Source organism: Arvicanthis niloticus, chromosome 8 (genome assembly GCF_011762505.2).
Source record: "Arvicanthis niloticus isolate mArvNil1 chromosome 8, mArvNil1.pat.X, whole genome shotgun sequence".
Lineage (NCBI taxonomy): Eukaryota > Metazoa > Chordata > Mammalia > Rodentia > Muridae > Arvicanthis > Arvicanthis niloticus.
This window is the reverse complement of record NC_047665.1, coordinates 87,915,523-88,059,701: the sequence shown is the minus strand read 5'-3', so window position 1 is coordinate 88,059,701 and position 144,179 is coordinate 87,915,523. Positions and strand designations below refer to the sequence as shown.

Genomic DNA, 144,179 nt, shown 5'->3' with positions numbered 1-144,179 from the left:
TATGTTAAAAACTGCTAATTTTGATAGGTTCTTCTATTGGTTTGTTCCTTTAATGATAGTATCAGGCCTAGCTAAACAGTAACAATTTTTACATAGTGTAAATTAAATTGTTTATATTATGTTTGAATTAGAGTTAGAGTAATGAGAATACAGTTCATATATACTACAAAATACTATTCATGGTAAAAAAAAAATCACAAACTTTGCAACACAGTATGGAATACTACTAAGTAGTAAAGAAAAAAAAATGAAATCCTGAGCTTGGCAGATATATTGATAAAAGTAGTAACCCAAACCCTAAAAGAAACAGTTGAATGTTCTCTCTTATAGGAAGTTCCTTGCTTTAAATCTTTATATGTCACTACATAGCCTATATATAGTAACTACTGACACCAGGAAAGTAAAACAAGACCACTGTCAGGATAGGGCAAAGTAATACTGCCCAGGCAAGAGAACACTAATTTGTTGCCCAGTGCCCAATTAATCAGTCCTGAAAATATTCATGCAACTAACATTATATGAACTCAAAGGTTATATTTAGAAATATATGCATACATACAAATATATACACACAAGAATTAACAATTGCAAAAAAGGAGACCATAAATTTGAAGAAGAGTATATGTAGTAGGGTTTGGAGAGAAAAAAAAAGGGAGAGAATTTTAAATGAAATACAACATACAATGTTTTTAGAACAAAAACAGAATGATAGTGATACAATTAAAAAGAAACATACTACACTTAAGAATTAATGTTAACAAATATGAATAAATAAATGGTAACTCACGATTCAGACATGCCCTAAAGACTAGTTGAACAAACAAACGTTACTTCGCCTAGGGAAATAACAGAAAAAAACAAGGTAGGTTGGAAATAAATGAGAGTATGGAGAATGTTGTCATGGAGTAGATGGAGTAGGGAGTTCAAAATGCATTGTATAAAATTTCAAATAATTAATAAAAGTAAATTACAGGAGGTAGAGGGAAGGAGGGACCTGAGAGGGAAAGAGGAGGAGGGGGGAAAAGGATGGGGAAGGATCAAGTTTTAGAAGGGACAAGAGAGAAGTACAGAGGGTCAGGAAATCAAATAGAAATATGTAGCAGTGGGGATGAGAAACTGCGGGTATCCACTAGTAAGTCCCAGACACTAGGGAAGTGAGAGGTTCTCAGGACCAATGTGGATAACATTCATGTACATATGTAACAAAGGGGAGATAGAGCCTGTAGAAACCACCTCCAGTAGATAGGCACAGCCCCAGTTGAGAGATGGGGCCACCTACCCATCTCAAAATTGTTAGCCCAGAAATGTTCCTATCCAAAGAAAAGACAGGGACAAAAATGGAACAGAGACTGAAGAAAAGTCCATCCACAAACTGGTCCATCTAGGGATCCATCCTATCTGCAGACTCCAAACCCAGAAATTATTTCTGATGCCAAGAAGTGCTTGTTGACAGGAACCTGGCATTGCTGTTCTCTGAGATGTTTTACCAACACCTGACCAGTACAGAGCAGTTACTCACAACCAACTATTGGACTGAGCCTAGGGACCCCAATGGAAGAGCTAGGGGAAGGACTGAAGGAGCTGAAGGGGATTGCAACCTCATAGGAAGAACAATATCAACTAACTGGCCCACCTGAAGCTCTTAAAGACTAAACCACCAACCAAAGAGTATACATAGAGAGATTCATAGCTCTCTCTATATATATATATATATGTAGCAGAGGATGGCCTTATCTGACATCAGTAGGAAGAGAGGCCCTTGGTTCTGTGGAGGCTTAATGCCCTAGTGTAGGCAGGAATGGGTGTGTGTGTGAATGAACACCCTCATAGAAGTAAAGGAGAGTGGGGAGAGGCAGGGTGGGATGGGGGTTTTCCCAGGGGTAACCAGGAAAGGGGATATTATTTGAAATGTAAGCAAATAAAGTGATTAATTAAAAAGATATAAAAAGATGGCATATGCTGCTTGATAGCAGACCCATCTTTCCTGTGAATCTAGAAAAGTGACTGGTTATGGATTTTCATGAAGGTACCAACCTAGTGTCCATAAAAACTGCTGAACTTCTCACACACAGGTATTATGTCCAAATTTAAAAAGATTGATTAAAGATATGATTTTTAGATATATCACTTGTATTCAGATAAACTCTAAATGGGGAAAGAAAACCCCAAAAGGGATATGTGTTTGAGGAAATGGGTCCAGGGAATACTGGGAGTTGGACCTAGCTGAATCAGATCCACTGTTTTTGATGTAAATACTTTCTAGTAATTGAAGATACCTCAGGATAGGTGGAAGAGTACCAAACAAAGTACCTGTACCATTAGATATTAAGATACATCTTCAAGAAATAAGTTCTTGGATTAGACTGCCCCTAGTTTGGAGTCCAAACTATTCTGACCTCATCATCATAATTTCTCAATTCTGAGAAATGTATTAAATATTAACTAGAAATTGTATTGTTGCCAGGCGGTGGTGGTGCACACCTTTAATCCCAGCACTTGGGAGGCAGAGGCAGGCAGGTTTCTGAGTTCGAGGCCAGCCTGGTCTACAGAGTGAGTTCCAGGACAGCCAGGGCTACACAGAGAAACCCTGTCTTGAAAAACCAAAAAAAAAGAAATTGTATTGTTCATATAAGCCTTAAAGATTAGGTCATGCAGAAAGAACGAATAGTATTCTTAAGGAGACTTTGACTAAATTGGACCTGAAAAGTAGCAAAACTTCAGCCAACTTTATCCCCTTTGTCCTTCTCAGAGTCCAATATACACCTTTGTGGGAGGGGCTTAATTCTTTTGAAATTATGTTTAGAAGACTACCTCACATCTTCCCCAAACTCTGAGATGTTCCCCAAGGAGAAATGTCTAATCATTCCACTATCTGCAGGCTTTGCAGAAAGCTCAACAGGACACTGAATAGATTGGCCTGTTCTAAATGGAGTCCTGACATTTTCCACCTCTGAATCTACCCACAAATTTCAGCCAGTAGACTTGGTTTGAATAAAGAGCATCTCTGTCCAGACCCTTGAACCTGTCTGGAAGGGACCCTACATTTCTATCCTCACCACCCCATCTACTACCAAGGTAGCTGGTGTCAGTCACCCCTTGAAAAATAGAACAGTGAGGATGATGACATAATGTCACTTATACTTCAGACAACTTAAGAGATTAAGGATAACCAGAGTTTACTAGCCCAGGATACAAAATTCCTCTCAGCCCTAAACCTGAGCATGGGAATTTAGAAAAAATAGTGACAGAAATCTTTTGGGTATATCTCTGCTCTCTTATATTCCCTTCTAGGGGTGAAATAATATTAGTCTAAGGAAGGAGCAGAAATCAATAAATTAGGTTGCGGAGAAGACTGGCTAGGAAAAAAAAACACCCTCAGGAATTACAATTTTATTAATACCCTGCTAATGGTGAGTTGCCAAGAACAAGATTTCTAGATTATGTTCTCAAATTACTTAGCTTGCTTATACCAATGGTTTGCACAAATTTGCCTCCTCCGACTAACTAGAAAATCACACGCCAACTCTGTTATTCCCCAGGTATATGCTCATAATGGAGAAGAGGGAAGAACTCATATTAGCCTTGACTTAATATTAATAAGGGTCAAACAGACCCAATTCTGGCCACTATCCTAGGAAAGGCAGTAATAGTGTTATAACTGACATAGGCACATCAATCTAGATTGTTGAGAGCCAATTTTTTTTTACCAGTAATGACTTTATCTATATATGTTATTTACAACTGTGTACTTTAGAAGTGTAACCCAGTAATTACAAAGTCAACATGGTCATAGTATAGTTCAATCAATTACACTTATATGACAAGCATTGGACTTTGGGAGAGCCAATATTTTAAGAATCTCAAATAGACATAAACCTAGACCATTTGAAAATTCTATTTCCAGGATGGAGAGCCATTTGATCCCTTGTAAAAGTAGACCTACAAAACTGGAGGATGCTGGATCCTCTTTTTATGAAACAGGGAGGACTTTGCATGCCGTTAGGAGAAGCTTCAGACTTCCACACCAACCAATTAGTAGTAATTAGGGCAAAACATGCCATGGTCAGATAAAACTTCAAATAAATGGAACTAAGAAGACATAGATCAGATAGTTGGTATCAGTCTCATTTTTACTTGGCTTCCTTACTGTCCTTTACTGTCAGCATTAGTTGTTGCTGGCTCCAGCATGGCTGCATAGGGGACAGTGTGAAACAGTTCCTACCCGTGGAGCATTGCCAGGCAATAGATCCCTGTGTGTGCTGATGACTGCTGTTGCTCTGAAGCTGACCTGCTGTCTCTTCTATTTGATTTACTTTCAATTTCTCTTTCTGGGGAATAAACCTCCCCCATTACTCAGAGCTAATCATTCCATAATAAATGAAACAGGTCTGGTTCTCAGGAATGGAGGTGGTCATAAGGCTGTAGGGGATGAGGAACACGCCTTCTGCTTGGCCCTTGGAGCCATGTGAAAGGATCTAGACAACATAACAACAGAGGCCATAAAAACATAGATGGCCCTCAGTAGAAACTGCTCATTATGTGACTTGGTCTTAAACTTGGAATTATATAAGATACATGTATCCACCAGTTCAATGACTGCTCCATTAATTGGCCAGGGTGAGCTTGAGAACATCAAGGATGAAAAGTTAAAATGGCCTCAAGAAGAAAAGACATAGATAAGAAAAGGAGAGATCTATTTTTAAAAAAAACAAGCAAGTGATAAGTTTAATTTATAGGAAGAAGGTTTGTCTATGATCTAGAAATAAATAGCATTAAAAGGAGAGGTGGTTTAATGGGAAAAGATGGTGGACTAGGGAATAATGTTCATGGAGTGATTGTCAATCTTGGACATGAAGCCATGGAATTACAAAAATAAGAAAACAAATATTAGAGAATTAAAAGACGATGTACAAGCATATGATTGGAGGCAACAATTCCTAGAAAGATATTAGAGAGAACTAGCTGCTTTACTTGCATAAAATGTAAAACTTGGTACAAAATTATTTTAAGCTCAGTAGTCTATCACTTTTCTGTTCTCATATGAAAATAGCTACTGTAATGACTGCTGTCTTCTGTACCAGGAAGTCGCAAGAGCTATGCCCAGATGCCCATGAAGAGCAATAAGGAAATGTACTTTTGCTTTGTGTTTAGTTTTTGTTTCAAAGAATTGGAGGTTGGAGGTAATGATCCAAGACTTTTAGAATTTATGTAACCATGGATTTTTTAGAAAATGATTACCAATTGTCTGATGAATGTAACTTTAGTAAACAAAAGACTGCGTTCAATCTCTCTGACCAGATCGAACAATGAGAACACATGAACTGACAGCTGGCATCCACTACTGACTCTGGATTGTTACTGAATCAGTGTCATTCCCACTCACCCCTTTCTCAGGCCCCTCCTCATGCTAAGGCTGGACCTTGGTAAGTTGTCCTAATTTTTATTGAATTTTTCACTCTGGTCAGGCTAATGATGAGACCTTGAGTCCTCAACTGCATGGCCCACTACATCAAACAGGGAATAAATTCATTTAAGTTACCAGTCTTTGAGACCAAACAAGTACCCTTAGAACAGAATAAGTCAACAATCTGACTCATACCCTTAGAGCCAGTGGAAAATGTGGTGGAGGAGAGATAATGCAGATAACAACTTGAAACATTTAAAACAATTTTAAACAATTATCTGCTGAGCTACGGTTTCTCTCTCTCTCTGTGCATTTGTTTCCTACATTTGAGCTCAAAGGCCTGGTTTTCTTTTTTCTTCCATATATGCTTAAAAGTAGTTAAACAATTACCACTATTTCTCCCTTCTGTCCTTAAAACAATGCAAGGTGTGTGCAGCCATTGATCTGGTGCTGCAATGAGGTGGTTGTCGCCAGTGTTGTGTGTGTGAGAGTGTGTGTGAGTGAGTGAGAGAGTGAGTGAGTGAGTGAGTGAGTGAGTGAGTGCCTGGGGGCTTGTTGCTGTCAGTGACTTCTCCCTTCTCTCCACCCCTCCCCTCCCTGGAGTGGCTGCTCCCTGGGCCTTAGGAAATGAGCAATAATTATAACATCAAGGTGGAGAGCAATGCTGACAAACGGGTTCACCATAATGCACTGGAACAAAACCGTAGGGCATTGCAGCCCAAGCTGCTCCACACTTGGAGGCCAAAAATGTTGGAGACCGCTCTATCAATGTTGGGACCCACACTGCCAAAAGCCTTGGGAGCTAAATTGTTAAAGCCCACACTGCCCCAAGCTTCTCCAGTCCGTGGGTAGGGGTTCAGCAAGAGAGAGAGTGAGGACTGACATGAGGAATGGAGACCAGACAGAGTATGATTCAATCCTGTTTATTCTTCAGTCTCTCTTCCTAGTCTAAGTCCCAAGTCTTGAGTTCCTAGTCCCTAGTTCCTAGTCCCTAGTGCCTCCAAGTTCCAAGTTACTTCTTCCAAGTGCTAAGTGCCTAATGTCTAATTCCAAGTTCTTCCTCCAAGTGCCAAGTGCCTAATACCTAATGCCTAATAACTCCAAGTTGCACTGAATTCTTTTGTCTGCCTCTCGCCTTTTATATGTCTCACTTCTAAGCCACGCCTCTAAGTCACGCCTTTAAGTCATGCCCTTAGGCCTTGTCTCTAGATCTGATCTCTAAGTCACACCCTTAAGTCACACACCTTTAAGTCTCACACACCCAAGGAAAAATCCTGGATATCTAAAACAAGATGTTATCAGAGTGTGCTCAGCTATTGTAGGCTGATGTAATCAAGTCTGTTGTCAGGGTATAGAGGCTCAAGATGGCTGCAAGGATGATAGCCGCCTTCTGTCAGATCCCTACAGTAGGGACTACATCAAAGACAGCTTTCACAATTTGCAGAACTCAATCCCATCACTCCAAGAAGAGAAGGCATCCTGGGCCCAAATCCTAGACAAAGCAACAGAGTATATCCAGTATATGTGAAGGAAAAACCATATGCACCAGCAACACATTGATGACCTCAAACAGCAGAATGCTCTTCAGGAGCAACAAGTCCAGGCACTGGAGAAGGCAAGATCAAGTGCCCAACTGCAGACCAACTATCCCTCCTCAGACAACAACCTCTACACCAAAGCCAAGGGCGGCACCATCTCTGCCTTCAATGGAGGCTCAGATTTCAGCTCACAGTTCGAGTCTGAAGAGCCCCAGAGCAGGAAGAAACTCCAGATGGAGGCCAGCTAAGCCATATGGGACAGGCCAGCAATAAAACTGTCAACTTTTCCATCGCATCCTCCTTCAGTTCATTATTAGAACCCTCAGAACCATTGAGAAGACTCTTTATTTTCCTTTCTCTGTATTAATTGTTATTTTTGCATAGAAACTCTTGGACAACAGCTCTCATCCCCTTCCCTCTGTCCACTATTTTTAAATGTATTCCCTTCAGGGGTTCCTGTCCCCATCAGAAATTTAAAACCAAAACACCCTAACTTGTCAGCTCTTTTTGTGGAGGACAGACAGACGGCCAGACCTCTGAATACATGGTGTCCTGCCCACCCTACTCAGCCCTCAGAGCATGTGCTTGGAGGAAACCTGATCTGCTAGGCTTTCCTCCCAGTCCTCCCTCACCTCAGTTTGGTGGACTTTGTGAATCTCTGAACTGCTTTGCTTTTATTGGGTACTAAGATATCAGGAATATAATGGACACACCTAAATATGATAAAGGTAATATATACAGCAAGTCTATAGTCAACATCAAATTGAATGGAGAGAAACTCAAAACAAATCCATTAAAACCATGAACAAGACAAGGCTGTCCACTCTTTCCAAATCTATTAAATAGAGTACTTGAAGTTATAATTAGAGCAATAACTAAAAGAGATCAAAGGGATACAAATTGGAAAGAAAGAAATCAAAGCATCACTATTGGCAGATGAGATGACAGTATACATAAGCAATCTCAAAAATCCTACTAAGGAACTTCTACAGGTGATAAACTCCTTCAGCTATGTGGATGGATACAAGATTAACTTAAAATGTCAGTAGCCATTTTATATATAAATTGCAAATGGGCTGAGAAAGAAACCAGGAAATGACACCCTTCTCAATAGCCACAAATAATTTAAAATATCTTGATGTAACTCTAACCAAGCAAGTGAAAGACTTGTATGACAAAATTCAAGTCTATAAAGAAAGAAATCGAGGAAGATTTCAGAAGATTGAAAGATTGTCAATGCTCATGGATCAGTAGGATTAACATAGAAAAAGCATCCATGCTACCAAAAACCATCTTCAGATTTAATCCATTCCCTATCAAGATTCCAACACAATTATTTACAGACCTTGAAAGAGCAATAGTCAACTTCACATGGACAAACAAAAATATAGAATAGCTACCAGTTCTTTATTTCCTCACTCTGGGCAAGGCTTCAGCATTATTTGGTTTTTTCTCTGAATAAATGACCCATACCTTTCATTCTGAAGGTTCTTAGCTTTTTTTTTAATCTGCCTGCATCAGATTTTTTGTAGTTTTCCACTATCCTCAATCCCAAGATCTAATAATACCAATAGACATGCCAAAGAATATCCTGCATCTAGTCTTCCTTACCTCCTTTGCAGTAAGGCAATCTGCTACTTAACATCTGCATCAATAGCCATTCATAACACTATTATTCCTTTAGTAGCCTGTTGATATAAAAGTACTGGACACCCAAATTAGCCAGGATGAAGCCTGAGTGAGTTTCCAGTTCAATAGAATGTTTATTGTATCTCCAGGGAGGACCACTCATTTGCTGAAATCAAATGTCTAGACCAGTAGAAGGAAAACAATCATTAGAACAAGAAGCAATGTTTTTCCTGGGTCACTTATAGTCTTAGTGAGTAGAGTCACTCCCATTTCCATTGTTGGATTCCTGGGCCAGTAAATCATGACTATATGAGAAACAGTACCATATACTGAATACCAATTCAAAGTGTATACTGTCTTCTGAACAATCCTTCCCTGGCCTTCCAGAATAAGTCTATGTAATTGGCACCATAACTCTGTCTTCAAAAAATCACTCCACCATTATATCTTTCTAGCTACTTCAAAGTGGTGGAGTACCTGTCAATACTAGTGGATTCTGTGAGCATGTTGCACCTCTATGCCCGTGAAATGAGTTTTTTGATCAGAAACAATGCTGTGTAGAGTACCATAACAGTGAGTCAGACTTTAAAACAATGGATGGTAGTCTTGACTTATGAATTTTGTTCAGGATAGGAAATCCCTAAGCAGAATAGTTATCTATTCCAGTAAGAAGAATGAATTGTCTTTTCAATAAAAGAAGTTGTTCAATGTAGTTAGCTTGCCACTAGGTCACTGGCTGATTGCCTCAAGAAATAGAGTCATGTTGCAGCTCAGGGTTGTTGTCCATTGTTGATATATATACAAATTTGGGGTTGAAGGTTTTCTGGGTAGATTTATGTCCCCCTTCCTTCTCTGAAGTCCTGCCTGGCTATAAGATTTGGCCACTTCAGTCTCTATATCCTCCTCTAGTAGGAATAAAAGCTATGGTTACCCCCATAGTCTCCCTGTTTCTTCCCCCATCCCAGGGTTCTAACTAGTCACCAGAGATGGCCCCCTGTCCAGTTCATCTGGACAATCAAGTGGGACCCTTAGACTCTGTGGAGAGAACTGAGATGCGTGAGAAAATAAGGAGACACAGCAAGTTAAGAAGTGTGATCAAGCTGGCAAAGATTTTATTGTTCACACAGGTTATATACTCTGAAAACAGGATATGGGGAGGGGCAGTAAGGGAAAGGGGGATTTGCAGGTGGAGGAAGCTGGCTGCAGCTGTGGGGTCTAACTAGGTTATGCCTGTTGTTCTCACAAAGCCTTGCCATTACCAGGGGTTCTAAAAACATCTATCTAGCAGAATGTTGGCTAAATCTAAAGGTCAGGAGAAAGGGTTTCTAGGGTGGGTTGCTATGAGGCCTTGTTTGAAGTTCTGAGAACTTAAAAGATAGCAAGTGAATCATGGAAGGTAAGCAGAAAGAAGAATAGTAGGTAGGACTGCCAAGGGTGAGTGTTTGCCAAGAGTAAGGCCTTGCCATGGCTTCCCACACCCCACCTTCATACTATGAACTTTCCTTTTAGCACCATTGCCCTTATTTAGTGCACCATGTCCCATAAGTTTGTGTATGCTGTACATTTATTTTCCTTGAATTCTAAAGCATCTTAAATTTATTTGTTTATTTCTGCTTTGGCCCAGTAGTCATTCAGAAAAAAAAATATTTTGTTTTCATGAGACTTCAGGCTTTCTTTTATTGTTGTTGAAATCCAGCTTTAATCTGTGGTATTCTTATTGGATACAGGGTCTATTTCAATTTTCTTGTATCTATTGAGACTTGCTTTATGACCACTATGTGATTAATTTTGGAGAATGTTTTATGGGATACTGAGAAGTATATTCTTTTGTGTTTGAGTTAAATGTACTATAGATAACTGTGGTGAATTCTGACTATGACGGTTATATATTATAAAATTTAAAATTTCTTTTTCAGGGAATTTCTTTGTAGTGTTCAGTGTGTTCTTGAGGCAGAACCTTATCTATTTAGCTACCATCCTTGAAACTTTGACTGTATTATAGCCTATGTCACACTCAAAATCACATTCATCCTGACTTTATACCAAAATGTAAGGTCATATAGGTGTGATTGACTATATTCAGCTGTCTTTGTACTTATAACAAGTATTTATAAATGCTGTATTTACCATTGATGTGTATATACTTACAATAATACTCTTACTGTGAAAAACTTCTTTTGTACATAGATTTGTTCACTCAAATAAATAAAATTATAATTCTAAGAACTGAAGAGGCATGTAATTAAATTTCACATTAAATTGCTGTCTGATTATTTCAGAAAAATACTCATTATTTACACACACAATTTTGAAAAAAATTCAAAGGAGCTTAAAAAGTACTCAAATATACTTCAGTCATACTTTCCTGCTTTTGCATGCCCAACCCCAACTTGAGAGGACTTTCACTGCCCAGGAGGAGGCCATGTTAGCCCAAAAAAAAAAAAACAGTTGACTAACCCATCTGCCTCTGGAACTCCCTGACTCTTTAGATTTTGGATTCTGTTTCCAAAGATCCATTGCATAGCCCTGCTTCCCATCCAATCCTAGCACACTTTCTTCCCACTGCTTTCCCCCAGCCCCAAATTGAAGAAACTTCTGCTTCCCAGGTTTAGATCATGCTAGTCAGAAGAACAGGTGAGTGACCCACCTGCCTAAGGAAATGCCTCATTCTCAGGATTTGGTTCCCAAAGACCTACTCCCTTCTCCCCCATTCTGCTCCATTGCTGCCCCTCTAGCTATTGTTTGCTGGTTCCCAACTCAGCAGACTTCTGTTGCCCAGGAGTAGGCCATGCCAATCAGAAGAAGAGATACAATATATGCCAGTCAGAAGAACTTGTATAGGCCATGGCAGTTTGATGAACACTGCAGGCCAAGCAAGCCAGAAAGATAAATAGGTGAAATCAGGCAGAGACTCTCTGCTGGACCAGATACTACATCTGCTGCCAGAACCACAGATAGAAGGCCCAACAGTGGATCTCCTTTATTCATTCAGTCTCAAAAATCCAAGAAAAGCCAAACAACCAATGAAAGCAAGCAACCAACCAACCAAATAACAAACCAACCAAATAAACAAACCAACCAAATTAACAAAATAAGTGAAGGAAACTATTTTAGACCTGAAAATGAAAATTGAAGCAATAAAGAAAACACAATCCCCACTCTCCTCCTCATCACATTATCCCACCCCAACTCATTCAGTGACTGTCTGCTGCAGCAAAGGTCAACCTAGCCTCCAGAAGTATAGCCCCAACTTGGACAGAAACTACCTACTTTATCAGAGGTCATGCTATATATAAGAAATTCAGGCCACAAGGACCAGAATACCAAAATGGAAACAAAAAAAAAACAAGAAATAAAATATTTATCCAACAAAGATAAACTCAGAAATCAGCACTTAGATCTATAATCATACCAAATCTAGACAACTAAATATCAGTGTAAGAATAAAATTAACAAAAGTCAAAGAGATATGGCACCTCTAGAGGCCAGCTATTCTACAACAGCAAGACCTGAATAGTCCAACACAGCTGAAGCTGACCTTAAAATGACCTTAAAATCAACTTTATCAAGAAAATGACCTTAAAATCAACTTTATGAAGGTGATAAAAGTCCTTAAGGAGAAAATGATTAAAATAATTCTTGAAGGAATAGAAGATAAGCAAAAAATATAAGAAATCAATAAATCTCTTAAATAATGTCAGAAATCTAGGAAAAGCAGCCAACCAAGCAAACAAGCTAGAAGAAGAAAACTGTTCAAGACCTGAAAACAGAATTAGAAGCAATAAAGCACAAACTGAGGGAACTCTGGAAATGTAAAATCCAGGTAAGTGACCATAGTCTGCAGACATGAAAACAATACAAGAGATCAAAGAATGAATCTTAGGCATTGAAGACATGATAGAAGAAATTGATTCATTGGTCAAAAAAAATGTTGAATCTAAAAAATCCTTAACCCAAAACATCCATAAAATCTAGGACACTATGAAAAAGAATATTAGGAATAGAGAAAGATTCCAAGCTCAGAAAATCAGTAAAAATATATAATGAAAACATAGAAGATAATTTTCCTAAAAAGAACATATCTGTAAGGATACAAGAAGCTTACAGACTATCAAATAAATTGGATCAGAAAAGAAAGTTCCTGTGACACATAATAATCAAAACAATAAATATATAGAACAAAGAAGAATATTTAAAGTTTCAAGGAAAAAGGCTAAGTAACATATGAAGGTAGACCTATTAGAATTTCACTTGACTTCTCAATGGCAACACTAAAAACCAGAAGGGTCTGGGCAAATGTCTTACAGTTTCTAAGAGATCACAGATGCCAGTCCAAAATACTATATGCAGCAAAATTTTCAATAATCATAGGAGAAAAAAAAAACAAAGTATTTCATGACAAAGTCAAATTGAAACAATATCCATTCACAAATTTAACCCTACAGAAGGTACTAGATGGAAATTCCAACTCAATAAAGTTAGCTACACCCATGAAAGCATAGACAATAAACAATCTCATATCAGCAAAACCAAATGTAGGGAAATACACACACACCACAACCAGCAGCACCACCACCACCACTACCATCACTACTACCACCAACAACAAGAACAAAATACCAGGAAATAACAATCATTAGTCATTAATATCTTTCAGTATCAATGGACCCAATTCCCTAATAAAAAGAAACAGGCTAACAGAATAAAAAAAAAAGCAGGATCCATCCTTCTACTGCATAGATGAAAGACAACAAAGATAGACATTACCTCAGAATAAATGGTTGGAAAAGATTTTCCAAGCAAATAAACACAAGAAGCAAACTGATGTAGATATTCTAATATTTAACAAAATAGACTTAAAATAAGAATTAATTAGAAGAGATACAGAATTTCAGGGAATCATGTAACTGGCCTGGTTTAGCTGCTCTGAGAAGCATGTGCCGTAGGGATTTCAAATTAGAGTCTATGGTTCCTGGGGCACATGTGCTTTCCAGCTCCTAAGAGATTGGTGGCATTCTTTCAGGCACTGAAGCAATCAGGCCTCTTTATGCTTCTTTGAATGCTCCCTTGGAAGTTCAGGAAACATGGAAACTTTGGAAAATGAAAACATGGAACAATTGGTCTTAGACATTAATCTCATATGCCCTGTATAGCTTGAAATTTTAATTGTGTTCTGGCAACTACAATTGTATTGATCCTAAGAACTGTTATTATATTCACTTTCTGATAAAGGTATAAAAATTCTGATTACTCTCAACAAAATTGTCATAGCACCAGTTGTGCTGTGGCTTTCTCTAAGGAGCGAGAAGATTCTATACTGATCAAAGGAAAAATTCACCAAGAGAAGGTTCAATTTTTTCTTTTAAAGATTTTATGTCCAAGCCAGAGACCTGCACTCCTTCTGGTTTGGATCTGTGCTGGGAGCAGAACCTCTGCTCTGGATCCCAACAAACTCAGCCCATACCCCCAGTTGCAGCTTTACTCCCCAGGTGTTCTGACACATCTAGGATCACAGCTGAGACCCTAAATTTTGCCCCAATACTTGGTGGAACAGAGACCCTTGAACCCCAGGATGCAGATACACCACCCAGCCAGAAACTCGTGCTCTTTCCTGCTTGGACCTGTACCTGGATCAGAGTCTCTGCTCTGGATCTCAAACCACTCAGCCTAAACCCCAGTAGCAGCTCAAACCCCAGGGGTTCTAATACATTCAGAATCACAGGTTTACAGGCTAACAGGAGGGACAGGTTCCAGTCAGAAACAGCAAGGCCACTTAACATCAGAGATAATCAGATAGCAAGAGGCAAGTGCAAGAAAATAAGCAACAGAAACCAATAATATTTGGCAACATCAGAACCCAGTTCTCCTACCACAGAAATCCCTGGATACTTCATTGCTCCAGTATCACCCTATGCTGGGATATTAAACCTCAACATGACCAAGGACCTCCCCTCCCATTGATGTCAGACAAGGGCATCCTCTGCTACCTATGTCTCTAGAGCCATGGATCCCTCCCTGTACACTCCTAGTCTGCTTGGAAGCCCATAAAATTTAGAACTATAACACAGAGGTCCACTCTCCTAGACAAATAAGCATATAAACTGTATTAGTTTATAAATAAAATTTGATTCAGTAGTTATGTGTTGGCTATAGGAAGGCTCAGTAAAAAATCTGTTCCATTATTATCATGAAATCATGTATTTTTGCAAACCAATTCAACAATAATTAACATAATCCTAGCTATGAGGGTGGTGAGTTTATAAATGACAGTCTGAATATCTTTACCTATGGCTTGAGAAAATAATTGTCAAAAGGGTCCTGAGTAGACTCTCTGCTAGCACAGTGTCACCTCAAAACATGAAACATCATTTTCAATATAATTTGAATAAATATGGATGGAGCATAAGTGTAGGCTAATAAGTCCTACCTTTTAACACATTAGATTTATAACTTGAATTTTTTCATAATAACTTCAAATATGTAACAGCAATATGAAAATTACTTTGTTAATATTTCTTTCTGTGTGGAGAAAATAAAAAGTTTCAGATGTACCATGTTGATTCTTTCACAATAATGCGAATTAATTTGATATTATCAAAGTGTATACATATGTTTATAATAATAAGCACTTTAAAGTATTTTGTCTTCCAAATTACTGTCCAGAAAAGGACACACTTGCAGACTAGTCGACTGATTATATCTGCCTAGACAGAGTAATCAGCCCTTAATAATTCTGCAGCACTAAGGTCTGTCAGATGATCCTGGGACAGAAGGCAGAAGAACAGATGCTCCAACGTTTTGAAGTAGAGCAAGTGTCCAGGTGTTCAGAGGTCTCTATAAACTGGCTAAGTTTTAGAAGCTATGCTTTGTGCTTCCCACAATTATAGTTAACTCAGTCATTCTGGATTTCTGACGGGGTTGAAAACTTATAGCTATTTACCTTAAGAGAAAAGATTTGAGTGGATGGTCATCAGCTGACATTCATCCTAAAGCCAGGTTCAGAACTAAATGTTTTAGTTAGGATAGATGACAGAGGAGCTGGTTAGGCAACAAAAGGATGGACTGGGTATTAGGACTATCTTGTACCTCACTGGTACAAATTGGCATAATTATGCTCTAATTGTATTTTGAGAGAAAAGTTTCATTTTAACAGGAAGGGTGATGTGTAGGAGGAGCTAAGGTGGGAGGACTACTGAGAGGAAGAAAAGGAATAAGAAGAGGAGAAGAAGGAGAGGAGAAGCTAGGTGATGAAAGAGAGAAAGAGGGGGGAGACAGGGAGGCAGATATTCATGTATCTCCACCAGTCAAAGATAGTTGTTATATCTATGTCGGTCAGTGGGTTACACCTCTGATTGAACAATTCCAAACTCATAAAGCCTATGATTAACATTTTTTAAAAAAATGTATAAATGCAAAAAGGAAAAGGGGGCATGGGATAGGGGTTTCCTAAGGGGGGTGGGGGGGAATGGGGATAGAGGATGCCATCTGAAGTGTAAATAAAATATCTAATAAAAAATCATATTAAAAAAAAGGTCTGTCAGATGATCCTGGGCCAGAAGGCAGAAGAACAGATGCTCCAACGTTTTGAAGTAGAGCGAGTGTCCAGGTGTTCAGAGGTCTCTATAAATTGGCTAAGTTTTAGAAGCTATGCTTTGTGCTTCCCACAATTATAGTTAACTCAGTCATTCTGGATTTCTGACGGGGTTGAAAACTTATAGCTATTTACCTTGAGAGAAAAGATTTGAGTGGATGGTCGGCAGCTGACATTCATCCTAAAGCCAGGTTCAGAACTAAATGCTTTAGTTAGGATAGATGACAGAGGAGCTGGTTAGTCAACAAAAGGATGGACTGGGTATTAGGACTATCTTGTACCTCACTGGTACAAATTGGCATAATTATGCTCTAATTGTATTTTGAGAGAAAAGTTTCATTTTAACAGGAAGGGTGATATGTAGGAGGAACTAAGGTGGGAGGAGTACTGAGAGGAAGAAAAGGAATAAGGAGAGGAGAAGAAGAAGGAGAGGAGAAGCTAGGTGATGAAAGAGAGAAAGAGGGGGGAGACAGGGAGGCAGATGTTCATGTATCTCCACCAGTCAAAGATAGTTGTTATATCTAGGTTGGGTAGTGGGTTACACCTCTGATTGAACAATACCAAACTTATAAAGCCTATGATTAACATTTTTTTAAAAAATGTATAAATGCAAAAAGGAAAAGGGGGCATGGGATAGGGGTCTTCTAAGGGGGGCGGGGAATGGAGAAAGGGGATGGCATCTGAAGTGTAAATAAAAGATCTAATAAATAAATAAATAAAAAGAAGATAAGAAAAAATTCTGTAAATGCTTAATACATTTATACACACACACACACACACACACACACACATATATATATATATATTAGACTCAAGACTTCATAACAGAAGTAAATAAAATTCAAATCACCAAATAAAAAAAGGTATTTTGTCTTCATACATAAATGCCACTTGATTGGAAATAACTGTTCTACCTAGTCTGGCCTAGAATTAGGAAATCTTTTTCTTTGTAATATAAATTGCTAAATCACAGATTTGTACCAAAGTCCTGACCATTAATAAAATAAAAGTAGTTAGAATTTTAATGTACATGGAAACACAAAAAGGAGTTTATGCACAGTAGTTTAACCTATATGCAGAGAGTCCACAGTCATGCTGTGGATATTCACTTTCTCTTGTTCTTCTACAATTAATATGAATTCTGTGGGGACTAGTACAATCTCATCCCATTTGTGTAATTATGAGCTCCTGCACTGAACTTCCAAGGCCACTGAATGATCAATAACCAATCTGTACAAGCTTCTGACTATTTATATCTATCCTGGGGACAGAAAATAGCCTTCATCTGATAGTAGAAATGATAGTGTTTGAATCTGCAGTGTCTCTTCATGACACAGAAGGAAAGTAGCTTGACTGAGAAAGTGCTGAGAGATGATAGATATGAAAAGGATTATTACACAAGCTTTCAAACCTGACAATTTGGGTAGGTAGTAGGGAATAATCTGATAGAACCTATTTTATTATAAGATCCATGTCACTTTAAGTGAGGTATCAGACATCTTATTCAATTTAGTTTCCACCAACTCTGGCTCTATGTTACATGGGTATATCAAAATTAGTAGCCTATAAAGGAATGTCCAGATTTTAAATTCTTGTATTTATACTTGATCATAGTGAAAAATAGTCTTTCATATTTTCTGACATTTAGAAAATGTTCCATAAACACTGTTTATTGTTAGTACCAGTAATTATAGCACATCATATTGACATAAATATTCAAACTCACAGTAATATGTGCACCTGAACTAACACATTTTGAAGGCCTAAAATATGACTTCTGAAATTTGAATCAATAGTATCAGTATTCTGGATATGTGGATGTGCAAAAAAAAAATCCAGCTAAATATATTTATTAATGAGACTGAGTACTACCTGTAATTTTCCTAAAATATATTAAAAACATGTTATATATATATATATATATATATATATATATTGCAAATTAGGAAATAATAATGTGTTTCTTGCACATAAGGAAACTGACAATATTTGTAAGTACTTTAAATTACCTTTTGTTTATCTTTTGCACATGTTCTTTCATGAGAGTTAAATTAGTTCACGTATTTTACATTGTTTACTTTTTCACATTCACACACTATAACTTGACAAAATAATCAGCTCTGTTTTCTTTAATGCAGATGAAGAGGAAGGTAGGCAATCCTCTACATATCAGTTAAGGTGTGCATGAAATATATTAGTTAGAAATAAGAAGGTTTGAACTTTCGTTTGGTGGCTTTCCTTTATTCTAAGGATTTTAAATATTGATCACAGGTCTTAGAGTCAGAAAAATATGACAATGCTAACACATAACATGGGATTGAGTTTTTTTTAAAATGAGTGGTATATTATCTTTTTTGTTGCAAATAAACCTATATAAGTTTTTTTTAATTTCCAAAGGTATTTCATATAATATACATTTTTAATTAACCAAGAATGGTGAATATCAATGCAACATTTGTTGTCACAGATATCATATGATTACCTTCAACTATTAAACCACTTTGATGAAAAATTGAAAATTATCAAAGTCAAAGCTATAAGTTATATATTAAATAATTTTAAAATCATCCACCTAAGAGGTAAGTTAAAATAATGCTTAATTCCTGGGGGTAGCTGGCACATTACATGTTTAAAAATATAAATTATAAACTTAATTTTTTAGAAAAAATCACATTCTATATAGCCATACTGTCTCAAACTGTTTCTGTTATTCTGATAAATAGATATCAATTTTGAATTTTATTATAGTATATTTGTTGCCCACTATATTGGATTTAATAATTATGATTTAAGCATAGCATGAACTTTGACAATCTTCATCCCTTAACATATTTCTCTGCTTATCTCCCCTCTCAATATGTTCTCCTTCATTTCTAAAATAATAGGCCTTCTAGATTTTCCTCTGCCTCAATCTCCTAGGCATGGATTTTACAAGCATAAACTGATGATATGACTGTATCAAATAATTTAGTGTTCATATAATGCTTCCAACTCTTGAGATATATACGGGAATATATATATATATATATATATATATTCTTCTAACCAGGCTCCTTATTTGTGTACCTAAGGAAGTGAATAACACACAAAACAGTAATGAAATACTTCAAAAATTGCCTTTGTGGAAACCACAGATACTTCTGTATTTATGAAAAACCTTAAATGAGAGTATTTGCATTCAAATTGTTCAGAATTCAGAGTGATTTTATATTTAACTTATTTATTTTGCAATTATTTTTTTCTTCTAAAAGGACAATAATGAAAAAATGAAAAACATAACACATGTTTCACAATTTTATCTTCTGAGAGTGTCTGATGATCCAGAACTTCAGCCCATTCTATGTGGGTTGTTCCTATCCATGTACCTGATATCAGTCCTTGGGAACCTGCTCATCATCCTGACTGTCAGCTCATTCTCTCACCTCCACACTCCTATGTACTTCTTCCTCTCCATTCTGTCCTTGGCTGACATTGGCTTCATTTCTACAACAGTTCCAAACATGGTTGCAGAGCTTCAAATCCACAGTCCAGCCATATCCTATGTGGGCTGCCTGACTCAGATGTCTTTTTTTATCATTTTTGCATGTATGGATAGTATGCTTCTAGCTGTAATGGCATATGACCGATTTGTGGCTATCTGTCACCCACTGCACTATGCAATAATTATGAATCCTTCTCGCTGTGGCATCTTAGTTTTAATATCATTTTTAGCTAGCCTTTTTGAATCCCTGGTTCACAATTTGGTTGCCTTACAACTTAAGTGTTTCAAAGATGTGGCAATTGCTAATTTCTTCTGTCACCCTTCTCAACTTCTAAATTTAGGCTGCAACAACACATTCAATAATAACATACTCATGTATGTTATTGGTGTCATACTTGGTGTTTTCCCCTTATCAGGAATCCTTATCTCATACTTTAAAATCATTTCTTCTATTCTGAGAATCTCCTCTTCAAGTGGGAGGTATAAAGCTTTCTCTACCTGCGGCTCTCACCTGGCAGTGGTATGCTTATTTTATGGAACAGGGCTTGGAGAATATTTTGGCTCACTTCTGTCTCATTCTTCTGGAAACAATGTGGTGCCCTCATTAATGTACACTGTGGTTACCCCCATGCTAAATCCTTTCATCTACAGTCTGAGGAATAAGGACATTAGTGATTCCCTTAAAAGACTCCACTTTTGTGCTGTTTAATCACAGGTCCCATAGAATCAACTTTATATGTTGGAAGAAAGTTTCAAAAATTAATTACCTAGAATTATGTGTACTGCCTCAGTGGTTCCATGATTTTTCTAAAACTTGATAAATTCAATTTATTTTTATTTATCCACAACAAAATGGTGTTTTACTAGAGTGACAATAGAATAACTTATTTGTTTGTTTGTTTGTTTGTTTGTCTACTTAATTTTTGAGGCAAGATTTCTCTATATATAAGACAGGCTGAACTGGAACTTCTGTATCTGCCTCTGGCTCGTGAGTACTACAATTAAGGTGTGTGCCACACACCCAATTGAATTTATTTGTTTTTAAATTTCCAAAAAAAAATCCAGTTTCAAAGGTCAACTAAATTTATGGGTTAAGTGATAGTGAAGGTTGCTGAAAATTATGAATGTGACCAAAGTCTGGAAATTGTCACAGCCATTTGTTTTTCCTATGAACACCTTACATTATAAAAACAGTTGAAACTGAAGAGAAATGAAAAGAAATTAACATATTTTGTATAATTATAGTATTAAGTTTACTTCTGAGTAGAGGAAGGATCCCACCACTTTTGTGGACATTTGTTTATTCATTTTAACTTCTCCTATTTCTTATGGTCCTCCTTCACATTTTTTTCTGTCTCCTCTCCTCAATCAACTACAATATATAAACTCAGTTGACTATTTCTAAGCACTATACATTGAACTTTAAATATTATGCAGAGTAATCATCCAGTGTCTCCAACACCAAAATTGAACTCCTCTAATTATACCGGGCTCCATTCCAGGATCTGTCTCCTCCTTTTTCCTTTTTTTAATGCCCCTATCTTCTCATGTCAATCATATAAAAGGATTCTTGAGAGTTTGGTCAGCATATTTCAGTACATGTGCTCTTGAACTGTATTCCTTGATTTTTCACCATGAGAGACACAATAAAAATCAATCAGTATCCAGGGAGGTGAGGATGTAAAATTTCAGAGGCAATGTTTCTTCATCATCAAGACTAACACTAAGCACTGAATAGAAGGATAGGCTTATCATATGTGAAATTTAAGTTATAGGACTTGTTAAGTTTTAAGTAGTGGTTGATGTGGACATCTTAGGAATCTTATTCAAAGCATACTTTAACCTATTGTTGACTACATGTCTATAAACATCCCATATAGGGAAACAAAATATCTCTCAATAAGTTCATCCTTAAAAAGGATATAATAATTTTAGTGTGATTATGAAAATGGGGATGATGATAAAGCATTATCTACAACATTAACAACTATGAAGTATGCTGCTGATTTCCAAGCCCTGAGCTCAAGAACTCTGCTCTATAGATCAGTATCTATCTATCTATCTATCTATCTATCTATCTATCTATCTATCATCTATCATCAAGTTTTCTACTTGTCTTCCCTATTTTATATATGGCAAATTAGGTTTATTTTATGTAAAAGAACAGAAATTGTCTGTAAATTCTTATAGTTCTTAGGTTAAGAAGTCTGGGATCATGTTTGCATTTGTGGCATCTCTTTACAGATCATAGACTGTGCATTAGAGATTGAAGTATTTTTTCCTATTGAGATCAATCTGTATGCATTTTATTTCCTTGTCACTCTAGTATAAGAATCTTCCTTCATTTGTGCTCTTTCGTGTCAGTTTGTTTTGCTTTGTTCTGTTTTGGTTTTATCACATGGAATATCATTGGCATAAATTTGCTTCTTGGGTAATAGAGAAACTAAGATCATTGTGATACAAAAGGGGGCATAACAAAAAGGGTGCAATGAGGAAATCAAAGAAGTTAAAAAATATGTTCAAGATACTACTGGCATATGCCTTCTCCTATTTTGCTAACTTATTTATACAAAGTAATAAAGTCAAATGTTAAATGCTGTGTCCCTAACTTGTAAATTTTTTAAAAATTTTTAAAGTAAAAAAACTATGTAATTCATTCAGAAAGCCACTGTTTTAAATGGAATCAAATATAAAAACATGAAAAATACTCTTTTCTATATAATTCATAAAACTGTATGGATTTGATACATATACATAATCACTTCAAACACTTGAAATATACATATTATAATCACTGATGTGGATTTTGTAATAATGGCACATTTGTGGACCTAGAGGAAATATTAATGTGTCAACTGGCTAGTTATAAGTCAACTTGACACAAGCTAGAGTTATCTGAGAAAATGGAACCTCAATTTGAAAAAAAAATGTATTCCTAAGATCTGGCTGTAGGGCATTTTAATAATTAGTAATTGATGCAAGTGACTCCAGACCTGGGCTGGCAGTCCTGAGCTCTATAATAATGCAGGCAGAGCCATCTGTGAGGAAAAAACTAGTAAGCAGCATAACTTTCGGTCCTCAGCATCAGCTTTTAACCCCAGGTTCCTACCCTATTTGAGTTCCTATCCAACTTCCTTTGATGATGAACACTGCTGTAGAAGTATAAGCCAAATAATCCCTCCACTTGCTTTTAGTCATGGTGTCTCATCAGAACAGTAATAACACTATAAGAAAATGTGTTTTTTAAAAACAGTTATTAAAATTTGAAGTTTACAAAACAAATTTAGAGGAGCTACATAATAATTTTAACAAAATGATACTCAATTACTATCTTTAAGAAATGTTTTCATATTTCTAAACTAGCTAGCTATTCTTTTAGTTTATTTTTCATAAACTAAACTAGCTATTCTTATCTCCTTCAAGTATCCAAAGATATTATGTGTGAATTAATTTAATATTAAAATGTAACTTCATAATTATAAAGAGTAAATACTCTTTACCCTAGACAAGATAATAAAATAATTGTAAGCTTTCTAGATATTTGAATTTATTGACACATGAAAAGGAACAAACATACTTCTGTACCCCAACAATATGCAGTACTGAAAGCACTTTTGCCTCCACTGTAAAATTTTGTTGCATCTCTAGCACTAGAACAGACAGGTAAAATATCCACAGACCTCTTGGTTTCAATATTTCTTGAATCCATTTCTATTAAGAAACTGGACAGAGTTTAAATATAAATACTACAACTATCTGTGGCCATGTGCTTAAGAGTCCCTGCTTAAAACGCAAGCAAGTTTCCATTTTTGACATTCATTTACAGAAAGTGGTACATTGGATTAGACTTCATCTCTGTTCAAATGAAAATTAATACACAAAACATCAGAACCTACAGTTGAATGCATTTCAGAGGGGTAAGTTTAAACTTACAACTCAAAACATTGGTATTACAAATCTAAGCTATAACAAACTAATAACTTAATAATTTACTGAAGCCTGAGGGGGAAAAAACCAACCCAAACTAATGAACAAAAACCAATAAATAAGGTCAGGGAAGAAATCAATGAAATAGAAACAAAAAAATTAAAATAGTTAAAATGAATAGATGATTCTTGACAAAAAGAATATTGATAACTTACCCAAATTAAGCAAAAGAAATAAAATAGAAAGATGAATCAAATTATATATGTGAAAAGAGCCATTACAACATATGCCAGTAAAATCCAGACCATCATAAGGTCATACTTTAAAAACTTATTCCAACAAACTAGGAGTCCTAAAACAAATGTATAAATTTCTAAGTGCATATGAACTACCAGTGTTCAAGCAAGGAAAGGTAAAACAGACTCATCACAATGAGATTGGAGCAGGGAAAAAACCTGGCTTAAAACAAAATTACCTGCCAGGTATCTGTACATCCTTGTGTGTTGTTTGTCAGAGTAGCCTCAGATGACTCCTAACCAATGTTTTTTCCTTTCTCTTGGTTGCCAACAAGAATTATATGATAAGAATTAAATGATAAGACCATATTTCTGCCACATTAAAGGAGTTAAACTGGAGTTAAGCTTAAAGCTTCCTTCTACTGGCTAGATTTCACAATGTTGAAATGCTATGTAGGCTTCAAGGGGAGCTTGAACAAAATGGCATCTGCATGGTAAAAATACCTGTAAGGAAGGAATGAGTGATAAGAGAAGTAGATATGGGATAATGAGGGGTGTGGAGTGAGAATTAACAGGATACAATGTGTGTGTACAAACACTAAATTGTCAAACAATATACACAATCAGAAAAAAACAAGAATTAAAATAAGGCATGCATTGTTAAATTTACATTCATTTCTATTAATTATATTCAAATTCTTGAAAGAAAATCATCTTTAGAAAATTCTTTCCTTTCCAGTTGAGTTATTATCCCCTAAAATAGTCCATGCATTTCTTTTAATTCTATCAATAAACATTTACTATGAGACCTCATTAGAAATAATAAAGCTTAAATATCAAAAATTATGTAAAATACAGAAAGGATCTAGAGTAACAGGATAAAAATTAATGCTTTTGTTAAAAGTTAATGCTTTTGCAAAAATAGTAGAAATTGTTACCATAAACACAGCAATGAGCACCTTCCCAGGGGAGAAAAATGTAAACTAACTACAAATGTTTACCTATGTCTTCTATCCAATTTCAATCTTGCAGTCTCATAAGACCATTTGCTAATGCTGCCCTTGTCCCACGCCCCATCTTCAGTAGACTAAAGAGATCTTCCCCTCCTAAATTTCTGCTTCCTAACCATTGCTTGGTCCTAGGCCCCAACTCCGGCAAGTATTCAGTGGGAAGTCTTAAGCTACACCAGCTAGGAAAGTAAGTAGGCTAATTGTTATCTATGTGAATTAAACATAACTTCTCAAGGTAGTCTCTGAAATCCAGAAAGACCTGGAGATAGATAGATAGATAGATAGATAGATAGATAGATAGATAGATTCAGACATGCAGAAAGCACTAGAAGAAAAACTCTAAAGAGGTTAACTACACCCAAGAAAACACAAGGAATAAATAATTCCAGACAAGCCAATCAAAAGAAGGGAAGTACATAAACACAAACACACACACACCGACACATACACAGACACATAAACACCAAAAACAATAATAACAACAAAAATAGTCAACAAACACTGTTCATTGATATCTTTCAAAATCAATAGTCTTAATACTCCAATAAAAAAATAAATAAAATAACATAATGGATATAAAAACATCCTTCTACTGCATCCAAGAAATGCAGATGGCATAGCCATTTATCATCTGGCAAAAGATACTTCAAACTAAAATTAATCAAATTAAATAGAGAAGAAAATTACATACTAATCAAAGAAAAAATACACCATGAGAATATTTTAATATTTAACATCTATGTCACAAACACAAGGACACCCAAGTTGGTAAAAGAACCACATGGACATATGTTTCACTATGTTCATAACAACATTATTTGTGATAACCAGAAGCTGGAAACAACCCAGATGACCCACAGTGAAAATAATGATACAGAAAATGTAGTTCAATTACACCATGGAATACTGTTCAGCTATTAAGACCAAAGACATTATGAGGTTTACAGGTAGATGAATGGAACCAGAAAATATCATCCTGAGTGAAGTAACTCAGACCCAAGAGAACATGCATGGTATACACTCACTTATAAATGCCTAATACCCAAAAAAAGTACAGAATACTCAGGATACAATCCACAGAACTAAAGGTTAACAAGCAGAAGGGCCCAAGTAAAGATGCCTCAATCCCATGGTGGGGGAGAAGGAAAAGAAAACAATCGCAAGAGGCAGAGGGAGGGAGGGAACTGGTTGGGAGAGGAGAGGGGCAAGGGAAACATAATTATGTATTTGGGAGGGGAAACAGAAGAGAAACCCTGAGGGCCAGTGGAATAAATAAAAATTTCCAACCTCAAGGGGTGGGAGGTAGGGGGACCCACTAGAAAGTACCAGAGACCTGGGAGGAGACCTTAGATGAAATGCCTAACAGTGGGGAAAGGAAACTCATACAGCTCACCTCAGGGGAAGCCTGTTGATACCTTTATTTTTCACTCTGCCTTAATATCTATGAGAGAGTAAATACCTATTGTCTTAAGATATTTTTTATAAAATTTGGTTTCAATATATTTTCATCACAATCTTTCCCCTCCCAATTTCTATTGTCTTAAGCTACAAATTTATGGTAATTTGTTATGGCAGACACGGGGTCCATGAAAAATGTATATTCTTATTGCCACTAATTTCTGTTGGAGCTTGTCATTTCTTTCTGTCTTGATTGATTATGGGAAACAAAATGTGAGTTTAGTGGGATCTGTCACCTCTACAAGTGACAGACACCTCCATATTACTGGAGCCCTTGAAATGCCATTAACACATGTTACCACTTAGAAATAGTGTGATTAAACTACTGAAGTGTTGCCCTTAGACACCAGGTCTAATCTCCATTCAACCTGCACCCTTCAGTCAAGTAGGACACAGGTAGAGGGCGTGATAAACAGGCCTTAGGCCCTAGAGAGATTTACATACTAATGAGGTACCTGAAGGCCAGAGGGTGGAGCCAATTAAGCATTCCTCCTCAGCCCCTCCCCCCTCTTTTCCTCCCTATTTAACTCAGGACTGCCCTGGGTTTTATGGGAGGTGCATCCAGATCCATCCACCATGTGCCATGCCAATAAACCCATTTTGGAAACCCAAAGACTTTCTCGTGTGTCATTGGGACCACACTGTGAGGAACCGTGGAGTCATAGCAGCCAGGCCTAACTTCCAGGCTGGGGGAACCCAGAGCGTTCCCAGCTAACTACCTACAGCCTGGCATGAGGAACCCTGGGTTCTCCAGCCATATTACCTACATAAATGAACCACATTTTGTACCCATTTTTCTGTCATGGGACACATCTGGGTTGTTTCCAGCTTCTGGCTATCACAAATAAGGCTGCTATGAACATAGTGGAACATGTGCCACTTTGGCATGGTAGGGCACGTTTTGGGTATATTCCCAAGAGCTGGGTCTTCAGGTAGATCTATTTCCAGTTTTCTGAGAAATGTCCAGATTGATTTCCAGAGTGGTTGCACCAGTTTGCAATACCACCAGCAATGGAGAAGTGTTCCTCTTTCTCCACTACCTTGCCAACATGTACTGTCACCTGAAATTTTTAACTTAGCCATTCTGATTGGTATAAGGTGGAATTTCAGGGTTGTTTTGATTTGCATTTCTCTAATCCCTAAGGACTTTGAACATTTCTTTAGATGTTTTTCAGACATTTGAGGTTCCTGTTGTAAATTCTTGGTTTAGTTCTATACCACATAGTTTTGATTGGGATGTTTGGTTTTTCAGTGGTTAGCTTCTTGAATTATTTATATATTTTGGGTATTAGCCCTCTATTGGATGTGAGGTTAGTGAAGATTTTTTTTTCAATCTGCAGATTGTCAATTTGTCTTATTGGCTATGGCCTTTGCCTTACAGAAGCTTTCCAGTTTCATGTGGTTCCATTGATCAATTCTTCATCTTACAGCATGAGCCATTTGAGTTCTGTTTAAGAAATCTCTTCCTGTTCCAATAAGTTTAATGATCTTTCCCATTTTCTCTTCTGTTAGATTCAGTGTATCTGGTTTTATGTTGACGTCCTTGATCCACTTGGACTTGGGCTTTGTGCAAGGTGACAAATATAGGTCTATTTTCATTTTCTACATACAGCCAGCCAGTTAGACCATCACCATTTATTGAAGATGGTTTCTTTTTTTTTCTGTTGTACATTTTAGCTTCTTTATCAAAGATCAAGTGTCTGTAAGTGTCCTCTAGAACAAGGGACTGTGGAAGGGACCCATGGCACTTTAAAACAATATCTTCATAAAATAAAAAAGGGGAGATATATCCCCATACACAACAAATTTATTTAAATCATGTTCTTTTTATTTTAATTTTTTAAAAAATTGGATGCCAAGGAACTTTCTGTATTTAGGGCTCCCTGCAATTAGGTATACTTATGCCTAGGTGAAAGGAAAGAATCCACTTACTGGAATATGACATGATCCCAATCAGGTATTTAATATGGGGAAGAGGGCATGTTTGTGTTTTCTCTGCAGGATGCTGAAGGAACATAGTAGCTACCAGAGCAATGTGTAAGACAGGCTGATGCCTGGACAAAGACTGATGCTGACCTGTGAGCTTGCTTAATGTCCTGACAAGGGTGACTGGGAAGCTGTATTGGACATAAGTTGTCAACCTACATTTGCTTGCCTATATTCCAGATGGGACAAGATGCCTGGCCTCAAGTTTTTAGACCTTTGGACAGAGAATCAAAAAGAGTAGTTATAATTACTCTTGTATTGTTCTTAAATGTGACCAGTTATTCAGACTCAATCATTGACTGGTCTAGAAATTAATCCAATATTGGAAATAACAGTCTTCATTTGGAAGGTTAGTTCTTAACACACTCAGTGACATATTTGGAAGTTAGCTGCAGTTCTCTGTGATGTTATACTAGCAAGAATTAAAGTTTGGGCAGGAATTGGATTTCAAACAGGTATTAGCACATGTGTGATTCTTTTAATTGTCAAGTAAAATTACCTTTGTTTCTTCTACAGTATTTAATGTAAGTTGCATTGATTATATACTTTCTAATTGTGTTAGTTTGCTGAAATCTGGCATGTCCGTAATGGGGGTCTATCAACCAGCTTTTGTTTTATTGCCCTGAGTATTACAGAACCTTGGTATTCTGGAATAAAAGCTTGCAAGTACTAGGAGAAAAGAGTTAGGCTTTAAGCAGAAGCAAGAGGGTAGTGGGCATGATTATTGCTGGTATAACAGCTTTAATTACATTAATTGCTAGCACCACTGCTTCCAAAATTGATTTGACACAAGAAGTTAAGACAGCTACTTTTGTTAAACATTTAGCAAAAAATGTTACTAATGTGTTAAATGTACTGGAGAATTTACATAGATACTTGGAACAATGGATTGATGCTCATTCTATTTTGGTCAAGCTTTAAAAGAAATTTTTAAAAATAGGCCCACTCTGATTCCCTGACCTAAGTAGTTAAAAATGTTGGTCAGCAGGTCTGTTAGACCAGGGCCCAGTTAATCAGTCATAGAGGATGTGGAGTTACAGGACAGAGGCCTGTTGTATCATCCCAGGAACTAGCTGGCCATGAGAGATTAAAAAAAAGTATGCAAGGACATTCTTGAAAGAACAGAGATGCTTCAGGCATGTCCAAATGAATAATGGGCCATCTGGTGTTCTTCCACCCTTCCCCCTTTTTGGGGCCCTGCTCAGAAGTCCAAAAAGAAAACTCATAGTTCAGGTTTAACTAGATGTCCTGCTGACTTAGATAAGCATCTGCCCACAGAAGCTGTACTCTACCCTGCTCTGCTTACACTACCTGCTGATGTTCAAAAATGTGAAACACGTAACTGTGCAAAAATCTCCCATTCCCCCCAACCCTTGCATATAAAAACCACTAGCTTTTAAGCTTCTAGGTCAGCCCCTCTGTCTCCTGTAAGAGATACGTGCCAACCTGGAGCTCTACCATTAAACTGCCTCCTGTGCTTGCATCAAGTCTGTCTCTCATGAGTCCTTGGGTGCACTCTGTCCTGAGATTTGAATGGGGGTCTCCCTTTGGGAGGGGGCCTTTCAGCTTCAAGAATGACATATATAGTTTGATCATGCTAGCCCTTTTTGTCCTGGGAATATTTTATTACTGCCCATCATGTTAAAACTTGTCTTTAACAACATCAACATGTTGGCAGCCAAAATACAAGACTTGAAACTGAAAATGGACCCCCAGACAGAATTATTAAATTAACAGGCTGGCAAACCAAGGATGGGTAAGATTCAGCACATAGCCTTACCAACCTAAGACATAAGTGCATTATTTTTGATAATGCATATTCCATGACATGTAGAGAAGGCATTCTTGTCAGAATGAACTAAGACAGGCTCAGCCTTGCTTATGAAGTAAAAAAAAGGGGGAGAGCCAGAGAGCTTTTGGGGATGCTTGGCAAGGATGTGACATGTGCCAAGGACAAGAAAATGGGCTGCTTGGCAGGAATATGACATTGTCCAAGGACAAGGAATTAGGCTTCAGGCAGGAATCTAACATTAGGCTAAAATAAAGAAGTAATTTCAGGAAGAAATCTAAATCTTAGTCTAGAACAAAGAAGTAATTTCAGGCAGGTATCTAAATATTAGACTTAAAGCAGAGATGTAATTTTAGGCAGGCATCTAAATTTTAGATTAGAACAAAGTAGGCTTTAGACATAAAAATGACTTTGGGCTAGGACAGGGAAGTAGGCTCAGATATTTTGGTCATCCTGATAAGCCCTTAGAAACAGTGATCAAAGGAGTGTTCATGGAACTTTGTTTATTGTCTTACTTGATCTTTGACTATTTATGTAAGACCAGAAGTCTCAACTTACCCAAGGAAGCTCTGAGAAACTGAGTCACCAAACAGAAGCAATCCTGGGCCAAAATGAGGCCCCTGGAACAAATAGAGCAGAGACCCGCTTGTTCAGGCCTTACTGGGAGAAGATGCAGTTAATTCTTGAGATACTTGAGGCCCCAGGGAAGGGGAGGCCTGGTAGAGGGAGCACCCTCTCAGAGGCAAGGGGGAGGAGAAATGGGATGGAGAACTGTGGTAGGGGAACTGGGTGTGGGGGGCAATGACTGGAATGTAAATAAATAAAATCATAAAATTTGAAAAAAAAAAGAAAAAAGGAATTCACAGGTAAATGGATGGAGCTTGAAACAATTATAATGAACCATTATAACAGGACTAGAAATGATGAATATTGCATGTTTTCTTCATTTGTAAATGCTAACTTTTTGACTTTAGGTATGTGTATTTTGTTTAGAATATATACAGATTTTAGAAAAATAAATAATGGGTTTTATAATTGACTTTAAGGGAGGGAAGAACCCAGTGATATAATGGTATAAATAAGAATAACAAAACTGGAAGTGTTATATAGAATGTAGGATTGGAGACTAGAGTAAAAGAGAAAATACAGAGAAAAATGACTAACACTAAAGACCTCTTAAAAAGTCATATGTAAACCTACTATTGTATACTCTTCCAAAAATATACACATAGGAGATATGTCTAGTAACAAATCTAAACAAGGAAGAGGAGAAACTCTACAATGAAAACTTTAAATCTCTATATAAAGAGATAAAGACACCAGAAAATGAAAATATATCTGATGATCATACACTGCTAAAATAAACATTTTGAACATGACCATTCTTCCCAAGCAATTTTCAGATTCATGCAACCTCAATCAAAATCCCCATCTTCTTTTTCACAGAAATAGTAAAGCTATCCTAAAATTCATATTAAGTGACAAAAGAAAAAGGATAGCTAAAACAATCCTAAGCAAAAAAAGACTGAGGAGATAATTATTCCAGATCTTAAGATACATTGCAGAGTTGTAGTAATAAAACCACATGGAACTACAACAAAAACAGACATGTAGGCCAGTGAAACAAAACTGAAGAAGCCCACCTCACACCAGTCAGAATGGCTAAGATCAAAAACTCAGGTGATAGTACATGCTGTCGAGGATTTGGAGAAAGAGGAATACTCCTCCGTTGTTGGTGGGATTGCAAGATGGTATAACCACTCTGGAAATCAGTCTGGTGGTTCCTCAGAAAATTGGACATAGCATTACCTGAGGATCCAGCTATACCACTCCTGGGCTTATACCCAGAAGATGCTCCATCATACAACAAGGACATATGTTCCACGATGTTTATAGCAGCCTTATTTATAATAGCCAGAAACTGGAAAGAACCCAGATGTCCTTCAACAGATGAATGGAAACAAAAAAATGTGGTACATTTACACAATGGAATATTACTCAGCTATTAAAAACAATGAATTCGAGAAATTCTTAGGTAAATGAATGGAACTAGAAAATATCATCCTGAGTGAGATAACTCAATCACAAAAGAAGACACATGGTATTTACTCACTGATAATTGGATATTAGCCCAAAAGCTTGGAATAGCCAAGACTCAACTCACAGACCACATGAAGCTCATGAAGAAGGAAGACCAAGTGTGGATGCCTCAGTCCTACTTAGAAGGAGTAACAAAAATACGCAAGGAAGCAAATATGGAAACAAAGTGTGGGACAGAAATTGAAGGAAGGGCTGTCTGGAGACCATTCCACCTGGGTATTCATCCCATATACAGTCACCAAAGGTAGACACTGGTGTGGATGGCAGGAAGTGCATGCTGACAAGAGCCTGATATAACTTTCTTCTTAGAGGTCTGCCAGAGTCTGACATATTCAGAGGCAGATGCTCACAGCTAACCACTGATCTGATCAAAGGTTTCCCAATGGAGAAGTTAGAGAGAAGACTGAAGGAGCAGAAAGGGTTTATGGCTCCATGAGGAAAGCAACAATACTAAGCAACCAGAGCTCCCCAGGGTCTAAACCACCATCCTGGGAACACATAGGGAGGGACCCATGACTTCATCTGTACATGTAGGGGAGGATGGCCTTCTTGGGCATAGGTGGAAGAGGAGATCCTCGGTCCCATGAAGACTGAACACTGAGTGGGGGTGAATTCAAGGGTGGGGATGTGGGAGTGGGGGGATAGGTGGGGGTACATCCTCATAGAAGCATGGGGGGATGGTATAGGAGGTTCCTGGGTGGTGAGGGGAATGGGGGTAAGGGGATAAAATCTGAAATGTAAATATAATATCCAATAAAAATAAATTTTAAAAAACTGAGGAAACAAAACACAAACAAAACCACGGGTAACTTCACTGACTTAATATTTTACAAAGATAACTAAAACATACCTTGAATAAAAGCATCTTCAACAAATGGTGCTATAAAACTTGAATTTCTATGTGCAGAATATAAATTAGACCTGTGTGAATCACTTTGCACAAAACAAACTCCAAATCAATGAAAAATCTGTATAAAACCTCCAACACTGAAATTGCTAGATAAAAACCTAGGCAGTACCCACATAAAATAAGTGTAGGGGAAGACTTCCTGAATAGGATGCCATTTGCCCAAAGAAATAAGGCCAAGAATTGAGAATGGAAACTTCAGAAAACTAAAACACTGTACAGCTAAAGAAACAATTAGCCATGTGAAGAGGAAGCCCATAGAATTAGATTATTTTTGTATCTCAAATGCTGTCCCCTTCTGGTCCCCCATACAGAGTCTCCCCTACACCCCCTTCATTTTTTTCTGTGAGAGTGGGTCCTCCTGGGTATTCCCCTACCCTGACATGTCAAGCCTCTGCAGTGTAAACACATGCCCTCCCACTGAAGCCAGACAAAGCATCCCTGTTGGGGAACTGATTCCAGGATCAGTAACAGATTTAAGAACAACACTCCTTCCAGTCATTGGGAGACACATGTGGAGACTGAGCTGGACATTTGCTACATAAGTACCAGGAACTTCTGTCAGTCTCTAAGAGCTCCAGGGGTCCAGGTTAGTTGATTCCTTTGATCTCCCTGTAGAGTTCCTATCCCTTTCAATCCTTCCCCCAACTCTTCCATAAGAATACCTGATCTCCATTCAATGTAACCAAAAAGCTTCAGTAAAGTGAAAAAAACTGTCAACAGGACAAAATGGCAGCCTAGAGATTGTGATAAGATTTTCACTAACCCTACATCCGACAGAGGGCTTATATCCAAAATATATATAAAGAACTCAAGAACTTAGACTCCAGCAAACCAAATAACCCAGTTTTAAAAGGGCAGAGGGTTCAGAGCTAAACAAAGAATTCTCAACAGAAGAATCTCAAATGGCCAAGAAACACTTAAAGAAATGTTCAATATCCTTAATCATCAGGGAAATGCAAATAAAAGTGACCCAGGGACTCCATCTTACACCAATCAGAATAGCTAAGATCAAAAACACAAGCAACAGTACCTACTGTCGAAGATGTGGATAAAGCAGAACACTCCATTGCTGGTGGGATTGAAAACTGGTACAACCACTCTGAAAACTCAATCCAGCAGTTTCACAGAAAATTAGAAATAGTTTGACTTGAAGACCCAGTTATACTGCTTCTGGGCATATACCCAAAAATGTTTAATCACAAGATGTGCTTAACTGTGTTCATAGATAGAGTCTTTGAGAGGTGTATATCTGACAGAGAATTAACATCCAGATTATGCAAAGAACAAAAGTAGAAGTGAAAAAATAAACCAAATGACTTATTCAAAAAATGGCTCTGGAACCTGAATAGAGATTTCTGAAAAGAAGAAGGAAATGGAGCTAATGAATATACCTCTGTTGATTTGTGTGTACTTGAGCCACAGAGTAGCACTATTAGGAGGTGTGGCCTTGTTGGAGTAGGTGTGTCACTGTGGCTGTGGGCTTTAAGACTCTCATCCAGGCTGCCTGGAAGTCATCCTGCCAGCTCACACGTAGCTGCTTCTGCAAGTTGCTGATGTTTGAAATATCCAATCATATGTAAGCGCACCAAGTTTTCCCGCTCTCCCCAACCCCTACCCATAAATATCCCAAGTTTCCTGGGTTCTGGGTCGGAACCTCTATCTCCTGCATGAGATATGTTCCGGCTCGAGGGCCCTCGTCATTAAATCTCCTCTGCAATTGCATCAAGAAGGTCCCTCATGTGTCCTTGGGGTGTGCAGATCCGGACTTGGGTGAGGGTCCCCTTGCGGGGGTCTTTCATAACCTTAACTTTGTTACTGAGAATGATTTGAATTGTGTGAACCTGGCCCAGAGGTTTCAGTGGAGAATTTCAATATGTGGACTAGAGACTGTTTTGTGCTATTTTGGTGACGGATGTGGCTGCCTTTTGCCCTTCTCTGAAGCATCTACCTGAGGCTAAGGTGAAGAGACTCAGTTTAATTGCATTGACAGAGAAAGACTGAGAAACACGCATCATAGACTTTGTTTTCTGATTATGTCTCATGAAGAGTGTTTTGAACAATCATAGCAAGCTTAGAAAGGAAAATATAAAATATATGGTGTGAGTATTAAAGGGCACCAGGAAGTGAAATGGAGCTGAATCCTGTGTTAAAGGATATTAAATTGAACTAAAGGAGGGGTAACCTTGGGGCAAGATTTTACCCAGCTAAATTTAGATCCAGGCATGGTGGTACACACCTTTAATCCCAGGAGAGAAAGCCAAGCAGATCTCTGGGTTCAAGGCCAGCCTGAGACAGAACAAGTTCTAGGTGAAGAAAAGCTTAGATCCAGGTATGGTGGTACACAGTTGTAATCTCAGGAGACAGGCATGGGAACCTTTGAGTTCAAGGTCAAGATCAAGATCCAGGACAGCCAAGCTTAGGCAGTGAAGGAGTTAGAAAAGAGGAAGATAGTGACAATATAATAGAACAAGGGGGCCATGTTCCAGCTCTTCCAAGCAGCAGAACTCTGCAGCTTCTCCCATATGTCTCTGGCTTTAGAGTGAAGAGGAGAAGAAGTCTACTGGGACAATTGATGCTGGTTAGCTGGAGCTAAGAAATTAGTGGTAATTAAGAAGATACCAGCATCACTGAGGTGAAATCTTCTGGAAAGTGTTTTCTGAGAGCACAAAGAACCTGTGTTCCAGAGATAGCCAAGGTTGTACCTTGTGCTGTAGCTATACTTGATAATATGTGAGAGTCACCCAGGGGGTACTGGTTTTGAAGGCATAAAGGGGTCATGAAAAGCAGCTGAGACTTGGTACTTTGAGAAGCCATAGAAGGTCATTGGTGAAAGTGCAGCCTCAGTTGCAGTTGACAGCCTATGAGTGGATATTGGTAAAGCATAGTCACAGAAGAAAGCCTCAGTGTATTGGAGATGCCAGTACCATGGGATGGTCAGCAAGAACAGCAGCAGCAGTGGAATGGATCAACTTGAGCTTAGAGAGCTACAGAAACCAAAGCTTGAGAAGTGACACAAGCCCTTTGAAGGAGCCCAGAAGGTTGTGTGTGGATCCCTGACATTAAAACAAGCTATAACATTGAAGTTGCCTTGGAGACCCCAAGATGTTTGAGATGCCAGAGCCATGGTCTATCTGCTGAGGAAAGCTGCTAACAGGGAGTGGAACTGGCACAGTAGAAAGAAGTTTACTGTAGTCAGCAAAGGTAAAAAAAATTTAAGATCTAAAGACAGCTTGGACATCAGGCACGGAGATGCAGCTGGTCTTGCTTTGGGGATTATAGTTAAGTGACTGAATGAATCTCAGAAAAGACCTTGAATTTTGGATTTTTAACATTGTTGAGACTGCTACAGACTATGGAAACTCTGGAAGTTGGACTAAATGTATTTTGCATTATGCTATATTTAGGTATGGCCTCCAGACTCATATGTTCAAACAAACCTGTTGGGGGCCAGGGAGTGCAATGTGATGGTTTGTATATGCTTGGCCCAGGGACTGGCATTATTAGGAGGTGTAGCCTTGTTGGAGTAGGTATGTTACTGTGGCTGTAGGTTTTAAGACTCTCATCCAAGCTGCCTGAAAGTTAGTCTCCTCCTAGCAGCCTCCAGATGAAGATGTAGAACTCTCAGCTCCTCCTGTATTATGCCTGCCTAGACTTTGCCAAGCTCCTGCTTTGATAATTGACTGAACCTCTGAACCTGTAAACCAGCCCAAATTAAATGTTGTTCTTTACAAGAGTTGCCTTGGTCATGGTGTATGTTCACAGCAGTAAAAACCTAAGATAATACCAAAAAATATTTATTTCTATTAGCAATTACCAAAACACAAATTAAAACAACTTTGATATTATAAGACCCTCATGAAGGGAGGACCTCACTCAAGCCTCAGGAACTCACAGCCACCCAATAACTCACAAGACATCAATCTTCATGCAAACAGCAAGAGGTATATTTCAGGATCAACATGCTGAGGTCAAGACCTGTAACCCATGCAGGGGCAGAGGAGTCTGACCAAAAGCTTTGGAGGTATAGGGTATTTAAAGGGAAAAAAAACACAACCCAGGGGGAGTGAGGAGGGGTCATTGGAAAGTACCTGTGGAAAGTACCAGCCCATTATTCAGTTAGTGTGACAGGTTCAAAGAATGGTCATGGGAAACATCTTGCACAATCTTTTCTCAAGAAATCAATCTTATTCAATCTACTCTGTGGTCAGCCAAGTTCCTGGAACCCAGAGCTCACTGACCTATAATCTTGATTCTGCTCAGTCTGCTAGGGGTTTTTGAAATTTTTTAACTCTTTCAATATTTCATCTCACCTTAGTCAGAATTGGAAAGATCAACAACAACAAAAGAACTGACAACAAATGCTATAGGGTATTCAGGGGACACAATGCACTTCATAAACATGACCCAGAAACCTCAGAACTGGAATTGACTTCAATGACCCCTTATTTAGGACTAGCTTTTTGCAGTGGCAGAAAACAACAGGCAAACTTCCAATGGAGGGAAACAACCAACAGTTCTACCCAGCTGTAACACATATGAACCATATTAATGAGCATCATGACATAATAACCCTAAGGTTGCAAATGTGGTACACATTACTTGCTGGTAAGCAACAGCTTTCTTTTTTCCCAAAACACTTTATTTATCAGTATTTGTATATACATACATACTTATACATGTATACAGATATACATACATACATGAACAATAATTAAATAAGATGTATTTGAAAAGTATTGGGGGTTGGGAAGAGTGGGAGGAAGGAGAGAAAGAAAAAAATTGTGTAAATACAGGGCTCATATATGAAATTCTCAAAAAGGAATCCATTTTTTTAAAAAAAGTTCAACAGATTAACTTGCATTTTACAATATGAAAATAAATATGACCTATAATTATGTTGAAGGACATTTTAACTCACTACAAACTTTGAAATTTAAAATGAAATCAATAAAAATTATTTTACCCAGCATACTAACAAAAACCACAATAACATTTTATAATTCAAAGTATTTCTGAGAACAAGAAAATGGATTGTCAGAAGCTAAGTCAGCAGAGCAAGGGGACACTGTGTGTTATTTCTTTTCTTTTCATTTCTTTTTTTTCTTTATTTTGTCTTTTTATTATTATTATCAAATCATAATTTTTACTTTTTAACACAGGGGTTATAAACATGAAATGCAGGATGTGGGGAAGGGGATGACACAGGAGCATAGATGTTCAGGGGGCATAAAGATACCTTTCAGAACAGGGTATCAGCTGGGTGAAGGTTCAGGGGTCAGGTCACTATGACTCTGCCTATGCTTCACTTGTCCTTATCTAAGTTGGTACTATCCACCAAGGCTGGGTATTTACAAGGTCTATAACTACTCAAGCTGGTAGATTTCCACAAAAGCTGCCTGTTTACAATAGTTTATAGACATCTGTTTCAGTGTTTTTCCATAGAGACCCAAGACTTTGTGTTAGCAGGCATGTATGTCAGGCCTATTGCTGATTTTAGGCTTATGGCTGATTTTAGGCCTTCAGTGTATAAGCAGAGCTACCCCTGACATCTCCTCCCTTCTCCAATTGTATAAGGGCTGTGGCGATTCTAATCTTGCCAAGGCAGGGATAGAGGCCTGACCTCCAATAATTAAAGGGGACCTTGTAATGGCTCCTGTCCTCCTGTCGTTGTCCAGTGAGGCATGAGGACCATACCTGTCCCGATGTCTTTTTCCTGGAGAGGGAATACTTTTGACATCAACCCCTATGCAGTCAGGCTTGTCCCTCAGGGAACCCAGAAACATATTTTTAACTTTTATTTATATTCCCTTTGCAGTGCTTAGCCTCACAGCCTAAGCAAGAATTCAGATCGACAGACAGAGGGGGTTCTGGGTGGCCCCTCTCTGCTTGGTTTGGGGCAGAAGTCCCCTCTTTTAGGTTGGGTGGAGATGGGACTTGGGAGCACCCTGGGTAGAGTAACAACCTCATCTAGAGTCTTGTGGTCCTCCATAGCTAACTTATGATAATGTATCTGAATAGATTTTGCTATCAGATGATCTATCTGTTGTTTCACAAAGTTAGTCAACCTATTTAAGGCTTAGGGACCAAAGGAAATAAGCAAAAATAACCTAATTACTGGTCCCAAGATGGAAGGAAATAGGGTTAACAATCATGGAGAGGTTGAAATCCAATTCTTGTACAAGCTCTCATTTTTCTCTTTCTCTCTCTGTCTTTTCTCAAGACCTTCTCTGGCCTTTTTCATGCTCTCTTTAATCATCCCTGTTTTGTCTATGTAAAAGCAACATTCTTCTTTAAGGGCTGTACACAGTCTAGAGCTGTACACAGTCTTTTCTATTGTAAAAGAGAAAATCAAGTCCAGTAAACTTTGCAATTTGGGGGGATCGCATCAGACAGCAAAACGAGGGATTTCTTCAGATTAGTGATGTCAGTCTATAGCTGTTTGACGTCCTTGTCAAAGGCCCATTGGAGGTCTGAGTAGTATAAGTCAGGAAGCCAGCATCAGGATTAGAACTCCTAACAGCAGACATCACCAGTGATTAATTTTTTATCTAGAAAGGAAAAAAAAGGGAATTCTCAGGGAAATTTCTCTTCCCTGGATGTCAATTGTTATTCATCTTATTTATAATGGGGCCTGGTTTTGTGGGGGTATCTATTTAGTTCATTAATCTTTTTGGCGGCCATTTAGCTGTGCCTTCTGTGGTATCAAACATGCATATCAATCCTCGGCCCCATGTAGGAACTAGGTCCTGGCCATTCCATTTAAGAGTAAAAGGGTCCTTCCACATAGTTGTGGCTTAGTTTTTATTGGTCTCAGCAATGCCAGAGGCAATCAGCAGCAGATTTGCCATGAGCTTTCAGTTTTAGAAAGTTAAGAGTAAACAAGGCATGCCCCTTCCAGCCTCAGAGAGTCATGAAGACACTATTTAAAGAAATATAATTCTTTATTAATAATTTCTTTTATCAAAGGACTATTATAAAACAGCCAACAATTAATCAATCTATATCACTCTATATCAATCTATATCAATCTATATAATATATAAATTAATGAGAGCTTCTTCTACTTTTTGTAAAATTACTCCTCTTTTGTCAATTAATTGTTGAGAGAAATTAGGATTTGCATCTCTCTTGAGAATATTAAACAGAAACATAAATTCTTTTGTGAAGAGCTTAAAATAAGATCTTAGCCAATAAGCATCTCCTGGAAACCTTTGAAAATCGTTTGAAATAAGTAAACTATCTTTTTTTTCCCAGACCCATTATCTGGGTTTTTTTGGGGGGGTATATTTTACATATTTAACTTTCACTGTTATCTCCACTTCCTTTCTCCCCCAAAACCCCTTATCCATACCTCCTCTTCCAATTTTTATGAGGGTGTGCTCCCACCATTCTCCTAATCCCACCTCCCTGCTCTCAAATTCCCCAACACTATGGATCCAATCTTTCGGGGAACATGGCCCTCCACTTCCACTGTTGCCTAAGGAGGCCACCCTCAGTTACCTATACAAGTGGAGCCATGAGTCCCTCCCTTTCTGTTCTCAGGCTGGAGGTTTAGACCCTAGGAGCTCTGGTTGAGTATTTTGTGACTCCTTCTAAAAAAAAAAGCACCCACACTTTGGTCTTCCTTCCTCCTCTTGAGTTTCATGTGGTCTATGCATTGTGTCTTAGGTATTGTGAGCTTTTGGGCTAATATACACTTGTCAGTGATTGTATGCCATGTATGTTCTTTTATGATTGGATATCTCACTCAGGATGATATTTTCAAGCTCCATCCATTTGCCTAAGAATTTCATGAACTCATTGTTTTTAATATCTGAGTAGTATTCCATTGTGTAAATATACCATATTTTCTGTATCCATTCCTCTGTTGAAAGACATCAGGGTTCTTTCCAACTTCTGGTTATTATAAATAAGGCTGCTATGAACATAGTGGAGCATGTGTCCCTGTTGTATTTTGAAACATCTTTTGGGTATATGCCAAGGAATGGTACAGCTGGGTCCTCAGATAATACTATGTTCAATTTTCTAAGGTACCACCAGACTGATTTCCATAGTGGTTGTACCAGCTAACAATCCCACCAACAATGGAGGAGTGTTCCTCTTTCTCCACATGCTCATCAGCATCTGCTTTCATCTGAGTTTTTGATCTTAGCCATTTTGACTGGTTTAAGGTAGAATCTCAGAGTTGTTTTGATTTGCATTTCCCTGATGACTAGGAATGTTGAACACTTCTTTTGGTGCTTCTCAACCATTCAAGATTCCTCAATTGAGAATTTGTTTATATAGTGAATTACATTGATGGACTTCCATATATTGAACCAACCCTGCATTCCTGGGATAAAGCCTACTTAATCATGATGGATGATTGTTTTGATGTGTTCTTAGATTCGGTTTGGAGAATTTTATTGAGTATTTTTGCATCAATATTCTTTAGGGAAATTGGTCTGAAGTTCTCTTTCTTTGTTGGGTCTTTGTGAGGTTTAGGTATGAGCATGATTGTGGCTTCATAGAATAAATTTGGCAGTGTTCCTTCTGTTTCTACTTTGAAAAGAATTGGTATTAGGTCTTCCTTAAAGGTCTGATAGAATTCTGCACTGAAACCATCTGGTCCCAGACTTTTTTTTTTTTTTTTTTTTTTTTTGGTGACTAGATTTTAAATGACTGCTTCTATTTCTTTCAGGATTCTGGAACTGTTTAGATGGTTTATCTGCTCCTAATTTAACATTGGTAACTGGTATTTGTCTAGAAAATTGTCCATTTCATCCAGATTTTCCAATTTTGTTGAGTATAGGCTTTTGTAGTAGGATCTGATGATTTTTTGGATTTCCTCACTTTCTTCTATACCTATTATCCTTAGGTTCAGTCTTCTCATTGTGTCCTGAATTTCCTGGATGTTTTGTGTTAAGAACTTTTTGCATTTTGTGTTTTCTTTGACAGTTGTGTTAATATTTTCTATGGTATCTTATGCACCTGAGATTCTCTCTTCTATCTCTTGTATTCTGTTGGTGATGCTTGCATCTATGACTCCTGATTTCTTTCCCAGCTTTTCTATATCTTTGGTAGTCTCCCTTTGTGATTTCTTAATTGTCTCCACTTCCATTTTTATGCCCTGGATGTTTTTGTTCAATTCCTTCACCTGTTTAGTTGTGTTCTCTTGTAATTCTTTAAGGGATTTTTGTGTTTCCTCTTTAAGGGCTTTCACCTGTTTATCTGTGTTCTCCTCAATTTCTTTGAGGGTGTTATTTATGTCCTTCTTAAAGTTCTCTATCATCGTCATTAGAAGTGATTTTAGATCTGACTCTTGCTTTCCTGATGATATGGGTAATTCAGGACTTTCTAATGTGGGAGAACTATGTTCTGATGAAGCCAAGTACTCTGGGTTGTTGGTGCTTGTATTCTTGTGCTTGCCTTTCCCCATCTGGATCTCCTTGGTGCTACCTGAGCTGTCTGACTGGAGCCTTGTCTTTCCTATTATCTTGGTTGTGTCAGAACTGTTTGGGATGAGTGTTGCTGCTGGGGTTAGAGCTGAGGTCTAAGCTCTGCTCAGTGTTCAGGCGGAAACAGGAAGGAACCAGTGCTCTGGGCCAGGAGTGAATTCCTGGGTCCCTGTGGGTCTTGGTTATTCCCTGTTTAGGTAGAGTATTGCTGTCTCCTGACCTGAGATACTATCCAGGTTAGAACTCCTGAGAGCCCTGCCACCTCTGGGTTTTGTGAGGTTGGGTACAGAGCTGCCTCCTGGGATCTGCTCTATGCTCGGGCCCAGACAAGAAGGAACAGGTACACCCACCCAGGAGTGAATTCCTGGCTCCCAGTGGGTCCCAGTTACTTTCTATTTGGTGTGAGTGTTGCTGCCTCCTTACCTAAGATACTGCCCAGCTTAGAGCTCTTGAGAGCCCTGCTTCCTCTGGGTTCTGTGAGATTGGGTGTAGAGCTATCTCCCGGGATCCACTGAGTGCTCAGGCCCAGACTGGAAGGTACCAGTGCTCCTGGCCAGGAGTGAATTCCTGGGTCCCCGTGTGCCCCGGTTACTCCCTGTTTGGGGTGAGTGTTGCTGATTCCTTACCTGAGATACTGCCCTGGTTAGAGCTCCTGGTGAAGAATGAAAAATTATAAAAATCATTTTTATAGAATATATACATATATAGATGCTTTTTAAGTTCTTTTAGGGACATTGAAACTTTTCTCTGAAACAAGCCAGGCCAGTTTCAGGAACTGGCTGTAAAGAATGAAAGTCATTCAGTTGGTAAAAACACAATGACAGGGCTGTGGCTCTACGGGTGGAGCTAGTGAGAAATAGTTAATAGATAGTTGACAGGGTAGGACAGTGATATGGTAAAACCATGTTTTTGAGAAGAATGAGTGTGCAGAGTGATTTTCACATGACTCTAGATCATTTGGGCTAGATTCCTCTGAAATGTTCCACTGTTCTTGGTTACCCCTCCCTCCCTTGGTCTTCCCAGTGCTGTGTTCAAAATTTGTAAAACAACCAATCATATGTAACCACGCGAAAATGCAACCATTCATGTGTAACCACATGAAAATGCCTTCCTTTCCCCACCCCATGCTATAAAAGACCCCTTAGCCCCGCCACTTGAGGCCAAACCTTGCTCTTCAGAGAGAGAGCTTGTGGTTTGGCCTCCAGCCAATTTCCCTAATAAAGCCTCTGCTGATTGCATCCAGGTATGGTTTCTTGTGATCTTTGGGTGGTCGTGATCTCCTGAGACTTGAGGAAGGGTCTCCCGAGTATGGGGGTCTTCACTGGTAGCCCCACTTCATCTGGGTTTTGTGAGGTTGGGTGCAGAGCTGCTGGTGATGGTCTGCTCAGTGCTCGGACCCAGACCAGAAGTCCAAGCAACAGCTTTCTAATTGGACTTAAGACCCACTCAACAAGTGGGTCAACAAGAAAAACATGCCTTTGTACTAGAAACATAGGTAACTACTCAGTGTTAATGAAGTTTTAAATCTTGCAGGAGAACCTACAACCACTACTTTACTGAGCCAACATAACTTCTAACAGAATTCTATAAACATTGATCTTTATGTCCCCAAATAAATGAAATCCTTACCTCATGTAGTAACTTCTCTTCATGACAGACAAAAACTACAATATAAAACCATAGCTAATCAAAATTCAGAGTTGTAGAGCACAAATTCAGAGAATACATTTTAAAAAATACAACTCCTGTACATAAGGCTCAGGGTACACTACAGAGGGAGAAAAAAATATTGTAAGAGACAGAAGATCAGGAATTTCACTATGAAACTGTTGTTTTCTAGTCATCTCAGATCCTACATCTGTACTTTCATCAATATGATTATACAAGTATGAGCTGAACAAGGTCAATAGGCATGCCAAACTGACTGTGGAAAAGTTCAAGGACCTTCAACTCCACACAAAGAACTACAGGATACTAGGTATTGCTGAGATTGGAAAAAAAAATCTTCTCCAAGGACTAGTACAAAAACTGATTATCCAATACAAATGGTCAGTTCTGGAAACGAGCATACAAGCAACATTCTACAAATTGAGGAGATTATATTTAGTAATATGTTTTTATATAATACATATATGCACATAATAACAAATAGTAAGAAAAGTGGCCATGCATTTGAAGTAAAGAGGTAGGCTGAAAAGTTTGAAGGGAAGGCAGGGAAGGTAAAAATATTGTATTTTCAAAAACAAATTAAAGAAAGAGGTTGGAATAAGAATGGTAAGAACACATTAAAATACATTCACAAAACTGTCAAAAATAAATTTAATTAATAAAAAACAGATTAGTATGCAAATTTCTAAATGAGATAAAACAAGAAATTTAAGGAATTATTTTCTTCCATCTCATTGTGGGAAATAAATAGTCCACTAAATCGCTAAAGATTGTTCAAGGAAAAATAACAAGGAGAGTTTATCTCTGAGATTTATTCCTCAAAGAAATTAATGTTTTCCTGGGAACATCCTTATAAATTAAAGATAAAATGAAATACTTTCCATTTATAAGAAATAAGTTCAACTTTCCCAGTCAATACATATACAGACAAAACAGTACCTAAAAAGTATTCTCCACAATCATACTTGTGTGTCAAGGGAACAAAGGTAATTAGTCCCTGGAAAGATTACAACAATTTTTTAATGAGGAGCTCTGATAATTAAGACATTAAGAAGCTGGAAACTTTAAACATAATCTTGTTGTTGCTCCTTACCTACAATTATTGAAAACCAGACTATGTAAAACCATGTGAGACTTCTGGGGACACACAATGAAGACGTGATAGATATCTTTGAGGGTCTTTCTATTCTGGTAAAGACACATGGATTAAAGAAAGAGGCAGAGAAAGTGAGTACTGGCCTTTCTCTCTAGGACAAGGACAATACACCAGAATCACTTGATCTCTGATGGTGATGTGCCTATACTTTGAAGGTTCTTTTGTTTCCACAAATTCCATTCTTTAAATGTGATTCTGCTTTTTCACTAAGACCTTGAGATTGAGATATTATGTCCTGCATGGTCTCCAAATCTTCTTCACTTTTTCTTATGTATTGGAGTCATACAATAGATTTCTTGCATCCACTTACTTACTCATTAGCAACTTTGTTATATACATGGTGTTGTCTGCTTTATTATTATTTTATTGAATTATATCTTATATTATTTAAGTATTTCACTGGAATTGTTGATTTGGTTGCTGCAGCATTATGCCCCAAGTAACATTACTAATAATGTAATTATTTAAGAGGCTCAACACTCAGTGTAATCTGTTCTTTTTCATATTGGCAATCCCTTTAAGTGAATTTAACATTAGCATGTGATTGAAGTTTGAAAAGACTGAATTAACACACTGAATTAATTGAGTTCAACACATATTCTAGTGTTTTAATTTCTTCTTGACTGTAGTTTGAAATCAGGTAACCTTAGCAGCAAACACGATTGCTTTTTATTTTTCTCAGTTACATTCTTCTTGTAACTGTAGGTATGATTTATTCTCACTGACTACTGTAGTGAATTATGTTTATCAGCATCATTATGTTAACTAAGTTATATTCTCATAATTAGCATCACTTTTTCATATTGTTAAATAAAACATGAGTTTATAGCTTTAAATATACTATTAAGTTATATGTTTTTGAGGGTGTAAAAGACTTACATTCTCCTTCTGTTACATACGTATGGTTCAAAAATCTTTAATATATCTTGAGTGCTTGTATTTCTTTGGCACTTACAGTGTGACAGGATCCATATAAGTCTTTGGAAATACAAATGTTGAGAGGGAATCATCACACTTTCAGACCTACAAATAGCACATGAAAGAGAAATTACGGAAGAATAGAGAAGTTTCCGAACACCCTGTTCTATCTGACCATCACTATCTACTTTATACATCAGTGACTTCTCAAGAGAGTCCTAAGTCAGATCACCCTCATATACAACAAATGCCCATTCTGTTCTTTCTGTATACAGGATTTCTTCTTTGCATCTTCTGATGATTAGTTACTTACTATTTCACCCCTGCTAAAATACTTCTAATTCAAAGAAGCCTTTCTCATCAATTTTCTCACAATAAGTTAACATTACGTGACAGTTTCTGATTTGACTAAGATTTACATAAACAATGTTGATTTTTTTCTCATGAAAAGCTTGAACCGTTACTTTCAATAATCACATTTTAGCTTAATATTTTAAATATTCTTCCTTATGGAAGCCTTTAATATGTTAATCAAATACATCAAACACATTATTCATTAACTGCTGATTTCATGTACAATCAGAATAATGTGTGCTTGGGCACAAATTCTTACATACACATATGATTTCCTTTTAATAGTGCTGTGGTATTGTTTTGTGCTATTAACATTTAAACCAAGTTACATTATTTGTCTAGGCATAGTATATCTGGCATTATCTAACCAAAGAAGCCATAGATACATAGATATTACTGATTAGAAAATTCTGGTGTAAACTAAAGATATAACAGACTTGTGTGGGTGTGTGGGTATGTACGTGTGTGTCTGTGCCTGTATGATTCTGTGTGTATATGTATGTATGTGTGTGTGTGTGTGTTAACTAGAAACCCACATTGGATTTATTAACATTTTAAAATGACATATACCATAAAAACAACTATTCTGAATAACAGTTTACTTATGTATATCACAGAAACAAGTGTTAAATAACTGCATCATAACCTTGTTGATTTATGTTTTCAATTCTCCTGCATACCAGCTACTCTTCCTAATAAAGAGATCAAGTATTTGTAGCTAAAACAGCTTAAGATACTTTCCAATTATCACATAGATGATGAGAGGTAAAACCAAAATAATGTTTCAAATGTTTAGTAAAGAATTCAGCTGCTAAGACAATCATTATGCTGATATTTGAGACTATCCAAAATCATTATAAAATAATAATACTAACAATAATTAAACACATCTCTAATGATGCCTAATGCAGGTAACAGCACGTAAGCCTCATTTAAAAAACCACTATTTAGATGAAAAATGCGTTCTCTGAGTTGAAGATGGTGGCCTCAATTGTAACTGTGACCCCTCTGGGAGTCACATATCAGATACCCTGCATATCAGAAATTTATATCATGGTCTATAATTATAGCAAAATTACAGTTATAAAATAGTAATGGAATAAATTTATGGTTGGTGGTCACCACAACCAAAGGAACTGTATTAAATGGTCACAGCATTAAAAAGGTTAAGAACCACTGGAATAAGAGCATAGATTTATATTTCATTACTATTTTAGATCTGATAGAAATAGAGAAGTATGAGTATTTTCAAGATGTTCATGAACTACCTTTTATTATTATACAATAATTATATGAAAAATAAAACAAGATTATAACCACAAATTAGGTAGGAATTCATATAAGTTCTGCAATGCAAAAGCATGAGATATTTCTCCTACATTTAATAAAAGGTTAAAATGTTATAAACATTTAATAGTTAAATGAACTAAATCTTGAATAAGTGAAAAAATGAGAGGAGGAAAACCTAGAGGGTGAAAAAAACTATGGAAGTGTAAAGTGATGATGTCCTGAGGTCCATCTGGATATTTGCTGAACTTGTGCTTCTTTATAAAGGAGAAAACCTCTGGCATGGAAGGAGAAAACTATACAGAAGTATTGCAGTTCCTCCTGCTCGGTCTCTCAGATGATCCACGACTGCAGCACCTCATCTTTAGGATGTTCTTATTCATGTACCTGGTCACAGTCGTTGGTAACCTGCTCATCATCCTGGCTTACAGCTCTGACTCACATCTCCACACTCCCATGTACTTCTTCCTCTCCAACCTGTCTTTTGTAGACATCTGTTTTACCTCTACCATTGTACCAAAGATGCTAGGAAACATTCAGACACAGAGCAAAGATATTTCATATGTACAGTGCCTCATTCAGGCATATTTCTTTATGGTTTTGGCTGGAATGGATAATCTTCTATTAAGTATAATGGCATATGACCGCTTTGTGGCCATCTGTTACCCCCTAAATTACACAATCATTATGAACTATCAATTCAATAGCCTCCTAGTTCTGATGTCATGGATTATAGTTTTAACAGACTCTTTGCTTCATGTTCTACTGATAAAGCAACTAAACTTCTCCAGAGTCACTGAAATCCCTCATTTCTTCTGTGAACTAACTGAGATACTTAAGGTAGCCAGATCTGACACTTTCATCAATAACATCATTGTGTATGTGTCTACTGCCCTGCTGGGTGTGTTTCCAGCCTCTGGCATCCTCTTCTCTTACTTTCAGATTGTCTCCTCTTTATCAAAAATGTCCTCAATTGTAAACAAATATAAAGCCTTTTCCACTTGTGTATCTCACCTCTGTGTGGTCTGCTTATTCTATGGCACAACACTTGGTGTTTACCTTAGCTCTGCTGTGACCCACTCTTCCCATGGTAGCACTGTGGCCTCAGTAATGTACACTGTAGTCACCCCCATGCTCAACCCCTTCATCTATAGCCTGAGGAACAAGGATGTGAAAGGGGCTCTGGGAAGGCTCATCAGAGCAGGCTTTTCTTCTTGATGAATCATTGACCAAAAAACAAGTGAACATTGCATCTACTTAGACAAATGATATGGATTTCAGTATCATGTTTGTCTGTCTGTGAAATGAAGCCTCCTTGGTTTTCTGTTCAAAGGACGTGAAAAAAAATTTTATATATATATATATATATATATATATATATATATATATATATATATATATTCCTCCAATCACTGCTGAAGACATTTCTCCTGAAATAGGAAATCGTTAATATTTTTATTTTTGTCGGTTTTAGTTTTCTTTTTTGGTTTTGACACTATAACATACTTACAACAATGCCACATTGCTTTTCCTTTATCCAAAACCTCCTGCATATCCATCCTTGTTCGCTTTCAAATGTAAAGACTTTTTTCATTGATTGTTGTTATAAACACCTATATTTACATATATGTATACCTGAATATATAAATAAAACCTACTTGCTTGTATAATGGGACATGTATATATGCACACATGTATATGTTTAGATGGTAGTAACCATTTGATATTTAGTAACCAATTGGTGAGCTAATCCCTAGGAAAAACTATTTCTTACTCTCTCAGCATTCCTAAATTGCCTGTAATACTGTGTGTAGGACTGAGGTCTCCTTTGCTTTTCCCCACCATCTTTAATATATTTATTGCTACCATCATGCCTGCTCAACTCATGTTTAGGCAGTCATGTTGGTGAGACTTTATGGGTATAGATTTTTACGTTCCTAGGGGACACAATCTCACAACAAACTTTCTATCCTCTGATAATTAAAGTCTTCAATTCTTCAATGATCCTTTAAGAACCTGAGGTGCAAGAGTTATGTTGTTGGCATCCTACCAGAAAAACACTGCTATACCAGTTTGCTTCTTGGGTCAATTTTCTTGGAAAATCTTTTTACAACCCTTAATCCTTGGGTAATGTCTATGTTTGAAGTTGGGATGTGTTTCTTGTGTGCAAAACAAGGATAAATCTTGTTTTCCTGTTCTGTTAGCCTGTGTCTCTTTATTAGGGAATTGAGACCATTCATATTGAGAGATATCAATATCAATGACCAATAATTGTTAATTACTGTTATGGTATGGTGGTGGTGGTATCTGTGGTGTGTGTGTGTGTGTGTGTGTGTGTGTGTGTGTGTGTAAGAGAGAGAGATAGACAGAGAGACAGAGAGAGTGAGAGAGAGCAAGAGAGTGACTGATTTCCTTCTTTTGCTTTTGTTTTTGCTTTTGTTTTTTGTTTTTGTTTTTGTTTTGCCTGTGGTTTTATGGGTGTAGTTAACCTTCTGGGATTGGAGTTTTCCTTCTAGTACCTTCTATTATTTTCATAGTATCACAAATCTCCTCAAGATTTTGTGTCAGGAACCTTTCAGGTTTAAATTTTTCTTTGACTGTTTTATCTGTTTCTTCTATTATATCTTCAACACCTGAAATTCTCTCCTTTTTTTTCATACTCTTTTAGTGATGCCTGCATTGTGGTTCCTGTTTAGACACCTAGATTGCTCAGATTATAGATTATAGCTATAATTATGCTCAGATTATAGCTCAGATTATTGCTCAGATTGTTCTATAATTCATTCAATTTCTGTTTTCTTTATTGATTCTATTTAACGTTATAGGTCTTAAAACAGTTTTGTTCATTTCCCTCAACTACTGTTTGTTTTTTCTAGGATTTCTTTAAGGGATTTGTTCACTTGCTCCAATTGTTTCCTTGTCTTTTCCTGAATTTTCTTAATGGATTAATTAATTTTCTCCTTGCTGAGATTTGGTCTTGCTGTCTATTGTAATGCTAAGTGTAGCAGGATAGTTAGAATCTAGTGGTAAAAATTATGCTTTTGCTACTATTTCTTTTGTTCTTACACTGGCTTCTAGACATCTTGTTTGGGTTAATTCGAGTTCTAGGTATCAGTTTTTGAGTATATTTTATTGGATGGGTTTTTTGTTCCTTAGTTTCTATTTTTTCTATGGTCTTCTGGTCTGGGATTCTCCTAGACCATTGTGGTCTCTGGTAGTGTGGAGAGTTTCTATCTCATTTGGAAGCTGGGGAATGGTAATTAGGCAGGCACAGGACTTGGGGATATGGTGAGAAGATGCCAAGTTTGTAAGAAAGTGGGACAGTTTGGCAGGCAGGCAGCCTGGAATTTTCTATCTCCCCACTATTGGTCATTCCACTAAGGTCATCCCCATTGGTCCTGGGAGCCTCTCACATCCCAGGTCTCAGGAACTTTCTAGAGGATTCACCCTCCCTTCACAGCCCCTGGCTACACACAGAGCTGGATGTTTTCACTCATTCTCTGGCTCTCTGCTCTTCTCTCCTGTCTCCCACCCCCATACATGATTTACATGATTCTACCCCTGTTTTCCATCCCTCTCCCCTCTCTCACCAAGATCCTTCCCTCTTTCTGCCTCTCATAATTATTTTGTTCCCCCTTCTAAGTCAGATTAAAGCATCCTCACTTGGGCCTCCCTCCTTGTTAAACTTCTGTGGGTTATATTATTAATATTTTGTACTTTTTGGCTAATATCCAGTTATCAGTGAGTACATATCATGTATGTCCTTCTGGGTCTGGGTTACCTCACTCAGGATGATGTTTTCATGATGTCTTCATTATTAATAGCTGAATGGTATTCCATTGTGTAAATGAGCCATGTTTTCTGTACCTATTCTTTAGTTGAGGAAGCATCTGGGCTGTTTCCAGCTTCTGGATATTACAATTAAGGCTGCTATGAACATAGTGGAGCATGAGTCCTTTTGGAATAATGGAACATCTTTTGGGTATATACCTGGGAGCTGTGTCTTCAGGTAAAACTATTTACAATTTTCTGAGGAAATGCCAGATTATTTCCAGAATGATTGTACCAGTTTGAAATTCCACCAGCAATGGAAGACTGTTCCTTTCTCTACATCCTCACCAGCATATGCTGTCACTTGAGTTTTGATATTAGCCATTTTGTTTGGTATAAGTTGGAATCTTGGGATCATTTTAAATTACATTTCCCTAATGACTAAGGCTGTTGAACATTTCTTTAAGTGCTTTTCAGCCATTTGAGATTCCTTTGTTGAGAATTCAGCTTAGTGTTGTACCCCACTTTTAATTTGGTTATTTGGGTTTTGGGGGAGTTAACTTGTTGAGTTTTATGTATTTTGTATACTAGCCCTTTATCAGATGTAGAGTTAGTAAAGATCTTTTCCCAGTTTGAAGGTTGCCATTTTGCCTTATTGACAATGGCCTTTACATTACAGAAGATTTTCAGTTTAATGAGGTCTCATTTGTCAATTGTTGATCTTAGAGCTTGAGTCACTGGTGGTCTGTTCTGGAAATTATCCACTGTGCTAATCCATTTGGGGCTCTTTCCCACTTTGTCTTCTAATAGATTCACTACATCTGGTTTTTGCATTGAGGTCCTGACCCCTTGGACTTGAGCTTTGTACAAGGTGGTAAGTATGGATCAATTTGCATTCTTCTACCTGCAGACAGCCAGTTAGAGTAGCACCATTTGTTGAAGATTCTTTCTTTTTTTCCACTGTATGGTTTTTTACTTCTTTGTCAAAGATCAAGTAACCATGGGTTTGGGGGGTTGTTTCTGGGTCTTTAATTCTATTCCATTGATCCATCTGTCTCCATTCCAATCCCATGTGTTTTTATCATTATTTCTCTGTATTATACCTTAAGGTCAGGGATAGTGATTCCCCAAGAAGTTCTTTCATTGTTGAGAATCATTTTGTCTATCCTAGGTTTTTTGTTTTTCTGTAGGAAGTTGGGAATTCCTCTTTCTATCTCTGTGAAGAATTGTATTGGAGTTTTGAAAGGGATTGCATTAAATCCGTAGGTTGCTTTTGGTAAGATAGACATTTTTCACTATGTTACTCCTACCAATCCATGAGAATCAGAGATTTTTCATCTTCTGGGGACATCTTTGGTTTTTTTTCTTTAGGCACTTGAAGTTCTTGTTGTACAGATCATTCACTTGCTTGGTTAGAGCTACACCAAGATGTTTTATATTATTTGTGGCTATTGTGATGGGAATTATTTTTCTAATTTCTTTCTTGCCAATTTATCATTTGTATTAAAAGTGGATACTAATTTGTTTGAGCATATTTTTATCCAGCAAATTTGCTGAAGTAATTTATCAGCAATAAGAGTTCTCTGGTAGAATTTTGGGGATTGTTCATGAACCTAGAATATCATCTGCAATCAGTGATAACTTAACTATTTCCTTTCCAACTTGTATCTGTTTGGTCTTCTTTTGTTGTCTAATTGCTCTAGTCAGAACTTCAAATAGTATAATGAATATATAGGGAGAGAGTGGACAGCCTTTTCTTGTCCCTAATTTTGCTGAGATTGCTTTAAACTTTTCTCCATCTAATTTGTTGCTGGCTATTGACTTGCAGTATATTGCCTTTATTATGTTTAGGTATCTGCCATAAATTCCTGATCTCTCCAAGACTTTCAACATAAAGGGGTGTTGTACTTTGCCAAAGGCTATTTCAGCATCTAATGAGATGACCATGTTATTTTTTTCTTTTGAGTTTGTGTATATAGTGGATTATATCAATGGATTTTTGAATATTGAATCATCCCTGAATCCATAAAATCAAGGTTACTTAATCATGATGAATTATGCTTTGATGCTTGATATGTTCTTCAATTCAGTTTCTGAGAAATTTATTGACTATTATTCCATTGATATTCATAAGCAAAATTGTTCTGAAGTTCTCCTTCTTTGTTGGGTTTTTGTATAGTTTATGTATCAGAATAATTGTGGCTTCATAGCAAGAACTGGGTAGTGTTCCCTCTGGGATTGTTTTGTGGAAAGTTTAAGGACTATTTTTATTAGCTCTTCTTTGAAGGTCTGGTGTAATTCTGCATCAAAACAGTCTGGCTCTGGGAATTTTGGTTGGGAGGTTTTTAATGGATGCTTCTATTTCCTTATGGGTTATAGGATTGTTCAGATAATTTACCTGATCTTGATTTAACTTTGGTACATAGTATTTGTCTAGAAAATCATACATTTCATCAAGATTTTTAAGTTTTGTTAAGTGTGGGCTTTTGTCATGAGATCTGATGGTTTTTTTTTTTTAATTTCCTCAGTTTCTGTTATTATGTCTCCTTTTTCTTTTCTGATTTTGATAATTTGGATACTATCTCTGTGTTCTGTAGTTAATTTGGCTAAATGGTATATCTATCTTTTTTACTTCCTCAAAGAACCAGATCTTAGTTTTCTTGATTTTTTTGTATTGTTCTCTTTGTTTCTAATTGGTTGATTTCAGCCCTAAATTTGGCTATTTCCTGTGGTCTACTCCTCTTGGGTGTGTTTGCTTCTTTTTGTTCTAGAGCTTTTAGTTAAGCTGTTAAGTATAGGATTGCTCCAATTTCTTTATGAAGGCACCTCGTGCTATGAATTTTCCTCTTAACACTGCTTTCATTGTGTCCCATAAGTCTGTGAATGCTGTGCCTTCATTTTCATTGAATTCTAGAAAGTCTTTAATTTCTTTCTTTATTTCTTCCCAATCCAAGTTATTATTCAGTAGAGCTGTACAGTTTTCATGTGTATGTGGGCTTTCTGTTGGCTGTATTAGTAGTATTAGTATTAGTATTAGCATTAGTATTAGTATTAGCATTTAGTATTAGTATTAGTATTAGCATTAGCATTAGCATTAGCATTAGCATTAGCATTAGCATTAGTATTAGTATTAGCATTTAGTATTAGTATTAGTATTAGCATTAGCATTAGCATTAGCATTAGTATTAGTATTAGTATTAGTATTAGCATTTAGTATTAGTATTAGTATTAGTATTAGGATTAGTATTAGCATTTAGTATTAGTATTAGTATTAGTATTAGCATTAGCATTAGTATTAGTATTAGTATTAGTATTAGCATTTAGTATTAGTATTAGTATTAGTATTAGCATTAGCATTAGCATTAGTATTAGTATTAGTATTAGTATTAGCATTTAGGATTAGTATTAGGATTAGTATTAGCATTTAGTATTAGTATTAGTATTAGTATTAGTATTAGTATTAGTATTAGTATTAGTATAGTGTAGGTTTACTCTGTGGTAAACTGATACAATGCATGGGTTATTTAAATCCTAATGTATCTATTGTGGCTTGTTTTGTGTCTGATTATATGGTCAGTTTTGGAGAAAGTTCTATGAGGTGCTGAGAAAAAGGTATATGCTTTTGGTTTAGGGTGAAATATTTTTTAGATATCTGTTAAATCCATTTGGTTCAGAACTTCTGTTAGTTTCACTCTGTCTCTGTTTAGTTTCAGTTTTAATGACCTGTCCATTGGTGAGAGTGGGGTGTTGATGTCCCCCACTAGTATTGTGTGAGGTTCAATGTTTATTTTGCACTTTAGTAAAGCTTCTTTTACAGATGTGTGTGAACTTGCATTTGGGGAATAGATGTTCAGAACAGAGACTTTATTTTGCAGGATTTTTCCGTAGATGAGTATAAACATTATCATCACCTTCACCATGCCTTTTGGTTATTTTTAGTAGAACATCTACTTTATTTTACATTAGAATAGCTACTCCAGCTTGTTTTTTTGTAACCACTTGCTTGAAAAACTTTTTCCACCACTTTATTCTGAGGTAGTCTCTGCCCTTTTTGCTGAGGTGTGTATCTTGTTTGCAGAAAAATGATGGATCCTGTTTGTGTATCCAGTCTGTTACCCTGCTTCTCTTTATTGGGGAATTGAGTCTATTGATGTTGAGAGATATTAAGGACCGATGATACTTCAGTTTGCTTTTGTTGCTGGAGTTGGTATTGTGTGTGTGTGTGTTTCTCTTTTCTTTTTTCCTGTTTTCTTTTGCAATTTTATTTTATCTTTTCTACTTTTATACCATGTGGGGAGCTGACAGAAGGCGACTATCATCCTTGCAGCCATCTTGAGCCATATACCCTGATAAGAGATTTGATTGCAATAGCCTGCAACAGCTGAGCACACTCTGATAACATCTTGCTGCAGATACCCAGGATCTTCCCTTGGGTGTGTGAGACTTAAAGGTGTGTGACTTAGGGAATGACTTAGAGATCAGATTTAGAGACAAGACCTAAGGGCATGATTAAAGGCGTGACTTAGAGGCATGGCTTAGAAGTAAGACATATAAAAGGCGAGAGGCAGACAGAAGAGAGGAACAGAGAATCAGACACTTCAGAGAGAACAACTTGGAGTAGGAATTAGGCACTTGGAAGATTATTAGGTGGTAGGCACTTAGCACTTGGAGAAAGAACTTGGAACTTAGAGACACTAGGGACTAGGAACTTAAGACTTGGCACTTGGAGAGAAGAAGAGAGACTGAAGAATAAATGGGATTGAATCACACTCTGTCTGGTCTCCATTCCTCACGTCTGTCCTTACTCTCTCTCTTGCTGAACCCCGACCTTCGGACTGAAGCTGCTTGGGGCAGTGCAGGCTAACAAGTTAGTCCCCAAGGCTTTTGGCAGTGCGGGTTCCAACATTGACGGAGACATTTTGGCCCCCAAGCGTGAGGCAGCTTGGGCCTCAACAATACCACTTTAATTACTTGAAAGTATTAAGCTCAGTTCTAGGTTGAGGAACTATCAATACAATAGATGCCAATGATCAAGGAACAAGCAAAACAATAAAGACAAATAGTCAAAGAACAAACAAGCAATATACAAAGTCCTGTGATCACTCCCAAGATCACTGTTTCTAAGTGTTTATCAGAATGTCCAAAATATCTGAGCCTACATCTCTATCCTACCCCAAGGTCATTTTCATGCCTGAAGCCTACTTCTTTGTTCTCACCTAAGATTTAGATTTCTGCCTGAAGTTACTTCTTTGTTCTAGCCTAATGTCAGATTCTTGCCTGAAGCCCATTTCCTTGTTCCTGCCAAGCATCCCCAAAAGCTCTCCACATCTTCCCATTTTTTATTTCATAAACAAGACTGAGCCTGTCTTAGGTCATTCTGACAAGAATGCCTTCCTTACCCATCATGGAATATGCATTATCAAAAGCAATGCATTTCTGTCTTAGGTTGGTAAGGCTCTGTACAAAATCTTACCTGTCCTTGATTTGTCAGCCTGTTAATTTAAAAACTCTGTCTGGGGGGTCCATTTTCTGTTTCAAGACATGTACTTTGGCTGCCAATATATTGATGCTGTTAAAGACAAGCTTTAACATAATAGACAGGAATAAAAGTATTCCTAGGACCAACAGGGTTTGATTCTCTTGGGTTTGTTGTAAGATGATTAATTAATTATGTTTTCTTGGGTGTAGTTATTTTTCCTTTGTTGAATTTTTCCTTCTAGTATCTGCTGTAGGACTAGATTAGTAAAAACATATCAATTAAATTTGGTTTGTCATGAAATCTTTTGGTTTCTCCATCTATGGTGATTGAGAGTTTTGATGGTATAGTAGCCTGACCTGGCGTCTATGGTCTCTTTATGTCTGCATGACATCTGCCCAAAATCTTCTATGTTTTAGAGTCTCTCTTGAGAAGTCTAGTATAATTCTCATAGGTCTACCTTTATGTGTTACTTGACCTGTTTCCCATAGTTTTTAATATTCTTTCTTTGTTCTGTGCATTTTGTGTTTTGATTATTATGTGACAGGAGGAATTTCTTTTCTGGTCCAATCTATTTGGTGTTCTGTAGGCTTCTTGTGCATTTATGGCCATCTTTTTCTTTAGGTTACAAAAGTACCCATCTATGATTTTGTTGAAGATGCTTTCTAGCCCTTTGAATAAGGAATCTTCACTCTCTTCTATTCCTATTATTCTTATGTTTGATCTTTCCATTGTGTCCTGAAATATCTGGATGTTTTGGGTTAGAAACTTTTTGTACTTTGTGTTTCCATTAACTATTGTGTCTATATCTTCTATGTTCTGATGGGTCTGCCTATACATGTTACTTGACCTCTTTCCCTTACAGCTTTTAAGATTCTTTCTTTATTTTGTACATTTAGTGTTTTAAATATTATATGATGAAATGATTTTCCTTTCTGGTCCAATCTATTTAGTGTTCTGTAGTCTTCATGTACATTTATGACCATCTCTTTTTTTAGGGTAGGGAACTTTTGTTCTGTGATTTTCTTGAAGATGTTTTTGGATCCTTGAACTGGAAATTTTTACTCTTTTCTATTCCCATTCTGTGGGGAGCCAACAGAAAGCAGCTATCATCCTTGCAGCCATCTTGATCCATATACCCTGACCAGAGACTTGATTACAATAGCCTACAACAGCTAAGCACACTCTGATAACATCTTGTTTTAGATACCCAGGATCTTCCCTTAGCTGTGTGAGACTTAAAGCTGTGATCTAGAGCTGAGACTTAAGGGCATGACTTAGAGATTAGATTTAGAGATAAGACCTAAGGGTGTTGTGGTAAATCTCATGCCCATAGGGAGTCTATAGAATAAAGATACAAGTCAATAAATATCAAATGAATGCTGCATGCCTAGATTGGGCAGATTTACCATTAAACTACACTATCCCCCGGCTAAAAGAGCTCTTAACAACTTGTGGTTTCCTAGGTCAAGGTCTTCTTCCTCTTCTCTCTCTCCACCAACTGCCCTCTGCTTCCACCAACTGCCAACTCTCCCTTCAACGGCTCTCCTGGTCTTCTCCTCTTTCCCTGCCTCTGGCTCCTCCCACTCCTCTTCCACTGCCCAATCACTGGCTGTAGCCTTTATTTAACAAATTTGATTGGACAGAAGGTTTACAAGATCCACTCCTCCTTCGCAGCCCCTCCCAGGAGTGGAATTACCATGACAACAAGAGGCTAGGGCTATCCACCACAGGCGTGACTTAAGGGTATGGCTTAGAAGTGAGACATATAAAAGGCAAGAGGCAGACAGAAGAGTTGAGTACAACTTGGAGTTAGTTATTAGGCATTAAGTATTGGGCACTTGGAAGGGAGCTTGGAAAGAAGCTTGGAACTTGGAGGCACTAGGGACGAGGAACTAGGGACTAGGAACTCAAGACTTGAGACTTAGACTAAGAAGAGAGACTAAAGAATAAATGGAATTGAATCACACTCTGTCTGGTTTCCATTCTTCGAGTCTGTCCTCACTCTCTCTCTTGCTGAACCCTGACCCTCGGACCTGAGCAGCAGTGTGGGCTCTAACAAGTTAGTCCCCAAGGCTTTTGGCAGTGCAGGTCCCAACACTGACAGAACGGTCAGAGACATTTTGGCCCCCAACTGTGAGGTAGTGCAGTTCTCAACATTTCTGGCCACCAAGCGTGGGGCAGCTCAGGCCGCAAGACCATTCTTCCATTTTGGTCTTTCCATTGTGTCCTGAATTTTCTAGAATGTTTTGGGTTAAGAACTTTATACACTTTATATTTTTTCTTTGACTAATGTATTGATATCTTCTATGATATCTTCATCACTTGAGATTCTCTTTTCTCTCTCTTGTATTCTGTTGGTGATGCTTGCATCTATAACTCCTGATCTCTTTCCTAGGTTTTACATCGCCACGGGTACCTCCATTTGTGATTTTTTTAAATTGTTTCTAATACCATTTTTAGGTCTTTAAATATTTTCCTCAATTTTTCTCACCTCTCTGTTTGCATTTTCCTGTATTTCTTTAATGGATTTATTTGTTTTCTCTTTAAAGGCTTCTACTAGTTTGACTGTGTTTTCCTATATTTCTTTAAGAGAGTTATTTATGTCCTTTTTAAAGGCCTCTATCATCTTCATGAGTTGAGATTTGAGGTCAGAATTTTGTTCTTCATGTATGTTAGAATAGCCAAGTCTTGTTGTGATAGAAGACCAGAGTTCTGATGGTACCAAATTATATTGGTTTTCATTGCTTATGTTCTTGCATTTCCCTTTTGACATCTGATTATCTCTGGTGTTAACTGGCCCAAGTGTCTCCAACTGGGGCAGGATTTCTTGGATGCAAGTAGAGCTGTGTGACATAGGTTAGAGTAGGCCTTCTGGGAGGCAGCCAGTGCTGTCTCTGGTTAGAGCAGGCCTCCTGTGTCCCTGGTTCTAGTGGAATTCTTGTGGTCCCATGTCCCTGTTTTGCTGAGTCCATGCTTAGGTCAGATATCCTGGGAGACAGGATTGCTTGACAGTCAGGGAGAATGCATATCAATCTTCTACAGGTTCAGGTGATGCAGACCAGAGGCAGGATTGGTAATTATTTTAAAGACACAGTTTGCCATGAGTGTGTGTGTGTGTGTGTGTGTGTGTGTGTGTGTGTGTGTGTTACTTGCATTTTGTGTCAAATCTTGGTCATTCTCTGGAGTTATATCATTAGTTGAGGTTTTTGTTATCATTGTTTTAAAATTAAGGTCATCTTCATGCTTTTAGTGGAAGCATTTCAGTACTAGGGATGACTAAATTGTAATAGCATTTAGTCAAATTTTAGATTGTTGTTCAAGGCACTAGTGGATATTTCTAGACCTCCATTACAGCTTGTGTACAATCTGAAAATATAGGTATTGGCCATTAGTAAACCCACTGTTCAAATGGAGTTTCCACTGACTTAAACATCAACTTCAGTCTTCCTAAAGTTTCAGTGATTTAGGGGAGTAAAAGGATGACAGTTGTATTGGTATAGTTGTATAATTATTTTTCTGAGAATGAGTGGGGAAAACAGAAAAAATGAAATCACAGTGGTATTAGTGATATTAAGATCATGTAGTTATTTTGTCATATAGTAAGTAGGGACAAGGATGTACATTGAAAGTGGAATTGTAGAAGGAAAGTAAAAGTGAGCAAGGGATGAGGTAAGGTATATAAGTGTGTGATACAGATCAAATAAAAAGAATTGAGTAAGCATGCACTTAAATAATATAAAACATTTTTGTCTCTAAGAATATTGAACAACAGACACTATAACCTTTGTCAGCCTGTCTTATTTGGAAGAGAAAATGAAAGGTGACAGGTTATAATGAAAAATAAATATGAAAAGTTGTAAAAAATGAGGGATGAATGTGGCCTTCTATGTTGATATTGAGTATTATAGAAATAAAAATGTTCTATATTTTAAAAGTTGAATGGATATTGGATGTGGAAGGGAATCTTGACTGTCTCCCTAACTAAGTGGAACAACCAAAAGTTGAGACAGAAGCAGTAATGAAATCATAAACTGAAAATGTCTACCTGAACAGGATTTGGAAGAAAAGATTGGGAGGGCTTTCTAAGCTCTAATGGTGAACCAGAGCCGAGACTAAAGATCATGTGAGTTCTCTAACCTTTATAGAAAAAGATACAAGGCTGAATAACTCCTGAAATAATCAAATATTTTTTAAAAGAATCAAATAATTCCTCAAAGAATCAAATATAGCTGTTCAAGCTATATACTGTTACTTATTTCTATGTATGTTTTCACATCTGACTATTTGTAACTGGACAATCAATTAGTGTGATATTTTCCCTGGGGAAATCCACCTACCCTGTCACCACCAATTCTCAGTTAACAGTAGTTCATTGAGTAGGATCCAGGCCTAATGAGTTTTTTCTGTACATTTTGGCATGCCCACTGATGTCGATTTTGTTTAGGTCATTCTTGGGCAGTCATGTTAGAAAAATTTAAATGTTGTGGTTTCTGACATAACTTGGAGACACAATCTCACACTCCCCCTGATCCTCTGGCTCTTACAAAATTTCTACACCATTTTCCAGAATGCTAATAATATATTGGCACATTAGAACTGATAAGGTTGCAAGGTTTATGAAATGAGTATCTATCTTCTTCTGAGCCTCTCTAGTGTGAAGAGAGCCATTGTTGGAGTATCAGACTATATTGAGAATGCTGATCTATTTTAAAATGTATTGTTGTATCATTTCTCTTCCTATAGAGAAATCTGACCAATACACCCTTCTTAAATTAAAAATACTTTTAAATGATTTGTCATTTTGTGTGACATAATAACATAAATATAAATGTTCTCCCTCCCCTTATTCTCTCCAAGCCTATCTATAAGCCCTTCCCTACTCTCCTTCAAATTCATGGCCTCTTTCAGCTGACATTCATTCTAAAGCCAAAAAAAAGCCAGGATCAAAAGGAAGTGTTTTAGTTAGAAGAGATGACAGAGGTTCTGGTTAGTCAACAAAATGATGGACTGGGTATTAGGACTATCTTGTACCTCACTGGTACAATTAGGAATAAGTATGCTCTAACTGTATTTTGAGAGAAAAGTTTTACTTTAACAGGAAGAGTGATATGTAGGAGGAGCTAAGTGGCAAGGAGTATTGAGAGGAAGAGATGGAGTAAGGAGAGAAGATGAAGGAGAGGAAAAGCTATGTGATGAGAGAGAGAAAGAGAGAGGGGGCATGGAGGCAGATGTTCACATGTCTCCACCAGTCAAAGATAGTTTTTATATCTAGGTTGGGTATTGGGTTACACTTCTGATTGAGCATTACCAAACTTAAAAATCCTTTGATTAACATTTTAAAAAAATTGTATAAAAGCAAAAGGAAAGGGAGGGCATGGGACAGGGGTTTTCTAGGGAGGGGAAATGGGGAAAGGGGATGGTATCTTAAATGTAAATAAAATACTAAATAAAATTTTAAAAAAATTCGTGGCCTTTTGTTTCACTAATGGACATTGCATGCAAACATACATAAAAACATATATTTGACCTCCAGTTGAACCAGCACCATTTGTTGAAAATGCTGTCCTTTTTCCACTGGACAGTTTTAGCTCCTTTGTCAAAGATCAAGTGATCATAGGTGTGTGGGTTTATTTCTGGATCTTCAATTCTATTCCATTGATCTTCCTGCCTGTCTCTGTACTGATACCATGCAGTTTTTTATCACTTTAATACAGATTGCTCTTTTTAATACAGATTTAATACACTTTTAATACAGATTGCTCTGTATTACAGATTGAGGTCAGGGATGGTGATACCCCCAGAAGTTCTTTTTTTTTTTGTTGAGAATAGTTCTCACTATCCTGGGTTTTTTGTTACTCCAAATGAATTTGCAAATTGCTTTTTCTATCTCTATGACGAATTGATTTGGAAGTTTGATGGGGATTGCATTGAGTCTATAGGTTGCTTTTGGCAAGATGGCCAGTTTTAATATATTAATCCTGCCAATCTATGAGCATGAGAGATCTTTCCATCTTCTGAGATCTTCTTTGATTTCTTTTTTCAGAGAATTGAAGTTCTTGTCATACAGATCTTTCACTTGCTTGGTTAGATTCACACCAAGGTATTTTATATTATTTGTTACTATTGTGAAAGGTATCATTTCCCTAATTTCTTTCTCAGCCTGTTTATCATTCAAGTAGAGGAAGGCTATTGATTTATTTGAGTTGATTTTATATCCAGCCACTTTGCTGAAGTTGTTTATCAGGTTTAGGAGTTCTCTGGTGGAGGTTTTGGAATCACTTAATTATACTATCATATCATCTGCAAATAGTTCCTTTCCAATTTGTATCCCTTTGACGGCCTTTTGTTGCCTAATTGCTCTGGCTAGGACTTAGAGTACTATATTGAATATGTAGGGAGAGAGTGGGCAGTCTTGTCTAGTCCCTGATTTTAGTGGGATTGCTTCAAGTTTAGACTCCAGACAACCAGATAACCCCATTAAAAATAAGGCACAGAGTTAAACAAAGAATAGAAACATAAGGAACACTACCCAATTCATTCTATGAAGCTACAATTGCGCTCATACCTAAACCACAGAAGACACAACAAAGAAAGAAAACTCCAGACCAATCTCCCTTATGAATATTGATGCAAAAATACTCAATAAAATTCTTGCAAACTGCGGGGCAGTGGTGGCGCACACCTTTAATCCCAGCACTTGGGAGGCAGAGGCAGGAGGATTTCTGAGTTCGAGGCCAGCCTGGTTTACAGAGTTCCAGGACAGCCAGGGATACACAGAGAAACCGTGTTTTGAAAAACAGAAAAACAAAAAACAAAAACAAACAAAATTCCTGCAAACCAAATCCAAGAACACATCAAAACAATCATCCATCATAATCAAGTAGGCTTTATCCCAGGAATGCAGGGATGGTTCAATATTTGGAAATCCATCAATATAATCCACTATGTAAATAAACTCAAAGAAAAAGACCACATAATCATCTCACTAGATGTTGAGAAAGCATTTGACAAAATTCAACATCCATTCATGATAAACGTCTTTTTAAGATTAGGAATCCAAGGCCCAGACCTAAACATAGTAAAAGCAATATACAGCAAGTTAGTAGCCAACATCAAACTAAATGGAGATAAACTTGAAGCAATCCCAAGGAGGGAAACTATGGCTCCATCTGTATATATAGAGGAGGAGGGCCTTGATTTTGTGAAGGCTAGATGAACCAGTATGGGAGAATTTGAGTGTGGGGAGGTGGAAATGGGTTGGTAGGTGGGGGTACATCCTCATAAAAGCATGAGGAGGGAGATGGGATGGGGGTTCTTGGGTGGGGGGAAGTGGGGAAAGGGGATTACATCTGAAATATAAATAAAATATACAATAAAAAAGAAAACATATTTAAATAGAGCTTGTTCAGTCTGTACAATATTACTTGTACATATGTTTTTACATCTGACCATTTGGCATTGAACCATAAATTAGTGTGATATTTTCTCTGGGGAAAATCACTCGTCTTTTTCCTACCTTTCCAGTTCAGCAAGAAACAATTTTAAGACCTTCATCCCAGGTCCCTTAATTGATGTTGATGATTTTGCTTGTTTTCTGAGTTATGGATGTGTTGTCATTTAAGGTTACAAATGGTTACAAATAGTCATTGTCATGGATAGGAAGAAAATAAAACAAAAAATTAGACTTAGCAAATTCTCCCTTTCTTTTCTTTTTCTATAACCTTCTTTCTTTATGAGATAAAGGGAAGGGAGTTGAGAAGAAAGGGGAAATATAGAAATACCATATGGGAATAATAGAATAAAAGAGTAGACTATTGAATCTACTATTCAATTTAGATATATTGCTACTTTCAAATAAGATTATTTTGTTTACGTTGATATGGACTATTGTATATTGATATCAATTTAAGGTTAATTCTGTTACAGCATAATGTGTGGGTGTATATTGCAGTGCTTGTATAGCTAAGTATAAGGTCATTTTTGATACATTGGTACAAATTTTTGTGTATTGATACAGAAATGATGATATTTTGATTCATTAGCATAGGTTATTGCATATTAATACAAACTTAAGGTAATTTTTGTTATAATGTTCACATGCTTCAACTCTTATAACGTTCCTTTGCAACTCATTTGAAAATACAAAGTTTAGTTCCAAGTTCTTTTAATACCTACTATTACAAACTGTTAAGAATGGTTATGAAATACAAACTAGGGGAATGCTAGGGCAGTGAGGCAGAAGTGGGTGGGAGTGGGGGAACCTCCTCATGGAAGCATGGGTGAGGGTGGATGGGATGAGGGGGTTGCAAAGGAGAAACTGGGAAAGGGGATAACATTTGAAATGTAAATAAATAAAATAACCAATAAAAAATTAAAAAGTAAAAAAATTAATAGGTAATAATCAGACTGTCAAACTCATGGTCATATCAAATAATAGACTAGATTATCACAAAAATATACATCCTACTTTGAATAGATAATAAATAGCTAGAAATAAGCAATGATTTTGTGTGTGTGTGTGTGTGTGTGTGTGTGTGTGTGTGTGTGTGTGTGTGTATACTTGAGGCCCCAGGGAGTAGGGAGGTCTGGTGAGGTGGGCATGAGGAGGTGAGCATACCCTCTTGAAGATGGGAGATGGAGAGTTATAGGATAGGGGGAAGTCAGGGGTGGACCAGGAGGGGGATGAAGACTGTATTATAAAAAATTAAAGAATAAATAAATAAATAAATAAATAAATAAATAAATAAATAAATATGTTTCAGGATAGATAGATAGATAGATAGATAGATAGATAGATAGATATAGAGGTAGAGATAAGACAGACAGAGACAGAGTGACAGAGTGAGACAGAGACAGGGAAAGAGATTATATATCCTATTCATATATATTATATCCTATAAATAGATGATCTTCAAAAACCTCAGAGACTCACAGAATAAGGCATTTGAAAGTGTTTTTATTAATTTAAGGCCTTTTGACATTGAGACATGTCAGCTCCCTGTAGCACCCATTTCACTTCAAAAAAATATGATGAGCATTAAAAAACTCCACATTGAATTCACCTCAATGTGACAAGCTGCCACTGGGCAGAGAGCTCATCAGGCTTCAACAACAGACAAAATACTGTCCGGAAAGAACAATGAATATAGGAAAGTCAACTGTCAAGCTCTGCCAAGGCAGGGTAAAGCAAGTCCCTCATAATTCCTGCTTCACAAAAGCTCTGTGAGATACATTGGACAAGAAGGCTGAAGATCAATGTTCCAATGTTATAGAGACAATTCTAGGGAACTGTTCAGGCAATTTCTCTGTCATTTCTTAGCTTCAGGAGCACTTCTGACATAGTCAAGTAATATTCATTCCTTCCCAGGTCTATGTTAGGATTGAAGACTAGATAGTTATAGCTTCACATTTAAGCTTAAGCTATTTGGGATTTATAATGATGTTTTGTGGTTTAGAAGAAGTTTTTAGGTCTAAGAAAATGTTTTTCCCTAACACATATACAGCAAAGGACTGCCTGGTCTGGCCTCAGTGAGAGAAGAAGAACCTAACTCTCAAGAGACTTGAGGCCCCAGGGAGTAGAAAGGTCTGGTGTGGTGGGGTGGGGAGGAGAGGACTCCCTCTTGGAGTCAGGGAAAGAGGGGGTATGGGATGAGGAGAAGTCAGGGGATGGGCCAGGTGGGGGATGAAAACTGGACTACAAAAAGGATGAAAGAAAGAAAAAGAAAGAAAGAAAGAAAGAAAGAAAGAAAGAAAGAAAGAAAGAAAGAAAGAAAGAAAGAAAGAAAGAAAGAGAAGGAAGAAAGGAAGATGTTTTAGGGTAATGATACAAGTTCTGATAGAAAATTATTTAGATACAGAACTCTAAACTCATCCAAGATAGGATGGATGATAGAATACTTTATCCAAAGATTGTCAAATACAAACAGATTAAACTTTTTAAATGTAACACTTACCTAATAGTTTTCATAATTGTTTCCTAACTGTTCCTTACTGTATGTTCTTTATTATTATAAGAGAAAGAAACCTTTTATTTAGACAAAGGGGGGAAATGTAAGGCTTTGATCTGGTGCTGCTTGTATTCACTGCTAAATTCTGTACCCCAAGATCTGGTTGCTCCAAAACAAGCAGATCTGCATGTAAACTAGGCTGTGCTGAATTAGATTTGTACTCCAATTTAAAACTATTGGTTAAATAAAATTGGTAACAGCTAGTTACTAGAGGAAATAAAGAGAGATGGAATATGAGTTACCAGGTTGATGGTCACAGGTAGGGACCATGAGTAGAAGAAGAGGGAAGAGAAAGATGGAGGGACATAGAGGAGAAGATGGGGAGAACAGAAGGTCTCCATTAGCCACATTCCACAGTGAAATGCACCCCCAGGATGTCAGACTGCCAGAGATATTAACAAACATTTATTTGGGGAGCACAGTTGGACTCCAATTGTCAGACTAGCAATAGCAATTTAGATTTGTGGTAATCCCCAGTAATTGTGTAGAGCCTAATAAATATCATAGCCCAAGTCTGGTATAAAAATTATTAAAATTCCTGATGCATGGTTTCTTTCCACCTTAGACCACTTGTGTTTCCAGATAAAAGACTCACACACACAGCCTTTAAATATGCCTTAAGCAGCACAATAGCTGGGCAGCTGCCTATTCCATGTTGTTAGATTAGACCTTCTATCCATAACTCAAGTTATTACTATGGTTCATCTGGGTTGCTCTTAGCTCCAATTAGACAGCCCTCTGGGAGACATTCTCTGGGCCCCTAGCCCATAGAGGCTCTTCTTGGGCTTTTTTCTTTCTCTCCTGTTCGTTCTTACTATCTCATGGTGGCTGCTTCTTCTCCCTTCTTCCTCCTCATGGTCCCAAGCTCAGGAAATCTAAATTCTAACTATGTCTCTTCTTGACAGTTATTGGCTGCTGGCAGCTTTATTTACCAATCAGAATTGACTAAGTGCAGGATCCCTCAGTCTATGTGCAGACTCCAAATCTTGGAGGCCAGCACTTAGCATTACAATAAACAGTAAAAGACAAAACCTCAACATAAGTATTATTTATTTGAAGCTAGGCAGCAATAAGTTTAATTCTTACTTAATTTACACATAGCATCTTCAGCAATGAGGATTTACCCTCTTCCTCTGAGATAACCAAAGTCAACAGCAATTGGCTGTATGTTTCAGAAGTCTCTTGAACATCTTTGGTGAACAACTCAAAATGGCCATCTTATGTCTGGTATGGGTTTTTTTTACCAGTGGTCTTTTGCTTTTTGTAGGAATCATAATCAATGCAAATAGGAAAAGTTCATTAAATTTTTATATGTATTTATAGATTTTAGAATTATATGTTACATAAGATTTTTAGGTAAATAGATAAAAGTATAATTCTTGTGGCTTTTTGGATACCTTCATTGTCATTTTACCCACTTACCTCCTACTGTATTTACCTCTATCCCCCTTCCTAAATATACACCATGTTCCCTTTCAAATTACTTGTTTCCTGTCAGTCTCCTTTACTGTCTTCCCATATTCTTAATTTACATCCCACCTCTCTAAAGAGCAACTCTCTTCCAAGTTCTTCTATCAGATTACTTATATCCTATGATTCCTCTACCCTTCTGCAACATCTTCTGTGTTTTCCTCCTCTCTTCTCCATAGATAATATCACTTTCTCATTTCCCTGAAATTATCACATAACTTCTGCTATTTCTCTTTTCACTCCTCCACAATTCTCTTATTCTGGAAATTTGCCCATTTTATATTCCTGGTATCTGCAGTTACAAGAAGCTATGCACACATATCAGAAGACTTGGGGCTAGAAGCCACAAATGAGAAAGAACATGTGACTTGCCATTCTGAATCTGAGTTCCCACACTCAGTGTAATCCTTTTCAGTTCCATCTATTTACCTGCAAAGTTCATTCTCTTATTTTTGATTACAGTTGAATCTTAACCCATTGTGTGTGTGATAGTTTAATTATCTATTAATCGATTTGTAGTATATTTATAGTATTTTATTTCATAGAAATTATGAATAAAGCATCAATGAACATGGCTTAGCAAGTATCTCTAGAGTATGACATCAAGTCCTGTAGGTAGAAGTTGTGTAACTGGGTCATATGGTTTATTTTATATGATTTATTTTATATGATTTATTTTTAGCTTTTTTGAGAATTTTCTCTACATTGATTTTTATACTGACTTCATCAGTTTGCAATCCCATCAACAGTGAGTGAGGTTCCCTTTACCCTGCATTCTTCCTAGCATTTACTGATTGCTCCATTGATATTGCCATTTTGACCAGCATAAGATGAAATATCAAAGTTGTTTAGACTTGCATTTTTCTAATTGCAGGAATGATCAACATTTTATGAGATATTTTGAGCCAGTCATTTATTTTTTTGAAAATCCATGTCACAGTCACATGTTTTGAATGGGTCATTTGTTTTTCTGACTCTTGAGTTTTTTGTACATTCTGAATATTAAACCTCTGTCAAATATATGGCTGGCAAATAATGTTGCCCATTCTGTGGGCTTCCTATTCGCCTGGTTGTTTTTTAGTCTTGAGAATTTTCTAGTTTTATAAAGTACTACTTGTTAAATTTTGACCTTAATTCTTGGGCAAATGAAGTCATAGTCAGGAACTCCCTTCCTATACCTATATTATGTAGGGTACTTCCTATGTTTTCTTCTAGCAATTTCAGTGTCTGAGGTTTCATGTTTAGGTCATCCATCAACTTGGAATATTTTTTAAGTGATAGATGTGGGTTAATTCAAATGTGGGCATTCAGTTTTCCAAGGACCATTTGTTCAAGATGCTTTCTTTGCTTCAATGAATGATTTTGGATGCTTTATTAAAGTTTAAATACTTCAAGTTATGTGTGTTCATGGTTGGGTCTTTGATTTTTCTTATACTGATCAGCATGTCAGTTTCTGTGCCAGTGCCATATTGCTTTTATTATTATGGTTTTGTAATACATCATAAGATTTGGAATTATAATCCCTCCAGCATTGGTTTTTCATTTGTTTTTGGTTTTTTCCTAAGTATTATTTTGGCTTTCTGGGAATTTTTGTGGTTCCATATGAACTCCAGGAATTTTTTTGTTTCTGAAAATAATTAAATGGAGATTTTGATTGCAATTGCATTGAATTTGTAAATAACTTTTAATAAAATGTTAATTTTCGCAATGTTGAGTTGTATCAATCCATGAGCATGGGTTGTCATTCCAGTTTTAATGTCTTTCTGTATCTCTTCAAAACTTTAGTTTTCATGGCACATATCCTCCACTTCTTTGGTGAGATTTATTCTACAACGAGGATGACATCTGCATTGTAAATAAATAAAATATCCAATAAAAAATTTAAAAAGGAAAAAGATTTATTTTACATATTATTTTTTTAAATATTGTGAACAATAGTGTGCCTATAGTTCCATTCCCTGTGTATTTAATTTTATTATATAGAAAACTATTGATTTTTACAAGTTGATTATGTTTACATTGCTATATTTGGTTATTATTTGGATAATTTTCTGAAAGAATTGTTGGGATCTCTAATGTACAGTATTATATCATTCACAAATAAGGACAGTTCAATATTTTCTTTCCCTATTTCTAGTCTTCTAATTCCCTTCTCTTGCCATATTGTTCCAGATAGCACTGGAAGTTGAATGTTGAAAAGGAGTGAGGATTGTAAATATTCCTCTCTCGTTCCTGACTTCAGTTGTATTGCTTCACACTTTATCCATTTCAGATGATGTGCTAGCTGTAGATATTTTCTACATAGCTTTTATTATGTTAAAGTATGTTCCTTTTAGCCCTACATTCTCCAGAACTTTCATCAGGAAGGCAGATTAGATTTTGTCAAAGGCGTTTCCTCGTCTATTGAGATGAGCATGAGATTTTTGTCTTTAAATCCATTTGTGCATTTATTGGCTTGCATATGTTGAATAATTCCTGCATTCAGGGGAAAAGGCCACTTCATTGTGTTGAATAATCTTTTTGATGCAATGCTGCAATCTTTTTGTTTAAAATATTTAAATGTATGTTTCTCAGGGATGCTGCCCTATACTTTTTGTTGTTGTTGTTGTGTGTTTACCTTGTATTTTGTGTTGTGGTTATACCAGATTTGTAGGAGTTTGGGAGTGCTCCTTCTGGCTCTATTGCTTTAAGATTTATATTATTTAAAATGATTTTTAATTTAAACATATTTTAATTATGTTTCTCATTCCCTATGTACTTCTAGAGGCTCTCCACATTCCTACCCACCCAACTTTAAGTTATTTCTCAAAACACAAAAATCAAAAATAACAACAAATTTTGTCTTCTTGAATATTTTAAGAAGGGTTGGGTGTAGATATTATTTAAACATCTGGTAGAATTCTGCTAAGAATTTATCTGTTCCTGAATTTTTTACACATGCTTAACTTTATGTTACTACCTTACCCCTCATTTGTTATGGGTATGTTTGAGTGTTTGGCTTTCTCATGGTCTCATTTTGGTGGTTTAGATGAACATAGAAACTCATCCATTTCTTCTAAGATTTTCAGCTTACTAGAGTGTAGGTTTTTTAAATAATCTTGCACAATATTTGAATTTTCTTTGGTGTCTGTTATAATAATTCTCTATCTGTTTCTGAGTCAAATATTCATCCTTCTTTCTTTTGGTTTGATGAGCCAAAGTATGTCAACTTTTTATTATCATCTCAAAGAACCAGCCTTTAGATTTGTTTATCTTTACAGTGTTTTCTTTGTTTGTCTTTCATTAATTTCTGCTCTAATTTTTACTATCTCTTGTCATTGACTGGGTTTGGATTTGGTTTATACCACTATTGGTTAAACACTCAAAATACTCTGAACTCATCTGAGAGACAGGTGCGCACCCACATTTATTGCAATAGATAAACAAGAAATAGATCCACTTAACAGTCTATCAACAGGTGACAGGGTAAAGAAATTATGCTGTAGCTTGTGGCTGGGGCAGACACTTAGCCGGTCTGCTCCTGAGAGGACACCATATCCTAAGACATCCTAGAGGAGCAACTGAACTCAGATCAGCAGGTAAGAACAATTCAATAATGACAAAAACAATGGAAAGTCCACATACACATGGAAACTGAACAACACTCTACTCAATGATGACTTGGTCAAGGAAGAAATGAAGAAAGAAATTGAAGACTTTTTAAAATTTAATGAAAATGAGGACACATCATACCAAAACTTATGGGACTCCATAAAAGCAGTACTAAAAGGAAAACTCATAGCTATAAGTGCCTACAAAAAGAAACTAGAGAAAGCATACAATAACAAGTTGACAGCACACTTGAAAGATTTAGAACAAAAAGAAGCTAATATGCCCAAGAGGAGTAGACAGCAGGAAATAATCAAACTCAGGGCTGAAATCAACCAAGTTGAAACAAAAAGAACTATACAAAATATCAACAAAACCAGGAGCTGGTTCTTTGAGAAAATCAACAAGAGAGATAAACCCTTTGCCAGACTAACCAAAGGGCACAGAGACAGTATCCAAATTAATAAAATCAGAAATGAAAAGGTAGACATAACAACAGAAACAGAAGAAATTTTAAAAAAATCATCAGATCCTACTACAAAGGCCTATACTCAACAAAATTGGAAAATATGGATGAAATGGACAATTTTCTAGACATATAGCAGGTACCAAAATTAAATCAGGAGCAGATAAACCATCTAAACAGTTCCATAACCCCTAAAGAAATACAAGCAATCATTAGAAGTCTCCCCATCAAATAAAAGTCCAGGACCAGATGGTTTTAGTGCAGAATTCTATCAGACCTTCCAGGAAGACTTAATATCAATTCTCTTCAAACTATTCCACAGAATAGAAACAAAGGTAACACTACCCAGTTCATTCTATAAAGCTACAGTTACGCTCATACCTAAACCTCACAAAGACCCAACAGAGAAATAGAACTTTAGACCAATCTCTCTTATGAATATTGATGCAAAAATACTCAATAAAATTTTTGCAAACTAAATCCAAGAACACATCAAAGCAATCATCCATCATGATCAAGTAGGCTTTATCCCAGGAATGCAGGGATGGTTCAGTATTCGTAAATCCATCAATGTAATCCACTACATAAATAAACTCAAAGAAATAAAAACACATGATTATCTCACTAGATGGTGAGAAAGCATTTGACAAAATTCAACATCCCTTCATGTTAAAAGTCTTGGAAAGATCAGGGAATTCAAGGCCCATACCTAAACATAGTAAAAGCAATATACAGCAAGCCAGTAGCCAACATCAAACTAAATGAAGAGAAATTTGAAGCAATCCTACTAAGAATGGACTAGACAAGGTTCTCCATTCTTACCCTATCTATTCATATAGTACTGGAAGTCTTAGCCAGAGCAATTAGACAACAACAACAACAAAAAAGTCAAAGGGATACAAATCGGAAAGGAAGAAGTCAAAATTTCACTGTTTGCAGATGACATGATAGTATACTTAAGTGACTCTAAACTTCCACCAGAGAACTCCTAAACCTGATAAACAACTTCAGTAAAGTGGCTGGATATAAAATCAACTCAAATAAATCAGTAGCCTTCCCCTACTCAAAGGATAAACAGGATAAGAAAAAATTAGGGAAATAACACCCTTCACAATAATCACAAACAATATAAAATATCTTGGAGTGAATCTAACCAAGCAAGTGAAAGATCTATATGACAAGAACTTCAATTCTCTGAAGAAAGAAATCGAAGAAGATCTCAAGATGGAAGGATCTTTCATGCTCATGGATTGGCAGGATTCATTTAGTAAAAATGGTCATCTTGACAAAAGCAACCTACAGATCCAATGCAATCCCCATCAAAATTCTAAATCAATCCTTCATAGTGATTGAAAGAGCAACTTGCAAATTCATTTGGAGTAACAAAAACCCAGGATAGTGAGAACTATTCTCAACAATAAAAGAACTGGGGGAATCACCATCCCTGATCTCTAACTGTACTAGAGGGTAATAGGAATAAAAACTGCATGCAGAAAAGAACCCACACACCTATGGTCACTTGATCTTTAACAAAGGAGCTAAAACCGTCCAGTGGAAAAAAGACAGCATTTTCAACTAATGGTCCTGTTTCAACTGGAGGTCAACATGTAGAAGAATGCAAATCAATTCATTCTTATCCCCTTGTACAAAGCTCAAGTCCAAGTGGATAAAGCATCTTTACATAAAACCAGATACACTGAAACTAATAGAAGAGAAGGGAAAGACTCTCGAATACCTAAGCACAGGGGAAAAGTTCCTGAACAGAACACCAATGACTTATGCTCTAAGATCAAGAATTGACAAATGGGACCTCATAATATTGCAAAGCTTCTGTAAGGTAAAGTACACTGTCAATATGACAAAATGGCAATCAATACGTTGGGAAAAGATCATTACCAATCCTACATCCAATCAAGGGCTAATATCCAATATATACAAAGAACTCAAAAAATTAGACTCCAGACAACCAAATAACCCTATTACAAAATGGGGTACAGAGCTAAACAAAGAATTTTCAAGTGAGGAAATTTGAATGGCTGAGAAGCACCTTAAGAAATGTTCAACATCCTTAGTCATCAGGGAAATGCAAATCAAAACAAGCCTGAGATATCACCTCACACCGATCAGAATGGCTAAGATCAAAAACTCAGGTGATAGTAGATGCTGGCGAGGATGTGGAGAAAGAGGAACACTCCTCCATTGTTGGTGGGATTCCAAGCTGGTACAGCCACTCTAAAAATCAGTATGGCATTTCTTCAGAAAACTGGACATAGCACTACCTGAGGACCCAGCTATACCACTCCTGGGCAGCTATACCACTCAGAAGATGCTCAAACATATAACAAGCACATATGCTCCACTATGTTCATAGCAGCCTTATTTATAATAGCCAGAAACTGGAAAGAACCCAGATGTCCTTCAACAGAGGAATGGATACAAAAAAATGTGGTACATTTACACAATGGAGTATTACTCAGCTATTAAAAATAATGAATTCGAGAAATTCTTAGGTAAATGGATGGAACTGGAAAATATCATCCTGAGTGAGTTAACCCAATCACAAAAGAAGACACATGGTATTTACTCACTGATAAGCAGATATTAGCCCAAAAGCTTGAAATAGCCAAGATTCAACTCACAGATGACATGAAACTCATGAAGAAGGAAGACCAAGTGTGGATGCATTGGTCCTACTTAGAAGGAGTAACAAAATACTCAAGGGAGCAAATATGGAGACAAAGTGTGGGACAGAAACTGAAGGAGGCACTGTCTGGGGACCATTCCACTTGGTTATCCATCCCATGTGCAGTCACCAAAGGTAGACACTTATGTGGATGGCAGGAAGTGCATGCTGACAAGAGCCTGATATAGCTTTCTCCTTAGAGGTCTGCCAGAGTCTGACATATTCAGAGGCAGATGCTCACAGCTAACCACTGATCTGATCAAGGGGTTCCCAATGAAGAAGTTAGAGAGAGGACTGAGAGGACTGAAGAAGCTAAAATGGTTTGTGGCCCCATGAGGAGAGCAACAATACCAAACAACCAGAGCTCCCCAGGGTCTAAACTACCAGCCTGGGAGCTCATAGGAAGTGACCCATGACTCCATCTGTATATGTAGGGGAGGATGGCCTTGTCGGACATAAGTGGGAAAGGAGATCCTTGGTCCCATGAATATTGAACACCAAGTGGGGGGTGGGTATCTGAGGGTGGGGAGGTAGGAGTAGGGGGTTAGGTGGGGGCCCATCCTCATAGAAGCAGGAGGAGGGGGAATGGGATAGGAGGTTCCTGGGTGGTGGTGGGGAATGGCGTAAGGGAATAAAATCTGAAATGCAAATATAATATCCAATGAAAATATGCTGTGATATGTATTTTTTGTTCCTACAAATTATAGCACTTGGAGAAAAATGGGTAGATATAAAATTATATATTCTGTAAAATAATTCTGACTCAGAAATACAAATGCTACCTGTTTTCCCTCATATGCTGAAACTGAGTTGAAGTATGTGTGTGTGTGTTTAATCGAAAAACGAACCATGTTAAAACCCTATTTCCAAAGACAACACACACTTTAGCTAGAGAATATAGGGAAATCAATTTCAAGCTGACGGGGAATATTCTTCACTGGTACTATTAAAGCTACCCAGTTGTGAGTAAGTTTCCCAATCAAGTAGAAAATTGATGATAGATAGATAGATAGATACATAGATAGATAGATAGATAGATAGATAGTTATATTTCATTGTATATCATATTTATAAAGTTCTTAAAAGAATAAATAAGATGTAAAGGGATCACAAGAGGGAAACAAAAGCTCTTAAAGATCAAGGGCAAATAAAAGTAATTGTTAGCATGTGATATGTAATGCAAACAAGCTATATGGAATGTACAGATCTAGGACAATTTAGGCTTCAGCAAGTTGGAGCAGACAGATGTGAGGGATACTAGGAAAGAACATATAAAAGTAAAGTTTTATGAAAATCACATACTAAAATTTATTCCTTTAATAATAACTTGTGATTTAAAGTATTTTAAGCATTCAGGTTTTCTAGATTATTCTTGTATTTTTGAAGATTATAATTATATCACTTCCAATGTCCTTCCTTTAAACCTTGCCATATATCACTCATTGAATGATTTTATCTCATTCAAATTAATGGCATGCAACATACAGATATTTTTACAGAATGAATAAAATATAGAAATACACTGAATGATAACTAGAGTTTCCCCTGAGACAAGAAAGAGCCATAAAATTTTAGTGAAGTGTTTTACTTTCTTCCTTTTTAAAAATTCCAATACTATAAACCTCTAAGTGAGTGTTATATTGTAAACCAATTTGTGTAATTATGAGCTCTGGGCATTCTATCTCCAAGATCATAAAAGAGTCAATAATTACCCCAGGCCATCAAAGTTCCAATGTCAAGGTTCAAGTACATTGGGGCACTGACATGTATTCTCTACTGCTGGTTGATTGCATCAGTGGATTACTTCATTATTTATTAATATCAAGCCTAAGGAACCAGGACCTTACATGAACAAGACAAAGGAGTTACTTTGGATCTTGGTCATGACCCAGCAAAGAATACACTTAAATAAGTAAGTGATGTAAAGGATGAATGATAGAGAAAAAGCCCTTGGAAACACTGATCTCTTGTCATAAAAGAAAAATTGATGAGAGGAAACTGGCCTATAAATTTTCTTCTATGATGATTTGTTAATTTATTCTCTATGTTGTATTAAGGTGGGCTGATATATAAGTCAATTTAATTTCATTCCCAATGGATTGTGTTTGTCAAAGACGTCTCAGACACCAAAAGTAAAAAAAGTCCCTTTTTAAAAGCAGTCTTACAATATTATGAGTGTAAGATAAAAAAGAAGAAGGTGGATAACCACAGTACTATGTTTATTTCCCATTGTCATCCTATGGGTCCCTCAAAATTGTTTCATTGGAAATTCTGTTATTATGAAGATGAGGAAGAATAGCAAGTAAAGGAGAACAGCAGTAGCATCTCGAACTATTACTAAAGGATTTTGCGCTCTGGACTCTGACCTATACATCCCATACGGCTTATTTCTCTTTATTTACCTAATAACCTCCACTTTGATGATTATCAGCTTGTTTTCTAGAAAACAAAAAGTGCAGCATTTATATCAGTTTTACACCAGATAATGGAGCAAAAAAATGTAGTAATATAGATTTGAAATGGATCACCTTGAAAGAGAGATAGAGGGGGGAGACAGGGAAGCAGATGTTCATGTATCTCCACCAGTCAAAGATAGTTGATATATCTAGGTTGGGTAGTGGGTTACACCTCTGATTGAACAATACCAAAGTTATAAAGCCTATGATTAACATTTCTTTAAAAAATGTATAAATGCAAAATGAAAAGGGGGCATGGGATAGGGGTTTTCTAAGGGGGGGGGAATGGGGAAACGGGATGGTATCTGAAGTGTAAATGAAAGATCTAATAAAAAAAATAAACATCAAAAAAAAAAAAAGAAATGGATCACCTAATTATTGACATGGGATTTTTTTCAGAATGATCTTGCTTAGTTTTTCCCAATAATAAACTCATATGTTTCATTTCTTGTAAATTCAGGAGATTCATGTTTTTCCCTTTTGGAATTCCTCACAAACCACAGTGGGAGACATCAACTACTTCCACAAAAAGAAGAATAGCCATACATAGCAGGCAAAATCACAAAGAAATAGTATCATATTAATTCAAGGCAGATATGCCCTGGCCTCCAGAATAGCCTTAAAACTGTCCATATCTTCCTCCATTCAAGAAATATCACACTGGATGATAACATAAAATCAGATTTTCATTTTATTCTACTCAGAAGGCTAGATAGGATTATAATACATGCTTTAGATGTATATGCCATATAGCCTCTAGAATTCCAGACTAATAAAAACAATATGCTTCAGATAGGCTAAGAAACAATACAAAATGTAACTCCTGTAAGTATACATACAAGTAACATTGTAAAGGCTGAGCAGATTGTACTTATAAATAAATATAGAAGTGTGTGTGTGTGTGTGTGTGTGTGTGTGTGTGTGTGTGTGTGTGTGTGTGCATGTGAGAGAGAGGGGGGTGGAGAGGGAGGGGAGAAGCTGTTAATTTGAAAAGTAACAAGGAAGAGTATATGAAAGGGTCTGTAAGGAGAAAGGGGTATTAAATTATTTAATTACATTATAATCTCAAAACCTAAGAAAATGAAAGAATATTGATCTAAAAAACTGTACTTTTCATGTGTTTAGCATATAACTTTGAAGATACATTACATTTACTACTGACTAGTTCATATCCTACAAACAGTAATGTTGATAAATTCTATTTTATACTGTTCTAAGAGGCAGTAACTAAGCAAAAAACTTTTGAAATGGTTGAAAAAATGAAAAAAATTTATACCATCAGACTAAGAAATGATTTAATTTTTAATTTATTCATTTTTGTTTATTATTTCAATAATGCTTTGGAAAGCTGTTAGTATCTCTGAGACTTGATGTTTTTATATGTGACAATTTTTAGTAAGTACAATTGCATTAAATAGTAACAGAAAATGGGAAAATCAATTGTGTGACTAGGTATTGGCAAAATATTTATATATTATGAATAATAATAGGGTGAGATTAAACTTCATAAAATTAAAATAAAATGCCTGGCAACCTAAAATATTATTTTCTATTTACATGATGAAAATTTTCATTTTCCCTTATATTAAGTATTCTTTAATAAATTGAAGGCAATAATTATGTCTATTTCCTTTTCATTTCCCCATAGCTTATACTATGGTTAACATAAAGGATGTTTCAAAAACTACATGCCAACATTAAAAGATCCTTTATTAGCTTACAAAGATTGGTCATAATCAATGCAACTTCGAAACATTAGGTAATTCTTTTCTATGCTTTCATCTCCTAAAAATACCCCCTCATAAGAATAGTATCATGAATTTTAATGTTATTATTGAAAGCATTACAGCATTCATATATTCAAAGTTCATGACATAGATTTTGACAGGCATAGAAAATTTAAAAGACAGAAAAACTGAGTATGTTGTGGTGCCCCTAGATTGTATATAAGTGTTTAAACTTAGGTGCATGCATATAATATGAAATCAGTAATTTAGACAAAAAAGGAAAAAAAGAGAGTCTCAAGAACTTTTTATTGAAATTTTTATTTTCATACACTATATTCTAGTCATAATTGTCATTCCCTCCTCATCCCAGATATTTCCAACCTACCACCCACCAACCATACACACTTTCTCTTTGGAATGCTAATAGTGAATCAAAAATAAAACAAAACAAAAACAAAATAGAAGAAAGTAAGTAAGTAAGTAAAGTAAGTAAGTAAGACAGACACAGAGAGAAGAATAAAAGAAACAGAGAGAGAGAAGAAAGAAAGAGAGAAAGAAAGAAAGAAAGAAAGAAAGAAAGAAAGAAAAGGAAGAGGAGGAGGAAGGGAGGGAGGGAGGGAGGGAGGGAGGGAGGAAGGAAGGAAGGAAGGAAGGAAGGAAGGAAGGAAGGAAGGAAGGAAGGAAAAGAAACATACACACATAAAATACATAAAAACAGTAAACCAGAAACCATAATATAAAGGCAAAAGTTCAATAAGACAAAAAAAATCAAGAATTTTTTAAAGGAAGCTAAGGAGAATGCTCAGTGTGTACATGTACGAATTGAACACCTGAGTTTGAATATGCAAGACCAGTGTAAACTGATGTAAACGGTAGCATGTCCCTGTAACTGCAGTACTGGTGGGTAGGGGTAGAAACAAGAAAATCTCAAGTACTTGCTATGGGAGTTGTTATTGTTGTTGTTGTTGTTGTTGCTGTTGCTGCTGCTGCTGTTGTTGTTGTTGTTTTAATCTTTTTTAACTAATTAAGTTAATTTATATCCCAATCTTAGCTGCCCCTTCCTCCTCTCCTCCCAGACCCTCCCTCTTACCTCACCTCCCCAACATATTTCCAACATCCCTTTCTTCTCAGAAAAGTCTCAGTAAAAGGAAGGCCTCCCATGGGTATCAACCAACCTTGGCCTGTCAAAATTGTAGTAGGACTAGATACAACTTCTACTGTGGCTATGCAGGGCAGCCCAGGTAGGGGAAAGAGGCCCATAAATGGGCAACAGAGTCAGAGCTACTGTTCCTGCTGTTAGAAGTGCACATGAAGACCAAGCTATCAATTGTGACCTATGTGTGAAGGGCCTAGGTCTTGCTATATATTCACTTTATTATGTTTAGGTATAAGCCTTGTTTCCAGATATCTCCAAGACTTTTATCATAAAGGGTGATGGATTTTGTCAAAAGTTTTTTTTCAGCATCTCATAAGATTACAATGTGGTGGGGTTTTTTTCTTTCAGCTTGTTTATATAATGGAATATATTTATAGATTTTCATATGTCGCACCAGCCCTACATCTCTGGTATGAAGTCTACTTGGTTATGATGGATAATGTTTTGGATGTCTTCTTGAATTTATGGGCAAATATTTTATTGAATACTTTTACATCAGTGTTCATAAGGGAAATTAGTCTGCAATTCTTTTTTTGGTTGAGTCTGTGTGTGGTTTAGGTATCAGGATGATTGTGGCTTCATAAAATGAAATTGGCAGTGTTCTTTCTATTTCTATCTTGTGGAATAGTTTGAGTAATATTGGTATTAGCTCTTCTTTGAACGTCTGCCTAAGCTCTGCACTAAAACCATCTGGCCACAGGCTTTTTTGGTTCAGAGATTTTAATTACTGCTTCTATTTTCTTAGGGATTATAGGACTATTTAAAATGTTTCCCTGGTCTTAATTTAACTTTGGTAAGTGGTATCTATCAAGAAAATCATCCAAATAATTTACATTTTCAAATTTGGTGAACTACAAATTTTTAAAGTTAAGACATAATTATTCTTTGGATTTTCTCTGTATTGGTTGCTATGTCCCTGTTTTCATTTCTAATTTTGTTAATTTATTTGTTTCTCTCTGACTTAGCTTGGCCAAGGGTTTGTCTATATTGCCAATTTTCTCAAAGAATCAGTTCTTAGGTTTTGGGGTTTTTTGTATTGGGGGGAGGGGCGGTTGATTCTTTGTAGTGTGCTCTTTTTTATTGGTTATTTTATTTATTTACATTCCAGATGTTAGCCCCTTTTCCAGTTACCCCTCCACAAACCCCTATCCCATTCCCCTATGCTCCCTGTTTTTATGAGGGTGCTCCCCTACTTACCCACCCACTCCCACCTCACCACCCTAGTATTCCTCTATGCTGGGGCATTGATCCACCACAGGACCAAGGGCCTCCCTTCCCATTGGTGCCAGATAAGGCAATACTCTGCTACATATGTAGCTGGAGCTATGGGTCTCTCCGTGTGTGTGCTTTGGTTGGTGGTTTGGTCCCTGGGAGCTGTGAGAGATCTGGTTGATATTGTTGTTCTTCCTCTGGGCTTGCAAACCCCTTCAGCTCCTTCATTCCTTATTCTAACTCCTTCATTAGCATCTCATTCAATTTGTTTCTAATTTATGGATTTCAGCCAATATTTTAATTTTTGTGGCATCTACTCCTCTTAGGTATGCTTTCTTCTTTTTGTTCTAGAGCTTATATGTGTGCTGTCAAGTCACTAGTATGAGACACCACTTATTTCTTCTTTTTCCAATAACTTAGTAATTTTCTTGTTCATTTTAAATCTTGATCACAGCTCTGGCTCCCTCCTCTCTACCCATTCCAACCTTGACAAATCCTTCCACCATTGCTCCCTCCCCTTCTCTTCAGAGAAAGGGAGGCACACTGTAAGTACCACTCCATCCTGGGATATCTAGTGACAACAGGACTAGGAAATCCTCTCCTGTTGAGGCCCAACCAGACAGTCAAGACAGGAGGCAGGGAAACCAGTAGCAGGAACAGAGACAACCCTCACTCCACTATTAGGAGACCCAAATGAAGACCAAGCTGCACATTTGCTACAAATGTCTAGGGGGTCTAGGATCAGTTCCTGCATGTTCCTCGGTTGATGGCCCAGGATATGTAAGCCACATGGCATGAGGTTATTTGACACTATAAGTCTTCTTGTTGTATCATTGACCCCTCAAGCTTGTTCACTTCTATCCCCAACTCTTCTACAAGACTCCTCAGCTCCACCTGATGTTTGGCTGTGTGTTTCTGCATCTGACCCCATCTGCTGCTGGATGAAGCTTCTCAGGAGACAGCTACACCAGCCTCCTGTCTTAAAGCATAGCAGAGTATCACTATTAGTGTCAGTGGTTGGCTTTCTCACATGGATGGGTCTCAAGCTGGAGTAGTTGTTTCTTCAGTCACCGCCCCTGCTTTATCCTTGTATGTCTTGTAGGCAAGACAAATTTTGGAATGAAGGTTTAATGAGTGAATTGATGTTCTGCTCCCTAATCTGGAAGTCCTTCCTGGCTACAGGAGGTGGCTGCTTCAGTCAGTCTCTATATCTCCCTCTAGTAAGAATCTCAGGTAGGGTCACCCTCATCGACTCCCTGTATCCTTTCTCATCCTAGGCCTCCAGCTAGTCACAAGAGATGTTCCAATTTCATTCTCTCTCCCAGCCCACTCCCCTGGCCTAACTCTCCACACCTAATAATTAGCCCCTTTACCCTCTTCACCCCCTCTCCTACCCAGTCACCTCATTCTATCCACCGCTGGTGACTATTTAGAGTCCCCTTCTCGGTGAGATTCATGCATTCTCTCTTGGGGCTACCTCATTACTCAATTTCTTTGGCTCTGTGGATTGTAACATTGTTGATCCTACATTGTATGGCTAATGTCCACTTACTTATAAGTGAATATATTCCATATGTGTCTTTCTGGCTCTGAATTACCTCAGTCAGGAAGATATCCTGAGTTGCATTCATTTGCCTGCAAAAATCATGTTGTATAGCCAAATGTCTACATGTAAAATAATACAAATAGATCCATATTTAACAACCTGTTCAAAGCTCAAGTCCAAATGGATCAAAAGCATCAACATAAAACCTAATATACTAAATCTAATAGACAAGAAAGTGGAGAATAGCCTTAAAGCTATCAGGACAGAAAATAATTTCCTGAGAAGAACACAAATTTTTCAGGCTATAAGATCAATAATTCTCAACAAAGGGATCTCGAATGCCTGATAAGTAGTTAAAAAAATATTCAACATCCTTAGTCATCAGAGACGTGCAAATGAAAAAATCCTGAAACTCCATCTTCCAACTGTCAGAATAGCTAAGATCAAAAACACAAGTGATAGCAGATGTTGGTGAGAATGTGGAGCAAGGGGAACACTCCTCCATTGCTGGTGGAAGTGCAAGCTTATACAACCACTTTGGAAATCATTTTTGCAGTTTCTCATAAGAAGTGGGAATTGTTCTACCCAAAATATGCTCCACTATACCACAAGAACAGTTGCTCAACTATGTTCAAAACAACTTTATTCATAATAACCAGGAACTAGAAGAACTTAAATGTCCAACTAAAGAATGAGTAAAGAAAATATGGTACATCTACACAATAGAATACTATCCACATATTTAAAACAAAGACATGACTAATATCTTTATGCAGTCAATTAGGGCAATGGGTTTTTCTCTTAGCAGGGCTCTCATTGTGTCCCGTAAGATTAGATATGTTATGCATTCATTTTCATTGAATTCTAGAAAGCCATTTATTTATTTATTTATTTATTTATTTATTTATTCATTTATTCCTTGAACCAGTAGTCATTGAGTAGACAGATGTTCGGTTTCTATGGGATTGTGAGCTTTATTTTGTTTCTATTATTGTGAAGTCCAGATTAATCCATTGTGCTCTGATAAGAATCAGGAGCTTACTTCAATTTTCTTGTATCCACTGAGACTTACTTTGTGTTCAAGTATATTGTCAATTTTGAAGAAGGTTCCATGAGGTGCTGAGAATAAAGTATATTCTTTTTTCTTTGGGTGAAATATTATATGTAGATATCTTTTAGGTCCATTTGATTCATAACATCAGTTTTATGTTGCTATCTACCTGGCCAATCCATTGGTGAGAGTGAGAGGTTGAAGTTTCCCAATCATAATACATGGGGTTCACTATGTGATTTAAGCTTTAGTGAGGTTTCTTTTATAAATATGGATGGTCTTGCAAAAATATTCAGAATTGAGACATTATCCTGGAGGATTTTTTTCTTAGATGAGTATGAAATGTCCTTCCCCATCTCTTTTGATTAATTTTAGTAGAAAATTTATTTTATTAGATATTACAATTGCTACTCCAGCTTGCTTCTTGTTTCTGTTTGCTTGGGAAATCTTTGTCTAGTTCTTTACTCTGAGATGATGTTTAGTTGTGTTTCTTGTAAGTAGCAGAATGATGGATCCTGGTTTTGCATCCATTTTGTTAGACTGTATCTTTTTGTTAGAGAATTAAGTCCATTTGTAGTAAGAGATATTAATGACCAATGATTTTTAATTCCTGTTCTAAAAATGTGGAAGACATGATGCATTTGTGTGTCATCCTTACACAGAGATGATGCTAATCTTCTCTGTATCATTCAGATTTTAGTATATGTGCTTCCAAAGTGAGCACACTATAAAAATTATTTTTAAAATAAACTATTTAAATATATATAGGAAAATTAACAGAAGATTTTAGCCCAAAATCCCAAAGTTATTTGTTGGTTGTAAGGCAAGTGAGTAGATCAATTCATTGATTATAACAACTAAATTTTGTAGGGGTAATTCCAAGTCTACAAAATAGTACTTCTTAAAGACTCATTATTAAGTAATCATTATGCCTTCTTTAAAAACAATAAATATTACTCATTGAAGTAAAAAATTAAGATTAATATGTATTTCTTAAATCTCAAAAATGACCTTAATAAGGTTTGCTTCTCTGATATTTAAGAAGGAACATTAAGATCTTCACATACTGTTTTCTAATTAAATAAATTGTAAAGAATTCACAGTCTTCTATACATTTTAAAAATATTCACAGATCAATACATGGATTAATGATAGTGGTCAACAATAGTCTCTGTAAGTTAAAGTCAAAATTGTATTATTCTAAAATTTCCGCATGCACAATAATATCTTTTCACTTTTAAAAATCACTATTATTACAGCAAAAACCCAAAGAGAATATAGCGCATTTTTCTTAAGATATTGGTAGCAACTCTATTTATTTTCTTCTCTGTGTCATCCAAAAAGATTGCTTTATTTTATCATAATCTTAAACTTCTGATCCCTCATGTTCTTGGTTTAAACACACTGTTACACTAACTTTCTCACTAATATATTTGTATAAATGGAGATTATAACATGAAAACCCATATGTAGAGGTGTAGATGATTGGTCTTGTCATGACTCTGAAAGCTATGCACCTCAAGTGAGAACATTTTGCTTGAATTAAGTTGGACTTTAAAATAAATGCTTTTTCCTTTTTTAATTATTTCTTTTACTTCTGATATCATAGTGTAATTATACTTTATGTCATGTATTTTTCCAATAAATTTTGTTTCTCCAAAGGTGTCCAAACAACACAGAAGCACAAAATCTACAGGTTGTCTCAGAATTCCATCTCATGAGCCTCTCAGAGAATCCAGAACTGCAGCCTTTCCTTTTTGTGCTGTTTTTATCCTTCTACATGATCACAGTGCTTGGAAATCTGCTCATCATTCTGGCTGTGAGCTCTGACTTTCACCTCCATACCCCCATGTATTTCTTTCTCTCCAGCCTTTCCTGGTCTGACATTTGTTTGATCTCTACTATAGTCCCAAAGATGATTTGGGATATTAAAACTCAAAGCAGAGTCATCTCCTATGTGGGCTGCCTAACACAGATGTCCATGTTTATAGGTTTTGCATGTATGGATAGTATGCTTCTGACTGTAATGGCCTATGATAGGTTTGTGGCCATCTGTCACCCGCTGCGTTACAAGATCATTATGAATCCTAACCTCTGTGCCTTCTTAATTCTGGCATCTGTTTTGGCAAGTCTTGTGGACTCTCAGGTGCACAATTTGATTGTGCTTCAATTTACATACTTCAGTGATATAGAAATCCCTAACTTTTTTTGTGATCCTTCACAACTTCTTAATCTTAACTGTTCTGAAATGTTCACCAAAAACATAGTTATACATTTTGTTGGTATCTTTTTTGGTTTACTTTTAACCTCAGGAATTATTTTCTCATATTATAAAATTATTTCTTCCATCCTGAGAATTTCATCAACAGATGGAAAGTATAAAGCCTTTTCCACCTGTGGGTCTCACCTGTCAGTTGTTTGCTTATTTTATGGAACAGCCACTGTAGTATACATTGGTTCAACTGGATCAAATTCTCCTGAAAACTGTGCAGTTGCTTCACTTATGTACACAGTGGTCACACCTATGCTTAATCCCTTCATCTACAGCCTGAGGAACAGGGACATTAAAATTGCCCTATGGCAGCTGCAGAGAAGAGTAATGTAATTGTATAACACCTTCCATCATTTTTGAAGTTTGAGTTCTTAACCCAACTATCTAGCCATAAAAATATAACCTCTTTGGTGTTGTGGCTTTAATTTCACTCCACTAATACCTAAATGCATATTCCTTTAGTTTGTTTTTAATTAAATTGAATGAGAATATTTACTGATGAATTAATAAACAACATTCTATTTCACCATTCATCAGATAAGCCAATACTCTATTTTATCCCAGCCACATTGTCAGTGATTAAGGAAACAAAAATAAACTACAATAGAGATATGGAGAAAGGAGAACATTTATACATCACCATGGGAATGTACACTACTCCCATAACTATTGAAGTCATATGGACCTTCCTCAAAGAAGCTAAAAGTTGCCCTCCCCCACTTCCACTGCTGCTGCTGCTGCTGCTGCTGCTGCTGCTGCTGCTGCTGCTGCTGCTGGGCTGTCTATCGCTGCTCACTCCAGCTGAGCCTTGAGGACCAGGGCAGAGACTGCCTCCAGTCCCTGGACTTAGGGCACCGCCGTACTTTTGCTTATGTGCATGACTCATTCCTATATCATTTCTCTTTATGTCTAGGGTGGGGAGAAATATCCCAGACTAGGGGAATCGAACAGCTTCTGGCTTCTTCAGAGACCAAGCACATGCATGGCATACAGACAAAACACATATAATAAAATAAGAAGGGGGGGCTAAGACAGAGAGAGACAGAGAGATAGAGAGAAAGAGAGAAAGCTTGACTCCAAGGTATTCTAACATGCCTAGGATCACAGTTTGAACCTGCACCTGGACCAAAGGGCGCTGGCTCTGCAACCACTCCAATCAACACCCAGAGGGAGCCAGACTCCCAGGTGCTCTAAAACGCCCAGGATCACAGGAGAGGCCACAACATCTGCCCCAACACTCTCAGAGCAACTGTGTCCCCCAGAATCCAGGGACACAGGAACCCCCGCCCAGCCAGTGGCACTGGTTACTTCTGGTCTGAACCTGCAGCCTGAGCAGACCTGAGGTGCTGGCTCTGAATCCACTCTTAAAACACCTAGAGGGAGCCTGACTTCCAGGTGCTCTGAAATGCACAGGATCACAGGATCACAGGGTCACAAGATCACAGGATCACAAAGGAAGCTTGACTCCTAGGAGATGGGGCACACCCAGAAGCACTGGAGTTCTGACACACTTAAGATCACAGTTGAAGCCACATCTTTCCCAACACCTAGTGTAACTGGGACCCCCACAGAAACCAGGGAAACACAAACCCCCACCAGAGGCATGGGCTCCTTCCAGCTTGCACCTGTGCCCAGTAAACCTAGGGCTCTGGCTCCCCACCCACCCCTGCAACACTCAGATAAAGCTTGACTCCTAGGAGTTCTGACACAACAAGATCTCAGGACCTTGATCACAGAAGGATTTCAGGATCCCAGAGTTTGACTCCCAGGAGCTCTGAAACATTCAGGATCTCAGGATCACAGGATCCCAGAATCGCAGGATCACAAAAACAGCTGGACTCTGAAGGCTTCTAACACAACCAGGATCACAGGAGAAACAGGCTCCAGTCAGAGACAGCAAGGGCAGGTAGCACTAGAGATAATCAGATGGCTAGAGAGGCAAGCACAAGAACATAAGCAACAGGAAGCAAGGCTACTTGATATCATCAGAACCCAGTTCTTTCACATTAGAAAGTCCCGAATCCCCCATATCACCAGGAAAGCAAGATTCAGATTTAAAATCACTTCTAATGGTGATAATGATAGAGGACTTTAAGAAGGACATAAATAACTCCCTTAAAGAAATACAGAAGAACACAGGTAAACAGGTAGAAGTTCTTAAAGAGGAAATACATAAATCTCTTAAAGAAACACAGGAAAACACAACCAAACAGTTGATGGAATTCAACAAAACAATCCAGGAACTAAAAATGGAAATAGAAACAATAAAGAAATCACAAAGGGACACAACCTTAGAGATAGAAAACCTAGGAAAGAGATCGGGAATGATAAATGCAAGCATCACCAACAGAATACAAGAGATAGAAGAGAGAATCTCAGGTGCAGAAGATACCATAGAAAACATTGACACAACAGTCAAAGAAAATGCATAAAGCTCCTAACTCAAAAGATCCAAGAATTCCAGGACACAATGAGAAGACCAAATCTGAGGAAAACAGGTGTAGAAGAGAGCAAAGATTCCCAATTTAAAGGTCCAGTAAATATGTTCAAAAAATTATAGAAGAAAACTTCACTAACCAGAAAAGAAAAAGATACCCGTGAACATACAAGAGGCCTAGAAAACTCCAAATAGACTAGACAAGAAAAGAAACTCCTACCATCACATAATAGTCAAAACACCAAATGCGTAAACCAAAGAAAAAATATTAAAAACACTAAAGGGAAAATGTCAAGTAATATATAAAGGAAGACTTATCAGAACTATACCAGACTTCTCACCAGAGACCGTAAAAGCCAGAAGATTGTGAGAAGATGTCATAGAGACACAAAGAGAACACAAATGCCAGCCCAGGATACTATACCCAGCAAAACTCTCAATTAGCAGAGATGGAGAAAAACAAGAAATCCCATGACAAAACCAAATTTACACAACAGAATGGGCCCTACAAAGGATAATAGGCAGAAAACTGTAACAGAAGGAGGGAAACTACACCCTAGAAAAGCAAGAAAGTAATCTTCTTTCAACAAACCCAAAAGAAGACAGCCACACAAACATAATTCTACCTCTGACAACAACAACAAAAAAAAAACAAAAACAAAAAAAACAAACAAACAAAAACAGGAAGCAACAATCACTGGTCTTTAATATCTTTTAATATCAATGGACTCAATTCCCCAATAAAAGGACATAGGTTAACAGACTGGATATGTAAACAAGAACCAGCATTTAGCTTTTTACAGGAAATGCACCTCAGTGAAAAAGAGAGACACTAACTCAGAGTACAAGGCTGGAAAAAAAATTTTCTAAGCAAGTCCTCCCAAGAAACAAGCTGGAGTAGCCATTCTAATAGTGAATAAAATTGACTTTCCCCTTCTGTCTTTCTCTGGATCCATCCCGGTAGCTGAGGCAGACACCCAGTGGGGTCTGCACCCTTGGGGAGATTGTATCCTCAGACATCCCTGGAAGGTCAGTGTCCTCAGGGAGGCAGGTAAGGCCAGACCCTCTAGTTGTCTGCCTCCCTGAGGACACTGGCCTCCCAGGGATGTCTCAGGATAAATAAAGTCTCTACAAGGGTGCAGACCCCCGCTCGGTGTCTGCTCCAGCAACTGGGATGGATCTGGAGAGGGGCGGAAGGGGAGTGGAGTTCTGCAGGGGTGGGGTTGGGTACCTGTAGGGGGGTCCTGTAAGCTTCCTACTCCCAGCTGTGGGTCTGCACCCTTGTAAAGATTTTATTTATCCTGAGACATCCCTGAGAGGCCAGTGTCCTCAGGGAGTCAGGTAGGGCCAGTTATGCACTGCCCTATGCACCAGAGCCACAGCTGGGAGTAGGAAGCTCTCAGGACAACACCCCCCAGCAGGTACCCAAACCCTGCCCGTGTGAAATTTCACTCCCCCTCCACTTCTCTCCAGATCCCAGGGGTGGGAGCAGGCATCCAGTGGGTCTATACCCTTGTGAAAACTGCATCCAGAGTCAGCCTAGAGAGGTCAGTGTCCTCAGAGAGGCAGACACCCAGTGGGCCTGCACTCTTGTGGAAACTGTATCCTGAGATATCCTAGAGAGGCCACCGACCTCAGAGCAGGGACACTAAACCCAGAGTCATCCTGGAGGAGCCACGGAACTCAGAGCAGCAGTCACCTTATCCAGAGACATTCTATAGGAACCACTGCACTCAGAGCAGCGAACACCTAGTTGGTCTGCTCTCAAGAAGACACCTTACCCTGAGACATCCTAGAGGAGACACTGCACTCAGAGCAGCTGGAGCTCAGGACAACAGGATCACAGAGACATCTGGACCCTGAGGAGTTCTGACACAAGCAAGAAGACAGTCCCCAGTCGGAACCAGTGAAAGAGAGTAACACTAGAGTTAACCAAATGGCAAAAGGCAAGCCCAGGAACGTAAACAACAGAAACCAAAGTTATTTGGCATCACCAAAACCCAGTTTCCCCACCATAACAAGCCCTGAACACCACATCACACCAGAAAAGCAGGACCCAGAATTAAAATCACTTCTCATGATGATGTTAGAGGATTTTAAGAAGGTCATAAATAACACTCTCAAAGAATTAGAGAACACAGGTAAACAGGTAGAAGCCCTTAAAGAAATGCAAGAAAACACAACCAAACAGATGAAGGAATTAAACAAAACAGTCCGGGATCTAAAAATGGAAGTAGAAGCAATAAAGAAATCTCAAAAGGAGACTACTCTGGAGATAGAAAACCTAAGAAAAAGACCAGAGGTCATAGATGCAAGCATTACCAACAGAATGCAAGAGATAGAAGAGAGAATCTCATGTGCAGAAGACACCATGGAAAACATTGACACAACTGGCAAAGAAAATACAAAATGCAAAAAGCCCCTAACCCAAAACATCCAGGAAATTCAGGACACAATGAGAAGACCAAACCTAAGGATAATAGGTATAGATGAAGGTTATGACTCCCAACATAAAGGGCCAGTAAATATCTTCAACAAAATTATAGAGGAAAACTTCCCTACCTAAAGAAAGAGATGTCCTTAAATATACAAGAAGCCTACAGAACCCCAAATAGACTAGACCAGAAAAGAAATACCTCCCATCACATAATAATCAAAACATCAAATATACAAAACAAAGAAAAAAATACTAAAAGCAGTAAGAGAAAAAGGTAAAGTAACATATAAAGGCAGACCTATAAGAATTACACCAGACTTCTTATCAGAGAGTATAAAAGCGAGAAGATCCTGGACTGATGTCATACAGACCCTAAGAGAACACAAATGCCAGCCCAGACTACTTTACTCAGCAAAACTCTCAATCAATATTGAGAAACCAAAATATTCCATGACAAATCCAAATTTACACAATATCTTAGCACAAACCCAGCACTTCAAAGGATAATTGGTGGAAAACTCCAACACAAGGAGGGAAACTACAACCTAGAAAAAGCAAGAAAGTAATCTTCCAACAACCCTAAAAGAAGGTAGCTATACAAACATAACAAAAATAACAGGAAACAACATTCATTTTTCCTTAATATCTCTTAATATCAATGGACTCAATTCTCCAGTAAAAAGACATAGACTATCAGACTGGATACGTAAACAGGACCCAACATTTTGCTGCATTCAGGAAATGCACCTCTGTGAAAAAGACAGACACTACCTCAGAGTAAAAGGTTGGAAAACAATCTTCCAATCAAATGGCCCCAAGAAACAAGCTGGAGTAGCAATTCTAATATCAAATAAAATCGTTTTTCAACCAAAAGTAATCAAAAAAGATAATGAAGGACACTTCATATTCATCAAAGGAAAAATGTACCAAGAGGAACTCACAATTCTCAACATCTATGCCCCAAATGCAAGGGCACCCACATACATAAAAGAAACTTTACTAAAGCTTAAAGCATACATTGCACCCTACACAATAATAGTGGGAGATTTCAACACCCTACTCTCAGCTATGGACAGATCATGGAAACAGAAACTAAACTGAGACACAATGAAACTAACAGAAATTGGACTTAACTGATATCTATAGAACATTTCATCCTAAAACAAAAGAATATACCTTCTTCTCAGCACCTCATGGTACCTTCTCCAAAATAGACCATATAATTGGTCACAAAACAGGCCTCAACAGGTACAAAAAGATTGACATAATCCCTTGTACCCTATCAGACCACCATGGACTAAGACTCATCTTTGACATAGACAAAAACATTGGAAAGCCCACATACAGGTGGAAACTGAACAATGCTCTACTCTATGATAACTTGGTCAAGGGAGATATAAAGAAAGAAATTAAAGACTTTTTAGAGTTAAATGAAAATGAGGACACATCATATCAAAATTTGTGGGACTCTATGAAACCAGTACTAAGAGGAAAAATCATAGCTCTAAGTACCCACAAAAAGAAAATGGAAAGAGCATTAATAACTTGACAGCACACCTGAAAATGTTAGAACAAAAAGAAGCTAATATTCCCAAGAGGAGTAGACGGCAGGAAATAATCAAGCTCAGGGCTGAAATCAACCAAGTTGAAACAAAAAGAACTATACAAAGTATCAACAAAACCAGGAGCTGGTTCTTTGAGAAAATCAACAAGATAGACAAACCCTTAACCAGACTAACCAAAGGGCACAGAGACAGTACTCAAATTAATAAAATCAGAACTGAAAAGGGAAACATAACAACAGAAACAGAGGAAATTAAAAAATCGTCAGATCCTACTACAAAGGCCTATACTCAACAAAATTGGAAAATATGAATGAAATAGACAAGTTTCTAGATAGATACCAGGTACCAAAGTTAAACGAGGAGCAGATAAAACATCTAAACAGTCCCATAACCCCTAAAGAAATACAAGCAATCATTAAAAATCTCCTCACCAAAAAAAAGTCCGGGGTCAGATGGCTTTAGTGCAGAATTCTATCAGACCTTCCAGGAAGACCTAATACCAATTCTCTTCAAACTATTCCACAGAATAGAAACAGAAGGAACAATACCCAATTCGTTCTATGGAGCTACAATTACGCTCATACCTAAGCCTCACAAAGACACAACAAAGAAAGAGAACTTTAGACCAATCTCTCTTATGAATATTGATGCAAAAATACTCAATAAAATTCTCGCAAACCGAATCCAACAACACATAAAGACAATTATCCATCAAGATCAAGTAGGCTTTATCCCAGGAATGCAGGGATGGTTCAATATTCAGAAATCCATCAATGTAATCCACTACATAAATAAACTCAAAGAAAAAAATCACATGATCATCTCACTTGATGCTGAGAAAGCATTTGACAAAATTCAACATTCCTTCATGTTAAAAGGCTCGGAAAGATTAGAAATTCAAGGTTCATACCTAAACATAGTAAAAGCAATATACAGCAAGCCAGTAGCCAACATTAAACTAAGTGGAGAGAAAGTTGAAGCAATCCCACTAAAATCAGAGACTAGACAAGGCTGTCCACTCTCACCCTACCTATTCAATATAGTACTGGAAGTCCTAGCTAGAGCAATTAGATAACAAAGGGAAGTCAAAGGGATACAGATAGGAAAGGAAGAAGTCAAAATTCCACTATTTGCAGATGATATGATAGTATACTTAAGTGACCCTAAAATTTCCACCAGAGAACTCCTAAACCTGATAAACAACTTCAGTAAAGTGGCTGGTTATAAAATCCACTCAAAAAAAATCAGTAGCCTTCCTATACTCAAAAGATAAACAGGCTGAGAACGAAATTAGGGAAATGACACCCCTCACAATAGTTACAAATAATATAAAATATCCTGGAGTGAATCTAACCAAGCAAGTGAAAGATCTGTATGACAAGAACTTCAAGTCTCTGAAGAAAGAAATAGAAGAATATCTCAAAAGATGGAAAGATCTCCCATGCTCCTGGATTGGCAGGATTGATTTAGTAAAAATGGCCATCTTGCCAAAAGCAATCTATAGATTCAATGCAATACCCATAAAAATTCCAAATCAATTCTTCATTGAGATAGAAAGAGCAATTTGCAAATTTATTTGGAACAACAAAAACCCAGGATAGCAAGAACTATTCTCAACAACAAAAGAACTTCTGGGGGAATCACCATCCCTGACCTCAAAGTATACTACAGGGCAATAGTAATAAAAACTGCATGGTATTGGTACAGAGACAGGCAGGAAGATCAATGGAATAGAATTGAAGATCCAGAAATGAGCCCACATACCTATGGTCACTTGATCTTTGACAAAGGAGCTAAAAAATCCAGTGGAAAAAGGACAGCATTTTCAGCAGATGGTACTGGTTCAACTGGAGGTCAACATGTAGAAGGATGCAAATCGATCCATTCATATCTCATTGTACAAAGCTCAAATCCAAGTAGATAAAAGACCTTCACTTAAAACCAGGTACACTGAAACTAATAGAAGAGAAGGTGGGGAAGACCCTCGAATACCTAGGCACAGGGGAAAAGTTCCTGAACAGAACACCAATGGTTTATGCTCTAAGATCAAGAATTGACAAAGGGGACCTCATAAAATTACAAAGCTTCTGTAAGGCAAAGGACATTGTCAATATGACAAAATGGCAACCAACAGATTGGAGAAAAACTTTACCAATCTACATCCGATAGAGGGCTAATATGCAATATATACAAATAACTCAAGAAACTATACTCTAGACAACCATATAACCCTATTTTAAAATGGGGTACAGAGGTAAACAAAGAATTCTCAACAGAGGAAACTCGAATGGCTGAGAAGCACCTTAAGAAATGCTCAACATCCTTAGTCATCAGGGAAATGCAAATCAAAACAACACTGAGATACTACCTCACACCAGTCAGAATGGCTAAGATCAAAAACTCAGGTGATAGTAGATGCTGGCGAGGATGTGAAGAAAGAGAACACTCCTCCATTGTTGGTGGGATTGCAAGCTGGTACAACCACTCTGGAAATCAGTCTGGCGGTTCCTCAGAAAACTGGACATAGCATTACCTGAGGATCCAGCTATACCACTCCTGGGCATATACCCAGAAGATGCTCCAACATATAATAAGGACATATGCTCCACTATTTTCATAGCAACCTTATTTATAATAGCCAGAAGCTGAAAAGAGCCAAGATGTCCCTCAACAGAGGAGTGGATGCAAAAAATGTGGTACATCTACACAATGGAGTATTTCTCAGCTATTAAAAATAATGAATTTGAGAAATTTATACGCAAATGGATGGATCTAGAAATTATCATCCTGAGTGACTTAACTCAATCACAAAAGAACACACATGGTATTTACTCACTGTTAAGCAGATTGGATAAGGGGATAAAATTTGAAACATAAATATTATAACCAATTAAAAAAGAAAAAAAAGAAAAGTTGTTAGAACCAATATCTTTTAAAAAATGTCAGCCCTCTAGGAAAAATTTTTTTTCTTGATACTAAAACTTGTTCTGAGAATTCTATATTGCAGAATACACAGCCTCGGTGTATCTACTCATCAAGCAAACTGAGCAGACCTACTCAAACCTCTGATGTCCTGGAATTCCAACTGGATGCAGTGAAGACACAGTGTCAGAGGCTTATCAGTTTACTCTTTCCCCCACCCCTCTTCTAATATCTCAAAACCCATAATCAGCTTGAAGAAGTTAATGAAGAGTCAGCGCCCCTATTCCCTGGGCTTGGGGACTAAGGTGGTTAATATTGGGCTGTCTTTCTAGGGAAAAGTAGTGGTTTTGTTGGAACAGGGAGGATTAGCTAGGATTTATTGCATAGCCTCAACCTATTGATAGAAATCTGTATAATTAGTATCAAGATGAAGTTATAATCTCTTAAATGGTACAAAATTTACTTTGATTTCAAATTTAAGGTTTTCATTGGTATGAGTTTCTTATTGATATAAAAATGACATGAATATTGGTACTCGCATAGGCATTGTGCCTGTATAACACATTTAGGAATACAAGGCTTAGACCCAATCCTTCTTTAACTTTTTCAACAGATTTGAGATGGTTAGCCTGTGAGTTAAGGGACTATAGCAAATTCATGGCTTGGAGTTTATTGTTAGGGTGTTCTCTATGTTTTATTTCTAAATAGCTGAGAGGAGTTAACAGACAGCAGTCCAGGTTATCTTACATGGATAGTTGGTTCTCAAAACGTCAGAAGTCCACAGAATTGACGTTACAGACATTTCTATATTAATGTTCAGTTTGATTAGAGACCTGTCTGCTCCTGACAGCTGTTGGGCCTTGGATGAGGTAACGCCATTTAACCTGTGCCCATCAATCACGTAGGACACAGGTAGAGGGCGTGATTAACAAGTCTCCACCTCCAGAGATTTAAATATTAATGAGTTATCAAAAGGCCAGGGGCGTAGCTAATTAAGTTTTTCCCTACCCTTTTCCCCTCCCTATAAAAGTCAGGCTCCTGTGTCTTTTGGGGTGGAAGCGCATACCATCTATACCCACTCAACATGCCATGAACAATAAAGCTTTGGAAAACCAGACTCCACGTGTCGCCCGGTCTCGCCACCAGATTCCCAGCCTTTGGAAGCTCGAACCACAACCACACTGAAGCCGCCAGCCCACAGCAGCTGTGTGAATGTGGGACCCCTGGCCTGCAGTGTGGGAAGCGTGCCTCGGACCTGCTGCTGGACTGCCGGACTCCCTCCCCCACTCCCGCACCCCACCCCACCCCCCCAAGATTTCTTCCCCACAGACAGCTTCCTGTCTTGGATTCTAAGAAGAAATTGATCATCCTTGGAGTTACTCCAGTTGTGCAGAGACAGCCACAAGGCAAGAATTGCCTCTTTCCATCTATAGACAAATTACTGTCCAGAAAAGGACACACTTGCAGAATAGTTGACTGATTATATCTGCCTAGACAGAGTAATCAGCCCTTAATAATTCTGCATCACTAAGGTCTGTCAGATGATTCTGGGCCAGAAGGCTGAAGATTTGATGCTCCAACGTTCGGTAGTATAGGGGCTTTCCAGGTGTTCAGAGGTCTCTATAAATTGGCTAAGTTTTAGAAGCTATGCTTTGTGCTTCCCATAATTTCAGTTAACTAAGTCATTCTAGATTTCTGATGGGGTTGAAGACCTATAGTCTCATAGCCAATCCTGGCTATTTACTTTGAGAGAAAAGATCTGAGTGGAAGGTTTTCAGCTGACATTTATTCTAAGCCAAGAAAAAAGCCAGGTTCAAAACTACGTGTTTTAGTTAGGAGAGACGACAGATGTTCTGGTTAGTCAACAAAATGATGGACTGGGTATTAGGACTATCTTGTACCTCACTGGTACAAATAGCAATAATTATGCTCTGATTGTATTTTGAGAGAAAAGTGTTATTTTAACAGGAAGGGTGATTTGTAAGAGGAGCTAAGGGGGAAGGAGTACTGAGAGGAAGAGATGGAGTAAGGAGAGGAGAAGATGGAGAGGAGAAGCAAGGTGATGAGAGAAAGAAAGAGAAAGAAGGGTGGCATGGAGGCAGATGTCCATGTGTCTCTACCAGTCAAATACAGTTTATATATCTAGGTTGGGTATTGGGTTACACTTCTGATTGAGCATTACCAAACGTATAAAGCCTTTGACTAACACTTTAAAAAATTGTATAAAAGCAAAAAGGAAAAGGGGACATGGGATAGGGGTTATCTAGGGAGGGGAAATGGGGAAAGGGGATGGCATCTGAAATGTAAATAAAATATAAAATAAAAAAATTGTAAATTAACTTTAGAAAAATTTTCATGCTTAGTATGTTAAATTCACAACTTTTTTAATTTTTAAAAATGTAGCTAACTGTTTAATGAGATTCATTCTTTTATTTAGAAATGTATCTTTATAAATATATATAAAATATATATTTATATCTTGAAAAAAAATGACTTTCAACCATGCACCTGTAGTTCCTGGGGAGCCCTGGAGCTTCAGACCAAGGGATCCGGCAGGTATCCCCCTGACATTCCCCTGGAGGTGGAGGATGAGGGGGCTTGTATTTAGATGTGTCTTGACCATTAGTGCTTGCTGTGTTGAGAAGTGTCTGATTTAGCTCTATACCAGATTTTTCAATTGAGTTACTTGGTTTGTTGGTGTCTAACTTCAGCTTTTCATTTATTTTGACCATTAGGGTTAGTAAAGATACTTTTCCATTCTGTAGGCTACCATTTTGTCCTATTGATGGTGTCCTTTGCCCTACAGAAGCTTTTTAGTTTCATTTTTTCTTAGTTTCTAACCTATGAGTATTCTGTTTAGGAAGTTGGCTCCTATGCCAATGTATTCAAGGCTATTCCATACTTTTTCTTCTCTTAGATTTAGTGTATCTGGTTTTATGTTGAGGTCTTTGATCCACTTGGACTTGAGTTTTTTGCACAATAATAAATGTGTATTTATTTGCATTCTTATACAGGCTGATGGCCAGTTTGACAGCATTTGTTTTGATCCTGCTGTGTAAATGTGTATGACTCTGCACCTATATGTGTTTCTTGTGCTTTATCTTGGTTCTTTTTCTTGTGTTCATTTTGTCCTACTCTGATTTGGATTTGTTCCTTTTAGTTTTATATTATCATTATTATTATTCTTTAGAAACCTGTTTGTTTTCTGAGGAGAGACAAAAAGGTTAAGAATCAAGATGGAATGGGAGGTACAGAGGATCTTGAAGAAGTTGGAAAAAGGTAAACTGTAATTATAATATATTTTATGAAAAAAATCTATTTTCAATAAAAGTAGAAAATGCAAAAAAAGAATATATGGATTAAAAAGATTTACTATTTTGGATTACATAATGGGGAATTTTATTAATCTAATAGTAAAATATTAGAGAGAGAGAGAGAGAGAGAGAGAGAGAGAGAGAGAGAGGGGGGGGGGGGGCTTTGGCTCAAAAGCATTGGATTCATAAAGTCCAAAAAAATCCGCTGTAATCTATTATTTTGTTTTTTTAATGTATCTCCTATGCTTTATCACTCATACTTAACTCTGTCCACAAACATGTTTTTTAGAATGTCTGCCCAAAATATGGTGACATCTCACCTATTCCACCTTTCAATGATAAACAAACAAAGAGTAACTGAGGCATCTCACTGTCAGCTTTTGAAATGTTGTATTCAAGATCCCTCCAAATGGCACCTAGAAGTTTCAATCATTGTCTTAAACCTATGGTAACATTTAATTTCAAAATCAGTGATCTCTCAGAAGGAAAACCCAATTATGTGTTCACTCACAAGCAGGAACAATTATAGAGTGTTAACTGTCCAGTCAAACAATAAGGACTTTTTTTCAAGGTCATTTCCAAAATAAGAAATGAGATGATTACCACCAGATAACAATTTCACCAAGTTTATCTCACAAAAATACAAAAATATGGTGGTTAGTTAGCAGAGGTTAGGCCAATGGAAGAAAGGATATTGATCAGAAAATACAAAATTCCAATTCCATAATAACAAGATTTATGAGTATTTTGAAAATTTAAGTGGGTATTAGGAATCTTACCACAAAAATTAGTAACTACACGATGAAATTTACATGTTAATATTCACATGTAGTATATTTAACATAATTCTGTACACATTAAACACATATAATTTTATCTTTTAAACTGAATTATATTAATATAAAATTACAAAGAAAAAAAGGACTTCTTTTCTGAAATAATATTGTGGACTAGTATCAATTCTGTCTCCAAAATTCCACACAAATATCAAGGAAAGATAGTCACACAAGTTATTACTACCTTAGAAGATTCCCTATAACTTTTGAAACTAACTACCCTTAGAAGAAATAAGTCTATCACTCTCTCTGTTAATGCCCACATGGATACAATAATCAAAAAATTTTCTCTCTGCAATCTTCTTTTTTCCTCTGGGGAATAAAAGGTATTGGGACCTGGAAAAGTAATAGAACAATTTATTTAATGAGGAACTCTGGTAATTAAATTATTTAAATGACAGAAACCTCAACCATTGTCCCTCACCTGTAATTATATTATTCTATTCTCCATAATGATCCATGGAGGCTTTCTGGGAACAGGTTATGGAACTAGAAAGCCTCCATGATGGATATCTAAGAGAATCTGTAAATCCTGGTCAAGACAGTGGATGCAAAGGTAAATTAATAGTAGCAGTAGTTGTAGCAGCAGCAGCAGCAGCAGCAGCAGCAGCAGCAGCAGCAGCAGAAGAAGAAGAAGAAGAAGAAGAAGAAGAAGAAGAAGAAGAAGAAGAAGAAGAAGAAGAAGAAGAAGAAGAAGAAGAAGAAGAAAATTAGCTATATCTCCAGAATAATAGCAATAAGGGATACCAGAAACACTTTGTCTCTAAAGGAGAACTCTGTTTTTTTTTTTTTTAAGTAGACTTGGTTTTTTGCTCTCTCACTCATTGTAATCTGGCATCTCCTATCAAGAAGAGTAATTTTTGCAAAGGGGTAGTTGGCAAAATAATTCTTGAGCACATATGCATGTCTGTATATGGTGTGTGTGTGTGTGTGTGTGTGTGTGTGTGTGTGTGTGTGTGTGTGTGTTTGTCTACACATACAGACACACACACACACTTTTTGTTTTGTTTGGGAGTTTTCTGTTATTTGTTTTGATCTTGCTGATTTTCCGTTTTCAGTTTGTCTGTTTTGACTAGTCATTTGGAGTGCTGGAGTTTGGTTTGTTTGAGAGAAATTTTGAGAGAAATAATGAGAACAAGCATGAAATCTGGTGAATAAGGAAATGGGAAGGATCTTTGAAGAGTTATAAAGGAGAAAAAATATAATAAAAATATATTATATATAAAAAGCTACAGGAAAGTAAGGAATTCTAAAAGCAGGATAAATAGTCTTCCCAAGGGATAAACACTTCAGCTGGTAATCTAAAACCAAATAGTCATCCCTGAAAACATATACATACAAGTAACATTATATAGAATAAATAGATTACATCTATGAATTTAAAAGTTTAAGTGTGTGTGTGTGTGTGTGTGTGTGTGTGTGTGTGTGTGTGTAAAACAACAATTAATAAAATAGAACAAGGATGGTTATATTGAAAAATTTTAAGGAATTAAAATGATTGAAGAAATGACATAATTATGATTAATCTCAAAAACTAAAATAATTTAAAAATAAAACTTTTGCCAATTTTTTAAAAAATAATCTCTTACAGTCTGATCTTCTTCTTCAAGTTTTCTTTCAATTGTACTTCCCTTCTAGACATTCTGCATCCAATTATTTACTCCTTAACAACTCAGGTATTTTCAATTTTGTCACACTTAATTTATCTATCATGTTATCTATGTTTTTTACTGAATTACTTGAATTATATTATTACTTGTTAGTTTTAGTTGTAATTATTGTTTCACTTTTGTATTCCAACTAATGTTTACCTACAATTAATTATTTATGAGAATTAACACAATAAAAGTTTTTAATATAAATAATATCTATTTTAAAATAATTTTTAAATGTTCAGAAAAAAGTATATGATTAAAATTGGAGGCAATTAGAGTAACATGTTCATGGATTTACCACAGATACACTATTGATTTAATATCTTGTAGACTGTGGTCTTGAAACAACTACTACTTATTGGACTAAAAACTTGGCCTTGGTTATTTTGTTTTCTAACATACCTTTAGATTCTGGCAACAAAAACAGCTGTTACCTTTTTCTAACAACATTTTTCTCTTGTAATTGTAGTTATGACACATTGCTATGACAACCTATGTTGACTTATATCGTTATGTTAACTGGACTTATACTTCTAAAACTGCTATTAACTTTTTATTATGCTTTTATTTTAAATTTTTACATGCATTTTATACTATTTAGTTTTGTGTCTAAATTTAGAGATAGATATAAAGTTGAATTTTACTTTTTGTTATATAATTGATATTTGGGTACAGATATGTATTATGTATCCAAAATTTGTATTTGTCCATCACTTATAACATTCCAATGATCCATGTATATCTTTGGAGAGATGAGATAAAACTGTCCCAAATTCAGACTAGCAGGTGAATTTGAATTTACCAATGCAATGGTGGCATTAAGGAAAATTGAAGGGGTGTTCTTACACTGCCTCACATACTATGTTCTTCCTGACTCTCACATCTACTCTCCAATAGTCATGTCTTAAAATCCCTAACTTTAATCATAGTCTAATAGAACAAACTTCTACTCTCTTTCTTTGCTAAGAATGTTTCTTCATTCCTTACCTTGATGTAAAATTACCCACCATTATTACCTCTGCTGAAATATTTATATTTAAGATAAGCCCTTTCTACATTCTTTCATGCAATAGCTTAGTGCAGAATGTATCTTTATGACTTATATAAACTTCAATAGATATCAATAATAATGATTTTATCATAAAACATGTTTAATTTCAATAATCACATTTATTCTTAATAATTTAAGTTAATTTGCTTTATAGAAACTGTGATTGATGTAGTCAAATACATATTTTATACATGGATGCCATTAATGTTTTTAAACTGCCATCATGACTATGTGAGTATACACTCTCATATATACAGTTTTTATGTTTATTTTATTCTCATTTGACTTTATTTTAATGGAGTGGCATTATTTTGTCCTCATAATATGCACCCCACATTATTTTTACATATCTTGTAAGAACACACAAGGTATTTTCTGGCTAAAGGAACGTAGGTTCATCCGTGAAAAATATGGCACTCATTCAAAATAATGGAGTTTGAATGGACTAACAATAATTATATTTATAATAATGCATACTTGATGGATTTCAAGTTTAAATATACTGCTAAGTAGACCTATAAGACAAAATTATTGGATGCTCAGAAGAAAAACTTAGATTTTTGAGATGCCAATTGCATATGACAGACAGGAACCACACTAGAATAAATGAATTTTAACATCATTTAATTGCTCGTTTCAATCTTACAATGAAGTAATATCAAGGTGCAAAATTATTTGTAGCTAAGTGGCTTTAAGTAACTATCTCAGGGTCACATAAATAATTACTTGGTAAACCAAAATTTTGTTCCTAGAAATTTGCGTTGAGAGTCCAATTTTTAAACCAAGTTCCAAGTTTAACCAAGTAAAACTATGAAAAAGTTTTATATCTAAAATACTTGTTAAAAATAGAATAATAATAGTAATCATAATAATAATAGCAATAAAATATATACCTTTTGATATGCTTATTGTACAAAGCCCCTTTAAAGCTCTGAATAGACTTTATAGTACTAATACTTATAAAGAAAATAAGATTTTGTTAGTTAATAGTTATATCAATAAGTATAAACTCAGAAAATAAATATGGGTTGGATTATAAAAACATGATTAATTTATTACAAAACTTTAGGAATGAGGAAGTATCATGGCTCTTAAGGAATATATAAAATGTCTTATGACCATTTTATAGCTAGTGAATACAAAAAATAAGAGGAAATTTAAATAAATGAGTAAATATGAAATGAAGGAGATTTATGCCAAATAAAATATGAGGCTCAAAACATTAGAAACATTTAAAGTGAAATGAGATTATTCTTGTCTAAGGACATCAAGGTAATGTGAAGGATCATGAAGAGTCAAGAACATCCATCCAAAAACAAGAGTGTTAAGTCATATGGGACTCATGTCAGTATGAATGTTTTCTAAACATTTGTTTGTTTGTCAAGGAGTGAAGCCTCTTGAATGGGAAAAGAAAATCACACAGAAGTATCACAGTTCCTCCTATTGGGTCTCTCAGATGATCCTAAAATGCAGCCTATTCTCTTCGGGATGTTCCTATTTATGTATCTAGTCACAGTGCTTGGGAACCTGCTCATCATCCTGGCTGTCAGTTCTGATTCCCACCTCCACAACCCCATGTACTTCTTCCTCTCCAACCTCTCATTTGTAGACATCTGTTTCACTTCTACCACTGTCCCAAAAATGCTGGTGAACATCCAGACAAAGAACAAAAATATCTCCTACATGCAGTGCCTCACTCAAGTCTATTTTTTTATGGTTTTTGCAGGAATGGATAATTTCCTACTGACTGTAATGGCCTTTGACCGCTTTGTGGCCATTTGTCACCCCTTAAACTACACAGTCATCATGAACTCTTACTTCTGTTGCCTCCTTGTGCTAATGTGCTGGATCATAATTTTATCAGTCTCCCTGTTTCATAGTCTATTAATGAAACAATTAACCTTCTCCATGGGTACTGAAGTCCCACATTTCTTCTGTGAGTTAGCTCAAATTCTCAGATTAACAAACTCTGATATTCTCATCAATAATATTGCATTATATGTGGCTACTGCTCTGTTATGTGTGTTTCCTGTCATTGGAATTCTCTTCTCTTACTCGCAGATTGTCTCCTCATTACTGAAGATGTCTTCTGTTGTAAGCAAGTACAGAGCCTTTTCCACCTGTGGGTCTCACCTGTGTGTGGTCTGTTTGTTTTATGGTACAGCACTGGGGGTTTACCTCAGTTCAGCTGGGACAGATGTTTCTCAAGGAAGCACTATAGCCTCGGTGATGTATACTGTGGTCACTCCTATGCTCAACCCATTCATCTATAGCCTGAGGAACAAAGATGTAAAGGGGGCTCTGGTAAGACTCCTTAGAGTATATTCTTGTCCTTGATGGATTAACACCTAAAAAACTAAGTAAACATTGCAATTCTTGAGGCAAATTCTGTGGATTTTAACATCCTATTTATCTACTTGAAAATGCTTGCTATTTCATTTTTTGTTCCCAAAACACCATCACCTTGTCGCATGTGTGTTGCCCTCTGCCACTTTCATAGTCATACCTTTTCTCTATTTTTTGTAAAAGGTTTTCAATAGTTTCAACTTGGTCAGTTATAGTACAGGGAGGGGGTTAGATTTCTAATTGACTTTAAATGTAGAATTAGTAAGGAGGCTCACCAACCTGAGTTCAATCCCCAGGAAGTACATAAAGGAATAGGATATGGACCCCCACAAGTTGTCCTCTGATCTCCACATTTGTGCTGACAGAGAGAGAGAGAAAGAGAGAGAGAGAGAGAGAGAGAGAGAGACAGACAGACAGACAGACAGACAGACAGACAGACAGACAGAACAAGAAGAATTAATGTTTGGATTTTCTGAAGTGTTTAACCTTTTGTGAATTCTTTGTATATATTTTAATTGTTCTTTTGAATTCTTTGTCTGAATTTCACCTAAATAGTTCTCATTGAAAACCATTGCTATGTAATTGGTAATCGTCAAAGAGAATTATCATGGAGTTTTTGTGTTTTCTTATTTTTACATCAGAATTTGCACATCTTCATTGCTTATGGCTTTTGGTATAATTTTCTAATCCATTTGTGTTGAGTGGGTATTTATGTCTCCACTTGATGTAATTACAACTAAGCTGATGAGATCAAATAGGTAATGGTTGAAGTTCAGTCTCAGTAACACTCAGTACTAACTTTTGTATAGGATATTTGAAGTGGTTGCAGTTTATCAGGAGAAATTCTTTCTTTAGACATTATTAGAAGACATTCTACATGAGCTAGTACAGAGGAGAAGGGTAGGTTTCCTGGTTAACGGGGCATGCATATTAGACCTAAAAAGTAGATGGTGCTCCATTCAGATGCTTAAATATAAAAAGTTGGGGTTCAGGAGTGATGGCAGACCTCCTGAGGAAAAGACAAGCACCTGGAAGATCCTGAGATAGCAGAGGTTATTGTCTAAAGAAGAGTTGAGGTGTCAACATCAAGGAAGAATTCCTTTCAGGCTCTATTACATAAAGCTTGGGGTTCTGAATTAAGTCAGAGCTCTGGTTTCTAACACTGGAACTATACTTTGTAAGAGTCCTAAGATGCTAAGTGTGAGAATTCCAGAAAGTATACAATGTGGTCTGCAAACAGTAGCAAGTTCTACTCAAATACTGGGATACTGAAGGTTAGAGAGCTGGATGGCTGAAAATATGACTTCTGACCAGGGAAACGGGTTGTGCTCAAATACATGAGATTCTATGAGTGATTCTCAGTGTCACAGGATTCTGGGATTCTGAAATCCCACAGAGAGGAAATGTAGACTCTTAACTGGGGAAGCAAGCATTGCTTACCTTCTATGGCATTGGGAAGTGGGCTCCATATGGGTCCTTAGATGCTGAGGATTGGGGTGATGGTGAGTATAACTTATTATTTACTTATTTATATAAAATTTTTCTTTGTTTTTGATAATTTCAAAGTGTGTGCCATAAAATATGAACATATTATAGTAATTATTAAATATTCAATTGTTTTGATTTCTTTATAAGGTGTTTCAATTTTTCTGTAAAAAAGAATCATTGATACATAAAAACTGATCTTTATCTTGCTTATATCTTTACTGGATTTGTTAGTTCAAACATTTTTGGTATATAATTTATGTTTTATATACTGAAATCTGTAACAGGCACCCTGGGCAATATAACTTCTTTCTTTGTAATTTTTCATGGATTTAATTTTGTCCTTTGACAATTTCATATATTTAATGAATCTTGGCCATTCTCCAAACCTTTTTCTTATATCTTTCATCATTTTCTTTCTGAAGCTGAAATGATAATTTCCAACAAGTAAAAATATTCTACCTTCTTACCCTTTTGGAGGACTGCCAATGTTGAATTTTGGTAGCTCACATGGCATGAGTAGAAGGTTATTTACTAGAACACAGGCAACTTACAAGCAGTGACATCCCTAAAGAAAATTTCTTCCACGTGCTCCAGAATACATTGACTGACTGTTGTTCCTAAGTGAAGATTGGGAAGTCATGAGTCCTTCTTCCTCCTCAATTTGAAATGATGACATGTTTTGTGGAACTTTCTTGCAGAGACTATATAAATGAAGTAGCTATGTTATATCCAAACACAGTTCCCAAATTCTATATGATGGTTTTAATGATTCTGACCACCCATAGGCTAATAGATTTTAATAGTTTGTCACCAGCTGGTAGAACTGTGACTCCCCCACAAAAGGCTCATAGAGTTTAATAACTTGTCACCAATTGGTAGAACTGTTTGGGAAGAATTGAGAATAGATGTGTCCTAGTCTCTGTCTTTGTCTCTGTCTCTGTCTCTGTCTCTGTCTCTGTCTCTCTGTCTCTGTCTCTGTCTCTGTCTCTCTCTCTGTCTCTCTCTCTGTCTCTGTCTCTCTCTCTCTCTCTCTCTCTCTCTCTCTCTCTCTCTCTCTCTCTCTCTCTGCCTCCTACTTACCGAGCAGAAATAAGCTCTCAGATATTCCTATAGACATGCCTTCATTCCACTACAATAGATTCTAAAACTCTGAAAGTTTAAGTCCAAAATTAACATTTTTCTTGATAAGTTGCCTTGCTTATGCTGTCTTGTCATAACACAAGGAAAAAAACTAAGAAAAGTTGATTCAAGGGAATAAGCTATTGCTGTGAGAGGCTTCACCTTGCTGTTTTTTGGAATGATGAAGGAAATGTAACTGAGGAATAGAAAAGTGATTGAATGCCATAAGAGGGATTAGTAGGGCATTCAAGTAGGAGTCTAAAAGACAATAGTATTGAAAGCAAAAGGATTCAGAGGGGAACAATATTAGCAAGTGGGCTAAAGACCATTCTTATGGGGTTTTGCAAATAAAAAAAAAAGTATGGCTGCACTCTTTGTCCTAAGAATCTCCTAATGCTTAATTGAATATATGGACTACTTTATTTGGTGAAGGAGATTTGAATACAGTATAATATTGACTTTATTATATAGTTAACCACTCTTATGCATATCTACAGTCAAATAACTAACAAATCAAAAAGAAATACAAAATGTACATTTTAAGCAGAAAACTAGAATCAGAGAATTTTATACTGGAGCTAAAGATCTTACTAAAGAGATAAAGAGAAATGATGTGAAGCAGGAAAAAGAGAGGGTCATCCACAGGCCAAGGCCCCATATAGCTAGGCTTCAAACTTGTAAAAAGAAAAGGCCTGAGGAGTTTTATTATCCTTAAAAAAACAACAACAACAACAAGAAGAGAATACTTCTCCATATGGGATTTAACTGGTCAGGATTCACCCTAAGCAGGCATTCAAATTGGGCAGAATTTTCCACATGGTTCTACCTTTAGAGTCATGAAGAATACATGAGTAAATGGGCTGTAGAATCTTCCTCCACAGTTAAAGAGAGTCACTAAGATCATACAAGAGTCACTGCACGGAGATCCCCAGAGGCCATTGTATAAAGCTGTGAAAATAAAGCCTTAATTATGCTAGAGTTCCCAAGATGCTGACGATGACAAAGCTGTGAGATATGTTGTGGAAAGCAACAAACGTGGAGTGGAAACTGAAACAAGAGAGAGAAGCAACAAACGTGGCGTGGAAACTGGAACAAGAGAGAGAAGTACATGGAAGGCAGCATACATGGATCTACAGGACTTGAATTGGTCTTGATTTAGTCTAGTATTTCCTCACTATACTCTCAGTCCTCTCTGTTGAAATGGTAATGTACATTCTATGCCATTGTGTGTTGAAAGCACATAATTTGATTTTAATTTTTCAGGGGATTCTACAGTTAAGGTATTGCTTTGGAGCTCAGAAGACAATGTTAAGACTGAATGATTATGAGGATTTTTGAAGTTATATTAAATAGATTTTTATTTACGGTATGATCATAAGCCTATGGAGGCCAAGAAGTAGAATATAGTGGTTTGAATGAGAATGGCCCCCATGGGCTCTAAGTTTAGATATTTGGTCCCCAGTTGGTAGAACTGTTTGTGGGTGATTGGAAGACAAGAGCTTGTTTGAAGAAGATGAATATGTAGCACCAGAGATGAGCCTTGAAATTTCAAAAGCATCTGTCTCATCATTCCAAGCCCTCCTCTCTGTCTCTATCTCTGTCTCTGTATCTCTTTCTCTATGTCTCTCTCTTCATTCTGTCATCTCCTTATGTCTCTGTTTTTTCTGTGTCTCTGTATCTCTCTATCTCTCTGTCTCACTCTGTTTCTCTCTGCCTCTCTGTCTTCCTGTGGTAAGGGGGTTTCTGTCTGCTTCTCTGTCTCCTACTTACTAATCAACATGTAAGCTTTCAGCTGTTCTTAATACCATGGCTTTGTTCTACCACCATGGATTCTAATTCTCTAAAAGATTTAGAATTCTAAAGCTCTAAATAAACTCTTCTGTAAGTTGCCTTAATCATGTTGTTTTCATATCAATTAAACAGTAACTAATTTTTTATTTTTTTAGCTTTGAACCTCTGCATTAAACCCAAGTTAACTTTAGTTTATCAAAGATCACTCCAGTTCACTTTAAAACTCCAAAATAATATTATGTTAATGGGTAAGATGGTTCTGTGGTTAAATGTGCTTCTAGCCAAGCCAGATGACATGAGTTCAATTCTTTTTTTTAATTTTATTTTATTTACATTACATTTACATTTCATATTTTATCCCCTTATCCCATTCCCCCTCCACCCAGGAACCCCTTATCCCATCCCCCCTCCTTCTGCTTCTATGAGGGTATGCCCCCAACTGCCCCCCCCACTCCCACCTCCCCACCTTCGAATTCCTCCCTGATTGGTGTTCAGCCTTCATAGGACCAAGGATCTCCTCTCCCACCTATGCCTAACAAGGACATCCTCCCTTACATATATAGCTGGAGTCATGGGTCCCTCCCTAAGTGCACCCAGGCTGGTGGTTTAGATTCTGGGAGCTCTAGTTGGTTAGTATTGTTGCTCTCCTCTTGGTGCCACCAACCCTTTCAGCTCCTTCAGTCTTCTAATTCTCCTTTGGGAACCCTTGATCAGATCAATGGTTAGCTGTGAGCATCTGCCTCTGGATGTGTCAGACTCTGGAAGACCTCTGAGGAGATAGCTATATCAGGCTCTGTCAGCATGCACTTCCTGACATCCATATCAGTGTCTATCTTTGGTGACTGCACCTGAGATGGATACCCAGGTGGAATGGTCTTCAGATGGCTCCTCCTTCAGTTTCTGTCCCACACTTTGTCTCCATATTTTCTCCCTTGAGTATTTTTGTTACTCCTTCTAAGTAGGACCAATGCATCTTGGTGTTCCTTCTTCATGAGCTTCATGTGGTCTGTTAGTTGAATCTTTGTTGTTTCAAACTTTTGGGCTAATATCTGCTTATCAGTGAGTAAATACCATGTGTGTTCTTTTGTAATTGGGTTACCTCACTCAGGATGGTATTTTCTAGTTCCATCCATTTACCTAAGAATTTCTCGAATTCATTATTTTTAATAGCTGAGTAATACTCCATTGTGTAAATGTAGCACATTTTTTTGTATCCATTCCTCTGTTGAAGGACATCTGGGTTCTTTCCAGCTTCTGGCTATTATAAATAAGGCTGCTATGAACATAGTGGAGCATATGTGCTTGTTATATGTTTGAGCATCTTCTGGGTATATGCCAAGGAGTGGTATAGCTGTGTCCTCAGGTAGTGCTATGTCCAATTTTCTGAGAAACTTCCAGACTGATTTCCAGAGTGGTTGTGCCAGCTTGCAATCCCACCAACAATGGAGGAGTGTTCCTCTTTCTCCACATCCTCGACAGCATCTACCATCACTTGAGTTTTTTATCTTAGCCATTCTGACTGGTGTGAGGTGGTATCTCAGGGTTGTTTTGATTTGCATTTCCCTGATTACTAAGGATGTTGAGCATTTCTTAAGGTGCTTCTCGGCCATTCAAATTTCCTCAGTTGAGAATTCTTTGTTTAGCTCTGTACCCCATTTTTAATAGGGTTATTTGGTTGTCTGGAGTCTAATTTCTTGAGTTCTTTGTATATATTGGATATTAGCCCTCTATCAGTTGTAAGATTGGTAATGATCTTTTCCCAATCTGTTGGTTGCCATTTTCTCTTATTGACAGTGTCCTTTGCCTTACAGAAGCTTTGCAATTTCAGTAGTAGACCTGCCTGTCATCCTTCAGGCCCCAAGTTCAATCCCCAGCACAGCAAACAAACAAATGAACAACATCAACCTGTCTTTTGTAAGTTTGGGATTAGGAAACTGGTGGTAGGTATAAATAATCAGAGACAAAGAAAAAATAAACAATGGGAGACACTCAACAGCAGCTGGAGACACAAGAACGGTGGCTCAGAATTTAAAAGCCCTTCATGTAAAAGGCACTCTGTCCATAAGAATAGTTCATTGCAAAGGAGGACACTAGGGAATGGGAAGGGTGCTGGAGGAGGAGGGTGATTACAAGATGGATGGACATGGTCAATGCATGTATGAAAATGTCACAGTGAATCCCAACAACATGCACAGTTAGCATGTTAATGATGATAGTAAAATAAATAGTTGCATTCTTAAAAAAATAAAATAAAAATAAAATAAAATAAAATAAAAAGTAACTAAGACATTCTTCTCCTTCAAAATGTTACCTAGGCCTTAGAGTGGGTAAAATTGAAGAAGTGTTTAGATTTAAAAACTCAGAATCCACTATTATAAGAACTGTGAAAGGTTTTTGCATCTCTGCATTAACCACAGGCCACTACAAGAAGCTCCTCTTCTAAAGGATAAAAGCAGTACCAATCAACTGGAATAACCAACCATCAGTGTTAGAAGGCAGGCAGTTTGACACCATGCCTATTTAGCCAAATAACAATGGCAAATTCTGCCTAGTGCACATGACTTTCCTAGTCATGGGTTTGTGAAAATTTTTATAGTACAGTTATGAATTCCTTCCTCTGGAGAGAGCCCCAAATTCAAGCAAAATGAAGTTAGTTGGTGTTTTAGTTAGGGATTCTATTGCTGTAAAGAGATACCATGACCACAGAAACTCATAAAGGAAAACATTTCCTTGAGGCTGCTTACATTTCAAAGTTTAAATCCATTGTCTTCATGGTGAGAAGCAGGTGACATGGAGGAAGACATGGTACTGGAAAGTAACTGAGAGTTCTTCATTTGGATTGGCAGGTGGCAGGAAGAGAGAGAGACACTGGGAATGGCTTAAGCATTTGAAACTTCAAAGTCTACCACCAGTAACACACTTCTTCCAACAAAGCTACACATACTTCAACAAGACCACACCTCATATTAGTACCAGTCCCTATGAGTCTACGGGGACCATTTTGATTCAGACCACCACATTGCATTCCCTAGTCATCACAGACTTGTAGCCTTATCATCATGCAAAACAACATTCAGTCTAACTTCAAAATTCTCCATTCATTGTCTATTATTATGTCCACACTGTTTAAAGTTCAAAGTGCAAAGTTTCTTCTGATACTCCTGGCAAACTATAATCCCCTATAAAAATAATAAAGCAGATCACATAATTACAACAATGGCACAGAATATACATTATCATTTCAAAAGTGAGAAAATGGAGCAAGATAAGGAAATACTGCACCAAAACAAGACCAAAAACAAGCAGGAAAAACTACAAACACTGCTATTCCATGTTGGATGGTAAAGCACTCTTCAGGTCATTAACTACTTTAAGAATTGGTAACAACACAATTCTCTCTCTTAAGCTTGTTCTACACCAAGTGTGTAGCTTTCTTCAGAAAATGTCTTAATTCTAAAATCTCTGACATCTTGGGGCTTCCAAGGCACTCTGAGCCTCACTTTGGCAATGTTATACAATAGTCTCTCTAGGTCTCCATTCAAAGACACACTTGCCACATGCCTAGCTTCAAGGGCCTTCCTTAATCATAGAGAAAGATTCTATAACCGTTTTTTTACTCTAAAGCCAGAACCATGTAGCTGAAATTGCCAAGTACTGCTGCTTTCTGGGGCTGGAGCATGACCCCTCTGTTGAAGTAAATATTTAAAATTGGCCACCAATCAAGCCGACTATCTAAGCTGCAGTATCTCTGCCTAGCTCAGCCACCATGTTCTGTGGCCAGAAGCCACGTACATGCTACAGCTAGAAACAGCCAGCCAGAAACACCAGCCCTGCCACCCATGAGACACCAGCATGGGCAATGGCTCTGCCAATCTTCCACGCCGTTTCCGCAAGACTGGGCATTGCCCAGACCATCCTGCCATTCATGCAGACCCAGTAAGAAAATGAGACTCTAATGCTTAAATATTAATCAAAGGCTTTATATATTTAGTAATGCTCAATAACAATATGCCCATACAAAGAGAGTTGTTTCCCAATTAGCTAACCTAAATAAAAGTTGTTACCCACGATTGCTCTCCATACCTGCGTGTCTCTCCATAGATCCTACATCTCTGCTCTCCCTAACTCCTCCTCTTTCTTTTCCTCTTCCTTTCCTTACTCCTCCTCTTCCTCTCCTTACTCCTCCCACCTTAGCTCCTCCTACACCCCTTCCCTTTTATTATTATTTCACTTATTCACTTTACATTCCTTTCACTATCATCCTTACATTCACCTCCCCTCCACAATTCTTCTCCCATCTCCCCTCCCCTTTTCCTTTTTGTATCGGGGAGTCCCCTGGGTATCCCCACACCATCACGTATCAAGTCTCTGTGAGGCTAGGCACATCCTGTCTTACTGAGGCCAGACAAGACAGTTCTTCTAGAAGAACATAGCCCACATACCAGCAACAGCTTTTGGGATATCCTGATCCAGTTGTTTGGAACCCACAGGAAAACCAAGCTGCACTTCTGTTACATATGTGTAAGGAGGCCTAGATTCATCCTGTATATGTTCAGTCTCTGAGAGCCGGAGAGTCTAGATTTGTTTACTGTTGGTCTTCCAGTGCAATTCCTATCACTTTATGGACTGTAATCCTTCTACCTGTTTTTCCATAAGAGTCCCAAATTTTCATCTACTGTTTGGCTGTGGGTGTCTGTATCTGTTTGAGTCCATTGCTGGGTAAAACCCCTCAGAGGACAGTCATGGTAGACTCCTGTCTGTAAGCAGAGTATCAATAATGTTAGGGATTGGTGCTTACCCATAGAAAGGGTCTCAAGCTGGGCGGGTTATTGGTTGGCCATTCCTCCAGTCTCTGCTTCATCCCCCATCCCTGCGTTTCTTGTAGACAGAATAAATTTTTGGTTTAAAGTTTTGTGGATGTGTTGGTACCCCTATCACTCCAATGGGGTTCCTGTCTGGCTACAGGAGGTGGCCTCTTCACGTTCCATATCCCCAATACTGTGAGTCACAGTTAAGGGCATCCCCATTGATTCTTGTTTGTCTCCCTTATCTGAGGTCTCTGTCTCTTCCTGGAGATGTCATCTACCTTCCTACCCTTAATCCTGTTACAGTTTTTCATTCCTTCTCACAGCTATCTGGTGATTTTTCCTGCCTATCCCCACACCTGATCCTGAACCTCTCTGTTGCCTTCTCCATTCTTCCTCTCACCCAGTTCTTTTCCTTTATCTGCCTCCTTCTAAGTGAAATCCAAGCATCCTCTCTTGTGCCTTCTTTGTTTAGCTTCTTTGGGTCTGTTTGTCACATGAGTAGCCTGTATTTTATGGGTAATATCCATTTATAAGTGAGTATGTACCATACATGTCCTTTGGGAACTTGGTTAACTCACTCAAGATGATATTCTCAAGATCCATCCATTTGCCTGAAAATTCATGATCGCTTTGTTTTTAATAGCTAAATGGTATTTCACTGTGTACATGAACCACATTTTCTGCATCCATTCTTCAGTTAAGGGACATCTAGGTTGTTTCCAGTTTCTGGCTATTATGAATAAAGCTTCTATGAACATACTTGAGCAAGTGTCTTTGTGGGATGGTGGAGATATTTTTGAGAATATGCCTAAGAGTGATATAGCTGATCTTGAGGTAGAAATATTACAAGTTTCTGAGAAACCACAAAATTGATTTCCAAAGTGATTGTACAAGTTTGTACTCCTACCAACAATGGAGTAGAGTTACAGGAGACAGTTTTCTGAACAGAACACCAGTGGCTCAGGCTCCAAGATGAACAATGATAAATGGGACCTCATAAAACTAAAAAGCTTCTGTAAGGCAAAGAATACTGTTGATAAGACAAAACAGCAGACTACAGATTAAGAAAGGATATTCACCAACCCTACATCTGAAAGAGGGCTAATATACAAATATATTTTTTAAAAACTCAAGAAGTTAAATACCAACAACCCAAATAACCCAATTTTAAAATAGGGTATAGAGCTAAATAAATAATTCTGAGCAGGGGAATCTTGAAATGGCCAAGAAGCACTTAAAGAAATGTTCAAAGTCCATAGTTATCAGGGAAATGCAAATCAAAACAACTCTGGGATTCCATCTTACACTGGTCAGAATGGCTAAGATCAAAGTCCCAAGTAATAGCACATGCTGGCAAGGATGACCCCCTTATTCAATTACATTTTCACCAGCTTTCTATTTTCTATTATTTCCTTCACTGCCTGATATTGAATGTCTCAGATTTTTCTTTGAAGCCCTGAACTTGACTTTATTATATTTCCTGGTGCTCCTTTTCTTCTCAAACTGTTCAGTTTGTATTTTTTCCTTGTTCAGTTTGCTCCTTTTCATTATAAATCTGCATAATTGTGACTACTTAATAACCAAGCAACACAGGCAATACTAGATGGCCTGAAAATATCCTCTGCCAAAGCTCTGAATCTTTAACTCTTCAATTTAGCCTCAGGTGGATTTTGTCTGGCAAGGGCAGAAAGCAGTCACATCCTCTGCCAATATATCACAAGAATGGTCTCTAGGCCACAAACTAATATTATTTTCCTCTGAAACCACATGAGCCAGGCCCCCACTGTTTGGATCACCCTCAGCACCACTAATATTCCTGCTATTATAGATCATTAATTCCTGCTTAAAACACTCAACTGCATTCCTAATTCAAAGTTCCAGAGTCTACATATATCCAAACAAAAACTTTGTTTTTGCTTGGGTCTTTCACAATACCCCAGTCCCTGGTACCAACTTCTGTCTTTCACTAGCCAGATAAAAGTATTAAAGGGAGATGTGGTGGGAACTACTATTTTGTGGCTTTTAAGTCCTTGATGGTGGCACTAATTTCTGCAATTCCCCCAAAGGCACAATACTGTTTTGATTCACTATTTTCTTTGACAAAGGCAGTTCTAAAGGCTTCTATTTATTCATTCCAACTATAATAGCCCTCATTCCACAGGTCAGAAAAACCAATGTGAGAATTCTGCCAACTTCTAAGCAAATTTATCCTAATTATATAGTTGGTATCTGGGGAAATAACTGCAGGATGAGCTTAGGGGCACAGTGAGCAGTGGGCAGATATTTGGGCAGTACACATGCACATATATGTTTTTGGAAGGAGAAATGGCCAGATGTGTGATTATTCACTGATTTTTGAACTGTACATGATGGATTGGATGGATGGTCAGGGGACTTGCAAAGAGCATAATTGGAAAATTGGTAGGAAAGGCATCTGAGAAAGAAGTACATGAATAGATTTCTCCAAATGAGTAAAGGATATGCAAATATTTGTGTCCCATGTAAATGCTCATCAAAAGGTGACTTCAGCTAAGGAGTTCAATGATCAAGTAGATAGAATGGCCCAGTCTGTGGACAGTCAGCCTCTTTTCCCAGCCATTCCTGTCATTGCCCAATGGGCCAATGAGCAAAGTGGCCATTGTAGCAGAGATGGGTATTATTCATGGACTCGACAATGTGGACTTCCACTCATGACGATTAACCTGGTATAACTGTCTTCTGGTATAGTGCTATATCTGCCAACAGCAGAGAACAACACTGAGCCACAATATGGCACCATTCCCAGCAACCTAGTTGCATGTTGACCACATTGGAGCACATCCTCTATAATAAAGACAATGTTTTATCCTTGCTGGAGTAGATACTTATTCTGGTTAAAGACTGTCTTTCCTGCACATAGTGATTCTTCTAAATACACCATCTGTTGCGGTAAATCTCGTGCCCATAGGGAGTCCATAGAATAAAAGACACAAATCAATAAATGTCAAATGAATGCTACATGCCTAAATTGGGCAGATTTACCATTAAACTACACTATTCCCTGGCTATGAGAGCTCTTAACAACTTGCGGTTTCCTAGGTCAAGGTCTTCTTCGTCTTCTCTCCTTTTCCATCAGCTGCCAACTCCCCTCACTCCAAAGGCTCTCCTCCTCTTATCTCTTTTCCCTGCCTCTGGCTCCTCCCACTCCTCTTCCACTGCCCAATCACTGGCTGTAGCCTTTATTTAACAAATTTGATTGGACAGAAGGTTTACAAGATTCACTCCTCCTTTGCAGCCCCTCCCAGGAGTGGAATTACCATGACAACAAGAGGCTAGGGCTATCCACCACATTCCCCCCTTTTTGTCCAAAAAAAAAAAAAATTCACATATTAATTGAACTCTAACTAAATTACCATGTTGTGATTGTTAAAGAACAAGATAAACCTAATACCCAGTCCATCATTTTCGCTAACTAAATAGAACCTTGCCATCTCTCTCAATTAAAAAAAAAAAAAACTTAGTTCTGAACCTGGATTATGTCCTGTCTTCAGAATGAATAGCATCTGAAAACCATCCTCTCAAAGTAAATAGCCTGGGTTGGCTGTGAGATTATAAATCTTCAACCCCATCAGAAATCCAGAATGACTCAGTTAAATAAAGATATGGGAAGCACAAAGAGTGGCTTCTAAAACTCAACCAATTTAAATAGACCACTGAACATCTAGACAGTTCCTTATTTCAAAACGTTGGAGCATCTGGTCTTCAGCCTTCTGGCCCAGGAATCATCTGACAGACCTAGTAATGCAGAATTACTAAGGGCTGATTACTCTGTTTTGGCAGATATACTCAGTCAACTATTCTGCAAGTGTGTTTCTTTTTTGCACAATATTTCCTCTGTAGATGAAAAGAGGCAATTCTTGCCTAGTGGCTGTCATACCACAACTGGTGTAACTCCAAAGATGCTCAATTTCTTCTTAGAATCCAAGACTTGGAAGCTGTCAGGATCAGATAGGTCTCCAATAAAATAAATGTTTATATAAGAATGTTTGTAATGTCAATTCTATGGATTTCTGACATTTTTGAAAATCAACTATGTAAGGCAATCTGAACAGTTGTCTGTTAATTCCTTTCCACTATTTTTTTTTATTAAAAAGGACTGGGTCTAAGCCTTGTATTTCTAAATAAGATATATAGGCACAATGCCTACATGAGAGTAATATATTAATCCCACTTTTGTATTAATAAGAAACTTATGCCAGTGAAAACCCTAAATTTGTATAAAATAAATTCCATATCAATGTAAGAGATTATAATTTCAACCTTGTAACTATCATGAAGATTTCTTACCAATGTAAGATATACCTTTTTTTTAAGCTGGGTCTAAGCTTTGTATTTCTAAATGAGTTATACAGGCACAATGCCTATATAAGAGTAAAATATTAATCCCACTTAATTCCTGAGATTTAGCTCTCTAATTCCCTTCCTGTCTGAAGCAACATTTGTAAAGTATTCCTTAAATTACAACACATGTATAATTTACAAAGTAACCAGAACCATCCACCCCAACATAAGGAACTGGGGCGATGATCTCCTTTTGTCTGCTTCTAGCTGAATTGGGGCAAAGAATTTCCATCTGGGGGTTCAAAGGGAAACAGGAAAATTGGCTTAGTCAAAGGAGAGCTAGCTGGCATCATTTGCCTTGAAGTCTCTATGTACTGAGAAAGTTCATAGCTTAGCTGACACCATAACTGTTACAGTCAGAAAGGCTGGACAGGCAAGCTAGCTGTTCTGGAAAAGTTCTGGAAGCAAGTCCTTAAAAGAAGCAGCTTCGATGCAGTTGCAGTAGAATCAAGCACAAAGCTGGAATAGGAGGTCCCAGAGACTCAGCATCCCCGAGTATAAATCATGCTAGGGCTGAGTTTCTCTTCTTTCATCCTGTAACATATAAAACTTAAAAGCAACAGGTAGTTTTATAAAAACATTCACATGGAACATGTAGGGCACACAGCTTTGTCAATGAAGATCAATAAAGAAAGGCCACTGCCCTCTTCAGGTTAGTTTGATTACTTAATCAAACTATATATAACTTATATACATGCCCTCATAAAGGATGGCATGTATTAAGTCATGAGAAATTATTACCCAATTAAATGTTCTTGGCTTTGTATTGACATTTTAGTCCCAGCCAGTTAAGTCCATATAAGAGACATAACACCATATATACATCACCCATTTGGTTGGTTGAGTTAGTCTCCCTTTTCTTCTGTGTCGACTAGTGCTTCAGGGGGTCTCCCTTTGTCATTTCTGATCTTTATCAACTTGGAAGGAACCCACAGCTTTTCTTTTCCTGTGGAAACATAAACATAACCTCTCCCTCAGCGTAACACATTTCCCACTTTCCATTCTGACGTCATATATCCTTAATATAAACAGGTTGAATTAGGTCAGTAGTTTTTTCCACCATCCAATGTCTCTCGGCAGCTGTGGTGTTTTGTTCATTAGCATTTAAAAAATTTAGAGTTAATAAAGCACTATGTAATCTATCTTTGGGGGTTCTTATTGATCCCTTTTGCCTATTAAGCATCTCCTTTAGAGTTCGATTAGATCTCTCAACAACTGCTTGTCCCGTAGGATTATGTGATATGCCTGTAACATGTTTTATATTATAATATGTAAAAAAACTTCTCCATCTTATTAGAGGTATATGCTGGACCATTGTCTGTTTTAATTTGTATGGGTATTCCCATAATGGCCATGACTTCTAACAAATGTGTAATTACAGAATCAGCCTTTTCTGATGCTAAGGCAGTTGCCCATTGAAATCCTGAATATGTGTCTATAGTATGGTGCACATATTTCAGTTTACCAAACTCTGTAAAATGAAAGACATCCATTTGCCAAATGTCATTTCTTTGGGTACCCTTAGGGTTAGTTCCTGTAGGCAATGGAGTTTGGTTATATAATGAGCAAGTAGGGCATTGCCTCACAATTTCCTTGGCTTGTTGCCAAGTAATAGAGAACCCTTTCTTTAAACCTTTGCTATTAACATGATGTTTTTTATGAAATTCTGAAGCCTCTAGCACGCTTCCTCTCAGTAGCTGGTCGATATCATTATTACCTAGTGCTAGAGGGCCTGGCAGACCTGTATGGGATCTTATGTGTGTTATATATATTGGGTTACTTCTATTTCTAATAATTTGTTGTAGTTGAATAAATAATGAGGTCAATTCAGAATTATCTTGAATAAGTTCAGCAGTCTCTATGTGTAAAACAACCCTTTCGGCATATTGAGAGTCAGTTACTATATTAAGGGATTCTTGAAAATCTGACAATACCATGATTATTGCATATAATTCAGATTTTTGAATTGACTTATAGGGACTCTCAGCCACCTTACTTATGTCTTCTGATTTATATCCTGCCTTTCCTGATTTACTAGCATCAGTGTAAAATGTAGGGGCTCCAGATATCGGAGTTCCTTTTAAAATACGAGGGATAATCCAATTAGTTCTTTTTATGAACTGAAGCCGCTTGCTTTTAGGATATTTGTTGTTAATCTCTCCTAAAAAATTACTACATGCTCTTTGCCAATGTTCATCTTGTGCCCATAATGAGGTAATTTCTGCATTAGTAAAAGGTACAACAATTTTAGCCAGGTCCATTCCAACTAATTGTCTAAGTCTCATTTTTCCTTTCAGTATTAATTCAGAAACCTTCTCAACATAGGTTTTTAACCTTTTACTCTGTTTATGAGCTAAAAATATCGACTCTAGGATATAATTCTGCATAAGAATTCCAGTAGGAGAGTGAGTAGAAGGAAAAATAACTAAGATGCAGGCCATTTTTGGATCAATACGATCTAGATGTGTATCCTGCAGTTTTCTTTCTACCAAGGCTAACTCCTTCTCAGCATCAGGAGTCAATTTCCTAGAACTATTTAAATCTTTATCTCCTTGTAAGGTTTGAAATAAATTACTTAGTTCTTGAGTGGTCAAGCCAATTGCTGGTCGCAGCCAGTTTATATCTCCAAGTAGCTTTTGAAAATCATTTAGGGTTCTTAACTGGTTTCTTCTAATTTGTACCTTTTGTGGCTTAACAAAAGGTACATGATATTCTATAGCGTATTGCTTCTGATGAAGGAACTCAGTTCACAGCCAGAGAAGTGTGACAGTGGGCCCATAATCCTGAAATCCAGTGGTCTTACTATGTTTCTCACCATCCTAAAGCATCTGGCTTGATAGAAAGATAGAATGGCCTTTTGGAGACACAGTTACAGTGCCAATTAGATAACAACAGCCTGGAAAGCTGTGACAGAGGTCTCCAGAAGGTAGTATACGCTTTGTATCAGCATCCAATATATGATATGATATTTCCCACAGACATACTAAGGAATTTGTACTTAACTTTTAAAACTGAGTTCTTACCAGATACATTGGATGCCATCTGTTAAAATAATTATTTAATTAATAAATCCCGGCAGCAGGTTTGCTACCACCTCAATTATGTTCCCCAATGAAAGACACATACACAGCCTTCATATTTCACTATGCCTTAAACATCACAATAGTTAGGCCACTGCCTAACCTTCAACAGTTAATCCAAAGTTATGACTTACTAATTCTATGTACTATCTTGGCTGCTCTGGACCCAGATGGGCAGCCCCCTGGGCCACACTTTGCCAGTTCCTTCACATGGTGGCTATGCCTCTCTGTCCTGCATTCTTCTCTGGCATGGTGTTTCTCCTCTCTTCCATACTCTCCAAGCATGGCAGATCTTCTCCTTTTCTCTTTCCTCCTCCTCCCTGTCCCAACCCCAGGAATCCTAAAATCCAGCTTCTATCTGCCCTCTCTACCTATTGGCTGTTGGCATTGTTACTTACCAATCAGAACCAACAGGGGGCAGGTTTTTAGAAGTGACATGCAGATGCATTCATGTATGCAGGTTTTGCGGGGGTTTAGGTGGGGAGAACATAATTAGCTTGTAATACAAGAAGATATAAGAAACACACCTCAGTGACAGAGACAGACATTGCCTCAGAGTAAGGACTGAAAAAGTTTTTCCAGCCAATGGTACCAATAAACAAGCTAGAGTAGCCATTTTAATAACCAATAAAATAGACTTTAAACCAAAAGTAAACAAAAGATATGAGGAAGGAAACGTCACAGTAATCAAAGGAAAAATCCACCAAGTCTCAATTCTGAACATCTATGCCAAAAATAACAAGGGCACCCACATTTTACAAAGAAATTTTAATAAAGCTAAAAATGCACATTGAACACCACACCATAATAGTGGGAGACTTCAACACCCCACTTTAACAAACAGACAGGTCACTGAAACAGAAACTGAACAGAGACATGGTGAAACTAACAGAAGTTATAAACCAAATGGATTTAACAAATATCTACAGAACATTTCACCCCAAAACAAAAGAATACACGTTCTTCTCAGCAACTCAGAAAATCTTCTCTAAAATTGGTTATATAATTGGATGCAAAACAATCCTCAACTGATAAAAATATTTAAATAATCTCATGTATTCTATCAGATCATAGTGAACTAAGACTGTACATCAATAACAACAAAAACAACAAAAAACACACATACTCATGGAAACTGAATATCTCTCCATTCAAATGATAACTTGGTCAGGGAAGAAATAAAGAAAGAAACCAAGGACTTTATAGAATTCAATGAAGAAGTCACAGCATACCCAAACTTATGGAACACAATGAAAGCAATGCTAAGAGGAAAAATCATAGCACTAAGTGTCTTCATAAAGAAAGTGGAGAGAGATCCTACACTACCAACTTAATAGCACACCTGAAAACTCTAAAACAAGAAAGAAGAAAACACATGAAAGAGGAGTAGATGACAGGAAATAGCTAATCTCAGGACAGAAATCAACCCATTAGAAATAAAGAGAACAATACAAAGAGTCAATAAAACCAAGAATTAGTTCTTTGAGAAAACAAAAAAAAAATAGATAAACCCTTAGCTGAAATGACTAAAGGGCACAGAGACAGTATCCAAATTAACAAAATAAGAAATGAAAAGAGAGACATAACAATATAAACTGAGGAAATTTACCAGACTTTCAATGAAAAGCTAATAACAATATTCCTCAAACTATTCCACAAAATAGAAACAAAAGGAACACTATGTAATTCACTCTATGAAGCCACGGTTACTCTGATACCTAAACCACACAAAGACCTAACAAAGAAAGAGAACTTTGGAGGATTTTGACTTCTGAACTTAGATGCAAAAATACTCAACAAAATTCTTGCAAATGGAACCCAAGTATACATAAATAGCATCATTCACCACAGTAAGTAGGCTTCATTCCAAGGATGCAAGGATGGTTCTATATATAAAAATCTATCAATGTAATTCACTATATAAACAAACTCAAAGAAAAAAAGCACATGATCTCTCATTAGATGCTGAAAAGACCTTTGATAAAATACAGTACACCATAATGTTAAAAGTCTTAGAGATCAGGAAATCATGGCATATACCTAGACATAATAAAAGCAATATACAGCAAACATCAAATTAAGTGAAGAAAGACTAGAAGCAATCCCACTAACATAAGGGACAAGACAAGGCTACTCACTTTCTCCCTATTTATTCAATATAAAACTTGAAGTTCTAGCTACAGAAATTACACAACAAAAGAAGATCAAAGGCATGTAAATTGGAAAGGAAAAAGTTGGGGTATCAATATTTGCAGATGATGTGTTAGTATATATAATCAACCCCCAAAATTCCATCAGAGAACTTTTACAGCTGAAAAGCAATTCCGGCAATGTGGCTTGGTATAAAATTAACTCAAACAATTAAGTAGTCTTTCTTTATACAAATGATATATTGTATAAGGAGAAGGATGAGAAAGGCTGAGAAAGAAATTAGGGAAATAACACACTGCACAATAGCCACAAATAATATAAAATGTTTTAGTGTAACTCTAACCAAGCAAGTGAAGTATCTATATGACAAGAACTTCAAGTTCCTGAAGAAATTGAAGAAGACTTCAGAAATAGAAAGATCTCCCAAACTCATTGATAGGTAGGATTAAAATAGTGAAAATGGTCATCTTAAGCAATCTACAGATTTGAAGCAATCCCCATCAAAATTCCAACACAATTCTTCAAAGATATGCAAAGATCAATTCTCAATTTCATATGGAAAAACAAAAAAACCAAGATAGGCAAAACAAGTCTCAACAATAAAAGAACTTTTGGAGAAATTATCAGCCCTGCCCTCAAGCTGTACTACAGAGCAATAGTGATAAAGACTGCATGGTATTGGTACAGATACATAAAGGTAGATGAGTGGAATAGAATCAAAGACCCAGAAATAAACCTGCACACCTATTGACAATTGATCTTTGACAAAGAATCCAAAACCATATAGTGGGGGGAAGCATCTTCAATAAATAGTGCAGATCTAACTGGTGTTCTGAGTGTAGAAGAATGAAGATAGATTCATATTTATCACCTTGCACAAAGCTCAAGTACAAGTGGGTCAAGGACCTCAACATATAACCAGATATACCGAATCTAATAGAAAAGAAAGTGGGAAAGAGCCTCTAATGCATTGGCACAGGGGAAATTTTTCTGAACAGAACACCAATTGCTCAGGCTATAAGATCAACAATTGATAAATAGAACCTCATGAAGCTAAAAACCTTCTGTAAGGCAAAGGACACTGTCAATAGGACATAATGGCAACCTACAGATTGTGAAAAGATTTTCACCAATCCTACATCCAATAGAGGGCTAATATCCAATATATACAAAGAACTTAAAACGTTAACCTCCAGAAAACCAAATACCCCAATTTTAAAAATGGGGTACATAGACTTCTCAACAGAGGAATCTTGAACGGCCAAGAAGCACTTAAAGAAATATTCAGCATCCTTAGTAATCAGGGAAATGCAAACCAAAATGACCCTAAAATTCCACCTTAAACAAAACAGAATGCCTAACATCAAAAATTCAAGTGACAACACATGTGAACAAAGAGGAACACTCCTGTTTTGCTGGTGAGATTGCAAGTTGGTACAACCACTCTGAAAAACAATCTGGCAGTTTCTCAGAAATTTGGATATAGTTCCACCTGAAATCCCAGCTATCCCACTCTTGGGCATATACTCAAAAGATACTCCAAGGATACATGCTTTACTATGTTCATAGCAGCCTTATTCATAATAGCCAGAAGCTGGTAACAACCCAGATGTCTTTCAATGATAAAATGGATACAGAATATGTGGTTCATTTACACAATGGAATACTATTCACCTATTAAAAACAAAGGCATTATGAATTTTGCAAGCAAATGGAAGAAGCTAGAAAATTTCCTCCTGAGTGTGGTAACCCAACCCCCCCCAAAAAATGCATTGTTTGTACTCACTAATAAGTGAATATTAGCCAAAAGTATAAAATACACAAAATACAACCCAGACTGTAAAAAGTTTAACAAGAAGGGCCCAAGTAAATATGCTTTAATACCACTTACAATGGGGAACAAAATAATCAGGGGAGGCAGAGGGAGGGAGGTTCTGGGTGGAAAAGAGGGGAGGGGGAAAAGGGGCAGAATCAGGTATGAGGCAGAAACAGGAGAGAAGCCCAGAGGGCCAGAAGAATAAATGGAAATATGCAGCTTCTGGGGGTGGGGAGTAAAGCAGACACTCTAGAAAGTCCCAGAGACCTGGGATGTGAGAGACTCTTAGGATTCAATGGGGGTAACCTTGGCCAAAATACCCAATTATGGGGAGAAAGAATCTGAAGAGACCATCTCCAGTAGATACACATGGCACCAAATGGAGTGATGTGATTACCAACCCACAGTCAAAATTTCTGACTCAGAATTTTCCCTGTCTAAAAGAAAAACAGGTATAAAACTGGGAAAGAGACTGAAGGAAAGGCTATACAATGACCAGGCCAACTTGAGATCCATGTTATGGGAGGGAAGGGCCCCAAACTCTAACACTATTCCTACTGCTATGTGGTGCTTATAGACAGGAGCATGGCTGTCCTCTGAGAGGCCCTCTCACCAGCTGACTGAGACAGATGCAGATACTTATAGTCAACCATTAGAATGAGTTTGACAACCCCTATAGAAGAGTTAGGAGAAGTGAAGGATTCTTGCCAAACAGCCCCAAAGGCTCTCTGCCTCTCCCCATTTTTTATTGCATTAACAAGACTGAGCATGTCTTAGGTTGTTCTGACAAGAATGCCTTCCTTACCCATCATGGAATATGCAGTATCAAAAGCAATGCATTTAGGTCTTAGGTTGGTAAGGCTCTGTGCAGAATATTACCCATCCTTGGCTTGCCAGCCTCTTAATTTAATAACTCTGTCTGGGGGTCCATTTTCAGGTTCAAGCTATGTACTTTGGCTGACAACATGTTGGTGTTGTTAAAGGCAAGCTTTAACACTGTGGGCAGGAATAAAAGTATTCCCAGGACAAAAAGGGCTAGCATGATCAAGCTATATATGCCATTCTTAAAGCTTGACCAAAAAAATCTGACATGGGCCAAGGACAAGGAAATGGGCTGCTTGGCAGGAATATGACATTGGCCAAGGACAAGGAAGTAGGCTTCAGGCAGGAATCTGACATTAGGCTAGAACAAAGAAGTAATTTCAGGTAGAAATCTAAATCTTAGGCTAGAACAAAGAAGTAATTTCATGCAGGAAACTCAATATTAGGCTAAAACAAAGAAGTAATTTCAGACATGAAAATGATTTTGGCCTAAAACAGGGAAGTGGGTTCAGATATTTTGGTCATCCTGATAAGCCCTCAGAAACAGTGATCATGAGAGTATTCACATAATTGGGAGAGTGATCATGAGAGTATTCACATAATGCCTTGCTTGTTCTTTGACTATTTGTGTTTATTGTCTTGCTTCTTCCTTGACTATTTGCATCTATTGTATTGCTAGACCCTCAACCTAAAACTGACCTTAATACATACATATAATTAAAATGGTATAAAAGCAAAAAGGAGGAGGGGGTTGAGATGAGATAGGGGCTTCTAGGGAAGGGAAATGGGAAAAGGGGATGACATCTGACATGTAAATAAATAAAATATCCAATTAAAAAGAGGAGTGAAGGAGCTGAAGAGGATGGCAATCCCATAGGAAGACCAACAGTCCCAACATATGAGGACCCCTGGGATCTTCCAGAGACTCAGCCACCAACCAATGAGCATATACAAGCTGGTCCGAGGCCCCCAGCACATATGTAGCAGGGGATTGCCTTGTCTGACCTCATTTGGAGAGGATGTGCCTAATCCTGCAGAGACATGAGGCCTCAGGGAAGTGAGATGTGTGGGGTACGGGAATGTGGGGGATCATGCTCTCAGAGACAAAGAAGAGGGTGAATTGGGTGAAGAACTGTGGGAAAGAAACTGGGAGGGAGACAACATCTGGAATGTAAATAAATAAAATAATTAAATTTAAAAATAATAGATCTTGTGACAGACAGAATATCAGAGTTTGAAGACAAGTAAAAGAACTAGATTTTTCAGTCAATATCAATGATAAATTAAAGAAATATATGAATAGCACATGAGAGAGATTTGAAACATCATTAAAATATGAACTCTATAAATTATTGACACAAATAAAGAATTCCATGCAGAAGAAATAGAAAATATTTTCAGTAAAATCTTAGAAGAGAATTTTCCAGACAAAGAGAAAGAGATGTCCATCTAAATATAAGAGCCATACAGAACACCAGAAAAGAACATCCTTATTTGATATTTGAGTTAACATACAAACAACCCACAAGATTTAAAAGGGTTTTGAAAGCTCAAGAGAAGAGGACCACATCACATGTAAAGGCAGGCCAATCAGAAGAATTGATCATTCCACAGAAATTTGAATACTGGAGCACTTGAAAAGATTTGTTCAAAGTTCTGATAGACCAAAGTTGTAAACAGTGTAAATTAATTCATTTTTAAAATCCCTTCCATTTTATCATATTTACTAAAAATAACCACACACAACAAGTTTTAGGGTTGGTTGGTTGGTTGGTTGGAGTGAAGGCTAAAGATTTATTGATTTATTCATTTATTTTTATGTGAGTACACTTTCACTCTCTTTAGACACACCACAAGAGGGCATTGACCCTCATTACAGATGGTTGTGAGCCACCATATGGTTGCTGAAACTTGAACTCAGGGCCTCTGGAAGAGCACTCAGTGCTCTTAACCACTGAGCCATCTCTCTAACCCAAGAAGTTTTAGTTTTAATAGATGTTTTTCATATAATATATTCATATTATGGTTTCCCCTCCTCAACTCCTTTGAGAGTCCCCTCACCTTCCCTCCTATCAGAATCCACAAACTTTCTATCTTTTAATATAAAACAAGCATACATCTAAAGAATAATAATAAAATAAACAAACAAACAAATTGGAATAGGACAAAATAAACAAACAGAAGAAAAAAGCCAAAGAAATAACATAAGATATGCATGAAGACACAGAGACACACATGTCTGTATGCACAGAAATTGTCCTTAAGTAAAATAAAGCCCAAAACAATCACATATATGAAAAAAACATGTGAGAAAAAAGTACTGTCAAAACCTTATGGGACAAAGAACCTCCAAAGATGTCATTGGGTTTGTTTGTTTGTGTGTTGGGCATCTACTGCTGGGCATAGGTTTGCTTAAGAGTGGTTTGAATCCCCAGTGAGACTCTGTTGGAGAGAACTGATTTTTCATTTGTGAGATACTGTCAGTTGAAAATTGCTTCTGGCTTAGGAATGGAGGCATGTGTCCACTTTTCTCAAAATTGAAACCCCATCTGATGCAAATCATGCAGACCCACACTGGCCATGGGCATGGTGCCACCGTCTCTATGGGTTCATATGTGTCAATGCTGCTGCATTTAAATGGTCTTGTTTTGATAGTCTCCTCCATCCCATCCTTCTCTTGCAATCTTCCTTTTTTAATGTGTACTACAGAATTATTACATTCTAGATTCTAAATGCAATTTGGCTCTAAGAACTTTGTTTTTGATCTGATGTTTTTCCTCATGAATGAAGTTAATTTTTCATTTAGCATTAATTAATTATAATAAACCATACCACCAAGAAAAAGGCAGTTGATATTGTTATAAAATTGCTTAAAGATGGCATCATTTGACTATATACCCAAGAGTGGTATATGTGGGATTGAGATAAATTGATTTCTAAGGTTCTGAGAAGATCTGTATTGATTTCCATAGTGGCTGTACAAATTTTCATTCCTACTAGCAAGGGAGGAGTGTTTCTCTTGCAGTATATCCTAAACAGCATGAGCTGTCACTTATGTTGTTGATCTTAGCAATTCTGACAGGTAGAAAATGGAATCCCAAAGTCATTTGGATTTGCATTTCCTTAATGGCAAAAGATGTTGAATATTTTTAAATGGTTCCTCAGCCATTTTAGTTTTCTCTATAGAAAATTCTGTTTAGATCTGTATATCCTTTTTAATTGGATTACTTCATTTTTAATGTAGTTTCTTGAGTTCTTTGTATATTGTTGATATTAGTCCTCTACCAAGTGTGGAGTTGGTAAGCATCTTTTCCTGTTCTATAAGCTGCTGTTTTTTCTGATCGATGGTGATCTTTGTCTTACAGAAGCTTTTTGGTTTTATGAGGTCTCATTTATTAATTGTTGCTCTTAATGTCTGTGTTATCTGTATCTGTTCAGAAAGTTGTCTCCTGTGCATGTGTGTTTAAGGCTACTCCCCACTTTCTCTTCTATTGTATTTGTTTTATGTTGAGGTCTTTGATCCACTTTGACTTGAGTTATGTGCAGGGTAATAATTATGAATCTATTTGCATTTTTCTACACACAAGCACCCAGATTGATCAGCATCATTTGTTGAGGATGCTTTCTTTTTTCCAATGTATATTTCTGGATTATTTATTTTAAAAATTCAGATGTTCATAGGTGTATAGATTTATGTCTGGAACTTCAATTTTATTCCATTGATCAATGTATCCATCTTAGGCCAATACCATGAGGTTTTTATTACTATGCATAGCACTGTAGTACAACTTGAAATAGGGAATAGTGGAATCTCAAGAGGTTTTTTATTGTTCAGAATTGTTTTAGCTAAACTGTTTTGTTTTGTTTTGTTTTGTTTTCATATTAAATTTGGAAATATACTTTCAAGATCTGCAATAAATTGTTGAAATTTTGAAGGGAACTGATTAAATCTGTAGATTGCATTCCATAGAATGCCCTCTTTGCTATGTTAATCCTACCTATCCATGAGCATGGGAGATCTCTTCATCTTCTGATATCCTTTTCAATTTCTTTCTTCTAAGACTTGAAATTTTAATCATACAAGTTTTTGACCTGTTTGGATAGATATACTTCGAAGATATTTTATATTGTTTCAGGCTTTTGGGAAATGTTTTGTTTATCTGACTTCTTTCACAGTCTGTTGTCATATAGGAGGGCTACTAACTTCTGTGAGTTAATTTTGTAGCCAGATACTCTTCTGAAAGTGTTAATCAGCTGTATGAATTCCCTGTGGATTTTTTAGGATTTGTGGATAGATAGATAGATAGATAGATAGATAGATAGATAGATAGATAGAGATAGAGATATATGCCATTACTGCAAATAAGGATACATTAATTCTTTCTTTCCAATTTGATATCAAAATTTTATTTTCTTTCTATTTTATACATTAATCATATACTAATCACAAACAGACCATTCATCTTTTAGCCATTGCTCAATGTACTTGTATCAGATGGAAATCAGTCTAGATAACAATACCAAGTTCCAATCATCACAAAAAAAAACTGCTGTACATCACAGGTAAAATGAGGGGACCAGGCAGAATACAAAATTGTCACTATTTCATCCAATTTAATTTTTCTATAATTTCCAGTTGCTGAAATATTTTTTAGGTTGTGTATATGGTTCGGTGAATAAAATGTTTATGCGGAAATTATGAGGACTCATGTTCAGATGCCCAGAATTTATAGAAAAAGCTGATGTTGAGGCTACCTATAACCCCATCACTCAATGATCTTTAGAGAGAGCTGCCTACCTAGGTTAGCTGATATGTAAGCAACTCTGCATCAAAAAACAAAGTATAAAGCAGTGGAGAATAAAATTAACTTGAGGTCTCCATAAGCAGGCACACACATGTAAAACATACACATGCCAGCACACATGAATATATATATATATACTCACATACAATACACACACATACACCAATATTAAACATGTTTTCCTGTGTTATGGATCAAACCTAAGACCTGATACATGCTAACTAAACACTGTCCCACTAAACCATACACCTAACCCCTAATGGCCAACTGTTTAAGAAACCCCAAGATGTTAATACTAAAAGAGATGAATAACATCTTTAAACTCTTCTTGGTGTCATAAAAGGAATAAAATTACATTCTTATTTTAGGCATCCTGTTCAAACTAATTGAAATACTAAAAGAGCAGGAAAGATGTGGACAGCTCCAAACATATCCCAGAGTGGGATCAAGAAGATACCTGTGGTGAATTATCATGTGTCTGTCTGTGAACTAGGCCTATGGTCTGCAGCCATCTATCCTGTATGTGCTACCACTGCTGTCTAAAGGATGGACCAGACTCCCACTTGATAAGAACTCAGTGAACAAGTGAATTCTTCCTAGAGTGACAGGTAAGTGAATTGTCTTGCTGGTTTTTCAAAAAGATAATCTGGTGGAGGAAGGAAACAAGATGACTCAGCTGATAAAGATTGCCACCAAGTGTGACAACCTGAGTTCAATTCCTGGTACCCACATGACTAAAGAAGAATACCATCTTCTTCTAGTTGCCCTTGGTATACATGCTGTGGCATGTGTGTCATTCACATACACACAGCAAATAACTAAACAAGCAATCTACCAGAATCCTCTTTGCAAGGTATCCTGTATTCTAACATCTCTGTTTTTGTGGTTGCTGCTGTTGTTGGTTTGCTTTGGGTTTTAGTTTGGTTTGGTTACTTTTTGAAACAGAGTCTTACCATATAGCTGTGGCTGGCCTAGTACACAGAGTCATCTTCTGCCTCCAAATGTTGGGGTTAAAACTCTACACAGCCACATCTAGCTATATTATAACATGGCTTCATTCGTTCCCACCTAAACACCTAGAGTGGGTTACATTAAACTGCAGTGTCTCTTTGTTTCCTATAAAATAACAAAACCCATGGTATTATAAAATTGAGAAGGCTACACATGCAAAATTATGAGCAACAGATAGAATGTATTGTTCGGATTATGGGAAGCCTTTTATCTAGAATGCTTTGGGGTTTGGGATTTAGTTCCATGGCAGAGTGCTTGCCTAGGTTCAGTCTCCAGAGTTAAAATGAAAACAATAAATCCTTCATGATGTTGCAGTCACAAGCACCCTCTTTATATATTTATTATCACTTTCATAGTCCTTTGAATTTCCTAGCACATACTTTATAGGAACATATATTTTCTGCTATTATGTGGAGAGCCTCTGTGGTAAGTGGAACTGGTGTAAGAGGATTGAATACAGTTTCCAGGATTCCCTCCTTAACAAAGAATATAATTATGCTCTTGCTAAGTTGAAATTTGCAAATCAGTATCTTGCCATCTATCTACACAAATGATCATATCAGTTCTGTTGATAATCAAACATGTTTTCCTGGAAGGCTCTCCTCTATATATCCTTCACCTCAAAAGTCATGAGTTGAACTGCTTCTGCGCTGAATCATAATCAAGGATGGCAGGTGCCATTTGCTTATCTGGAGCTCAGGCTCCATCTTCAGGAATGGTAGTGATACAGTGTCACAGAAGTGCTAAAATTCAGACAACCATGGAGGTAGCCTTGTGTGTTAGATCTGATACACTGAAGAATTGAATGGAAAGGCTTATCATTGACAACTATGTGACTCTGGAAGATTAATCTTGTAATTATCCAGTTTGTAGATATAGATAGATAGATAGATAGATAGATAGATAGATAGATAGATAGATAATAGATAGATGTTAGATGATAGAATAGATATAGACAAATATAGATAGATACAGACATAGAGATCAGTGATATAGAGATATAGATATAGAGTAGTGTGAATGTGTGTGTGTCTGTTTGTATTTGTATTTGTATCTCTTACTATAAAATTGGTTTTTTTATTCTGAGAATATCATCATCAAGTGGGAGGTATAGAGCTTTCTCCACCTGTGGGTCTCACCTATCAGCTGTTTACTCCTTTTGTGGAACAGCCATTGGAGTATATCTTGATTCAGCTCTCACACACACACACACACACACACACACACACACACACACACACACTGGGTAATATATAAGTATATATTTATATATAATGTATAAATTTTATTTACATATATAGTTTATTGGAATGACTTACAGGCTGCAGTCCAACTAATCCAACAATGGCCAGTTGTGAACAGGAACTACAAGAATCTAGTAGTTGCTCAGTCCCCATGAGGCTAGATGTCTCAGCTGCTCTTTGATACAAGCTGGAATCCTGAAAGAGTAGGCTCCGACAAGTGTGCTGGTAAAGTGAGTGCAAGAAGGTGAAGAACAATTAATCCTTCCGTCTTCCACTGTCTGTATTAGGCTTCCAGCAGAAGGTGTGTCCCAGGTTAAAGGTGTGCCTCAAGATCCAGATCAAAGGCATGTTGTCTTCCTGCCTCAAGATCCAGATCAAAGGTGTTCTCTCCATTTCTAGATTGTAGTTCATTCCAGATATAGCAAAGTTGACAACCAAGAGTCACCATCACACTTTGTAATGACAAAATATTAATAAGACAGAAAATTAAGCATATTAAGTATTGCTATATGTTTACTTCATTGGTAATAGTTGCATTTATATTGTTATACAACCATCACCATGATTGAGTACATTTTTGTCCTCACTAATTGAAAATTTGTATACGTTTTAAACTTCCCTACTTCCCTCTCCTCAACTATACTAACTACTATTCTACTATAAAATGTAAGAAGGGATTAAAGTCATCAAAACCTAAAACTAGTAACTGAAGAATTAGGATGCACGGGTCCAGATGTTTTGCTCTCATGTATTTGCTAACCCACACTCTAAATGGATGCCACAGGCCCTATGATTATAGCGTTCTTCTGTGGAGTCTCTTCACTGCTCTTTTAATGTCCTTGTTCCTCAGGCTATAGATGAAAGGATTTAGCATAGGCGTGACCACAGTGTACATCAGTGAGGCAACTGCAGTACTTCTGGGAGAATGTGATACAGCTGAACCAAGATATACTCCAATGGCTGTTCCATAAAATAAACAAACAACTGACAGGTGAGACCCACAGGTAGAAAAGGCTTTATACCTCCCACCTGATGATGGTATTTTCAGAATGGAAAAAACAATTTTATAGTAAGAGAAGAAAATTCCAGATATAGGAAATAAACCAGATATAGCACCAACAAAATACATGACTATGTTATTAATGAATGTGTTAAAACAGGCAAGATTAAGGAGTTGTGCAGGGTCACAGAAGAAATTGGAAATTTCTATATCTTTAAAGTAGATGATGTGTAAGGCAATGAGATTGTGTGCCTGAGAATCCACGAGACTAACTAAAACAGACAGAAAAACTAAAGAGCCACAGAGGCGAGGATTCATGATGAGTGAGTAATGCAGTGGGTGACAGATAGCTACAAATCTATCATAGGCCATCACAGTCAGAAGCAAACCATCCATACATCCAAAAAGAATCAAAAATGACATCTGTGTAAGGCAGCCCACATATATGATCTCCTTGCTGTGAGTTTGGATGTTCACAATCATCTTTGGGACTGTGGTAGAGATAAAACAGATGTCAGCCAAGGACAGATTGCAGAGGAAGAAGTACATGGGCGTATGGAGGTTGGAGTCAGAGTTGACAGCCAGAATGATGATCAGGTTACCAAGCACTGTAACCAAGTACATAGACAGAAATAACCCGAAGAGAATGGGCTGCAGTCCTGGATCATCAGAGACTCTCATGAGATGGAATTCTGAGACAAGTGTTAGGTTTTGTAGTTCTATATTGTTTGAGCAGCTTTTGAAAATGCAAATAGGGTTAATAAAAATGATAGAAGTTTACTATCACTCAACACTCTATATTTTGGATTAAAGCAAATGTTTTGTCTATACGTCTTTGGCAATTTTTCTTATCTGGTGCAATCTCAATATTCCTTTTTAACTTAATTTTTGAGATATATATATACTATATATGTCTATATCTATATCTATATATATAGATATATATATATATATTGATTATATTCTTCCATTACCCTCATCAATACCCCTCTCTCTCTTATGATGACATCCTTCTGGTACCATCTAATTCCCTTCTACTTTCATACTTTTTGTGTAGGCCTTGTATAAGTGGTCACAGTTGCTATATGGGCATGCATGCAATGGCCATGCCATATCTAGAAGACAGCGTTTCACAGTATTCCTCCCCGTCCTCCATTTTTTTATTCTTTCCACCTGTTCTTATTTGACACTCCCTTGATTATAGAGAATGTGGTATAGATGTCCTGCTTAGAGCTGAACACTCAAAAGTTATTTGTTCTTGTTCTCAACACTTGAATCAGTGTGAGCCTGGAAAAAGAAACTTATCTGACCAAGCATGTAAGCAACACTAGTCTAAAGGCATCAATACAAACTCACTTTCCACTGACATGTGGTACCCATCTCTTTCTACACTCACACACAGTAGGAAGAATGTACAAGACCAAAAATGAGATATAAGCCATCCTTTGATCACAACATAATACAAGCAAAAATATAATATAAAAAAAAAGAAAAAGAAACTTCCCATGCAGAGAAAACACAATTATTATTAAAGGAAATTAAGACACTGCCAAAATACACTGTTATTCTAAGATAGTGTATGAATTGCCTTGATGTAGACTATTCATAAAACTTCTGTAAGACTAAAGATCATATGGCTCAAAATAGCACAGAAAGTTCATAATCACAGAGAGTTTTTCCAGTTTAGCTTATGGAGTTTTTTTTAATTATTTGATTTTCTATTCCACTAACTCTTGATAATAAGGGCTTACTCAAATTCACAGCTTCTTACACACTAAGCTTGACCCTGGTGGTCTTCCATTTTGATGAATGTGCATTTAACCTTAAAGTGCCTTGACCATGTAAGGTGTTGGTGAACAACACAGCTGAAATAATTAAACAATAATGAACTTTTAAGAACTATTTCTGAAACATTTTTACTTTATAGAATATTGTATTAGCCCCATAAAATTCCATGAAAATATTCTGTGTCTGAGATTAACTTTGCTATTTTTAATATGGTATCAACTTCTTTTTATGATCATAAATCCTTACATACACAAATGAGAAATACAGCATTTGGAGTCTCCCAGACGGTTTTTAATCTAGTTCAAAGTACATTATACCAATCCTCCCTGTTAAAACAAGATCCCTTGCTTAATAATGTGGGGGAGGTGCCTACAGGCCTAATAACCAGGGTTGAAGGAAAGCAGACTCTGAGAGTTCCTCGAATTCAACCCAGATCCAAAAGCTAGCTCAGCCCTTGGAGCAGAATCTTTGCATGCTATTATCCTCCTTTCCATGCCAACACTCATGCCTCTTGATGACAAGAAACAGTGACCTGGACAATCTTTCTACCCTTCTACCATCTCCATTAGCACTTACTGGCCTAGGCTGTGTCTCTGCAGGGGCATTACCAACTGCTTCTTTTCTGCCTGATACTCACCAAAGCCATGGGTTATATATTCAGAACCTGAAAACAAGGCAGGCTCAAGCTAATGAAGATGCCCAAAGGTTGTAAGAGACATTGAAGCTGACAAAGTACAGATCTGAAGGCACTGGCTAATTATTTCAATTGTGTGACCTTGGGGGCTCAATTCACACAGCTCTGAATTAGCCAACTGGTCCACATTACCCCTTTCTTTGGGGACTTGTTACTATTAACAGTAAAGAGAAATGAGAAAATGTGCTTGGAAATTTCAGGAAAGTCTTATCCATAGGCCTTTCTACTTTTCTTATTTTTTTATTTTTTATACATTAAATAAAATTCAATTGTCAGCATTTATTATGAAAGGGTTTTGTTTTTTAAATTATTTTATTTATTTATTTACTTATTTACATTTCCGTCATTGCCCTCCACTTCAGTTCCCCTCCCCCCAATATTCCTCATCCCATTCCTTTTCCACTTGGCTCCAAGAGAGTGCTCTGTACCCCCACCAGGCCACCCCTTCCCTGATGCCTCAGGCCACTTTTCTCTAGGGCCTCAAGTCTCTCAAGTATTAAGCACATCTTCTCCCACTGAGGCCGGACCTTTGTTACATATGTGCTGGGGTCCTCTGACCAGCCAGTGTATGCTCCTGGTTGGTGGGTCAGTCTCTGGGAGCTCACTAGGTCTGGGTTAATTGAAGCTGTTGGTCTTCCTATGTAGTCCCTCTTCCTCTCAGCTTCTTCATTCCTTCCCCTAAATCAACCATAGGAGTCCCTGACTTCAGTCCAATGATTGGGTTTAAGTATCTGCTTCTGACTCAGTCAGCTGCTGGTAGGGCCTCTCAGAGGACAGTCATGTCAGGCTCCCATCTGTAAGCACATCATAGCATAGTAATGTCAGGGATTGGTTCCCACCTATGAGATGGTTCCCAAGTTGGGCCAGTCATTGGACCGCCTTTTCTTCAATCTTGTCTCTATTTTTGTCCCTGCAATTCTTTTAGACAGGAACAATTTTGGGTCAGGAATTTTGACTGTGGGTTAGTAACTCTGTCCCTCTACTTGAGGCCATGTCTATATACTGGAGGTCAACTCTTCAAGTTCCCTTTCCCCATTGTTGGGCAATTTGGCTAAGGTTACCCCCAAAGAGTACCGAGAGTGTTTCACCTTCCAGGTATCTGGTACTTTCTAGAGAATCCTCTCACCTCTCACTCACTGAGGCTGCTTATCTACATTCATTTTCTTGGCCCTCTAGGCTTCTCTCCTGTCCTCTCCCCCCATACCTGATCCTGTTGCTTTTTTCTCTTCCTCTTCTCCTCTCCTACCCAGATCCCTCCCTCCATTTGCCTCCCATGATTATCTCCTTCTCCCTTCTAAATGGGATTGAAGCATCCTAACTTGGACATTTCTACTTGTTATACTTCATAGTCTGTAGGTTGTATTCTAAGTACCCTTTACATTTTGGCTAATATCCACTTATCAATGACTACATACCATGTATGTCCTTTTTGATCTAGGTTTCCTCACTCCATCAATTTGCCTGCAAAATTCATTTTTAATAGCTGAATAGTATTCCATTGTGTAAATGAACCACATTTTGTATCCATTCTTCAGTTGAGGAACATCTGGGTTGGTTCTAGCTTCTGGCTATTACAAATAAGGTTGCTATGAACATGGTGGAGGATATGTCCTTGTTATATGTTGAAACATCTTTTGGGTATATGGCCAAGAGTGGTGTAGCTGGGTTTTTAGGTAAAACCATTTCTAGTTTTCTGAGGAACTGACAGATTGATTTTCATAGTGGTTGCAAAAGAGTTAAAAATTTTTAAACCTTCCACAGATGGAGTCAAGAGTGCAGATCAGCTTGTTCTGCACTCTGGGTTCTAGGAAACTAGCTATTCACAAGACAAAATAAGTAAGATAAGAGTTCAGAGCTGGGAGTTCAGGACAGCGTGACCAAGCGCTATGGGTACCAGGAACTAAAAACTGACCATACGATAGATTGAATAGGGTTTGAGCTGAGAGTTCAAGTTAGTGTGCCCATGCACCCTGGAGACCAGGAATTTGGCTGACCACAAGATAGATGGCTGATTACGTATAGGCTCTTAGAGAATAGCCTGTTCCTTGTACCCTGTCACAAACTGAATAATGGGCTGGGACTTTCCACAGGTGCTCTCCAATAACCTTCCCTTACTCCCCCTGGGTTGTGGTTCCCCCCCCAGTTGTGGTTTTGGGCTTTAAATTCTCTCTGTCTCCAAAGCCCCAGGGTCAGACCCCACTGCCCCTGCGTGGGTCATGGGTCTTGACCTCAGTATACTGATTAAAATATGCCTCTTGCTGATTACATCAAGTTCAGTGTCTTGCAGTTAATGGGTGGCCGCAAATTCCCGAGGCTTGGATGAGGTTCTCCATTCGTGGGGGCCTTACAGTTGTACCAGTTTTCAATCCCACCACCAATGGAAGATGGTTCCTCTTTCTCCTCATCTTCCCTAGCATGTGCTATCACTTGAGCTTTTGATCTTAGACATTCTGATTGATGTGAGGTGAAATTTTAGGGTCATTATGATTTGTATTTCTCAGATGACTAAGCACTGATTATTTCTTTAAGTGCTTCTCAGTCATTTTAGATTCTTCCACTGTGAATTCTCTGTTTAGCTCTGTACCCCATCTTTAAATTGGGCTATTTGGGTTTTTGAAGTTAATTTCTTATGATCTTTATATATTTTGGATATTAGCCCTCTGTCAGATGTAGGGTTAGTGAAGTTTTCTCCCAAACTGTAGATTGCCAATTTGTCTTATTGATGGTGTCTTTTTGCCTTACAGAAGCTTTTCAGTTTCATGAAGTTCCATTTATTGATTGTTGATCTTAGAGCCTGGACCATTGGTGCACTGTTGAGGAAATCCTTTCCCCCACCCCCACCCCAGTACCAATGAGTTCAAGGTTCTTTCACACTTTATACACTCAGTGTATCTGGTTTTATGTCAAGGTCTATGATCTACTTGAACTTGACCTTTCTGCAGGATGAGTATGGATTTATTTTCATTCTCTTACATATAGACCACCAGTTAGACCATTTATTGAAGATGATTTTTCTTCACTGTATGTTTTTTTTTGTCTTCTTTGTTAAAGATCAAGGGTGTGTGTTTGTGTGTGTGTGTGTGTGTGTGTGTGTGTGTGTGTGTGTGTGCCTATATGTCTATGTGTCTGTTTACCTGAGTCTTTGATTCTATTCCATTGATTGACCTGTTTCTGTACCAATACCAGGTGGTTTTTATCACTATTGCTCTGTAGTTAGGGGTAGTGATTCCCCTGGAAGTTCTTTTATTGTTGAGAATTGTAGGGCTGTAGCTCACACATGGGCATGGGTCCTGTTGGGCTGAGTTGTAAATCCCACATGTCTGCCACCCCAAGCGGCTAGGGCTGAGGCTCAGGAAACACAAGTGTGGGAATTTGACTAAGTTCACTCCTCAAGGTAGCTGGGCAGACTCTGGGCTATGGGAAGCTGTAGCCATCTGCAGCCACGAGTCAACTGGGTTCACCTAAAAGGGGGGCTGGGAATGAAAGGGGGATGGAAGGCGAGAAGAGATGAAGCCAAGACAAAGTTCTCTGATCAAGGCTGAAAGCTTTAATGTTCAGCTCTCAATTTAAGCTCATCAATTCAGAGATGGGTGGAATAATCCATAACCCGTTCTGGATCATGGCCAGAGATATCTCAAGGCAAGTCCAAGGGCAGTTCTGCTTCTGTGTTCTGTGCAGCTAAGGTGGGTAACTCCACCTAGATCCTATCACTTGGTCTGTTGTAAGCAAGGTCTCTCAGGCCTGCTCAAGGCTGGGGGAAGGGCACAGGAAGCCAACGAGCTCCACTCCGGGTTTGGGGAGATCCTAGTCTGAGGTCCCATGAGGGCATCTTGGGTTAGGAGTCTCCAGGACAAAGCAGCTAGCCAGAGAGCAGCTGGTCTCAGTCCTTGGGCTCACAGGCACAGCTGAGAGGCCACCGAAAGACTGAGATGGGGGCATACAAGCTATACTCACCTGCAGCCAAAAGGGGTGAGGGGGAAAAGCTCTGGTGGCACCCCACGGGGTGGATGAGACTCTTGATAGAGGAAACTCACTAGGCTGGGTTGGAAACTCACTGCTAGCTTGGCTAGCTTGCTTGAGTTGGTGGGCCTCTGTGACTGGAATGCAGAGAAGTCCTCCATGAGAGATTAGGCAATAGCTCCATAGTTGAAGACCTGCACAGTCCCCCACTGTGGGCCCCAAGTACAAGAGGAAGTCCATGATCTTAAAATGTTTATTGTCATGGCAGAAAGTAGATGAACCTGTACCCAGTGTTCTCAGGGCCTGAGGTTAAATAACTTTTGCAAGTAGGAGGGGGTTTGGGGAAGAAATGCTTAATTAGTTACACCCTCTTGCCTTTAGGTATCTCATTAATATGGAGATCCCTGAGGCTCTGCAGCCTGTAGTCATGCCCTCTACCTGTGCTATGTGACCGAAGGACACAAACCTTTCTTTGGGAGGGGCTGTGGATGGTTGAAGATAAGTGAGAGAAACCTGGAGGCCCAGGAGTACCACTGAACTCCTACTGTCCCTTTAGGGTCTCCAAAGTTAGAAGCAGACTCAGCTGAGTACCCAACTGCCTCTCACAGCCCACTGCCCCACAAAGAATTGGATTGGCTATAATGGGTTTTTTGTTTTTCTATATAAAGTTGAGAATTGCTCTTTTGATGTCTGTGATAAACTAGATTGAAATTTTTGGATTGAAATTTTGATAGGGATTGCATTGAATCTGTAAATTGCTTTTGGTAAGATGGCCATTTTCACTATATTAATACTACCAATTTATGAGTATGGAAGATCTTTCCATCTTCTGAGGTCTTCAGTTTCTTTTCTCGGGGCTTGCTTTGAAGTCCTTGTCATACACATCTTTTACTTGCTTGGTAAGACTTACACTAATATATTTTCTACACTTTGTGGTTATTGTGAAGGAACGACGCGGCACACACAGGATCCTTCTGCAGTAAAGCTTTTATGCGTCTTGAGAGGGAGAGCATAAGCTTACAGATGAAGAGGACCCCGAGGGGGCAAAATCCCAGCCCTTATATAGGAAACTGCTCCCCGCCTAGGACGTGGCACCCAATGGTTGGCTGTAGCCCGTTGGCCGGTATTGTGTCACAGGTGAGGCAGTGCACTAGCACACGCGCAAACCATTTGTCAGTTGGTCGAACGGATGTCAGCGCCATCTTGCAACGGTGAATGTGAGGGCGGCTCCTCACATCTCCCCCTTTTCTTTTAATCATCAAGCAATAGACCACCCAATGCTGAGAGCAGAGATAGAGGTCAAATCCCCAGTAAGCAAATTAGAGTAAGGCAAGATCACCCTATCGCGTGCAATGGGCAACGCCCAGCGATGTGCAAGGGCTGATATAGCCTACAACTCTCTCTGTGCCATTTTTCCTGGGGGAAGGTTATTTTAGGCACTCAACCTTCATGCAAGATGACATATCTCCCCAGAATAGGCCCATTTAACACCGCAGGGCCATTCTGCTGCAGTGCTTAGCCATGCAACTCTCCTGGGCTGCTGAAGCACACTCACTCTACCCAGTGCAGTGAGGGCAGCCTCTTGGGGTGCAAGAGCTGAGTGGCCAGCGATCTATTGCCTAAGCATAGAGAGCCAAATATCGGGGGAGGCACCTTGTTCTAGTGCTGTGAGTGCCTGGGTGACAACCACCTTGTCTCTTTTCGTTTGTGCCTTAAGCTTGCAAACCAACCAGAGGAGTAACACACCCCCACAGCAGAGTGCAGCTCTGAACAGGCCAACCCCCACCCACTCTTTGAAGAAGGAGATGGCTGAATGGATCCATGACGACAATCCCTCGGTCAAGAATAAATCAAGGCGGGTCAAATTCACCTCAATTATGGCAAAGCGCAATTTATGAAGCGTTTCTTCGAATTCTAGGGTCCAATTCTGCAATAAAAACTGAGAAAAAACTTTTGACAAATTAGTGGTGCGGGTATAATTATCATAAGGTATGGATGTTATACATAACCCAGGCATCTTCTGTTCGCATCCCAATTGAGCCAACTGCCATAAAATATCAATTTGCTCTTGAACCAGGTCAATCCTCTGATTCACTAGCATCAATCCCCCCATGATTTGTGAATTGGCAGAGGCTTGTACATCCAATGCTGGAGTGACTGATGCAGACAGTTGGTTTATAGAATCTGCCGCCTGCACCGAGGAGGATAATGCAAGGGCAGAGGCTGTAACCGATCCTATTACAGCGGCCCCTGCAATAATGCCCACTATAATGGCAGAAATTCCAAAATCTCTCCTAATTCTAAAATGGGCTAAAGTGTTGGGTGCCTCTACTGGCACAAGAACAAATCTCTGCAAGCGGGTAACCATGGCAAAAGGGAACATTGTAGCATTCCAGCAGAGAACAAAAAAGCAGGTATTAGGTGCGCATGTCAAGGTCTCATTCCAGATAAAACTATCATTGCTCACTATCCAAACAAAAGGTGGCCATACACAGACCAGAGTAGGTCCAAATGTGATGCTCTTAAACTCAGTATACTTGGTGTTAGCAGATTGCCAACTAAAGCTACCCCCCGATTTTCTTTTACCAAGGGAACCACCAAGGGTACCCGTCCAGTCAAATGACAATTGTCCCTTAGCGGTGGCCCCCTTCCCTAGCATAACAAGGGGTGACAGATCGGTGCAACTTCCGTTTACCCCACAAAGGAGCCATTGGTCAAACGGATTCACATCTGCCTTTCTCGGATTCATGTATGTGAAATTAAATCCCATAAAGGTATCATTATAATATGTGCTAATATCTGGGGAGAAAGTAAAATATAAAACATAAACTTCCTAACAAGCGATAGCTGTTATTGGTGGGCACGCTCTGAATCTGATCATCATAAGGGATATAGG

At 37.5% G+C, this 144,179-nt stretch overlaps 6 protein-coding genes, 1 long non-coding RNA gene, 1 other non-coding gene and 1 pseudogene across 16 annotated transcripts in view; 6 read left to right on the top strand and 3 right to left on the bottom strand.

Annotated features, from left to right (window-relative positions):
* The first annotated feature begins 6,031 nt into the window (after positions 1–6,031).
* LOC117714227 (protein max-like) lies at positions 6,032–7,190 on the top strand (annotated as a pseudogene).
* Positions 7,191–17,427: 10,237 nt separating this feature from the next.
* On the top strand, positions 17,428–22,237 carry LOC117714201 (olfactory receptor 7E24-like). Of its 3 annotated transcripts, none has more exons than XM_076939826.1 (3): positions 17,428–17,585; positions 18,630–18,741; positions 19,414–22,237. In XM_076939826.1, exon 3 carries the CDS (start codon positions 19,429–19,431, stop codon positions 20,350–20,352), a length of 924 nt encoding a protein of 307 aa, XP_076795941.1. In that variant the 5' UTR covers positions 17,428–17,585; positions 18,630–18,741; positions 19,414–19,428; the 3' UTR covers positions 20,353–22,237. The 3 variants fall into 3 exon arrangements, with proteins under 3 accessions (XP_076795941.1, XP_076795940.1, XP_034366778.1); XM_076939825.1 differs by having other exon boundaries at positions 18,560–18,741; XM_034510887.2 differs by lacking the exon at positions 18,630–18,741 and having other exon boundaries at positions 17,429–17,585.
* Positions 22,238–45,231: 22,994 nt separating this feature from the next.
* LOC117713445 (olfactory receptor 7D4-like) lies at positions 45,232–49,610 on the top strand. The gene is made up of 2 exons (XM_034509630.2): positions 45,232–45,391; positions 48,147–49,610. Exon 2 carries the CDS (start codon positions 48,162–48,164, stop codon positions 49,095–49,097), a length of 936 nt encoding a protein of 311 aa, XP_034365521.1. The 5' UTR covers positions 45,232–45,391; positions 48,147–48,161; the 3' UTR covers positions 49,098–49,610.
* A 27,523-nt stretch (positions 49,611–77,133) lies between these two features.
* LOC117714086 (olfactory receptor 7E24-like) lies at positions 77,134–87,294 on the top strand. The gene is made up of 2 exons (XM_034510709.2): positions 77,134–77,255; positions 86,154–87,294. The coding sequence occupies exons 1-2, from the start codon at positions 77,191–77,193 to the stop codon at positions 87,094–87,096; spliced, it is 1,008 nt and encodes a 335-aa protein (XP_034366600.1). The 5' UTR covers positions 77,134–77,190; the 3' UTR covers positions 87,097–87,294.
* Positions 85,109–85,215, bottom strand: LOC117714487 (U6 spliceosomal RNA). Its single transcript, XR_004607561.1, has one exon. It is a non-coding gene; the product is annotated as a U6 spliceosomal RNA (small nuclear RNA).
* Positions 87,295–100,691: 13,397 nt separating the features above from the next.
* LOC117714019 (olfactory receptor 7D4-like) lies at positions 100,692–109,828 on the top strand. 5 transcript variants are annotated; one of them, XM_076939821.1, is made up of 4 exons: positions 100,692–100,830; positions 101,866–101,950; positions 103,135–103,211; positions 104,366–109,828. In XM_076939821.1, exon 4 carries the CDS (start codon positions 104,382–104,384, stop codon positions 105,315–105,317), a length of 936 nt encoding a protein of 311 aa, XP_076795936.1. In that variant the 5' UTR covers positions 100,692–100,830; positions 101,866–101,950; positions 103,135–103,211; positions 104,366–104,381; the 3' UTR covers positions 105,318–109,828. The 5 variants fall into 5 exon arrangements, with proteins under 5 accessions (XP_076795936.1, XP_076795937.1, XP_034366502.1 ...); XM_076939823.1 differs by having other exon boundaries at positions 100,714–100,830; positions 101,913–101,950; XM_076939822.1 differs by lacking the exon at positions 103,135–103,211.
* A 24,033-nt stretch (positions 109,829–133,861) lies between these two features.
* Positions 133,862–137,346, bottom strand: LOC117714027 (olfactory receptor 7E178-like). 2 transcript variants are annotated; one of them, XM_034510628.2, is made up of 2 exons: positions 137,267–137,346; positions 133,862–135,577 (listed from the first exon to the last, which is right to left on the bottom strand). In XM_034510628.2, the coding sequence occupies exon 2, from the start codon at positions 135,520–135,522 to the stop codon at positions 134,635–134,637; it is 888 nt and encodes a 295-aa protein (XP_034366519.1). In that variant the 5' UTR covers positions 135,523–135,577; positions 137,267–137,346; the 3' UTR covers positions 133,862–134,634. The 2 variants fall into 2 exon arrangements, with proteins under 2 accessions (XP_034366519.1, XP_076795935.1); XM_076939820.1 differs by lacking the exon at positions 137,267–137,346 and adding an exon at positions 137,206–137,242.
* Positions 137,347–142,286: 4,940 nt separating this feature from the next.
* Positions 142,287–143,244, top strand: LOC143443410 (uncharacterized). The gene is made up of 2 exons (XR_013112374.1): positions 142,287–142,420; positions 143,001–143,244. It is a non-coding gene; the product is annotated as an uncharacterized LOC143443410 (long non-coding RNA).
* Positions 142,414–144,179, bottom strand: part of LOC143443409 (uncharacterized) — a 7,275-nt gene continuing 5,509 nt past the window's right edge. The window contains exon 2 of one of the 2 annotated variants that reach the window (XM_076939818.1): positions 142,414–144,179. This exon is cut by the window's right edge and continues 203 nt beyond it. In XM_076939818.1, the coding sequence (XP_076795933.1) occupies positions 142,896–144,053 (1,158 nt within the window). In that variant the 5' untranslated portion in view covers positions 144,054–144,179 and the 3' untranslated portion in view covers positions 142,414–142,895. The other variant, XM_076939819.1, reaches the window with a different exon arrangement.

What these genes read in the sequence shown, in the direction of transcription:
- LOC117714201 (XM_076939826.1), top strand. Translation starts at nt 19,429, where the DNA reads ATGAAAAACATAACACATGTTTCACAATTTTATCTTCTGAGAGTGTCT.
- LOC117713445 (XM_034509630.2), top strand. Translation starts at nt 48,162, where the DNA reads ATGGAAGGAGAAAACTATACAGAAGTATTGCAGTTCCTCCTGCTCGGT.
- LOC117714086 (XM_034510709.2), top strand. Translation starts at nt 77,191, where the DNA reads ATGAACAAGACAAAGGAGTTACTTTGGATCTTGGTCATGACCCAGCAA. An exon ending in CAAAGAATACACTTAAATAA is followed by an intron (nt 77,256 to 86,153) that starts GTAAGTGATGTA and finishes GTTTCTCCAAAG; the next exon opens with GTGTCCAAACAACACAGAAG.
- LOC117714019 (XM_076939822.1), top strand. Translation starts at nt 104,382, where the DNA reads ATGGGAAAAGAAAATCACACAGAAGTATCACAGTTCCTCCTATTGGGT.
- LOC117714027 (XM_076939820.1), bottom strand. Translation starts at nt 137,234, where the DNA reads ATGCCCCTGCAGAGACACAGCCTAGGCCA. An exon ending in CAGAGACACAGCCTAGGCCA is followed by an intron (nt 135,578 to 137,205) that starts GTAAGTGCTAAT and finishes CATTTTCAAAAG; the next exon opens with CTGCTCAAACAATATAGAAC.